General features: G+C 38.6%; 4 protein-coding genes across 5 annotated transcripts in view; 1 reads left to right on the top strand and 3 right to left on the bottom strand.

Annotated features, from left to right (window-relative positions):
• LOC106082304 (cytosolic Fe-S cluster assembly factor NUBP1 homolog) overlaps positions 1-1,134 on the bottom strand; it is a 1,135-nt gene extending 1 nt beyond the window's left edge. Inside the window, exons 1-2 of the mRNA XM_013244738.2 lie at positions 1,057-1,134; positions 1-990 (exon numbers count right to left, since the gene is read on the bottom strand). The exon at positions 1-990 is cut by the window's left edge and continues 1 nt beyond it. Of these exons, the coding sequence (XP_013100192.1) occupies positions 55-984 (930 nt within the window). The 5' untranslated portion in view covers positions 985-990; positions 1,057-1,134 and the 3' untranslated portion in view covers positions 1-54. The remainder of the gene's footprint in view (positions 991-1,056) is intronic.
• Positions 1,135-2,297: 1,163 nt separating this feature from the next.
• LOC106082303 (dnaJ homolog shv) lies at positions 2,298-5,834 on the bottom strand. Its single transcript, XM_013244737.2, has 4 exons — positions 5,267-5,834; positions 4,723-5,122; positions 4,290-4,500; positions 2,298-2,568 (listed from the first exon to the last, which is right to left on the bottom strand). Exons 1-4 carry the CDS (start codon positions 5,665-5,667, stop codon positions 2,513-2,515), a joined length of 1,068 nt encoding a protein of 355 aa, XP_013100191.2. The 5' UTR covers positions 5,668-5,834; the 3' UTR covers positions 2,298-2,512.
• A 2,235-nt stretch (positions 5,835-8,069) lies between these two features.
• On the top strand, positions 8,070-31,946 carry LOC106082299 (uncharacterized). Of its 2 annotated transcripts, none has more exons than XM_059365297.1 (8): positions 8,070-8,368; positions 21,471-21,608; positions 21,670-21,849; positions 24,316-24,509; positions 24,888-24,979; positions 26,376-26,939; positions 30,448-30,610; positions 30,718-31,946. In XM_059365297.1, the coding sequence occupies exons 1-8, from the start codon at positions 8,342-8,344 to the stop codon at positions 31,646-31,648; spliced, it is 2,289 nt and encodes a 762-aa protein (XP_059221280.1). In that variant the 5' UTR covers positions 8,070-8,341; the 3' UTR covers positions 31,649-31,946. The 2 variants fall into 2 exon arrangements, with proteins under 2 accessions (XP_059221280.1, XP_059221281.1); XM_059365298.1 differs by having other exon boundaries at positions 30,705-31,321.
• A 22,201-nt stretch (positions 31,947-54,147) lies between these two features.
• On the bottom strand, positions 54,148-118,560 carry LOC106082305 (uncharacterized). The gene is made up of 2 exons (XM_013244739.2): positions 118,503-118,560; positions 54,148-66,644 (listed from the first exon to the last, which is right to left on the bottom strand). The coding sequence occupies exon 2, from the start codon at positions 66,500-66,502 to the stop codon at positions 55,331-55,333; it is 11,172 nt and encodes a 3,723-aa protein (XP_013100193.2). The 5' UTR covers positions 66,503-66,644; positions 118,503-118,560; the 3' UTR covers positions 54,148-55,330.
• Positions 118,561-144,179: the final 25,619 nt, after the last annotated feature.

The following is a 144,179-nucleotide window of genomic DNA, read 5'->3' as shown; positions in this document are numbered from 1 at the left end:
AACTGTCGCAATCAAAGCTTTTTTTATTAAGAAATTTAAATTTTTAAAGTTATCTCACAGTATGTTTGCTATATTTTCACATATCTTTTCCAAAGCTTCGGTTGTTGAACTTTTTAAAGATGTAATGTCTTCCCCTTTGTCACATGCTTTGGTCAATTCAGGATCCAACGGAAGTGATCCCAAAAACGGCACTTGCATTTCTTCACACATAGCACGGGCTCCACCCGTTTTGGCTGGAAAAATTTCAGAAGTTTTGCCGCAATGTCCACAGCGGAATATGCTCATGTTCTCAACAACACCTAATATTTCGATACGCTGCTTTTTGCAAAAATTTATTTCTTTACGTACATCCAACAAAGAGACTTCTTGAGGCGTTGTAACAATGATGGCTTTTAAGTCATTCGGTTGCGTATCATCACGCAAATAAGAAACAACCGAGAGATGTTCATCTGATGTCCCAGGTGGCGTATCTAATAGCAATAAGTCCAGATTGCCCCAATCAACTTCACTCAAGAATTGCCGAATCATGCCATTCTTTTTGGGTCCGCGCCAAATTATAGCATCATCGGGTGAACCCAACAAGAATCCTATGGACATTAAGCAAATATTGTCATCCACACCCACCGGCGACCATCCCGATCCTGATTGATGCACATTTTCCCCTTCCACACCCAAAAGTCTGGGTTGTGAGGGTCCACAAATATCGATGTCCAAAACACCGAAATTTTTTTCGCTGTATTTTCTGGCCAAAAAACGAGATAACAACATAGTCACCGTACTCTTCCCCACGCCTCCCTTGCCAGATAAGACCAGCAATTTATTACGCACATCTTTCATGGCAACGGCTACAAGAGCTTTACCAGGGTCTTCAAGTTTTTTGTTAGGATCACTGCATATTTGTTGATTGGGACATCCTTGGCATGCACTACCAAGCCCGGCGTTTGCACTTTGTGTTCCGGGACAGTTTTCTGGTTCTGGCATCATCTTGAACTAAGAAAAAATAAAACACATGCTATCTCCGTAACACTTGTATTTTTTTTTTTTTGATTTACGTACAGTTATAGTTTTAAATAGGTAAAAAGTTAAAACGATAAACGTGAGTTGTGACTGATCAGCTGAAATTTTGTTTATTTTTGCTGTTTTATTTTAAGGAGAATTTACACAGTACATCAAGATGCATGGCCTTTGTAATTGCATTGGTGAAATAAAAAAGAAGTAAAGAAGGAATTGATGTGTATCATTATTGGGAAAAACTCAAGGTCGATTAATAAAGGTGGTTTCCCTACAATTATTTACCATAATTTTGGAAGAGCGTTCGTCCCCGCGATGAATAAAACAATATTTCGGAAGATTTGTACGTAATTGTCCTTCCATATGAGTCACGAAAAACTCTTCTGGGATATCATTGGACAATCCGTAGCGTGTGCGGAAGTTTTAGCAACTCTGGGCGAAATTTCTCTTAGAACCAATTACGATATAATCGTCCGTATGGGTCGTGAAATACTCTTCTAGAATATCACGCAATTCATTGCGTGAGTGAAAGTTTTAGCGACTTTTCACGACGATTGTTATGCAACTGTCCCGACTGTCCCGATATAGGTGGAAAGATATGCGGAGCTCAAGGCTCTGGCGTCGGGCAATGTGAACAATGGGGAATACTATGTCATTGCTGTGTGTCAGGTCTGCTAGAGGTGGAGCGGAATGAGACGCCTGACGAGTTTCGCAGGAATTTATTGTGATTCTGAATCAGCCAACCCTCCTCTGTGTGAGTTCCTTGGTGTGAAAGTTGAATGATGACGAGTATTGGTACTATGTTTGTTTTTCATTGTTGTTGCTTTCCTTTTTAATTTATTATCTTTAGAAAGTAATCGCCGAAAAATATCGCGAAAAGCGAATATAGTACCAGCCTTATCCCGAGGAGCGAGACGTCACTTATTAGGGGTTGATGAAGCAATACCGCGGACTGGTTACTGGAACGTCAGTTCTTCTACGTCTCGCTGGATACAGATGGCGGATATCTGCAGGGTTTGTGGTGATGATAAGGAGTGTAAGACGGCAGAGCACCTTTTGCGAAATTTGGAACAGTTTAAAGTGACAACCCAAACTAAGCACTATCGAAATGATACAACTGCAAAAACTGACAGATTAAAAATCACATAACAGAGAAAAACTTTTATTTTAAAAAAATGTACGCTTGTTGCAGCATTATGACATGGCAAACCAAATTGAGCATTAGTCAAGTAAAAACTGGCAAAAAAGCAAACTGAAAAAAACCACAAGTCAAAAAACAACCTTAGTATCTTATCACTGCGTGGCATTTGTTTATTAGAAATTCGAATCCAATTTCAAAATAATACAATTTTTATGTACTAAAAATAAATCAAACTAGTTTATATAACTACGTTGTTTTGTTTACTCATGTATTTATTAAGTCTTTGTTGTTTCAAAAATAGAGGACGCATAATCAACACAAAAAATAGTGGCTGAAATCATCTGAAACCCTGAATTAATTTCACAGTCCATTGTACACGCGATTTATTGAAGCTTGATCGAGTATTTTTTTAAGATCTGAAATGAAACAAGTAAAAATTATATGTGAATATTTATTAACAAATATTAATATAGGTTCATATTAAAATACATGTGCTGACGTGATGCTACAAACTTCAAAACTATAAGAATTTTAAAAAGAACTTAAAATTTCAGGAATACTCTGTCAAGTTCTATCTTAATTTATTATTTATGTTATTTACATATATGTAAAAACTAGCTGAACCGGGCCCGCTCCGCAGCGACTTCTTTTACTTTATATGGAACAAAATTTTCCTTTGAATATTTATTTTCGACAATTAAATAGCTTTTAGTGAAATACTATGCTACGAAAATAGTATATCGCTTGACTAACAGTTTAACAAATAAAGTGCCTTTATCTGAATCCCATAAAATCTTTATTGGTCTACGAATTTAAGTTTGGATGTAAGGAGTACTCCATTCTTAAAATACTTTATTTCAGCCTGATATTCCCATGATGTCTGATTTATGGGTGTTTCCGGGTTGAGGCGGTCCTCCAGACACTTGGCCCTGAAAAAATATCAGCATCGTGGTCTTCTCTCAAATACTATTTATATAAACCCCATATTGCCATTGGTTTAAGGGGAGTTTACAGGATGAGATGTCCCCCAAACATATGGCCCCAAAATTGGTTATCAACTTCGTTTCTAATCTCAAATACCTTTCATGTGAGCCATATATTGGCATGGTTGAAAAATGGTAACCCTTTGGGGGTATTTTGGGGAATACCAAATACATTTATTTGAGCCCCATATTGTGAAGGTCAGTAAAAAATTGCTGTTTGTGGGCTATTTTGGGAAAAAGGGTCTATACATTTTTCCAAAGAAAATTGGTCCCAAAAGTGGGTATCATTTCTTGCTCTACCTGCAATACTTTTCACTTAAGCCCCACATTGTCATGGTCGGTAAATGTGGACGATTTAGGAGTGTTTTGGGGCGTGGGGTGGTGTCCCAAACACTAAGCCCTGAAAATATATATAAGTAACGTACTTTTTTCTCATATATCCATACATCATTCATTTGAACCCCATGGCAATGGCCTCAAAATTGGATATCAAATTTGTTCTAAAATTTCATATACCATTCATTTAAACCCCTTATTGCAAAAGCCAGCAGGTTTGGTGTAAGGACCCTAAAAACTATGAATATCGTGCTCCACTGTCTTGAAGTCCCAAATTGTCTTGGTGAGCAAATACATTCAATGGGGGGTTGTTATGGTGGTGGGACGTCACCTAGACAGTTGGTCCTGAATGTTGATATCAGACTCATGGTCTACTCCCAAATACCTTTCTTTTTCCATAGTCGGCAAACATGACCGGTTAAGTCCTCCTCTACTGGTGTCAGGTGGTCACCAGGCCCTACTCCCAAAAAAAAAGGTTTATAAATCCTGATCATCTTCGGCTGATAGTGCTTCCGTACCGTTCCTCTCCATGGGTGCTTGAGCGCTAGATGGCGGTATTCTAATCAGATTTCAATGAAATTATATATAATGACTTATATTTTAGCGTTTTTAAGCGGTATCCGGTACCTGATAATGTAAGCAACATGGATTGTCAGTGTTTGCTTAGAATTTCCACCATTTTGTAATGGACTGCCACAATTACTTAACCGAACCTTTTTATATTTCATGCCAACTACTTATAAATAAAAATCTATAGGATTTGGTCTAGTCGAACTATACGCGCTTCTAATTCCTTTCTTGGCATACACGAAACTTACCTTCTTTTTCCGTATCATCTAAATCTTTCTTTGGGAATTCTACATCGAATGTTATGTACAGGTTGCCATGAAGATTGTTGTTTTCATAGTTGGGCATACCCTCACCCTTCTTGCGAATACGAGCACCAGGCCATGTGATTTTCTCTCGCGTCACTGTTACTTTGTGTCCATCCAAGTGGATAATATCCATTGAAAATCCAATCAAAGCGTCCTGCAACAAAATGTAAGCAAATAATTTATTTTCAGCATTGTATATTGCCGTAAATACGCTTTTAAAGTTATGTGGTTTTATGATCACAATTTTGTCGAATGAGTGGCGTTTAAACGCTATTAAAACGCAATGTTCTACAATCGTCCACACGTACTGTGGTAAAAAATATTTTTCGTTTCATACAGTAACAGTAAAGATAAATTTGGTTGTGCGCCAACATACCTGTAAACTAATGGTGACGTTGGTGTACAAATCATCTCCCTTTCGTTGAAAGCGTTCATGTGGCGTCTGCATTACTTTGACAATCAAATCACCTGGATCGCCATCCATATGTGGCTCACCTTCGGCAACGAAGCGTGTTTCTTGGCCATCTATCATACCAGGCTCAACTTCAATTTCTAATGTACGTTCTTCATTCACTAGCTTTACATTGGGGCATTCGTCACATACCAACTGTTGCATCATTTGGAAGCGGCCGGGCCCCAAATTTCGAGTAACCATCTCTTGGCGACAATTACATTTGCGTGTACCGGCTGCAGGTTTTAGTACAGGTTTATTTCTCACGATCTCAACAAAATTTCCAGAATATAATTCTTCCAATGTGACAAACATATTCATTACGCTAAAATGAGAAAAATATTTTATTATTTTTATACAGAGCAACTGGCAAAATCAGATCAATGCCAACAATTACAAACTATGAACGAAGTTCGTTATCCAACATGAATCAAACTACGCTCACGACAGAACACACATCTCAACTTACATATTTGCACCTTTTGGTGTATCATGCTGATGAGGATCTCCACCTCCGAAATGAAATGCAAAATCACCAAAGAAACTACCAAACGGATCGTGTCCATGGTCCATCATGCCATCCTTTTTCAGACATTCCTCGCCGCATCTATCGTAAGTCTTCCGTTTATCTGGGTCCGATAGAACCTCATAGGCAGCTCCTAAATCTTGGAATTTGGTTGATGCATCCGGATCGTCTTTATTTTTATCAGGATGTAGTTCTTTGGCTAATTTTCGATACGCCTTCTTTATATCATTTGTTGACGCAGACTTTTTTACATTCAAGATTTGGTAGAAATCTCGCCCAGCGAATGCTGAGTTCAGCAAACACAAAGTGATTTGTACGAATAAAACTAAAGCTACCGCCTTCATTATTATCTAAATTATAAACTACACGTTTGTTAGGATTTCTTAAATTACAGTATAATTTCAGATGTTTTCTGTCAACAATTCCAATTCATAGTTCTTAGTTTCGCCGTCTTGCAAATGTGTAAAGAAAAATTAAAATTGCGTGCTTGCTTCTGATTGGTTGATTGGTGTCGAAATCGAAACGATGCACAATAAGCATAATCGAATATAACAAAATCGATTTTCGACAGATAGGTCGACGAAAATCAAAGACAAATACTAGGTACAATTGTTATAAGCCCAGCTGATCAAATTTTCCAATTTCAGAGTTGTATCCAAATCCCACTAGAACGTCAAATGCTTAAAATTTTTTACACTTTGCTTCTTTTTTCACATTTTTATCGTTTGAATTTATAATTTACTCGTTTATAATCATAACTCTTTTGATTTTTTGGCTGCTACACATCTTAATGCAAATAAAAACTAGAATGATAATTTGACAGTGTACAGAAGTTTGACATCCAAGTGGGAATTAGCGCCACCATCCCCACAGGGTTGTATCGTTGATTTCGTTGTTGTTGGGCTTATGACTTCACCTTCTTTATTGTACCAAGGAGAAATAAAAACAAAAATACAGTAATACATCGATTTACGTCGTTGTTTGCACAAAATCGCGTATATCGTAATTCAAATAACTCATGTGTCAGTACACCAACTTTAGTGATTGAGGTTAAGTATTTTTATACAAGTCCATAGTAAAAGTGCTGTTTACGGGAAAATAACATTAACACCCCTAAAATTGGCTCGGGCTCGAGCATGACTCTCTCCACACCCAAGTATGTGGAACATGAATATAGTGAAGAAAAGTTGTAAAAGTCAATCCTGAGGCTCCAGGGTCTTAAGAATTGTTTAGGTTTCCAAACCTCCACAAATCTCCCCAACATTTGGAGAAGAGTGTAAGGAATCGTATAATTTGCTATTTTAATTGGCCTTTTTTAAAGCGGCGAAAATTATTATTTATTTTAAAAAATATTATAACAGCCGTATTCACAAAAAGTTATTGAGGTCTTTTAAACTACTAATAGGCATTTGCAATAAAAACCGTATTCACATTTAATAGCCGATTGGAGGCCATCGTGGCGCAGAGGTAAGCATGTCCGCCTATGACTCTGAATGCCTGGGTTCGAAACCAGGTGAGAACATCAAAAAATTTTTCAGCGGTGGTTATCCGTTGAAACCCCCATTTTTCGAGATTACTTTTTTGAAAAACTACACTAAAACTACTAAATTTTTATCAAAATTTTACCAGAAGTAATTAGGGAATGTCCTTCTGAGTGAAATGAGCAAGTTGTTCTATTATCTAAAAAAGATAATCGGCGAAAAATATCGTGAAAAGCGAATATAGTACCAGCCTTAATGCTGGCGACATTTGTGAGGTATTATGCTATGTAAAAACTTCTCCCCAAAGAGGTGTCGCACTGCGGCACGCCATTGGGACTCGTCTATAAAAAGGAGGCCTTTTATCATTGAGATTAAACATGAATTGCAGCACAGCACTCATTGATATGTGCGAAGATTGCCCCTCTTCCTAAATGGAATGTTCCAAATTTACCGAAAAAATCACCAAAACAAATATCCGTGAATTATATGAGATTTAATATTAAATTTATGTTCGCCGTTCAAAGCCCAACATATCAAAGCAAATCTAGATTTGCTCCACGTGTAAACATGGTTTAAGTGCAGGAAACATATTTATTTCAAAATACATAAATCGAAAAAGTTTCGATTTCGAGCGATTGTCGTTTGTCCATCTGGACTATGGATCGTCGTTCACAAACAGACTATTAATACTCATTGAATTTTTTGAAACCATATGGCAACGATATGTACCGGCTTTTCAAATCCGTCAGTGTTATGAATTTTGGCAACGCAAAAGTTTTGTTTTTATTACATTTTTACACTCACAATCCACAAAACACACAAACACACGTACAGGGTGGCTGATGAATATTGCTACAATGATGAATATTGCTACATTTTTTTTTCGGTGTATGGAATACATTTTTCTTTTATTCATGTTAAATTAAATTATTAAATTAATTATTAAATTATTATTAATTAAATTAATTAATTAATTAATTAAATTAATTATTAAATTATTATTATTAAATAGAAAAAAAGTTATTACATTTTTTTTTGGTAGCGGCTTTCATCAGCCACCCTGTATATAGCAAAGCCAATGATAAAAGAGATAAGAACTAATTCCATTGGAATGTATTGCATAGTTTTAGGCTTGGACTTTGTCAAACTGTTTTCTCTCGCACTTCGCTCTCTCTTTGCAAAGGATAACTCGAGCCACAGAAAACGGGAATTGGACATTCGAAAAGAAAATTTCTTAGACAGCTAAGAAATTTTCACAGGTGTAGACGTACATATGTATATATATTATTTCATAAGTTCATTTTCATCTTATTTATAGAATAAAAAAATATTAAAAATATACAGAAAGCCAGTATAATTGCAAAATAAATAGTGAAAAGTGAAAAATGTGTACACATGCATGCACAAAGTAACCAAAATCGTAAATGAAAGTTAAAACTAGTGGAAATCCAGAACTTAACGAGTGCTAGAGTAAAAAGAATAATATTTTATTCATACTATTTGTCGGATACATTTTTTTAAGACCCCCATATTATGTATGGGTTCCAAAATTGTTAATTTAGAGGTGAGTTCTATGCAGGAATACATATCCTTTCGAGGATTATATAAACCACAAAATAGTGTCACTGATGAAATGGAAGAACTATTAAAATATGTAAAAAAAAATTTCAGGGCTTTCATAAATCTATATGTAAATGTCTTTTTTTGCTTCCTCTTCTTCACCCCAGTTTCATCACCGTCATCATGCTGTTATTCCGTTCCGTCTTTTCCTCAAAGTATTCCTTAGTCCTGTCAATGTGTGTTATCGATTTTCCTTTGGTATTTGTGCTCTCATTTTTTGGACTCCTTTTTCTGTCAGCCAGCCAGCTAGCTCGATGGTTCGCTCTCTTCCCCTTCTCAGGCTTATGAAAACTTTGTTTTGAGTGGCATTGGGTGTGTGAGTTTGTTAGCAATTGTGTGCTTGTGTGATTCTAGGGGTTTTGTCGGTCTGTTTGTTTTCTCATACAAATGACCTAAAAATAACGGTGCATGTGCTAATGGGCAAACGACATCATCGCGTATACCGCTGTATGTTAATGTATGTAAGTTTGACAGTATTTGGATGAGTGTGTGAGTATGTGACATTTGGACGAAGCGGAAATTGCCCTTTGCGCGGCGCGTTTTAAGGCCAATCATATGAGTGAGAGCTTAGAACCACATGCCTGTGGTAGCTTGGTTACCCAATGTCTATAGCACAAACGACACAAAAAGGACAACGGACAATGTTAGCCATAGTGGTAAAAATTAAATTATTGAGATATTGCATTTCAATGAACCATACACATGGGTTCCAACAAATATAACATGCAAATATATATATTTTTTGGTCTTGGTCTTTCTGCCTCAAAATATACATTTATGAATGCCTTTATTAAATGGGGTAATATTTGTGAGCATTTAAGGAAGAACACTAGTGATTTTTATGAAAATCATTTAAGTTACGAAAGGCGATTCCCTTTTTAACATTTTGATATTCAATAACGAGTAACGTAAGTAGTACTGAAGTCGGGATAATGAAGCGAATGTCCCTAAAAACGTGCAAGGAAACCCTTGTGCTGATACTCCGTCTGTCGTTTTTTGCAATTAAGGTAGAGATAGCATTTACTATCGAATCATTACGAAAATTTGCATATATCGCTTTCTAACCCCAAAGACAAACGCTATGAATTTTGGATTTGCATGAAATTCGTCATGGAATGTTGTCTTACCCATCTGAAAACCTCTGCCAATTTTTATCAAAATAGGTTCAGATTTGGAAATGAAACATTTTAGGGGGATGCCGCCAAAAAAAGAATTAAAACCACTCTAATGTACATATGTATATTCTGTTGGATTTGTCTTTGAATAGAAAAAAATTAGCAAATTTTATCGAAAACAGCGTAATTTTTAAAAATTGGGGAGTGTTTTGCCCTAAAACTTTTTCTGTCACAATACCGAAAGCTTTACTGACCTTCTGTTTACCTCCTTTCAGTAATAGCCTCGTTTTCTTACAATCTGGATTTCCCTATAGGATTTTCGTTGTAGCCCACGCTGTTTACTAGGACTGCGTCGACCCGAAAGACTTCGGATTAACCAAGTTTGTTGACGGCAGTCCTCTGGCCTTCACTGCTAAATCATCTGCTTTGTCATTCCCCTTACTCCTCTATGGCCCTGCATTCAAACGATGCGGATCGTGCCATTCTTAGAGAAGGCATTTAACTCCTTCTTACACTCCAAGACTGTTCGAGACTTTACCATCCTGGTTGTTATTGCCCTTAAGGCCAGTTTACTGTTCGTTAAGATGTTAACAGATGTTCAGAGGTCACCGTAGCGCAGAGGTTATCATGTCCGCCTATAACGCTGAACGCCTGGGTTCGAATCCTGGTGACACCATCAGAAAAAGTTTTCAGCGGTGGTTTTCCCCTCCTAATGCTGGCAACATTTGTGAGGTACTATGTCATGTAAAACCTATCTCCAAAGTGGTTTCGCACTGCGGCGCGCCGTTCGGACTCGGCTATAAAAAAGAGGCCCCTTATTATTGAGCTTAAACTTGAATCGAATTGCACTTATTGATATGTGAGATGTTTGCCCCTGTTCCTTAGTGGAATGTTCATGGGCAAAATTTGCAATTTGCAAAGATGTTCACTCTCGACATCCTCGCGTTAGAACCCATCATAACATGCATTCCGTGATCGCCCGGGTCTCTGCCTGCAGGACCGCATTGGTCAGGCAGTCTAAAACATATCTCAGTCCTTGGGTTCTCAATGTACACCCCAAGGCCCACTTTGTCCTCTAGCTTTGATCCATCCGTGTACCATGATCTTCCAGATGGTAATACAAGGGTTCCGTCAATCCAAGATTGTGCCGCTTGCAGTAGCGTCTCGCACTCGACCCCAAGTGTCGTCTCAGTTACCGATCGGAAACCTCTTCCATTCCATGGTATGACCTGCTCCTATCTTCTTTCCATTCTTCCATCGCTTTAAGTCTCATAGCCGCAATGGCTGCCACACACTTAATCTGTATGTCAATCGGTCGGACATTTAGAATAGGTTCTAGTGCCCTAGTGGGCGTGGTCCTCATCGATCTTTTGCCAAAACAACATGTTCTCTGAACCTGTTGTTTTATCATTCAGGTCTCATTTCGAGCCTACGACCCGTCTACATAGTGCTCAACATCTGTGAATCTTCTCGGTACGCTACTGAATATGACACTTCCAATTCAGTTTCCTGTACAGGATCACTCCTAAGTATTTGAGCTTGTCAGATATCGAAATCGTTCTATTGAAGAAACGTGGTGCTTAAATTGGCCTCCCTTTGTCCTCCTTGTGAAAAAGCAGATTTCAGTCGTTTCGGGTTAACATTGAGATCCCTAGGTCTAGCCCAGTCGTATGCCATCTGCAGCAGTCTTTAGAAGTACTATAACATCGCCTGCGTAGCAGTCGGGTTCAAATACATCCTCAGTCAGCACCCGTAATAGGTTAATTATGTTAGCCAGGAGTGGAGATCCACAATGTATCCATCTGTTCCTCACCATATGGCTTATCCAGTCTTTAAGGACCGGGTCCACCCGGCATGCCATAGGCATGCTGTTTGTATTTCAGCAGTTCGCTGGATGTCCCACTCTTTATAATGGTATCGACAATGTGTTCCGTGGTTTTGAATAGAAAGGACATAAAGCCTATAGGCCTGTAGGCTTTTGGTGTCGCATTACTTGCTTTGACGGGCTTGGGTATAAATACCACCCTTGCCTCCTGCAAGGCTCTCGGAGTATATGCAAATAAGGCCATATGGGGCGCCAGATAGTCGGCCTCTTTTTGTAGTAACGCCGAAAATATTCCATCAGGTCCAGGTTGCTTAAATGGTTTGAAGCTCTTCAAGGATTCCTTTACCATAAATTCTGTAATGAGAAGCCTTAGATCAATCTCATAATTCCCAGATTCCGGAGGGTCTGTAAGTCGCGTCGTATCATGTGGAAAATGCGTTTTTATCAAAAGCCTCAACATGTCCTTCGTTGTCTCTGCTCTCACTTCCATGTCGTCTACTAACGCTATCGACTTGGTCGCAGAAAATCTTCCAGGGGGCACGTTTTGCCGCTCTGGTAATCTTATTGTATTTCCAGAGCCGTGTGTAATACACATCCCAATATACTTCCGCTCTTTTACAACGTTCTCTGTTATAAAATCTGAGGACCTCTTTCCCGATGTTGCGAATCTCCCCGGTCATCCAGGGTTTTTCTTGGGCTGAATTCCTTTTTCTTCTCGTAGAGGTCAACTATCTTGGAATGACTCCACTAGTGCAGTCGTAACCCTGTTGACATTCTCGGCAATGTCTTTTATTCTTGGACAATCTAAATTATCTTGCCCAAGTCTTCTTCTGAGTAGTCTTCCGAATTCTGGCCAGTTGATTTTTACGGAAGCTTATCGAATTCATTTTCCTTTCTTTCCTATTTCTTTTCTCTTCTCGTAGAGGACAACTATCTTCGAATGACTCCACTAATGCAGTCGTAATCCTGTTGACATTGTGGTCAATGTCTTTTATGCTTGTACCATCTAAATTATCTTGCCCAAGTCTTCTTCTGAGTAGTCTTTCGAATTTTGGTCAGTTGATTTTTAACCCAACCTAATTTATTACGGAAACTTATCGGATTAGTCGCTAGTCGTGCTATTCTAAACCTAATGTAGCGATGATCAGAGAAGGAGTGCTCCATGGAGACCTTCCAATCTTGAACCTCATCGATTAGATTTTCTGAGCATATTGTCACGTCTAAAACATCCTCCTTAAGTTGGTTCATGTTTGGTATTGTGTCTCCACCTAAGTACCGATATCTGTTAGTCGCGAAAGCCGGGCGATGACAAAGGAAATGCTCCAACGTCCCATCATCTTCCTCGCATGCCCTACACATGCTATCACTTGCCGCACCGATTTTATATAAGTGAGCTCGTAGTCCTATGTGTCCCATTATGAAATCAATAGCTATACTGACCAAGTTAATTGGCGGCAGTTCTTTGGCCTTCACCGCCAAATCGCCTGCCTGTTCTTTTCCCTTACTCCGTTATGGCCCGGCACCCAAATGATGCGGATTTTGGCATCCTCAGAGAAGGCGTTAATCTCCTTCTTACACTGCAAGACTGTTCGTTACCTTACCGTCCTGGTTGTTATTGCCCTTGTGGCAATTTTACTGTCGGTATAGATGTTCACACTCGAAGTCCTCGCGTTAGCACCACACCACTTCACGCATTCCGTGATCGCCCGGATCTCCGACTGCAGGACCGTATTATGGTCAGGAAGTCTAAAACAGATCTCAGTCCCTGGGTTGTCAATGTAAACGCCAAGGCCCACTCTGTCCTCTAGCTTTGATCCATCCGTGTTACATGATCCTCCAGATGGCAATACTAGGGTTCCGTCAATCGTCGTCGCAATTATACCGCGATGGTATGAGCTGCTCCCATGCTTAATCCATTCTCCCATCGTCATAAGTCTCATAGTCGCAGTGGCTGTCTCACACTTAATCTGTATGTCAATGGGTCGGATATCTAGAATAGTCTCCAGTGCCCTAGTAGGCGTGATCCTCATCGTTCCGCCTATGCCAAGACAACATGTTCTCTGAACCTTTTGTGTGGTCCTTATGTTGCACTTTTTCTCGTAAGTAAGTATTGGTCTAATCACGCTCCTGTACAGCCAGGGGACTTTTCTCGGATTCAGGCCTCATTCGAGCCTACGGCCCGTCTACACAGTGCCTAACATCTGTGATCCTTCTCGGTACGCTTCTGAATATGACACTTCCAATTCAGTTTCCTTTTTCATTAGATTTTTGATTCAACTTATCAGGATGTGAAAAAGTTAATCAAAATCGTTTCTGATTTAAATATTTTTTTATCCGATATTTGTTCTAATATTGTAGTATCTAAATGCATTATTAGGTAGACTCGTGGTACAGTCTGAATCTGTAATCAATTTAAAACTACACCGAGAAAATACAAATCTTTTTCAATCATGAAATTAATTGATCCAATGAATTGTTTAAATGAAACTGCTTCAATCACGAAAATGATCATACCAATCACCGCTTTTGGAAAAGTAATTGAAAACATGTTCAATTAAAAAATTGCATAGTCAATTAAATTAAATAATTGAAATTTTTTAAATTTTCAAATAATTTTATTATTGATCGAATAAATAAATGATTGAAATTTTTAAAATTTTCTGAGATTTCAATCACGACTGTAATTGAAAAAACAAAATTCATTTAACAAATTATTCAATCAACTAATTTTTTAATTGAAAAAGATTTTATTTTCAATTAAATTTTAATTGATATTTTTTTGCCATGTTTTTATGACGAGTCACTGTATTGAAGTATTAAACTTGCATAAATTGAAACAAGTAGAACTTCAAATAAACTACACACACCCAGTAGTTTATTTGAAGCACAACAAATCTCTCCCCTCTTTTTGTAGCCAGTTGGCGTGTCCTTTAATTGGCATTTGACACAAATTTCCATGGTCTTAGGTTTGTTTTTGTTTTCAACTCACACCTGGTTGTATTTCGACACATTTGTGTAATATTTTGGTGTTTCTTGGCATTCTTCAGGATATCCTTCACATGTTTGAAATGCTAATTTGCATATTTGGGGGCAAAAGGGTTGATGCACTTGCAATGGTTAAGTTAGAGAAAAGCAAAAGAAACCGGAAGTGGCAAAAAACGGAGCGGAACGAATGCCAATTGAAGTAAAAGTGGCGTTTCGTGTCAATTATGTAAAGTAAAGGTTGCTCCCGTTGGCTGTTGATCAGTTTGGTTGACATTTCCGGCATTTAACTTTCGTTTTTAACATTTTTGCTGGCAACATTTCCGTCTGCCTTTTTCTGGCGGGTACTAATTTTTGGGCAATTATACTGTGTCTCGTACACATACTCGTTTGTATTACATTATGTATGAATGTTTGTTCGTGGTGTCAGACAAGACATCGGTAGTCTTTTATAGAATGTGAAATGTCAACGTTAGCTAAAAAGAAACTACATATTAACATGTGGAAACATTGACCTTTGGTTGGAATATAACAGTTACATGGATAATAATATAGGTTTAAATGTGAAAATAGGCTCGTTGAATTTCGAGTAGATTTTTTGAAGATAGATGGCTTTTATCTTTGAACTATTGATTACAATACACTGCATCATAATATAAAGGGTATACTAAGTTTATGGAGGCCACCGTGGCGCAGAAGCATGCCCCCCTATTTTTTTTTTTTTTTTTTTTTTTTTTTTTTTTTTTTTTTTTTTTGCGGGTCAGGATGGGAAAATGCTTTACGCATGTGACGAGTACGTCTCTCGCCTTATGCCGGGCTCCGTAGTCAACGGTACCGGCTAAAAACCCACCCTGTGACACCCCTGGGAGTTAATTCCACCTCGGAACCGCTTTCGCATTACTTCGAGGTGGACCCCATATCTGGTGATTATCCATTTCGTCTTCATTGTGTCTGCGTCCAGACCTCCGCATTTATACTCTACGCCGCTGCGTCCAGGTCAGCTTTCTTCCTGCGCAGTACTTGTTCGGCATATCTCTTCACCGCCTCCCACTTTCCCTCGTCCTCCAGCATTTTTTGGACTATTGTCTCAGGCGTAACGTCGCCAATCGCTGCTTCCAACTCGCTGCGTCTTTCAACCCAGCGCTCGCAGTGGAATAAAGTGTGCTCCACATCGTCTTCAACTTCAACCTCCTCATAAATACACTTGCTTGAGGAGCATTTGCCCATTTTATGCAGGTATTTCCGGAAGTAACCATGTCCTGTTAACATCTGTGTGACGTAATAGTTGACGTCGCCGTGCTTCCTTTCTTTCCATATCCGTACATCGGGTATTAATCGTCGCGTCCATCTGGCCCGATTTTCGCTAGTCCACCTTTGTTGCCATCTCTCGGTAGTCTCCTCTCGTATGGCCTGTGTATGATCCATTTGGGCCCCGTCCTGTATTCTTTGAGTGTTGGACCTCTCGGTGTAGAGCCTGGCGCGCTGCATGGCCTGCAGGTCTATCGGAACCATTCCGGCTATTACAAGGGCTGCGGGCTCCGACACTGTCCGGTAGGATGATATGACTCTAAGTGCCGCCGTCCTCTGTACCGAGAGCAGGGATTTCGCTCGGTATGCCGTCTGCAGTGTCTGGCCCCATATTTCGCTTCCATAGAGGAGGATGCTATTGCATGTCTCCATTAAGAGTCTGCGCCTGCTTTGGAGAGGCCCACCTATGTTTGCCATCAGTCGACTAAGTTGCGCCGTTATCTTTGTGGCTTTTGTTGTCGCGTGCCGTATTTGCTCTGCGTAGGTCAGCTTTGTATCTAGTCGGATTCCTAGATATTTGATCGATCTCTTGGTCTTCACCAGTATATCGTCTATACGCATATCCACTTCCACTGGGATATTTTTTCTCGTTAGGAGAAGTAGTTCCGTTTTCTGCATCGCAAGTTGTAGGCCATGGGAATCTAGCCAGTCCCTTGCCCTTAGCATCACCTGCCGTAATTTGCGCTCAGCGCCTTCCGTGTCTCTTGCCGTGATGACTGCAGCAATGTCATCAGCATATCCTACTAGAAAGGTTCCGTCTGGCATTTCCATTCGCAGTATTCCATCATAACTGGCATTCCAGAGGTCCGGTCCGAGTATGGAGCCCTGCGCCGCTCCTGATGTGACCTCATATTCACTCGTTCCATCTTGAGAATTATAGGTGAGTACCCTGTCACTCAAGTAACTTCTCATTATTCTCATCAGGTACGCCGGGATATTAAAGTCCTCTCTGAGCGATTTGAGGACGTCAGACCATCTAAGGCTGTTGAAAGCGTTCTTCACATCCAGTGTGGCCAAGAGGACAATTGGCCTGGAGTAGTGGTTCCTTTGCCTAGCCACCTCTACTATCTCCACCACATCTCTGAGGGCTCCGATCGTGGACATTCCTGCCCGGAAGCCATGTTGTCTCATTGAGAGTCCACCTCCCTCGATGATGGCGTCCTGGAGCCGTGGCTTCAGTAGTCTCTCCAAAAGCTTGCCGGCCGTATCCAGCATACATAGTGGTCTGTATGTGGATGGGGATATTGGATCACCTTTGCCTTTGCTTATGAGCACCAGCTTTTGTCGCTTCCATACTTCCGGAAAAACACCTGCCATTAGACACCGATTAAACATTTCAAGAAGAAATTCGGGTCTATTCTCGGCTATCAGCCTGATTACCTCGGACGGTATTCCGTCGGGGCCGGGGGCTTTTCTGCTCTGGAGGCTGCGGGCTGCATTCTTTAGCTCCTCTATCGTGAACGGGTTTATGTTTTCCGTTGGCTCTTCATTAACTTCGTCTTCTATACGGTCGTGTCGGGGAAAGAGTGTATGGACTATATTCTCCATTGTTCTCCCGTCCATCACCGCTGTTGGGCTCCGTGTGCCGAGCTTCTCCATCACAATTTTGTATCCGAGGCCCCAAGGATTTCGGTTAATATCTTCTCTTAGTTCCTCCCACTTTTCTTTCTTGCTCCTTTCTATTTCGGCAGCGAGTATCTTTTTTGCCTCCTTGTAAAGAGCGTGTTCTGTCTCAGCCGTGCCCCTGCGACGAGCTCTCGTGTATCTGCGTCTTAGTTTGATGCAGTTGCTTCGTTTCTCAGCTATGGCATCATTCCACCAGTGCACTGCGGTTTTATTTCCCCTCGGCCTTTTGAGTTTTGGCATGGATTTCTTACATCCGTACTCTATGATTTCCATCACCCGTTCCACTGTCGACGGAACGTCTAGTTCATCCAGCTCTGACCACACGGCTTGCCGGTCGATTTCCGCCAGGAGTTTTGAGGAGTCGAGCTTGCTCACGTTCCACTTTCGTGTACTGGTGCTCCTTTCCTCGTTAACTGTGTTCCCTCCAGTATTGAAGGAGAACATAATGTACTGGTGATCGCTTGCCGTGTAAGTTTCCAGTACGCTCCACTCTGTTATTTTTCCGATGATTTCCTCGGACGCAAGGGTGATGTCCGGTATAGTGCCTTCGCAGCCGGGTCGCCTAAAGGTTGGCACGTCTCCAGTGTTTACAACGAGTAAACCGGTTCTTGCGGCCATGTCTAGAACTCGTCTCCCTCTTGGGTTGGTTGTTGGCATGCCCCATTCCACCGCTCGAGAGTTGAAATCGCCAGCTACTACGTGATGGCCGTCTAATCCACGCATTGTGTCCTCGATCTCATCGAGTTTTGCCTCGTAGGCGTCGATGCTGTCACTAGGAGTGAGGTAGCAGCTAAACAGCGTAAAGTGGTTTAACTGCACCCAGACGTAACCGTCTCCACTTCCGCTCTTTACTGGTGAGATGCCATTGCGGTATGGGATCCAGATAGCAGCTGTTTTTGTGGGATCCTCCAGCCAGGACCCTTGATCTCTCCTTCCATATTGCTCGCTTATAATCACGATGTCAGCACGTTGTTCTGCGACTATCTGTGATAGGAGATCATGTGCGACTTTACACCTGTGCATGTTGGCCTGCAGTATTCTCAGCATGCCTGCTGTTTGCCTCCTTTACATCTCTCTGACCCAGGAAGATGATCCGTCGGGCCTTTTCCCCTCTGCGAGCAAATACAGCATTTCCGAGGGTTATGGCACTCCTTCATCTTGTGCCCACTCTCGCCGCATCTAATGCATAGTCCCATTCCTTTCCTGTCGGGTCCCTTGCACTCCCACTGTAGGTGGCCGGCTCCAAAACATCTGAAGCAGCGCTTTCTTTCATCCCGATAGTTTAGCCGACAATTCGTCATTCCTATCAGGAGCCTGCTGGTCTTCAACAAAATATTGACGCAGCTAGTTGGCAGAGAAACGAAGGCCCTCCTCTGCTCCTTCGAATTAGGTGCTGTCAGCTGCACGGTCACTTCTCCAGCTGTCGTTCCCGTTGCCTTGATCACTGCTTCAGTGATCTCGTCGGCGGTCGAGAGGGAGTCCAAGTCACGGATCTCAATTGTCGCCTTCGGTTTCATGTCCTGCACGACTGCAGCCTCCTTAAGGACGCCTTTGAGGGACTCGCAGAACACCTCCTTGTTTCCTCCTCTGCCCATCACGAGAAGAACTGCACCCGTTCTCGTTTTCTGGACGGAGCGGATGGCGACCTCGGCTTCCTCCGGTTTCGCGTTTCGCCTGAGGTCCCTGAGCACGTCCGCGTAACTATGCCCCTCCTTCGGCTTGATTAACACGGCCTCTGGTCGCTGCCTGGGTTTCCGTGGTCTCCGAGCGCGCGGTTTTCGCCGCGGGTTCCTCCTTGACGTTCTTGCCTCTTCTTCGGGCTTCTTCTTCTCAGCCTCTTTGTCGGGCTTCCTCTTTCCGGCTGTTTTCGCCGGTGGTTTCACCTCTACAGCTTTATCCTTCTTCTTTTTGCCAGGATTTTCTTCGACTGGACTCGGCGCGCTCCTCTTGTTTTGCGCCGTAGAAGGCGTCGACATGTTGGTTGATGTCGTGGGAGTCTCCGCTATTATTGGCCTGCTTTGCTGTTTCTGCTTCTCCGCGGCCTTCCAGTTTTTGCGGTAGCTCCCAATAATGTCCAAGATTTCCTCTATCTCAGACACACCATTTTGGACATCCCTGCTAATGTTCTTCTGCCTTCCTATAGCTAGTCGCATATGGCGAAGGACTTTCTTGCACTTTTCAAGCGCCTCCTCCTCCGAAAGTCGCATCTTCAAGATGAACTCTTGTCTAGGAGAACTGGTGCTGTTCTCGCATGTCTCCGCGTTGTTCTCCGCTGGGGTACAGTCTAACGCTATACTTCTTACCTCCTTCTCTTTCTCGACACTGGGCCCGGAGGCTAGTGGAGAATTTACCGGTGATCGATGTACTTTCGATCTTCTTCCAAAGATCGATTCCATCTCCTCTGCTGCTATGTTAATGGGTGTTTCCATTTTAATCGGGTCCCCACTTAGAGCCGTTGTCTGTGTCCGATAATGTAGTCGCCCTTTCGCAGAGCGATGACCCCGAGGGTCCCTTTGCAAGCAGTGAGGTCCTCGCGAGGGTTGACGCAAGACCTTATGAGTACTTGCGTTCAGAGCCAGGTCGGGCATTAATCTGGATATCGTATCAACAGAACCTACATTACCAACTTAATGGTTACGAGGCACAGATCGTTCCCTAAGGCCTGCCAGGGGTTTAACGGGACGGAGGCAGCGGTGGCATTAGCCTGAAAGCCATTTCGAGAGGGATGTCACTCCCTCCTACTCAGGTAACAGAATACCACAGCCGTCAGCTCGTAGCATCAATCCAAATCGGTTATCAAAATCATGTTCCAGTGTACGCGCCAGGGTCAAAGTCCCCTTGATTGGGGAATCCACGGGGGCATCACTCCCCAGACTGCATCTATCTGTAGAGCACCCCTGTGGGTGGATACTTAGTCAACTGGCGGCATCCACTCGCCATGTCGCGAAGACGTCGTTGGCTATAAATGCCTTTTTGTAGCATGTCCTCGGTCTTCACCGCTCGTGGTCGGGGGCTGCTTATTATTTTTCACAGCTAACCTTTAGGTCGTTCAGCCATCCGCCACCTGCTGACCCCGATAGTAGCCTGAGCTCGGCCCTACCAGCATGCCCCCCTATGACACTGAACGCCTGGGATTGAATGCTGGCGAGAACATTACAACAATATTCAGTGGTGATTATCACCACCTAATGCAGGCGACATTTGTGAGGTACTACTATGGCATTTTTACATGACAATAAGCCGGTCAGTGACAAACTTTGCAGTAATAATATGTAGTATTACTCAGCAATCATAAACACTTATTCCATTGTAATACCACAGATATATTTTTGTGGAGAGTCTGTAGTACAGACCAATGGCTTTGCCTTCCACACTAAAATGCTAATCACTATACCACCTGGAAAACGGAGGGGTTTTTCATTATACCCCGTACACCCAGAGAAAAGTTGTTAGCAAACGTGCTCATTTCAGTAACATACGGTATTGATAGTAAAGCAACACCGTAATTTGCAAAAACAATATCGGATGGTATGGATGAAACATAAAATGATTAGTACCGTTTGGTACTAGTCTTATTACCGAACTGGTATTTGATTTAATACCAATACCGACATTGCTGTTGAATTTCAAAGAAATCGGTTCGGATTTAGATGTAGCTTCCATATATATGTATCACCCGATTTTTACTTTTAGATCCTTTGTTGCGTTTATCTGAAAAGATGTTCTCAAAATTTTGTACAATATCTTCTTTTATGACTTTTACTATATGTACTTCTGATATAAGGTCGCTCGATTTTGACTGAATCTGCAATAATTTGGACATTTATTAGTAGATCCTCACAAAATTTGATGCTAAGCCATTGTTGTGTGATCACTGGCGAATTTCTTAGAAAACGGTTGCGATTTAGATATAGCCAACTCCCGATTTTAATTTTTGGAGCCTTTGCAAACGTATTTTTCAAACGATCTCCTCAAAAGTTGGAACAGCCATTTCCTATATATGACTACTATAATATGTACGGGTTTTGGTCGCAATTCTACGCTTCAAATAAAAGCAAATTTTAATTTGGAGAACTAAGCCTGCATACCCAATGTGGTGTGGGGTATTAAAAGGTCGGCTTTGCTCGACTTTGGCCAGTCTAACATTGTTATAATACAATATGTCATGCATATTCTCCTTTCATTTTCAGATTTTTCTTATTTACTTTCTTCTATTAATACCATGGCCTCATACTCATGTTATCAAGCGTTTATGCTCGAAAGATAGCAGCCGCCTAGTTCGTAAGATAGTTCGTTCAAAATGGACACCGATATTAGATAAGTATCAGGTATGTTGTCATTTAAAACGTTGTAAGCAATACTCCAATAATCATTGGGATATTATTTCAGGTGAAACTTCCTCTCGAATGCCCATTGCATCCATTTCGAGATATATTTGCACCCCGACAAGATGCCAAAAAACGTGATAGACCTACACAATGGACTTGCAGATTGTGTGGCAAAAGTTTCTATCAAGAGAAATTTTTGGATTTACATTTCGAGACAAGACACAAAGCAATTATAAACGAGGTGAGTTGATGTAGAACAAGTAAAAGCTCATTAAGTTCCGTCGGGTTGAACTTTTGATACCAACCAAAAAGGTTATATCTTTATTATCCTATTTAATTATGACAATTCGCTATTAGAATGGAGCGAAATCGGGCAATAATTGCGGCTTTTATGAGCTAGAGGTCAGCATGTCCGGATTTGACGCTGAACGCCGGGGTTCGAATACTGGCGAGACCATCAGAAAATTTTTTCCAGCGGTGGTTACCCCCTCCTAGTGCTGACGACATTTATGGGATTCTTTGCCTTGTCAAAACTTCCAAAAGAGGAGTCGCTCTGCGGCACGCCGTTCGGACTCGGCTATTAAGATTATGAGCTTAAAACTTGAATCGGACAGCACTCGGTGATATGTGAGAAGTTTGCCTCTGTTCCTTAATGGAATGTTTATTGGAAAATTTTTCATTTGCATAACCTTAATCGGCAGATCGGCCATATGCCAATAGGGACCGTATTCGATTTGGATATCGGAGGGCCTATTCCACCTCACTGTTTCGAATTTCGAACTCAAGACCCTAAATTGGCAGAACTGTGTATATGGCAGATATATCAATATTGAAATCAGACAAAAATTCGGTTTTCATGGATTCAATAAACTGAATCGGCAGATTGTCGATATGATAGCTTTATCTTAATATGGTCCGATAGGGACAAAATTGTTTTCGAATCTCGCGGTGCATAGAGCAATACACCGTTCCTGGCAATAAATGTGGCTTTAATGGACTAAAGACACTAAATCGGCAGTTCGGTCTATATGAGAGCTATCTCTAAGTATGAACCGATAGCGAGCATATTCGTTTTGAACATTGGCCGCTCTGGTACAACTCCCTGTTCCAAATTTTTACAAAGTGGAGTAATAAATGAAGATGTTTTGGGTTTTAGACCATAAATCTGTAGTTCGGTCCGTACGCGTATGGCAGCTATATCTAAATATCAACCGATATTTACGATATACCAAAAAATCCCAACATATACCTATAGAGACCATATAAGGTTCAAATTTCAGGGGTCCATTGCAACATAATGCTGCGAATTTTAGCGCAATGAGGATTCAATGCCATTATTGACATCTATATCTAAGTATGGCCCATTATAGACCATATTCGGGTCGGATTTCGCAGGGTCTAGTCGAACTTACTGTTACAAACCACAGCAAAATCGGGAGTTAAATGCAGCTTTTATGGACTTAAGATCCTGAATCGGTAGATCGGTCTATAGGCAGCTACAATATATCTAAATCTATATAGAACATGAGATAGCTCCCATCAGGGACGTAGCCAGGATTTTATTCTTGTCCCGAAATTTGGGACAGTGAGCTGTGTTAGGCTCTTTGACAACTTTCTGCATTTTGTCCCAGATCGGTTCAGATTTGGATATAGCTGCCATATAGAGCGATCTCTCGATTTAATGTCGTGGCCCCACAACAAGGCATTAAGTTCAACCGGGCCGAACTTTGGATACCCACAACCTCGGGTAAATATGTAAACCCCATTTCGTTACAATCCGGTGAAAATTGGATGACTTAAGCATCCAAATTCGGCACGGACATTGAGTGGTCTAATATATATGTCACTATTCCATTTTGTAGAACAAAATATTGGTCCTTTTAGTATATAGAATTATAAACCGATTTGAACCATATTAATGTCGGATATCGTGAGGCTCAGAAAAACTCAATGTTTCAAATTTCAGCGAAATCGGGTAAATATAAAGCTTTTATGGGCTTCAGTCCCCTTATCGGGAGATCGGTCTATATGGCAGCTATATCTGTTGGGTGTTGGGAGGTCTTAACCTACTCACTGTTTTAAATGTCAGCGAAATCGGGTAATAAATAAAGCTTTTATTACTTTCAGACCCCTTATCGGCAGATCGGTCTATATGGTAGCTATATCTAAATATAGTCCGATCTGAACCATATTTAGGTCGGGTATCAGGAGGCTAAAAATATCTCACTATCTCAAATTTTAGCGAAATCGGTTTGAAAATAAAGCTTCTATGGGCTTCAGACCCATCATCGGCAGATCGGTCTGTATGACACCTATGTCTAAATATAGTCCGATCTGTACCATATTTGGGTCGGATGTTGGGAGGCTTTAAACTGCACACTACTCCAAATTTCAGCAAAATCGGATAAAAAATAACCACCCGAAGGTCCCCCTCCCTGGTTACGTTCCTGGCTCCCATATAAACCGATCTTCCGATATAACTTCTTAAGCTCCAAGAGGTTGCACAACGATTTCTCCTATGACTTTCAATCCTCATCCAATATTCTTTTCTTGCCTATAAAAATATTCGGGGCAAAGATTTTGACAAATCCAATCTTTGGTGGAGGGTATATAAAATTCGGCCCAGCCGAACTTAGCAAGCTTTTACATGTTTTATTTGAGTTTGCTTTCAAAAAATATTTAAAAAATGCCATTTTTCTACTATTAGGCTGAAGACGCTGTGTGCTTAGCAGACTATTGCGATATTATGCGTTGTGAAGTTTTTCAAACGGAGGAGTCATCATCGTTGAAAATCGGTGATCAGAATATTGTGACAGACATAGAGGTTTGGGGCGATTCATTTGGTCAAAACTCAGCACTGGCTAAGGCGAATGTAGCATATTTAAGTTTATTACCCATCAGGTGAGTATTAAAACAAATATAATAAGACGCAATAAGGTTTAAGATCCAATAATATCCCGATTAAATTTCAATTGAATGCTTCCAATTCAGACACTAACTTCGTGCCACTTTTTTGATATTCATATTCGCAAAAGGGCGACCTCACACAAACCTTTTAAATTAAAATTTTCTAAACCAAGTAATGAAAAAAAAGCATAATGAGCATGAACATTAACCATAGACAAAAAAAGCATTACTTACTTACTTTAATTGGCTATGGCAAAACATTTGTTCCACTAGTCGCTCATTCTAAAATCTCTGACACCAAAAAAAGCATTATCTCCATGAATAACATAGTAATCTGGAAATCTGCTGAATAATTTCATATCTTTATTTTAGAACTTCCTCTATTGGTGCATCTCGAGCAGCCAAAGTACAAAATCGTCAATTATGTCAGGATAAAATTGGCCAAACAAAATGTCAACAGACTGGTAAGTATGACTAAACCATATCTTTGCTTACATTTTACACTTAGGTTAGTTTAGGTTAGGTTGAAAAGAGGGTGCAGATATTAATCCGCCCCATGCCACTATGGACATACACTTAAGCTAGTAATCGGCTTGTTGTGCGCTCTAAAAACGGTAAAGTAACCTCTAACAAGAAAATTTTAAGTTAAGAATTCCGTGCTACTTACAAAATGCTTGATTGTTTTCAATACCACTTCCCTAAGTTGGTTCATGTCTGGTATTGTGTCTTCACCTAAGTGTCGGTATCTATTAGACGCGAAAGCCGGGCAATGACAAAGGAAATGCTCCCACATCTTATCATCTTCCCCGCCTGCCCTACACATACTATCACTTGCCGCATCGATTTTACATAAGTGAGCTAGTATTTCTATGTGTCCCGTTATGATACCAATAGCTATACTGACCTCCTTCTTGCTTTCTTTCAGTAATAGCCTCGTCCTCTCACGATCCGCATCACCCCATAGAATTTTCGCCGTCCTACCGACCGTTTCGCTGTTCCACAATGTTGCATGCGCATTCGTCGCCCAATCCCTTAACTCGGACTGCTTCGACCCGAAAGGCTTCGGGTTAACCAAGTTTATTGACGGCAGTCCTCTGGCCTTTACTAGCAAATCGTCTGCCCTTTCATTTCCCCTTACTCCGTTATGGACCGGCACCCAAACGATGCGGATTTTGCCATCCTCAGAAAAGGCGTTAATCTCCTTCTTACACTGCAAGACTGTTCGTGACCTTACTGTCCCGGCTGCTATTGCCATTATGGCAATTTTATTGTCGGTGAAGATGTTTACTCTCGATGTTCTCGCGTTAGCACCACACCACTTCACGCATTCCGTGAACGCCCGGATCTCCGCCTGCAGGACCGTATTATGGCCAGGAAGTCTAAAACAGATCTCAGTCGCTTGCTTCTCAATGTAAACCCCCAGGCCCACTCTCTCCTCTAGCTTTGATCCATCCGTGTAACTTGATCTTCCAGATGGCAATACTAGGGTTCCGTCAATCCAAGACTGTGCCGATGGCAGCAGTGCCTCGCACTCGACTTCAAGGTTCATCTCAGGCATCCGATCAGAAACCTCTTCCCTTCCTTCCTTGCAGGTTTCCTATCGTCGCCTCGATTATACCGCGATGGTATGAGCTGCTTCCATTCTCAATCCATTTTCCCATCGCCTTAGGTCTCATAACCGCAGTGGCTGCCTCTCACTTAATAAGTATGTCAATGGGTCGGGTATCTAGAATAGTCTCCAACGCCCTAGTGGGCGTGGTCCTCATCGCTCCGCCTATGTCCTTATGTTGCACTTTTTCTCCATCGCAGTTCACCAAACTATATTTTACACTTAATTTTCATATTGTTCTTCTTTTGCAGAAACCTCTAATGAGAACTATATTTATAGTACTAACAATAACAACAATGGTGCCTCACGTACAAAATATACGCCACATATTCAAACACCAGCGGAGAGCTTAACATCATCAGCAGCACCACACATTTATAGCAGTTCATCGTCGTCCTCCTCATCTTCGGGAGCGTCGAGATCACAAAAAACGTATTCAACAACATCGAGTAGTAGCACCAGTAACAGCGCCTATTCCTCTGGTTCCGGCACATCGGGCAGCGGTACTACTTCCACGTCGTCAAATACCAAAGAATCTACAAGTCATCATGCTGATGGTGGAGCAGAACACAATACACGCACCGAAAATAGCAATAGTGATGATAGTGTGAAGACCCAGACAAATACATCCGATGACGATGAGAGAAGTAAAACATCTGGGAACAATGGCCAAATGTCAACCATGCAAAAGATAAGGGCCAATTGTAAAGCAGAAGAACTGATAAAGTTGAAGTCAAAATGTGAATTTTTGGTGCGCACTTGTATTGGGGGCCTTATTCTATCGATGTCGGATCAGCAGTTCAGGGATATGGAAGGTAAGTTGGAATTGTGGAATATAGCAAATAGACACATTCCCGCCACCATTTTATTAGGGAATTGCACGGAGACTTCTCGAAAATAAGTGGGTGCTGTCCAATTCATGTTTTAGTTCAATAATAAGGCAGCTCCTTCCGAATGGCGTGTCCTTGAGTGACACCTCTTTGTAGATACGTTTTGTATGGTTAGAGATGTTGATGGCATGTGTAATCCAAAAAAAATTTTGCATTTCCTACACCGTGCCATGACTATGGTGTAGAATGTTGCACTTTAAATCAGCTGCTATCATTTCATAGGCACCTACACCAAAATGAGTGAACGCCGTACTGATTATTTAGGATATTCGTGAACGCTAATATCTAGGTTAACTGTGCGTACCCACTATTCAAGCAAATTTGGTTTGAACAGAGGAAGACAACATTTGTTGAATGTTTAGAAAAAAGCGGCAAAATATGGAAACATGTCGTAAAATGTGAGCGCGTTTTATTCAGCTAACGGATTACTTAGATGCATTACTAGAAAATTCTTCATCCGAAAACGAGGATGCATATTTTACGGTATTATTTGGACAAAATGAATATTCCACTAAGGACCAGGGGCGCACACTTCCCACATATCAATGAGTGTTGTCCGATTCAAGTTTAAGATTAATGACAAGAGGTCGAATTAGGGTATTGAGTCCTCATTGTGCTAAAATTAGGTAATTATGTTGCAATGGGCCTCTGAAATTCGAACCGTATATGGTCTCTATAGGAAAATATTTGGGGTTTTTGGTATATCGTAAATATCAGTTGATATTTAGATATAGCTGTCATACGCGTACGGACCGAACTGCAGATTTAAGGTCTAAAAACCAAAACATCTTCATTTATTACTCCACTTTGTAAAAATTTGGAACAGTGAGTTGTACCAGAGCGGCCAATGTTCAAAGCGAATATGCTCGCTATCGGTCCATACTTAGAGATAGCTCTCATATAGACCGAACTTCCGATTTATGTCCCTATCGGACCATATTTAGATAAAGCTATCATATCGATCGATCAGCCGATTCAGTTTATTGAGTCCATGAAAGCCGAATTTTTTGTCTTATTTCAATATTGATATATCTGCCATATACACCGTTCTGCCAATTTAGAGTCTTGAGTTCGAAATTCGAAACAGTGAGGTGGAATAGGCCCTCCGATATCCAGACCAAATACGGTCCCTATTGGAACATATTTACACATGATTGGCATATGGGCCGATCTGCCGATTTAGGGTATGCAAATGCAAATTTGCCCATAAACATTCCATTAAAGAACAGAGGCAAACTTCTCACATATTACCGAGTACTGTCCGATTCAAGTTTTAAGCTCATAATATAAATAGCCGAGTCCGAACGACGTGCCGCAGAGCGACTTCTCTTTGGGGAGAAGTTTTACAAGGCAAAGTATCCCACAAATGTTGCCAGCATTAGGAGGGAAACCCGCTGCTGAAAATTTTTTTCAGATGGTCTCGCCAGTATTCGAAACGAGGCGTTCAGCGTCATAGGAGGACATGCTAATCTCTGCGTTAAGGCGGCCTCCAACAATGACAACATACACAGAAAGAAAAATGCTTCATCGCATCAATGAACGCGTTTCATTAATGTGTTTTTTTTTATTAATTCAATGAAAATTTTAATTAAATTAATTCAAAGAATTTTTTTCTTTAATGCAATGAAAAGTTTCATTACTGTAAATTTTGGTAATTTCATGATGGGTTCATTAAATGAATGAAACGGAATTCATTGATGGAATGAAAATATTTTTTCTACAATAGAAGTAAATTATGTGAACATTGCAATAATGATACGTACTACTATGCATCTCAAAGAAGTATAGAGTAAATTAATAAAAAAAGTTGTTGAAAAACATTAAAAATTTTATGTTATTAATTGGACAACAAAGCAATGAATAGGATGTCATTACCTTAGTGAAGAAGTTCGTTACATAATTTGCATGCCATTAAGTACTTGCAAACCCAGGTTCGCATCCCTCGGCCAGTCAAACAAATTTTTATTTTTTTTATACCTACTACCTCAGGATGGGGGTATACTAATCTAGTCATTCCGTTTGTAACACCTCGAAATATTCATCTAAGATCCCATAAAGCATGAATATTCTTGATGGTCTCATGTCCGTCCGATCGTCTGTTGAAGTCACTATAGCGGTCGAAGGCGTAAAGCTAGCCGCTTGAAATTTTGCACAGATACATACCGTTCGTGTGGGTCGTCACAGATTGCAAATGAGCCGTATCGGTTCAGATTTAGATATAGCTCCCATATAAACCGATCTTCCGATTTGACTTCTTGACCCCTGGAAGCCATAACTTTTGCCCAATTTAGCTATAATTTTGCACATAGTGTGCTCTTACGACTTCCAACAACTATGTATACCCTGATATAGCTCTCATATAAACCGATCTCCCGCTTACACTTCTTGAGCCCCTGGAAACCGCAATTTTTGTCCGATTTGGCTAAAATTTTGCAACTAGTGTGCTGAAAAAATTGTGCCAATTGAGGTCCAAATCGGTCTATAACGATATTATGCGATGTTTTTTACAGAAAACTTTACAGTATTGCTTTATCCAGCAGCACTATGGAAAGCGATTTTCCCACGAATCCAACGTCGTCTGAAAATTTCTAAAGTTTGCAAAACTTAGGAAGGTACAGCAATTGCAAACTCACTTTGGTTTTTTTTTTAAATTTTTGGATATGAATTATGCGACTTTGAAGCAGTACTCTAAAGTTTTTAAGGAAACAGGAAAGAGTATTGTTTCGTACAGCACCGTTACGGAAAAAGTTTTCTTTGCGAATCCAACGGTGTCCTCAGAATTTTGAAATTCGCAAAACAAAAAATGTTACAGCAAATTCAATTTCACCTTGATTTTTTTTAGCATTTTTCGGATATTAATGATGTGATTTTGAGCTTGTCTTTTGAAGAAAAAACATAGAAGTTGCGCTAATCCGAATTTTTTGCTATAATCTTCAATACTGTATGCTCAACTCAAAAATTTTTCGCACCAAAAAATTGCAAATTTTCGTAAGGGGTTAGCATTTGCTAAAAAAAATGCAAAAAAAAAATTAAATGTAAAATTTTAAGTTATTCGGTTTATTGTACGAATCTTCTTCGAATTTTGAACTGCAGATTGCTCGAAAATTTTGGAAATTCGAAAAAATGAAGAGTTATGGCCTTGAATTTTTGCGCAAAAATTTATGAAACAAAGTTTCATAAATATAAGAACCTGTTTCCATAAACGATCATATTTGTACATTTTCTTCCATTAAGAACTTTCATAATATTTATGATTTTTTCATTAATATAATAAAACTTTTCATAATATTGCTCTCGGCAAAATTTACAATCTACTTTTATGTGTTATTGGCGGACTAAAACATTCCATATAATATTTTTCGATACATTCTAGAATAATTTCTCTTAATCTTGGTGAATTACAAATATTTTAAAACTTCTCTTTTTATTACAGAGGAAATGAATAAAGCAGTCTGCTGGTATTTAACCTGTGAACGTTACTGGGAAGATGGTCCATTGGAGCCACGTGCCTTTCCTTGGGGTTTAATTGTAATCCTAATTTTTGTTTTGTCTTCGGGCATATGTTTTTGTTATTACATCATTTGGATACTATTTGAGTAAGTTGATTAAGAGCCTCCGATGCCATATTAAAATTACCCTTACACATGTCTTAAGACTTACGATTAAAGAAATTTTTGGATAAAACCCAAGTTTTTTGTTACAGCTCCGAAGAGGCGACAATCAATGCCAACACGAACGCCAATCATCTCTACCATACACAGCAAATGCAGCACCAACATCTGCAACACCAGCAGCAGCAGCAACAGCAGCATCGTCAGCATATTTATATACCCGCCAGCCATCAACATCAGCTGCAACATCATCCATCGCAAATTCAAGATCATTATCATTTTCAAGAGTACCCTACTACCGGGATCCATCACCATGGTATGAGCAACGTAGAGCATCCGAGCAGCAGCAACACCAATCAGTACTATTACCATCAGGCCCAGGGCGAGGTAGGCCATCACGATATGTACCCCGAACCAGTGCAATACGATTATCGTCACAGCCCCAGGCGTTACATAGGCGATCAGCGTCGGCCGGGTACCCCGATTACGATGGCCACCGGACAGGCGACATTAGGCACTCAAAGCGGTGGCGCACAGACTCCACTGCGTCATCCGACGAATCTGGCTTACCAACAGGACATTTTAGACCGACGCGATTATATAAATAGCCGAGCCCATGGTACATCGGTTGTTAGCAGTCACAATACATTGGCTTCAACTCGTGGTCCAAATACTGGCTCCTCCGGGGCCCTATCGAGTCTCGGTCACCATTCTCAGGCCCAGCTAGACTGTGATAGTACATTACCCGCAACTCATTTGGGCAGCAGTGGCGGAATCACAGCATCCACAATGTCAGGTGACGGAATTGGTGGTGGTGGTGCTGTGGGTGGCATGAAACACTACAACACCATACCACGCCCCTTGGAACCAAGACAGCGCTATGTAAGCGGTTCACAGCAATCGCTAAGGGCCTCCTCGTCCACACACGAAATCATACAAAATGAGGTGGGGCACAATGAACATTATATTTACGTAACTTATCCGCCGGATTTAAAAAAACGCTTTTTCGAAAAATACGAATGAACCAAACAACAGCAGCCGCACCAGCAAAAAAGCACCAATATGCCAAAGATACAGAGTAACAGAGAGATACAGAGTAACAAAAGGACTCACTGAGAGCACTTACTACTACTACAACTACTTCTACTGGCTGGCGGTCATTGTGGTTTGACAGTTTAACAGGTGCCACACATCAACTCCCATATACAGATATATCGATGTCGATGTTGTTGAAGGACACAAAAAGCATAGACACAAATAAGAAATTATATTTTCTCTATTTCTTTTTCTTATGAATATACGAGTACTCGCAAATGTAGAACGGTTTTTTTCTAAAACACCGACAATTTACTAAAATCATATTAAAAAAAAAAACACACCAGACGATTTTCATATTTTTGCGCGACATACCCCTTTCCCCACGAAATCTATTTTTTCTGTGGTGCGTTCACCCAAAAAAACAAAATTATTATTCGCAATCTTTTACATGTTACCAGGTTTTAATTTGGCAGGGTTTTCAGGATTCACTAATAGAAGGTTAGGTCACATGCGAAAGCATAAAGTGGATAGCCCCATGAACATAATTAGGGATGTCAAATTTGGGGATTGAAAATATCATCATATAGGAGAAAACGTAAACAAAGAATGAATGTAAAAAGAGAACAAGTGGCATCCTCAATGCCAAGTGCAGCCAAAAATTAGAAAAAAAAACAAGTAAAATCGTGCTAAGTTCGGCCGGGCCGAGTCTTATATACCCTCCACCATGGATCGCATTTGTCGAGTTCTTTACCCGGTGTCTCTCTTTAGGCAATCATAACAAAACACCTCATGCAAAATTTCAACCATATCGGATGAAAATTGCGGCCTGTAGTGTCTAAAGAAGTCAATACCCAAGATCGGTTTTTATGGCAGCTATATCAAAACATTGACCGATATGGCCCATTTACAATCCCAACTGACCTACAACTATAAGAAGTATTTGTGCAAAATTTTAAGCGGCTAGCTTTACTCCTTCAAAAGTTAGTGTGCTTTCGACAGACAGACGGACGGACGGACATGGCTAGATCGTCATAAAATGTCATGAGGATCAAGAATATATACTTTCTGGAGTCTGAGACGAATATATCGAAGAGTTACAAACAGAATGACGAAATTAGTATACCCCCTTCCTATGGTGGAGGGTATTATTATGTCTGATGATCGCTTAGCTTAACCTTATTCAGTGAATCCTGCAGGGTTTTCTGGTAAGATGAAAAACTTTCGTCGCTACTTAAAAAATTAATTTCGTTCTCGTCTATAATAAGCCAGCGCAAGAAATAGCAAAATATGTATTCATATTTTGATAATTAACAGGGTGCAATTTTTTACTGCAGGTTTTTGCTCTATTGCCAATTTGCTTCCTTAAAAAATATGTTTTATGAAAACCAAGTAAACGATGCCATCACAAAAAGTGCTAATTAGTTATGGAGCATGCCATAACTCTTAATATGGTACACACAAGTAAAGATTAAAGATTTTTTTCTAATTCGAAGGATTTTTCTTATGACAAACTAAGGCACATTTTGGTTCGTTTCCCAAAGTCAATTTCCAAACCTTCCACGATGTTGCAAAGTTAAAGATCTATTAATCTACCATTTAAGATAAAAATCTTTAATATCAAGTAAAATATCTTTCAAGAAAGGAAATGTTTCCTTGGAAAATTGGGCATTAGTTTAACAAATCTTGTTTACACTTAGAGCAAATCTAGATTTGCCATGAGATTTCGGAAACCGCATGTGTTGCAGCGAGGTTTTCCGTCATTTTCAGTATGAGCAAATCTACTTAGTTGAGGAGATTTGCATCAAATCTACTTCGAAATTCAAATGCAACACTGCGTTTGTATTGAATACCGCTTATTGTAGGTAGTTTTGGACAGCACTTTTTCTCAACATGTGACAATTTCTTATTGAAATTATAAAATTTTGTGGTTAAATTTGAAAAATCGTTTGACCAGTAAATATAATAATGACAATAAAAATGCTGATCACAATAAAAATGCTGTCAAAAACATCTTTGTTGAGAAATACAAATCAATCCCATGGCAGCCGGTTGTACGTACCGGATTGACCCGATGGAGTCCTTCATCGACAAGGGCTGCCGCCTCAGTGTACAACTTACTGCTACAAGAACAACAACAACACATCGTTTCAAACGTCGTGTAAGGATGTTTTAAACTACTATTTAAAACAAAAATTCCTAATATAAGTAAAAAATACTTCATTACAGGATATGCTTTCTTACAAAATTGAAAAATTGGGCATTAGTTTAATAAATCTTTAAAGTTAGAATAATAGAGGTACATCCCTTTCTAATTGTTCTTCTTAATGGTATAAATTAGTTGTATTTATTTTTTGTAGCCTGCGGCATTTTTTTTATTTTCCACTAATTTGAGATTAGTATATGAACTGAGTTTCACAACGAACTGATAGGGATATAGCCACCACAAAATGTTAGCAATTTAGAAAATATTGTAGTAGAAGGGTACATATATATGCTATGCTTTTTGCCTTACACTTAGGTTTAGCCGAATGGGAGCTACACAATATATAAAGTAATATATGTGGTAAACGAATCATTTTTTACTGCATTATCTACATGTTTAACAACAGAGTTTTTTTTTTCGCCATAAAGAAATTTTACAAGTTTATGTTTTTGCCCATGAATCCCACTTTTGAGTTTGGATTGCAATACATAATTTCAAAACGGATGGATGAACGTTCCATAGAAAAAGATATATAAGCGAAAAAGATAAACCAAGCACACTCGCATGAAATGAACAAAATACCAAAGATTATCATTAATTATTGTATTTATTATTACAAGGCAATGAAATAAATCCTTGCAAAACAAACCGACAGACCACTACCATTAATTCTCATTCTTCATAAGTATTTTTAAGTAACTCTATTAATATATTATACATATACATAAACTAAATGTATAAGTTTTAGTCAATTATCTTAATTCATTTTGTTTAACAAAAATTGTATTGCTTTTTTCTTAAATTAAGGGAACAAATTGTTACTCATTTGCTTTATTTCATTTTACAAGAGTTATAGTTAGCAAATATTATTAAACTATTTTGTTTTTGTTTAAATTACGCTTATTTGTAAAAGAAAAAAAAAACTAAAAAAAGAAACTTTCGTTTGAGAATACAAAATTTGTATCAATGAACAACAAAAATAAAATATTTGAATTTCTTACAATTTCAATAAAAATATTCTTGTTTTATTTTTGGTAAATTAAAAACATCTTTTGACAACATCGCACTTTGGGATAAGATAAAAATAGTGGGAAAAAATCAGAGATATTTTTATAAATCTTCTTATACATAAAAATCAATTTGTGTTTGTTAGTTTGTTTCTGTATTCCTTATAGACTCAGAAACGGCTGAACCGATTTTCTTGAAATTTTCACAGATGGTTGGTACTACATTTTTTGATATCTGAAGTGGGGGCGGACCCTCCCCCTTACCCCAATTTTCATAAACGCCAGATCTCGGAGACGGGTGGTTTTTGTGTACTCTCATATAGTACCCTAAAAATAAAAATTTGGTATCCACATTTCGGATGGGGTACCTAGGGGGGCCGCCCCACTCTAAAACCTACCAAACATATATTTAGACCAATCTCGACGATATGGGACTCAAATGAAAGGTATTTAGGATAAGAAAACGTATCTGATATCCATTTGTCGGACCAAGTGTTAGGGGGATCACCCCAAGCCCCAAAACACCCCTAAATCGGACAAACTACCGACCATGGCAATATGGGACTCAAATGAAAGGTATTTGCGAGTAGAATACGAAACTAATATCCAAATGTAGGACCACGTTTCTGGCAGTTCACCCCTTCCCCAAAACACCCCCAAACAGGACCTATTTAATGACCATGGCAATATGGAACTCAAATGAGAGATATTTGTAGAATTCGAATCTGATATCCAAATATGGGGCCAAGTGTTTGGGGGTCCGCCTCTCCCCAAAGGGGACAAATTTACTTCCATATCAATATGGGGCTCAAATGAAAGGTCTTTGGGAGTAAATCACGAATCTGATATCAATATTCGGGAAAAGTGTCTATGGGGCCACCCCAACTCCACAATACCACCCAAATAGGAAGTATTTGCTGACTATTGCAATATGAGGCTCAAATAAGAGGGTTTTTAGAGTAGGACACGAATCCGATATATATTTTCAAGACCAACTCACTGAGTGGCCGCTCATCCTCCAAAACACTCCCCAAGCCGCTCATGTTTGTCGACTATGGAAATATGGGGCTTAAATTAAAGGAATTTGGGAGTAGACCTCGTATCAACATTAGGGACCAACAGTCTAGGGGACGGCACACCACCATAACAACCCCCAATTGTATTTGCTCACAAAGACAAATTGGGTCTTAAAGGGAGTGGAACTAAATATTTATAGTTTTTAGGGCCAATACCTAAACCGGACATATTTGCTGACTTTTGCAATAAGGAGTTTAAATGAGATTAGAAAACGAATTTGGTATCCAATTTGGAGGCCAATGGCAATATGGGGTTCAAATAAATGATATATAGATATAAGAGAAGAGAGCACGTTGCTGATATATTTTCCGGGCTTAGCGTTAGTGTTATGCCTAAATCAGGCATATTTACCGACCATGCCAATGTGGAGGTTAAATGAAAGGTATTGAGAGGTAGGGCAAGAATTGATACCCGCTTTCGGGACCAATTTTCGGCGCGTCTACCCCTTTCCCAAAATACTCCACAAACAGCAATTTTTTACTGACCATCACAGTATGGGGCTTAAATAAAGGTATTTGGGAAAATAATACGAATTTGATATCCAATGGTCATACCATGTATTTAAGACATCACCCCTTCCCTAAAACACCCCCATAGGGTAAAAATTTTTCGACCACGCCAATATGTGGCTCATATGAAAGGTATTTGAGATTAGAAAACGAATTTGATAACCTATTTTGGGGTCATGTGTTTAGGGGACGCCTTATCCCCCTCAAAACCAATGGCAATATGGGGTTAAAATAAATGGTATTTGAAAAAAAAGCACGATGCTTAAATTTTTTCAGGGCCAAGTGTCTGGGGGACCACCTCACCCCCAAAAACACTCCCAAATCAGATATCATGAGAATATCGGGCTGAAATAAAGTGTTTTAAGAACGGAATACACCTTACATCCAAACTTAAATTCGTAGACCAATAAAGATCATATGGGATTCAGAAAAAGGCACTTATATTGTTAAACTGTTAGTCAAGCGATATACTATTCTCGTATCATAGTATTTCACTAAAAGCTCTCTAATTGTCGAATATAAATATTCCAGGAAAATTTTGTTTCATATAAAGTAAAAGAAGGCGCAGCGGAGCGGGCCTGGGTCAGCTAGTAAAGATATAATTTACAATTTGGAATTGATAGAATTAGGGTGTGTTTATTTCGGGCGGGAAAGATTAAAGTCTAAAGCTAATGAGAGAATTGGGCCTTGTCAATGTGACCAGATAGTCATACTGCGCCAAATCCTAGGAATGACCAGAGAAGGACAAATCAATACCTACCATTTTTTTGTTGACTACAAAATCGCTTTCGAAACCCTTTTACGTTCAAAGGTATTTCAAGCCATGTCTATATTTGATATCCCTGCAAAATTAGTAAGACTATGCAAGATGGTACTTGCTGATACACGTTCCTTTGTAAGAATAGGAAAGAATCTCTCCGAACCATACAATAAATAAGGAGGTTTCAGGCATGGAGACGGCTTATGGTGTGATCTCTTTTCCTTCCTTCATGGCTCTGTCATCGGAAGTAATAACTGTAGCCTTTGAAAGAATTGAAAAAGAATAGGTGATAATGGGTCTGACAGTAAGTGGAGATAAAACAAAATGGATGGTATCAATTACCACAACGCCTTACTACCGAGCAAATAAAGAAAGTGGAGAAAGTTGGGAACCACAACTTTGAGATATCTTTATCAACCATGGCACCGCCGTAACCAAAACGAATGACACCAGTTTTAAAATAAAGCGAAGAATAATACTGGCAAACAAATACCATTTTGGATTGAGTAAGCAGTTTAGAGAAAAGGCCAACTCTTGTCAGGCGAAGATCACACTATACCAGTCACTGATACTACCCGTGTTGTTTTATGGTTTCGAGGCATGTGTACTTGTGAAAGCAGACAAGACAGTGCTTGGAGTATTTGAGAGAAGGATTCTCCGTAAAATATGTGGAAGAGTTTGCGTTAATGGAGAATATAGGCGTCGTATGAACCACGAGTTGACTGAGCTGTATGACGATGATAGCATAGTTACACGTATCAAAATACAACGGCTGTGTAGGCTAAGTCTTGTTGTCAGAATGGATGAAGAAGCTCCAGAAAAGAAGTCTTTTGAAGGCAATCACGGTGGTACACGCAAACCAGGACGACTAAAAGCCCCATGTAAGATCAAGTGGTGGGAGACACCTCGAAACTTGGTGTCGGAGATTATAGAAGTAGCGCAGAATATCGAGGGGCTTGGAACGCTATTCTACGTTCGGCTAATGGTACAAATTTTCTGTCGTAGCTAATTAAAGTAAAAACAAGTAAAAAGGCGTTAAGTTCGGCTGGGCCGAACTTTCGATACCACCACCTCGGGTATATATATAAACCACCTTTCATTAAAATACGGTGAAAATTGCATACCTTATGTCCCATAGCAATGTATATCGAAATATGATCCGATTTGGACCAAATACTAATAAGTACAAGTCATTGTTCAATTATGTATAACAAAATATTGGTCTAAAAGATAACCGATCTGAATCATATACAATAGGGATGTCGAAAAGCCTAACATAAGTCAATGTGTCAAATTTCAGTTAAATCGTATTATAAATGCGCCAAAACTTTAAATCGAGATATCGGTCTATAAGGCAGCTATATGCAAATCCTTAATGAACTAGACCAAATTGCAGAAATAAGTGGAGGGGCTTAACTTAACTCTCTGTCCCAAATTTCGGCAGCATCGGACAATAAATAATAATAAATCGAGAGATCGGTCTATATGGCAGCTATATCCAAATCTAGACCGATTTGAGTGAAATTGAAGAAGGATGTTGAAGGGCCTAACACAACTCACTGTCCCAAATTCCAGCGACATCGGACAATAAATGCGCTTTTTATGCCCCAAAACCTTAAACCGAGAGATCGGTCTATATGGCAACTATATCCAAATCTTGACCGATTTGGGCCAAGTTGCATAAAAATGTCGAAGAGCCTAACACAAAGCACTGTTCCAAATTTCGGCGAAATCGGACAATAAATGTCTCTTTTATGGGCCCAAAACCTTAAATCGAGAGATCGGTTTATATGGCAGCTATATTCAAATCTGGACCGATCTGGGTAAAATTAAAGAAGGACGTCGAAAAGCCTAACCAAACTCACTGTCTCAAATTTCAGCGACATGGGACAATAAATGCGTCTTTTATGGCCCCAAAACCTAAAACCTAGATATCAGTCTATATGGCAGCTATATCCAAATCTGGACCGATCTGTGCGATATTGCAGAAGTATGTCAAGGGGCTTAACTTAACTCACTGTCCCAAATTTCGGCGACATCGGACAATAAATGAGCATTTTATAGGCCCAAAACCATAAATCAAAAAACCGGTCTATATGGCAGCTATATCGAAATCTGAACCGATCTGGACCAAATTGAAGAAGAGTGTCGAAGGGCCTTACACAACTCACTTTCCCAAATTACAGCAAAATAGGACAATAAATGTGGCTTTTATGGGCCTAACACCATAAATCGGAGGATCGGTCTATATGGCAGCTATTTCCAAATCTGGACCGATCTGTGTGATATTGCAGAAGTATGTCAGGGGCTTAATTTAACTCACTGTCCCAAATTTCGGCGACATCGGACAATAAATGAGCATTTTATGGGCCCAAAACCATAAATCAAGAAATCGGTCTATATGGCAGCTATATCCAAATCTGGACCAAATTGAAGAAGAGTGTCGAAGGGCCTTACACAACTCACTTTCCCAAATTACAGCAAAATAGGACAATAAATGTGGCTTTTATGGGCCTAACACCATAAATCGGAGGATCGGTCTATATGGCAGCTATTTCCAAATCTGGACCGATCTGTGTGATATTGCAGAAGTATGTTAGGGGCTTAATTTAACTCACTGTCCCAAATTTCGGCGACATCGGACAATAAATGAGCATTTTATGGGCCCAAAACCATAAATCAAGAAATCGGTCTATATGGCAGCTATATCCAAATCTGGACCGATCTGAGCCAAATTGACGAAGGATGTCGAAGGGCCTAACACAACTCACTGCCCCAAATTTCAGCAAAATCGGTTAATAAATGTGGCTTTTATGGGCCTAAGACCCTAAATCGGCGGATCGGTGTATATGGTGACTATATCAAGATATAGTCCGATATAGCTCATCTTCGAACTTAACCCGCTTATGGACAAAAAAAGAATCTGTGCAAAATTTCAGCTCAATATCTCTATTTTTAAAGCCTGTAGCGTGATTTCAACAGACAGACGGACGGACATGTATAGATCGTCTTAGATTTTTACGCTGATCAAGAATATATATACTTTATAGGGTCGGAAAAGAATATTTCGATGTGTTGCAAACGGAATGACAAAATGAATATACCCCCATCCTTCGGTGGTGGGTATAATAAGATGTTGCTCAGTGGCGAACCGTTTAGACTCGTCCCTAATCATTGAACCCGACTGTACTTATTGATATGAGAGAAGCCTTCCGCAGTTTCTTTCCTTAATAAGATGACCGTGGGAAAGAGCTTTATAAAATATGGATTTTATTTTACTTACATTTCTGCAGTTTCAGCCATTAAAATTCTCTAGATATTGTTTTGAAACATTGACACATTTATTCATTTCGTTTTTTATATAAAAATAAACAAAACAGACAAATTGCCATTAATACATATTTAGTTATTGAAAAAAAAAAACAATGTTTTTTGACACAAAAATGCAAATTTTACATTAAGACACCAATGGGCAAATATTAAAAAAACTACTCTCACAAAATGTGAAAAAAACGAAATGTTCATACTAGAGTGTTTAAAAGACAAATATTTTTGTTACTTTAATTTGGTTGTTTTTAAAAATGTATATCTTATGTATTTACTACAGCAATAGACCGATATTAGATCTGCTTTCCTTTAGCATACAAGGGTGCCAGTTGAGTTGATTGTTTTTCATTGAGAGTTAACCAGGGCCACATTGTGCTGTATATCAAAGTATTTGCAACACACTTACACTATATGACGCTAAAAGAAAACAGTGCTAATGTTGCTAAAATTAAATAGAATTTTATAAAAATATATATGACATGTATTTAAAAGTTGTTTGTTTTTTTTTTTGTTTCTTTTAAATAGTAAAGGCATTTTATGAATTTTTGTAAAAACTTTGAATAAAACTAAAAAACGCTTATCTTGTATATATTATTTATCTTAAAGTGTTTTTAGGGTTCATTTTCTTTGTATACATTATTTAAAGGGAAAATAGAAGTGCTTAACTAATTTTCATTAACTATTATTTTATAATAATAGATACAAATTGAAACACTTAAACGTGTATTGCTAATAAAAACAAAAATCAACCTTAACCTTAGAAATATATTTTAACCCCAGTTTTAAATATCAGTCAAATAATTCGAAAACTATTACTATAACAAAACAACCAAAGGACGTGGATTTAAATATTAAAAGGGAGATGGTTTTCCAGGACTACAACAAAGTTACTTAAATTCTTATGTTTTACAAAGTGACATGGCTTGGGGTGAGGGTAGGGAGTGGTTTGTTGCAACAATTTATTCATATGACTTATTTCTTTAGTCTTGTTTTTTTTACTCTTTTTGTTTTAAATTTTATAATCCTTTTTCATTTGTACTAAATAATAAGCGTATTTCAAAACATATACAATTTTAAAGATTTTACTTGCATTATTAATATTATCATTATTAGTTTTGCTAAAAAGTTATATTAATGTGTTTAAAAAAAAAATGTAACAAATTCAACTAGTGTTGTTGGTCCACTTCATCACTTTGGAATGTTTAACAAAATAATGTAAAAATATTAGTTTCATATATATTTTATACTGTTTTCCTAGCAATAACGACAAGAAAAAGCGTAGTGTAATATTTGCTTTTTATGTTTTTTTTTTTTTATTTTATTTTTTTTACCATTTTTTATACAAATATTACATTAAATTGAGCTAAAAATATTTTTTGATTATTTTTTGTTATTTCTTTATGTATATTCCTGTATATAAATAGGTGTTACTCTTAAAATGACTTCTTTGATTTCATGCCAAGAGACTTAATTACAATGATTTTCCAAAAACTTATTCGTCGTATATATAAAATAAAAACCAATTGCTCTCACTAAAATATGCATTTTACTAAGCCAAAGAGTTGTGTGAAACAAGTTGTTAAATGGAATGAAAAGTATTTTCAAAGTTCTAGGGACTTGATGGAAGGTCTTTTTAAGCAGCAGTTGGCATTTTGGATAAATGCCTTTCTATATGGGGTTTGAAAATTAACTTTGGACTTCGATTAAATGTGATATAATCTATTCCTATAAGTGGACTGCCAAAAGATTGTATTTATTTTGTTTAAAAAAATTTGAAAATTACATTAAAAACCAGTAAGGAAAGGCAAAAACCCTACAACACCCACCCTATAACACCCACCCTATAAGGTGGGTGTTGTAACACCCACCTTACAACACCCACCCTACAACACCCACCCTACAACACCCACCCTACAACACCCACCCTACAACACCCACCCTACAACACCCACCTTACAACACCCACCCTACAATACCCATCCTACAACACCCACCCCACAACATCCACCCTAAACAATCACCCCACAACACCCACCCTACAATACCCAACCTACATACTACTTTTAATATATATTGTAGAACTTATCTCCAAATCTGGTCAGGCTTTAATTTTGCATACCTATTGATATATCGAATAGAACCTTGTAAGATTTTCTTACGATAGAATAACACCACCTCGGGCATATATGTAAACCACCTTTCGTCATAATCAGGTGAAAATTGCATAATCTATGCCCCCATAGCAGCTATATCGAAATATGTTCAGATTTAGACCAAATTCGGCACGGACATCGAGTGTTCTCATAAGTACAAGTCAATGTGGTAGCTATATCCAATTATAGACCGATCTGAACCATATACGATACGGATGTTGAACAGCCTTATATAAGTCACTGTGTAAAATTTCAGCGAAATCGGATTATAATTTCGCCTTTTAGGGGGCCAAAACTTTAAATCGAGAGATCGGTCTATAAGGCAGCTATATTTAAATCTGAACAGGTCTGGATCAAATTGCAGAAAGATGTCGAAGGCCCACACAACTCACTGTCCCAAATTTCGGCGATATCGGACAATAAATGCGCCTTTTATTGGCCCAAGACCTTAAATCGAGAGATCGGTCCATATGCCAGCTATATTCAAATCTGAAGCTATCGTTGCAAAGTAGGATATTGACTGGCTTAACACAACTCACTGTCCCAAATTTCAGCAAAATCGGATAATAAATGTGGCTTTTATGGGCCTAAGACCCTAAATTGGCGAATCAGTCTATATGGGGGCTATATCAAGATATAGTCCGATATAGCCCATCTTCGAACTGAACCTGCTTATGAACAAGAAAAGAATCTGTACAAAGTTTCAGCATAATATCTCTATTTTCAAGACTGTAGCGTGATTTCAACAGACAGATGGACGGACAGGCTAGATCGTCTTACTTGGCTTGGATGTTGGAGGCTGTAAAATTTCAGCCAAATTGGCTAAGAATTTCGCCCCATAGGGGCTCAAGATGAAATATCGGGAGTTCGATTTATATCGGAGCTATATCAGATTATAGACCGATTCAGACCATATTTGGTACGCATGTTGAAGGTCATAGGAGAAGTTGTTGTACAACATTTCAGCCAATTCGGATAAAAATTGGGCTCTCTAGAGGCTTAAGAAGTCAAGATCCGTCAACTATATCTAGTTATGAACCGATTTTGACCATATCCAACACAGTATTGGAAGTCATAACAAAACATTTCATTCAAAATTTCAGCCACAGGATAATAATTGCGTTCTCTAGATGCTCAAGAAGTATAATCGGGAGATCGGTTTATATGGCAGCTATATCAAAACATGAACCTATGTGGCCCATTTACAATCCCAACCGACCTACACTCATAAAAAGTATTTGTGAAAAATTTCAAGCGTCTAGCCTTACTCCTTCGAATGTTAGCGTGTTTTCCACAGACAGACGGAAGGGCATGGCAAAATTGACTCAGAATGTCAAGACGATCAAGAACATACATTACAAACGGAATGACGAAATTAGTATACCTCCATCCTATGGTGGATGGTATAAAAATAAATTTTTTAATTTTATTATTTGCTGTTGCAAACCCCAAAAGAGGTAAGCTGAGCTAAAAATCACAGAATTATTATTAGAGAGAAGAGATTGTTGCGGAGTCCATTGTGGCGAGGAGATTAGCATGTCCGCCTATGACGCTTATCTGAACGAAAAGTTCGAAACTGTCTGCATAGGTTCACATTCTGACACCGTCTAGTGTGAAGTTTTTTTTTTAATTGCAAAAAAATTTTGTGGATTGCTGAGAATCGAATTTGTGTTTCAATCATCTTATGATTGTGTATACAGAATGGTTTAAGAGTCGTTTAAACTTAAGGTAATAATACACACTGGAGGCCACCGTGGTGCAGAGGTTAGCATATGCGCCTATGACGCCGAACACCTGAACTCAAATCCCCGCGTGAACATGAGAAAAATATTCAGCGTTGGTTATTCCCTTAGTAAAGCTGGCTACATTTGTTTAAATCTCTCTCTCCTCTCTGGTGTCGCTATGCGGCACGCGTTTGGGACTTGGCATAAGATGAGGCCCTTTATCAATGAGCTTTAAACTTTAATCGGACTGGACTCATTGATATGAGATAAGTATTCACTGTTCATTAGTCGAATGTTCATGGAAATTTAGTACTATTGGGTTGCCCAAAAAGTAATTGCGGATTTTTTAAAAGAAAGTAAATGCATTTTTAATAAAACTTAGAATGAACTTTAATCAAATATACTTTTATTACTCTTTCTAAGGCCAGCTAAAAGTAACAGCTGATAACTGACAGAAGAAAGGATGCAATTACAGAGTCACAACCTGTGAAAAAATTTGTCAACGCCGACTAAATGAAAAATCCGCAATTACTTTTTGGGCAACCCAATATTTAGTAATAATACATACACATAAACGCTGGCAAGCTATCGCTTTTCGCTCCATTCCGATATTTTCGATAGTTTCCCCTTAACCACGATACTATCGATAGTATCGACAAATTAGTTGAATATATTAAAGCTCTTAGGGGTTCAAGAAGTGAAACTAAGTTTTTGTGGGGATTAATGCACAAAATTGCATTGTGATTGTTGAATAAATGAGGTTTCTTGAGGGTTGAGAAGCCATATTACATTTCAGCAGGCAACTATTTGCTTAACCGTAACCAAAGTTTTCAAGGAAACAGAAAAGAGTATTGCTTCGTCCAGCACCATTACGAAAAGAGATTTTCTTCATGAATCCAAAGGTGTCCTCAGAATTTTAAAATGATCAAAATAGAAATTGTTACAGCAATTTCAAACTCACCCTGAATTTTTTAACATTTTCGGATATTAATAATGCGATTTTTAGCTTGTTTTTTAAAGAAAAAACGTAGGAGTTGCACTTATCCGAATTTTTTGCCATAATCTTCAATACTTTGTACTCAACTCGAAAAATTTTTTCGCATCAAAACTTGCAAATTTTCGTAAGGGGTTAGCCTTTGCTAAAAAAAATGTAAAAAAATAAAATGTGAATTTTTAAGCAATTCTCATTATTATGCGAATCTTTTTCGAATTTCGAACTGCGGAATGCTGTAAAATGTTTGAAATTCGAAAAAATGAAAGATTTACAACGTTTTTGGCCTTGAAGACGACTTCGAATTTTTACGCCTAAAAAAATTTTGTTTTTGCGATGTTTTTTATTGAAAACTTTATAGTATTGCTTCATCCAGCACCACTACGGAAAGCAATTTTCCTCACAAATCCAACGGTGTCCGAATAGTTCAGAAGTTTGCAAAACTAAAGAAGTTACAGCAATTGCAAAATCTCGTTGGTTTTTTTTCAATTTTTGGATATGAAAATTATGCGATTTTGAAGCAATACTCCGAAGTTTTCAAGGAAACAGAAAAGAGTATTGCTTCGTCCAGCACCATTACGAAAAGAGATTTTCTTCACGAATCGAAAGGTGTCCTCAGAATTTTAAAATTAGCAAAACAGAAAATGTTGCAGCAATTTCAAAGTCATCCTGATTTTTTTTAGCAATTTCGGATATTAATAATGCGATTTTTAGATTGTTTTTTGAAGAAAAAACGTAGGAGTTGCTCTAATCCAATTTTTTTTTCATAATCTTCAATACATTATACTCAACTCAAAAAATTTTTTCGCATCAAAAATTTAAAATTTTTATAAGGGGTTAGCCTTTGCTAAAAAAATGAAAAAAAATAAAATGTCAATTTTTAAGCAATTCTCATTATTATGCGAATCTTTTTCGAATTTCGAACTGCGGAATGCTGGAAAATTTTCGAAATTCGAAAAAATTAAGGAGTTACAGCGTTTTTGGTCTTGAAAACGACCTTGAATTTTTACGCCCAAAAAAATTTGGTTTTAGCAATGTTTTTCACAGAAAACTTTACAGTATTGCTTCATCCAGCACCTCTACGGAAAGAGTTTTTCCTCACGAATCCAACGGTGTCTGAAAAATTGTGAAGATTGCAAAACTGAAGTTACAGCACTTGCAAACTCACGTTGGTTTTTTGGTTTTTTTTTTGATATGGATTATGCGTTTTTGATGCAATACTCTATAGTTTTTAAGGAAACAGAAAAGAGTATTGCTTCGTCCAGCACCATTACGGAAAGAGATTTTCTTCACGAATCCAACGGTGTTCTCAGAATTTTGAAAAGTTGGCAAAACTAAAGATGTTACAGCAATTTCAAACTCACCTTGATTTTTTTTAGCATTTTTCGGATATTAATTATGCGATTTTGAGCTTGTTTGTTGAAGAAAAAACAAAGGAGTTGCACTAATCCGAATTTTTTGCCATAATCTTCAATACTGTATACTCAACTCGAAAAATTTTTTCGCATCAAAAATTGCAAATTTTCATAAGGAGTTAGCCTTTGCTAAAAAAAATGCAAAAAAATAAAATGTGAATTTTTAAACAATTCTCATTATTATGCGAATCTTTTTTGGGATTTCGAACTGCGGAATGCGGGAAAATGTTTGAAATTTGAAAAAATGAACGAGTTACAGCGTTTGTGGCCTTGAAAACGAACTTGAATTTTTGCGTCCAAAAACAATTGGGTTTAGCGATGTTTTTTACAGAAAACCTTACAGTATTACTTCATCTATCACCACTATGGAAAGCAATTTTCCTCACAAATCCAATTGGAAAAAATAGGTTCAGATTTGGATAAAGCTCTCATATATATGTTCGTCCGATTTGCAGTAATAATGCAATAAAATTGCCATTTCTCGATTCCGATTCTCTCGAAATTTGGCTGGTATTTTGCAGTAAGGAAGGGCAAAAGTAGGGCGGTGCCCGACCATAATACCCTACACCTACCCTTTAAGTACAATCTGGGAGCTATATTTTTGATGAACCTCGGCGGATGTTTTCAAATGTTTTATTAAACAATCCGTATCAAATTTCGAGCAAATATGTGCAAACTGTAATAACTACCGTTGACAAATGACAACATTATTGCAAAATACCCTAAATCTGACAAACATATTAATGGGAGCCGTATCTAAATCTAAACTGATTTCGAGCAAATTCTCAAATCGGGAAGTCAAATAGCGATCGAAGAAAGTGTTGTACAAAATTTTGGGCAAGGTTGGTCGATTAATGCACTCGTAGTGTCTCTTGGAGTGAAAGTCATAAAAAGTCATAAAAAAATCCTTCGTGCAAAATTTCGAGAGAATCGGTTAACAAATGAGCATTTTATTGCAATATTTCTCAAAATCTGACGAACATATTTATGGGAGCTATACCTAAATCTAAACCGATTTGGGGCAAAAGATAATGTGGTAGTCGTCGAGGAAAGCGTTGTGCAAAATTTTGGCAAGATTGGTCAATAAATGCGCTTACTGTGACTCTGGAAGTTAAAATCGGGAGATATGTATATATATGAGAGCTATATCTAAATCTGAACCGATTTCTCTTAAATTCATCAGTAATGTCTAGAGTCAAGAGAAAATCTTTCCTGCCAAATTTCGAGAGAATCTGTTAATAAATGAGCACTTTATTGCAATATTTCTCAAAATCGGATGATCATATATATGGGAGCTATACCTAAATTTGAACCGATTTAAAGATTCTCACCGATTCTCAGATAATATGGTAGTCGTCGAGGAAAGCGTTGTGCAAAATGTTGGCAAGATTGGTCCTTAAATGCGCTTGCTGTGACTCGGGAAGTTTAAATCGGGAGAAATGTATATATGAAAGTTATATCTAAGCTTGAACCGATTTCTATGAAATTTACCATTAATGTCTAGAGTCAAGAGAAAATCCTTTCCGCCAAATTTAGAGAAAATCGGTTAACAAATGACCATTTTATTGCATTATTACTGCAAATCGGACAAACTCTCTCTTTCTGGGTGTTACAAACAAATGCCGATTGCTATACTTATCATTGGGTCTATCTCTCTTCCTTCAGGGTGTTACAAACAAATGCACTAAGTTATAATAGAATTAGTTTGTAACATCCAAAAGGAAGAGAGATAGACCCATTGATAAGTATACCGATCAACTCAGAATCACTTTCTGATTCGATTTAGCTATGTCCGTCTGTCTGTTCATCTGTGCATGTTAATTTGTGTACAAACGGCAGGTCGCCATATTTATCCGATCGTCTTCAAATTTGGTGCAGACAAGTTTTTCGGCCTAGAGACGAAGCCTATTAAAATTGGAAAAAATCGGTTCAGATTAGATATAGCTCGCATATATATGTTCGTCCGATTTGCAGTAATATTGCCATAAAATAGTCTTTTGTTAAACGATTTTCTCGACATTTGCCAGGAGGGATTTTCTATTGACTCTCAATATAACTGGTGAATTTCATGGAAATCGGTTCAGATTTAGATGTAGCTCTCATGTATATATATCTTCTGATTTTAACTTCTAGGGTCATTTCAAGAACATTTATTGACCAATCTTGCCAAAATATTGCACAAAGCTTTCCTCAACGACTACCACAATATACATAGAGTTTGGTCAAAATCGGTTCAGATTTAGATATAGCTCCTATATATATATGTTCGTCCGATTTGCAGTAATATTGCAATAAAATGGTCATTTATTAACCGATTCTCTCGAAATTTTTTAGTAGGGATTTTCTCTCGACTCTCAATATTACTGATGAATTTAATGAAAATCGGTTCAGATTTAGATATTGCTCTCACATATATATATAGCCCGATTTTAACTTCTAGAGTCACAGCATGCCCATTTATTGACCCATCTTGCCAAAATATTGCACAACGTTTTCCTCGACGACTACCAAAATATACATAGAGTTTGGTCAAAATCGGTTCAGATTTAGATATAGCTCCCATATATATGTTCGTCCGATTTTGAGAAATATTGCAAAAAAGTGCTCATTTGTTAACCGATTCTGTCGAAATTTTGGAGGAGGGATTTTCTTATGACTCTCAATATAACTGGTAAATTTCATAGAAATCGGCCCAGATTTATATATAGCTGGTTTATATGTATATCGCCCGATTTTCACTTTAAGGGCCACTGCAAGCGCATTGTTTGACCAATCTTGCCAAATTTTTCACAACGCATTCCTTGACAAATACCACATTGTCTGAGAAGTTAGCTCGAAATCGGTTCAGAATTAGATATAGCTCCCGTAAATATGTTCGTCAGGTTTTGGGTAATTTGCCATAATGTTGACATTTGTCAACCGTAGTTTTAACAGTTCAAACATATTTGCTCGCCGAGGTCCACTAAAGTTGTTTCAGAATAAGACATAGCTCCCACTTTGTACCTATAGGGTAGGTGTAGGGTATTATAAAGTTGGCACTGCCCGACTTTTGCCTTTCCTTACTGGCTTTATTTAATACCAATATAAATTTTCTTTGTTTTTTGAAATTCCCATATATAAATGATTTGGTTTTGGTATATATTCGAATATATGTATATTTTTCTTACATTCCACATGGCAATATTTAAGTGTTATCAGCTATAAATGATATAAATTACATTTATTATTTTATAAGAAAAAAGAAATATTTATATATACTTTAATGCACTTAAGGTGTTTGGTATTTCTAAGTAAAACAAAAAACTTTGCGCATCTTGCGATTGGTATTATAGTAACAAAATGATCAAATTTCTCTAAAAACATCTTAACTTGTAGTTTTATTTTATAAAAAAAGAATTGTTTAATAATTTATTAACAATATATTAAATATGATAACTATGACTAAGAACAACAACTAACTACTTACTTAGTTATTTACTAGCTCGCTAGAGGCTTTTTGCAAAACGTACCACAAAAATACATTTTTTTTTTCATTAAACATACATATGTAGATTTTTTTTTTTTGCAAATAGTACAAAATTACATTAAAATATATACATTTATTACAGAGAAAGAGAGAACTAATGGCAGGGGTAGAGAGAAACCCCTTAAACAACAGATTATCTGTCGTGTTCAAAAACCATTTACAATTGCAAAAACAACAAAGTTCAGTTTAGACAATGTACATTTAACAAAAGCAACGTTTACATATGATTATACTTGAAACAGAAAAAAAAATTATTACATTAAATGTCATGTTCTAGAAAAATAATTTTTATTTAATGCCAATGGCAACAATGGACGGACGACAAGGATATCCAAAGTCACCATCAACCAAATATACAACAATAATTTGGGAATGTCATTTGTCATTTATTTATTTGTCGTCTAGCCTTTTAAGAGTATGGAGTGATTCCTCTTCTTTTCCTACAACATATTGGTTTTTGCAAAATTCACTATTCGGCTCATTGAATATATCCATGATTGATAAAATGACCTGTTTTAAATATTGCAACGGAAAGAGTAAATCGCCGCCTTGAAAGAGATTTTTATCTAAATTTTCTAAATGTATTTTTAACAATACACCACAATGCCAGGGTATAAACAAAACATTTAAAAAACATTTATTGAAAATTTATCCCTACAAAATTATTTCTACGCTATCATGAGATTCAATTTGCAATTATTATGGCTGTTTTTAATTTGTTTAAGTCGTACCATTTTGATTGATTTGACTGTCGGTAATACGTGTCTTAAATGGATTGGCCCATGGTAAATTTTCCAATAATACTAGTGTTTGCTAAAGCTTTTTCGGAAAAAATGTTAATAATAAACAAAAAGAGCAAAAATTATTTATCTAAGCAATTTATCTTTATTGGTGCTTCATAAACAGTGACAAAGTCCATTGCAATGGCAATGTTCAAGTTCATGGTGAGAAAGGTCATATTAAAAATTAATTGACCCATGTATAGAAACTCGGTAATATATTATCCAGAGACTCTAGATTATAATCGAAGGCATTTAAAACAAGCCTTCATTAGGGTAAAACGTTTATTATTACGTTTATTTGTTCAAAAATATTTTATTTAAATGATGCAATGGTATTGAAGTAAGCAAATATTTTAGGGAAATTGTATTACAAAGTTTTTAAATTTCCTTTACCATTCTGTTTGTAGCTCATAGCAATAAGAAATATTGATCAAAGAAAGTATACATTCTTTATCTCCATGACATTCTTAATTTATCTTTAAGGGGGTGGTTTCCCTTTTTAGGTTGGGTAAGAGTGGCTGTCCTTTACAGAGTCACTTGGACAATAAGTAGTCCATTGTGATACCAAAGTAGCAACAGACCAAGTCCTCTGCTGGGAATCGAACCCACAAGCCCCGCAAAGCTAAATCGAGCACGCTACCAACTCGGCTACCGGGGCGCCTTTAAGAGCTTCCTTATGTCGAAGAAGTTCAGCATGCCGTTCTAAATGATGCACAATTATTTCTTAGATGATGAGTTGGTAGCGTGCTTGGATTACCAGTGCAGGGGTCGTGGGTTCGATTACCGCCAGAAGCCTTGGTCTGTCGCTACTGTGGTATCACACTGGACATCTTGAGCACATGAAGTGAGCAATTATTATCCGACTTGGCTACAATTTTGAGCAACAACTTCTGTTATGACTAACAGTATGCTTGTATTCCCCGACTTAACCATCCGCCGACTTAACTATCCGCCGACTTAACCATTCCCTGACTTAACCATTCCCCAACTTGATCATCATGCAACTTGCCTAATATTAATTCCTTACAAGCCGATCTTCCAATTACCCGCAGAAATAAAACTTTTGGGACATTATTACGACATACAAAATACTTTTATTACAAAGTTCTACTACTAAACGTTGGCCATAAACGTAGCAGTATGAGCGAAACTAACTTTGTTTATTGTCGACCCTTTAGCAGTTTGCCTGCAGCAAAAGGATCTTTCATTTGTTGTAAAACCAAAAACTCTTTCACGGCGAAAGTGTTTCGTTAGCGGCAAACGATTATTCATTCACCGGACATTTAATTATTCTCTTGTGTCTCTCCTACTGGAGAGAAATTGTGAGTATTTGAGCATATAGCCCAGTGATGGGCATAAATACTCAAACTATTGCACATTATGGTGTACATATTCAAGAAAATAGTTTCAAGCAAGCATATGGGCTTGCAAATAATGAAAATTATGGAGGGAATAAAAATGTGCCACGAGTCTTTTAATGAGAGCTATTTTCATATGTGAACTGATTTGGTCCATCTAATGCCCTGAGTGACTTACATCAATAAGAAATATCTGTATTTAATTTTAAGTGGTTATTATTATTATGGTTTCCACAGATCACTGTTTGGTTTGGTTGTGGTGGCAGTCTTTTTTTGTAAACAGACTCAATTAAACAATTTTAGTCCATCGTGATACCACTGTAGCGACAGACCAGGTCTCTGGTGGGAATCCAACCCACGACATATTGTTCTTGACTGATTTGAACCGTACTTGGGACAGTTGTTGGAAGTCATAACAGAATAGTATGTACATAATTTCAGACAAATCGGACAAAAATTGTGGCTTTCATGGGTTCAAGAAGTCAAATCGGGAGATCGATTTATGTGGGATCTATATCAGGTTGTACACAGATTTAAACCGTACTTGGCACAGTTGTTAGAAATCATACGAGAACACTATGTGCAAAATTTCAATCGGACAAAAATTGCGGCTTTTAGGGACTCAAGAAGTCATATTTGGAGATCATATTGGGGAATCAACTTATCAAGCAAATCGGAGAAGAATTGAGCCCTCTAGTGGCTCAAAAAGTCAAATCGAGAGAGCTATAAGAGAGCTTTATGTAAACCCGAAAATCCCCAACGACCTGGATCGATTAGAAGTATCTGTGTAATTTCAAGGGGTATATAAGATCCGGTCCAGCCGAACTGAGCACGTTTTTGCTTGTTATCTTTCAATTTTACAAATAGCAACACCTTGCCGATAATGTCGATAGAATTATTGTAATATTAATCGATAGTCAGCCAAAAAAAAAAATATCCATAGTGACATCGATATTTTGCCAGATCTACTTTCCAGTCATACATACTTGTGTTATAGCACGTTTACATTGAAATTCTTGTTATCTGGATTTAACTAAATCTCGTCCGTTTACACTGCGGGGGATTTTTAGGGGATTTAAGTGACATACACAAGCGTAAATGCTTATATATGAATGTATATAACACACATATCCATACACAATTCTTGAAAATAGTTGCATATTTTGGTACTTTTATCGATTATTCAGCCATGAAATCGGGTTTATTTGGTATTCAAAAATAAGTCCTGGAAAAATGCGATTTATATTTGTATGGTAAAACCTGCAAAAAAATCATGGGATTTAGCTCGTAAATCTCGAAAAGGCCACAAATCGGGGTTTAGTGGCCAATGTCAACGTACTTTTATAAAAAGGTAAGCTGTACTCAACTTTTACCCTTAATTGCTTAATTGAGTGTGCAATTACAAATAAAACGCTAAAACGAAGCCCATGACTGTATCTAATTGACAATGACACCAAATTTTTATACCATTTGGACAATTATTGGCCGAGAATTTAAAACATGTCAAGTGGCATTTTATTTGCTAAAGTCGTATGCATATAAAGTACCCATATACCAAATGGACGCGTTTTAGCTGTATCTGATATGTCATGGTTATAAAGAAGAGGTTCTACAGTTAAGAAATCAGTCTATATCGAAACGATATGATTAATTTAAGTGAATCTTCAAATTTGAGTAAGAACAAGTCATTATGATACATGATAAGTAGGGGGCGGAAATATATGCAAAATAGCGTTTTCGTAATGTGCTTTCGATGAAACAAATGTCGATGTTTGTCGGGGACAGACTCAGAGTCATTAAAAAATCTTCTAATTTAAGCATATATGTAACTAATTTTCTCCTAACGGATTTTGTTTGAAGACCACAAAAAAAATCAGTGTGACATTTGTCGGGTTCTTATGGGCTCTTAACATTGCACATCATGATGCGTGGTCATTGTAATGGTGCTGATGAAAATAAGGTTGTATACGTCATATGTACACATGGCCATCAGTCACGCCTGAAAAATCAAAATCATTTGCTTTTTTCGATGATTGGCGTCTAACGAATACCATTTACACAGAAATTTGTAAACATTGACAGATATTGAAAAACACGTTCTGTCCACAATAAAGTTATAAAAAGAGAAGAAAAGTAAGGAACATTTAATAAAATCAAAAAAAAAAAAATCTATGTACCGTTTTTGGCAAAAGCTGAAATCAACACGTTCGCACGATGAGTACGATCATGATGTGCCGTATTAACAGCCTATAACACACAAAGTACTCAAGGGGAGAATGCAAGGCATATTTACCGAGGTAGTGTTCAGCAAACAGCTGAGTGCAAGTTTTTCTCAAGTTTTGCGTGTGTGCATTATAGGTAAGAACCATAACAAATACAACCAACGAAAAATGGCGCAAACTGGTAACACACTCAAAATCAGGGTTCCACAAAATGCTGATTTTGACAAATAGTGTACTCAATTTTTTGTTGTTGGACAACTGCTCCTACCTTATAAATTTATCTTGGTAGAATGCTTTCGATAATAGAAAATATTTACGATTTGGGCTTTGTTGAGCGTTATATGAAACTGTTATTATTTCTTCGCCAAATGTAATGACATATTCTTAAAATAATGCGAACATCAAGTGGAGGCTATTGAGATATTTTGAAAACAATTTATTTATAATCTGTTTTTGTCAATAGAAAATAAAACATCAAAACATCAACTGAAGTTACAACACTTCTGTCTTTACCTTTACCAAAAACAAAGTTTGCCTACAACATATTTCAGTTATAGCTGTACGATATGTTAGAACCATAGGCTTTTAATCTATTCTTTTCACCCTACGACAACTACGTGCGATTTTTATGGGTTATTCTACTTTTTTTGTACTTTCTCAATATCCGATTGGCATGATAGTATTTGGAGAGCTTTTTTTGGGCATATTTCTCATGCAAGTATTTGTAGAATTCCTCTTGTAAAAATTTATTTAAATTATCAGGTACGATTTCCTCATGATGTATGGTCGATAAATCGGACATACTATCGCTGGTGGTATCTTCGTAGTCATTGATAAAGGGTATATACTCGCGATGAGCCGTTGTGGGTGGAGACATATAGCTAGTGGGGGGCGGAGGAGGTTGAAATTCAACATCAGTATCACAATCGCTTAAAATAATTACCTCACTTTCGGAATCGGAACTAATGATGTGTATCTCTGAACTCTCACTGTCCCTATTGAGGATACCTATCAACTGCAGTGTGGTGGTATTTACTCTTTCCGTTTTGTTGGCTTGGCTAGTTGCATTGGCATCAGATGGGGCATCGGCATTGGCATTAGTTTCATCTGCATCGCCATTGTTAACATTCATATTACATTGTAAAACATAAACATCATTGTTGCTATTTAAAATTTCATGTAAATTTATAAGTAAAACATCTTGAGCTTCTTCAGTTGTTGTAGTTGTTGCTGTGGTGGCGGCAGTTGTGTCCGCTTCTGTGCCTGAGTTGCAGGTTAATGTTGCACTTGTTGCATTCTCATTGTCCTCGGGATCTGATAATAGTACCCCAGCTTGGCGATACATTTCTGCCAGAGCCTCTTCAACACTCAGTTCACGCTCAACCGCTGGTGGTGAGGAATTGGACCTTGTGGACCCTAGGGGGGAGTTGTGGCTACTGTTGTTTGCTTCTACATCATTGTTTTGTACAATTGTTATTTGTCTAACATTCAAGGAACTATTTAAGGCAGCCCTACAAAGGTCACTTAACTTTGGTATAATACAAACTCTACTTAAGCTATTATTGGTCTCTGCAGGAGTTTCTCTTCTCTGTACTTCTTCGGTATGATTCTTTAATAATAGAAGATTTTTGGCATTGCTCACTGCCGTCACTTCATCGTTGGGAGGCTCTTCATCACTTTCTAACATCTTTTTGATATGTTCTATATCATTGGTTGATATGATTACATCCGATACGCTTACCATATTGGTGGATTCAGTCTGCAAGTCATTTGCTACATCGCCACTTGTTGCTTTTGGTGAGTCCTTTAGATTTCTTGCCAAACAGTGTTGAGAAATTTCCTTTTCCAAAGCCTCCAACTCATCCAATTCTGATGATGATTTACTACTTGGCGAGGGAGTTTTAAGAGGCGATCCAGCATTTGTTGCATATAGAAAGGCATCATTAGCTGCAGAGTCATCATTGAGATTTTCAATTTCTCTACGTATGCGCTCCTCCTCGTGTTGATCCTCAAAACCATTGAAATCAGAGCCATCATCGAAACTGGTTTGCATTTTAAAACCCGAGGATTCATCATCCAGTTTGGAGTTATTCAATTTGTCCAGAGAAGGGCAATTGGAATCATCTATCTGTGGTACTGTTTTGTCATGCTGCTTGGAGAGGAGATTTTCGTCCATATCGGAAAGTGAGGAGAAATGTTTATCTTGCTTGACAGCTTCTTTGGCTTCTGATTCATTTTGACATAATGGATTTGTAGTTTCTGGTGTACTACCACGAGATTCATTACAGCGTATATTGTTGATTGGAGATTTTGAAGCATCTGATTGATATGTTCTTAAAGCTTTGTATTTGCCTTTTGTATTCCAGAAATTCATTTCGGGGCTTGCTTCGCGGGAACGTGGACTAGAAGGAGATTTTGAATCACATGACTCATCTTTGGCGTTTGATTTATGGGTATTGTCTGCATCGAGGTTTGAAGAAAGAAGTTCAGAATTCTTGGCATCGCTGGATGATTTTTCGTCTTTTTTGTCCGCTTCTGAGAGGGAAGATCTCAAATTTTGGTGTTCGGAAACATTTGCCAAAGTCTCGGCAGTTTGCAATTCTGAAGGAGTTTTCTCTTCGATTTCTGGCATTAGCTGGCCAGCTGATGTTTCTACAGTATTGACTTTGGTTTGAAGTTGTAAGCTACTCTCTTTGGTTTCTGAAACAGGGATGGATGGTTGGGAATCATGGCATTCTGCATCATTCGTATCAATCTTTTGGAATTCATTCTCTTTGAAATCTGTGGCAGCCTCATTCGATAGGGTTTCCTTTTGAGGTTCCAACTTAGAATGTGAATTTTTCAAATCTTCAGATTGATGGCAGGATTTTGTTTTTTGGACAACATCGTCAGTCGCTTGGCAGACATCTATTGATGGTGGAGAAACCGTGAGTTCTGCTTTATCTTCTACCGGAAGATCTTCAACCGAAAAAATCTCTTCCGCTTTCAAAGTAGTTGGAAAAGATTCAGTAGCCAGTTGAGTTCCAAATTTTTCACTTGAGTTTATTTGGCAATCATCAGCCAATGTAAGCACAGTTTCTGTTGGCAGGTGTTCTATGTCAATTCTTTCCGTAGTGTTGTTTTGGAAAATATTTCCACTGCATGCCGCTCCTTCTGTTTCTGCTTTGAAGGTTTCAACTGTTTCTTCGCTGTCACTGCTTTGTGGTACAATCTCAATGGCTTTTGATGCTGATGGTGAAAATTCAGCAATCAGTGATTCCTTAGTGGAAGATGAGGCATCAACATTAGTTGATGATAAAACTTGAGGATCTTTTTCATTTGTTAACTTGCTTGCTAGAGCTATTGAAGTAGAGGTTTGTAGTTCAGCATTATGGTGCGTTGAGGTATTCAAATTAGGTTCTGAGACTAAAGATTCTTTGGTATGTTGAATGGATATGACCGTGTCCTTTATTATATTAGCAACTGGGCTTCTGTTTGTAATTCTTACTTTTTCATTTAAGGATTCATCACAATTTTGTACTGCAACGTTGACCTCTGCATGATTTATGATTGATGAATTGTTTGGAGACTCTGGAGAGTTGTTTTTCTTGCCATCTCTGGAGGTTTCAAGGTCTGAAGATATTGCAGTATCTGGGGAATTAAGACTATCCTTGGAATTATTTTGCGAAAACTCTGGAGTAGGGCTTATTAAGGCATTTGACGAACGTTGTTCATTTTCATTGCTAGCTAGAGTCTCTGTATCGCCTTGCTGTTGAAGGTTATGGACTAATGAACTGTCTAATGAAGGTACTATGTTCTCATCTGCTGTTCCACTAGGGGTTTGTTCCATCACTGAATTGGAGCCCCAAATTAAAGGTTGCTGAAGATCTATTGCTGCAGTTGCACTATTTTCTGGACTTATGTCCTCCTCATCGTCTATTGGTTTCATAGCTGGTTCTGCAACATTAAGTGTCAAGCTGCATTCTAATTGATGACGTGTTGGCATTTCAGTTTCAGGTGATTCGTGAGCTTCTGAGTCTGACATATCAGATTCCTTCAATGTTGCTGGATGGCTGTCTTCATTTAAGGATTCATTCGAAGGAGATGATAGATATGGAGAGGTACTTGCCTTAAAGGGTACTTCACCGGTATTTTCATCAATTGAGGATAATTCTCTCAATGGTGTTATTTTTTCCCCCATAAGATCAATATCGTTTGCAGTATGTTCTATTATGGGAGTTTGAAAGTAATTGTCTTCTGCCTGGTAACTCGAAGCCCTAGATGTATTTGTTTCTTCTGGTTGAGGAGATTCGGATAACTGATTGAAAGGTTTGAAAGGTCGTGGAGGAGATTCATTTAAATTTCCCAAAACACTAGCTCTTGGCGGTGATGTTAGAACTGATGTTTGTGCAACAGAAGGATCCTCATAGTCCCTTGAATTGCTTCTTTCATCTTCGATATGATGTGAAAACTTCGAATCCTTAGACAAATCAAGTACTTCATCGTTAAAATCTTCAACAATGGTCGCTTGAGAGTGTGTGGGTAAATTGGTGGGATTTATATGGCTTTTGAATGGTCCTGTCTGTATTTGTTCATTAAAAGTTTCCAATGGCATTTGGTGTTGACTTAATTCAGGGGATATTTCTCTAAATTGTTCAAATATTCGGTCTTGGGAATTTTGTGGCTCGAAAAATGCATTGGATTCAGATTCTTCGAATGTTCTAGACTCCTCCCATAGCTCAGAGAATTTATTTCTTCGTTTTGGCTCAAAATTGTCACTCAGATAGCGTTGTGAGTTTGGGGTTTCAAATTTTCGTTTCGAATCATTTGCCATGGATGAGGTGGGGTTTGAGTTTGGGTTTGGTGTGCAAGGCAAATAAGTTTCAATTGGACCTTCTCTGGATTCTTCTAGGGAGTATTCGTTATTTCTGTTATTTTGATATGAAGTGTTATCAGCTTCAAGAGTGTCCTTTAGTTTATCTTCGTGTAAGGTAGTAACTGGTTCTTCCTCCTTCGAAGAAATAGAGTTTTTTATGACAGATTTTAAATTAAAGATTTCCTTGAAATGGTCCTCTCTTCTTGCGACATTTCTCGAAATTTCTTGATTGCTTTCTTGACAGGATGGTGGAGATATGATTTGGTTTTTAATGCCATGTTGAAGTTCTTTCTGCCGTTGCAAATCTTCAAGAGACTTGATAACCGATGTGGAGTTAAGGGATTCTTCTGGCACGTGCTCAGCTATAATGATGCTTTCGTTATCCATATTTGTCACCTTCGATTTCGGAGAAGTTTTCGGGTGTTTCTCCTCGGTAGCTGGTGATGATGAAATTTCGGAGTCTTCAGATGCTGATGACTGCTCAGATATGGGTTTCTCTGGGCTTTTTCTTATATTTTCCATAGATTGCTCTGAATCGGAATCTGAATCGGATTCCTCTTCTTCTGATGTGGTTTCGTCGGTGATATCCACTATGTGAGGAGATTTCTTTACGTTGTCAGTTTTATCTGATTTGAAATTTTCGGATGAGGATATTTCTTCCGATAGATCTATGACATTTGACTTTGTGGGAACCTCTGGAGATTTTAATGAAGAATTTGTTGAGGAATTTCTCGAACAATGTTCCGGGCTAGAGTTTGTTTTAGCATATGTATGTTTAATGGATGTTGAGTCTTCAGCGGCAGGGGTTATACCCCCGAAATGGCGTTGAACTTTTAATGTATTGAGTTGGACTTCTTGAACTTGAATTTTATCTTCGTTGGCAGAAGGTAGATTTTGCAAATTTTCAAAATGTTCATTAATCAATTGCGGAGAAGTTTTTGCTAGAGATTTTTCCGAAGTTGAATTAGAATGAGCTTGAGAACACTTTTCAGAATCATCAGTAACTTCTTCAAGAGATTCAGTAGATTTGTAATCTTGTTCATTGGTTACACTAGTAGAAAGGTTTTGAACAGTAGCCTCTGCGTCGGAAGGGAGTTCTGTCTTTAATTGAGTTTGCTCGTGATTTTTCTCTTTGGGAGGACTAGCTGATGGAGTGTTATGTTTATCATCAGGTAAAGGTAAATCGCTTGTTACTTCTATGTGTGCATTCTGAACGGTGATGGCCTTAGGTCCACTATCCGTGCTGGAAAGAGGAATAACATTTGAGCGCCTATTGTTATTGTCGATGTTCTTTTCCGTACATATCTTCTCAATTGATTTGGGAGGTCCGCATGGGTCTTCGGCTTCATTGACATGTGAGCTTGATAGCTCAATGTTTTCCAGTGCAGTGGAATTTTCTTGGTTTGATGATTTGGAACATTGTTGACTGCTTGTTTTCCGTGGAGTATTGGAATATTTAATAATATTCCCTGTGGGCTTCGTAACAAAATCTCTAGGGTTTGTGACATCTTCGTTGGAGGCTTGTACTTCTTTTCTGCTATCCTCATGATTTATTGAGATTTCCGGTAGTTTCTTGCCTTCAATGGAACTAGCATCCTCTTCTGCTTCTTTGTCACACCGTTCACTCTTGGTTGCTTTTGAAAGCTTTTCACATTTCTCGACAACCTTGATTAGGGTTTTAAGAGTTTCATTTCCATTTGAGTCAGAGTCGGAATCTGAATCTGAATCACTTGAATCTTGACTTTCTTCTCCTTCCTTAGCATTGTCATCATCGTCATCATCATCTGAACTTTCGGAGGTAGAACATGAACTACTGCTACAAGAGTCTGATTCACTTGAATCTGAATTGTTGTCATTTTCCTTGGGAGGGAAGTTGTCTTCTTCTTTAGGTCTGTCTTCTGATTCCTTTGGCTTGGTTTCATGTTTTCTAATAACGGCTGTTTCTTGTGCTGTGATTTGATGGTCGTTATCAGATGTAATCTTCCCCTCTAGGCTATGGAGAATAACTTCTTCCTTTTGAATTTTTGAGATCTTAGTGGTGCTCTCTACAACTTTTTCAGAAACTTGCTCTTTCTGATCGTTGGGTTTACTCTGAATTTTGCATATCACTGTAGTTGTGACAACAACCTCTGGTTGTAATTGCCGATTTGGGGAAGTTTTTGCTGTAGCTCTGCATAATGGATCAGTAGACGTCTCTTTGTTTTCGTCATCGATTGGGTTACATCTCCTTTTCGGCTCAAATTCAGTATCTCTTTCGGTTGAGTTAGATTCGTGCTTTCGTATTACACTTGTAGCACGTGGAGACTCGATTTGAAGAACTAATTGCACTTCCTCTTCCGAATTGGCTTCTTTGGCATTAGACTTCTTCTGAGCTAGTTGATGGGGTTGCTCACTTTGCTTGGCAGTTATATCTGTTGAAGTTGTCGTGGGTGATGTTTCAATGGATGGTTGCTGAAGTTCCTGTTCCAGGATCTTTTGTGATTCTCCAGCATCTGCTTTGATGATAACACCAACAGATGACACTTTGTCGTATTCACTATTGGCTTTATTGCCTTGTTTGATATCATGAGTTGCTTCATCTGCTACGGCTGTTTGAAGTGAAATCGGTTCCTCTGTTGCCGACAGCTCTATGGCTTCGCTTACATCTTGGATCACTACAATTTCGCTTTCATCTAAAATTTCACAATTTTCCCCTTCCGTTAGAATTATTTGCGTTGCACCTGTTGTTAATTCAACACAAGGTGCAAGAGCTAGCGGACCACTGTCTTCGTTCCTGGTATAGAGCACAGCATCATAGGCGGGAGTTGCCTCATCTACCATTGGCTCCATAAGACTGCGTATAACCTCACAGGTCTCACAAGAGGGATCAACGCATACGTGCTTTTCCTCTGGTGCAGAAAATTCTTCTTGTCTAACGGTGGTTACCATAAATCTGCCTCGAAAATCATCCGTATTGATGACCTTTAAGACCAGATTCTTTAAAGGCAGAGGACTAAATCGGTTCGCTGCTGCATTTGAAGCCAGTGAATAGTTTTTAATCGATCTTCTTTTGATAAGTGGCAAATGTTCCTCTCTTAGTTCTTTCATAAGATCCCTTACGCGATTACCACGGTTCAGGCGATAATTTTGCAGCGAGTGCATGAGCTTGCAATAGAAGGAAGAGGGTTTTCTGCGACGGAATAGATTCAATTTCAAACGTTTTACCTCGATTTTTCTGTGTAGTCTATTGCGAGATTTTTTCGTGTAGACCCTGGGAAAATTTGAATCATTCACTTCTTCCGCTTCGCCTGATCTGAGTTTCTTCGAACTTTGCTCTGTGCTGGTGCTGTTGCTGCTGCTGCTGCTCGAGGTCTTGACTTCTTCATCTCTTAGTTTCCGCTTTCGCTTGTAGAATTTTGAAAAGTCTTGAACCTTTTGCTCGATTTCCTCTTCCGCCTTGGTAAGCGGTTCATTGCTTGAAGAGATTTTGTGTATAAAAGTTTCATATTCTTTCTCGAATAATGAGGATTCATTCGAATGACGACTGCTGCCGCTATCATAGCCACCCTCCACATCAGTGGAATTGTGTGGCTTTGGTGCTAAAACCGTTTTGGTGGCGCTGTCCAAATTTAGATCTTCAAAACTTAGTTGGGTTGTTAAGTTTTTAGCCGCTTGGTTAAGGCTACTTTCGGGAGATCTACTTTCCGTTGCCTTTTCCTCCAAATCATGTGGTTTCACTATGACTGAGTCAAGTTCGGTCTTCTTCATTTGTTGCAGCTGATCCAATTCCTTTTCTACATCGAAGTTATCCAGGCTCAGAGGATTGAGCTCGGCCAAAGTCTCACCGATGGGTGGCGTGATAATGGAACTATTCACATTGGACTTCTCTATGTCGATGATGATATCCGGCAAGTTGACATATTGATTGCCATCTACCTCATTGTGGACGGGGACTGAGGGAGTTGCAAGTTTTTTAGAAATTTCCTCCTTTATTTTCACCATTGGTTTCTCCTCCATTAAGGGAGGTGGTGTTGGTTCCATGTTGGCAGGACTTTCGGCACTGGAGCTTTGCGCTATAGGATTAATTGGCGTTGATTCCTGCTCGAAGCCCATGACTTCATTGGAAGCTCCGTAGTCCTCTTCATCATCATTCCAATTGGCTATGAAATCTCGCAAACTCAAATTTTTGTTGGTACCTTCTTCGGTAGACTTGCCATGATGCAGTGAGGCAGCAACGTTTTCCTCATCAGCATAACCAGAGGCTTGGCTGTCATAGTCATTGTAGGTGTTGCTGGTCGTCTCGGAGGGGTTTTGTAATTCTGTTGAATGACCAAAATGACCTCCACCACCGCCGCTGCTGCGTACACTGCCCGCTGCTTGATGGTTGTAGGAATTATCTGAGCTTTGGATTCCTTGCACAGTTGGTTGCTGCATGGGTTTGCGATAATCCAATAAGGCACGTTTATTCGCCGATGCTGCAGCATAATTTGACGCGTGTGCTGGCATACTCATTGCTTGGGCATTCACATGCGAGGAAACAGGGGGCGGTTCATGTAGATATGCATCATAAGTGTTTGCCGTTGAAGGCAAACTGAGATCATTGGTGTATGTGGTGGAATTTCCCAAGCCATCGTGGGCTATTAAAGGTCCTGCTGGCTGATGACCATGCCCTCCTCCCATTTGATTGGCATTGTATAGTTGATTGCTGGGTCCACTTGGGTATGGATAGTTGCTTGCATGGTGGCTGTGCGCCAAGTGGTGAGGTGGTGGCAGGTTTGAGGTCTCATAATGTGAGCTTATATAGAGATCATTAGGAGTTTTCAGTTTGCTTGCTGGTGCATAATCCAAACCGCTGTTCCCGTATTTGCAGCTGGAACTCAAGGCACTGAGATGCGGTTGATGGTGGTGCGTTGGGGCAGATTGTGAGCCTATGTAGGAGGAGGACGCACCCATCATGGATGGTACGGGTTGCCCATGCGTTATTCGTCCTGATGGCGGGGGCGGATAAAAACAATTTTGTGGTGGATAGGGTTGGGTGCAGCAACTTTGTCGGGCATTAATGGAGGCTGGAGGACCAGCATTGGTTGGTGGATAATAAGGTGCAGCTGTATGCATGGCATGTGCACCATGGGGCGGTGGAGCTAAGGGAGCGGCGGGTAGTCTTTCGTTTAGGGGATTGTGTGTGGGCGCCCACAGATGATGTCGTGCGGCTGGCGGACTTGCATAGGCACCTGTCTGCGGATAGGCCGAGGTATATTTGTCATATTTTACACCGTACTTATCATGGCTCATGTAATAGGGATCCCTCGCCAAATGCGTTGTGTTGGGACCTAAATAGGTGGCATGTGTCGGCGCCACGGTGGCTGTGGGTAAGTGACCCGTTGAAGCTGCTGCCGTTGGTGGCGGCGGTGGTATGGAACGGCTATTTCCTGAGGCATAATCAAGACCCCAAGGCCATGATGAAGAGCTTAGGGAGCTGGCACTTGACTTACGATAGATGGTCTCAGCTGGATTACTTTCATAGCCCAACGAAGGATATCCCCCAGCATACATGTACTTGTCAAAGCCAGCAGAGGGTGGCAAGCCACTTGCCGCCGATGCATGTTGAGCTGAGGCACCCGCCGCAAAGTAGCTGTTGCTATTGTGATACAAAGATTTTCCCGCCAAAGCTGCAGCAGTCTGGGGAGATCCATACGCCGCCTCCTTCAGCTGGGATTTGGCGGCGGCATAGTATTTCTGCTGGTAAGCCGCTGTATTAGGATAACTGCCATAATTTTCATGGTAGTCCAGAGGAATTTTGTGCTTGATCTGGTCATAAAATGTCGTTGCATTGCTGGTTTGTGGTGGCTGGGACAGTGGTTGAGCATAAAATGGAGTGGCGGCAGCTTGGGGTTTTGACGATGCCGAAGATGAGGTGGCCATTAATGATGAACCCAAAAGTGAGGAGGAGGCGGATCTGGACTTTGAAGAGGATGAGGAGGAGGATGACGACGGCAAATTTGAATGGCCCAAGTATTGCTGGCCATGTTGCGAGTGGCTGCTGGATTTGGACGCCGAGGCGACTTCGTGATAACTGGGCGCTCCACTTCGAGCCGAGGTTGAACGACCACCCATATGACGCTCATAATTAAGGGCCGCTGTTATTCCTGTACTCTTATAAGGATGACTTCCCATTGTCTGGTGTTGGTAGGACCCCGCAGACGTAGCGCCGATGGTGTTTATTCCAGAAGCCGTGTTTGAGGCATCGAAGCTACCACTGGGCTCCAAATATGAATGATTCAGTGGCTGTTGATGATCCTGCAGAGGGGTTTGTTGATACAGCAATTGTTGTTGTTCCTGCTGTGACGCCGCGTAGTCGTAGGTATTTGAATAATATTGTTGTTGCTGCTGCTGCTGTTGATGTTGCTTTTGCGAATGTTGCTGTTGAAATGGCTGGATTGTGGAAAGTTGCTGTTGATTGTGGTGTGGCAGGTGCGAATGTAAGTTGCTTGCTTGGTGTTGGGCCGCAGCTGAATAATGCTGTGACTCGGCAAGAGCCTGAGAGTTTATAGCCTCACTATAGAATGGTGACACTGCGGCCACTGTGACAGTCGGTATATGAGGCGTTGTCTCCGCCAAAATAACCGGCGTTGTTGCGGCCGTGTGCGTTTCATAAGCGCTACTGCTGCTGCTACTGCTGGTGGGTGTTGCCGAAGTGCTGTCATATCCACTGCTGCTGGTACTGCTGCTGCTGCTATTGTTGTGTATTAGAGTGCTGTGTGCGGTGCCATGTATTAGAGTGCTGTGGTGGGTGCTGTGGTGGGTGCTGTGGGGGTCGCTTGGATTGCTGGAATTGTTATTGGAGCTCTGATTGCCAATGGCGATAACATTTGATGATGATGCTCGGTGGTTGGTAACTGCAACGGCGGCAGCAATGGATGGTACTGTTGCCGTACCGCCATTCGTATCCATTATTTTCGCTCGACGTTTGTTTTTGTTAGTATTGTTTTTGTTGTTGCTTTGGTGTGGTTGTTGTTAATGTCTCTGCCTTTTTATATTATTGTTTTAGTTGACCGCACATCGAGAGCTGTTGGCTAGGTTTCATTTTTCAGATCTGAAACGAGAGATAAGAAAACGGAATTATTAAAAAACATTTTGTCATATATTTATTTTTTGTGATTTCTGTTGTGATTTTCCTAATGGCTGCATGAACTGTACGCTGTACGCATCGTTATACAAGGTTGTGTGACTAGAACGCCAAAGTCGTGTGTACCAAATGAACTAGAACGAAGCCTTAACATTTGGATGGAACTTTGGATGTTAACAACCAACGCTTTGACAAATAGCCTGGTGTGGTGTCGAACGGATGAGTCAAAGCCATTGAAAAGTATACTATTCATAGGATTATCGATGATAGTGTAAGGCAAATTCCAAGCTAATCTATGAAAATATTTTGCACAATGATTTGAAATAATCTAATGAACGGGGACGGTTTGGACATCAATCTGTGTTTTAGATGCCTTCCTTGTTGGAAATACTGCAGAACCTCACCTAAAAGGAAGCAAGTTGGAATGGTGTTAAGTTTCGGCAAGCATTTTACAACATTGTTCCTTGTAGACCTGAGTAGATCAACAGCCATGGATGACATTGTTATATTGCTGGAGCGAATCGCGAACGCCCCGTATGCATCGATTAAGTATGTATTTCCTAGAACTAAACCTAGGGCCAAACAGCGATCGACATGGTGGCCGACAGAATTGATTTCTCTAATGAAGGGGTAGAAGCCTGAGTTGAGAAAACGCAAATGCGAGCTGCGTAAGTCTCAGAAAAAATCCTGGGTGACATTTTGCAACTCTGTGGAAGATGCATCCGCGACCTCTAGGCTACAGAAAATCCAAGGAAGTTAAATATCCACATTGCCATTTAGGAGGATGTATCCTAGTGGGATGTTGCCTTGTTGGCGCTCCGGGCAATGTTGGTTGGAGATTCATATTTTTTTCAATGTGTCTTCAAGTATTTGAGAGCTTTTCGGCAGTCATTCGGATCTACAGATAGTTCTTCAAGGTTAGTGGGACCAGCACACATTCAATTCTGCATAAATATTTGACCGTCAAAGAAATTTGTCGTTAGACCCACACAATTTGTCAATCGCTCAAAAAAAGCCTCGTGTCAATTGGTCGGAAGAAATTCTCCAAAAATACGAAACAACTGCACTTTTGAGCACTCAAAACATCGGTTTGATGAGTCATCCGCCGTATAGTCCTGACTTGGCACCGAATGACTTCTTTCTTCATTCTCGTACGTAAAAAATAAAATGAGAGGTCAACATTTTTCGACACCTGAAAAAGCGGTTGATGCGCTCAGAAAGAATGTTTTGGAGATACCTCAATCCGAGTGGCAAAAGTGCTTCGATAATTAGTTCAAACGCATGCAAAATGTATAGATCTTAAAAAGGAATATTTTGAAAAACAATAGAGCGATTTTCGATGATTAATATTTGTTTTTGTGTTCTCTAATCCCGAAATATAAATGGCAACCCTCGTATAACCTCAGCCATGTACTCTGCCGATTCAGCGCGAAACAATTGAATTCTGAATCAATAATCACGCCATGAGTAAACAAGTAAGAAGGCCGGGCCGAACTTAATGCATACCCACCACCTCGGGTATATATATATAAACCCCCTTTCGTCACAATCCGATGAAAATTGGATAACTTTTGCGCCCAAATTCGGACGGACATTTAGTGGTCTTATAAATATAAGTCACTGCTGAATTTTGTATTTTAAATTTCAACGAAAATCCAGTAATAAATAAAGCTTTTATGGGCTTCAGACCCTTAACCGGCAGATCGGTCTATATGACAGCTATACCTAAATATAGTCCGATTTTCATCATATTTGGGTCAGATAGCGGGTGGCCTAAAACTACTTACTAGCGAAATCGGATAAAAAATAAAGCTTTTATGGGCTTCAGACCCTATATCGGGCGATCGGTCTATATGGCAGTATAAGTATAGTTCGACCTCAACCATATTAAACTCGGATATCGGGAGGCTCAAACAACTCATCGTTTCAAATGTCAGCGAAATTGGGTAATAAATAGAGCTTTTATGGGCTTCAGACCCTTAACCGGCAGATCGGTATATATGGCAGCTATATCTAAATATAGGCCGATCTGAACCATATTTGGGTCCTATGTTGGGAGGCGTAAAGCTACTCACTGTTTCAAATTTCAGCGAAACCGGTTAAAAAAGAAAGTTTATATGGGCTTCAGACCCTTTATGTGGAGGTCGGTCCATATGGCAGCTATATCCACATATAATCCGATTTGGCTCGTTCAAGAACTTAACTAGCGTGTATCATAGAGACGTATCTGTGCTAAATATCAGCTCAATATCTCAATTTTTGAAGGCTATAGAGTGATTAAAACAGGCGGACAGACACACGAACATCGTTAAATCGTCTTGGAATTTTACGACGATCCGAAATATATATACTTTGTAGGGTCGGAAATTGATATTTCGATGTGTTGCAAACGGAATGACTAAATGAATATACCCCCTATCCTACGGTGGTGGGTATAAAAATTAATAAACATATTTTTCGCAACCTGTTTCAGGTTTCAGGCATCAGATTAAACGCAAGAAGAGCTAGAATAGCACGAGAGTTCCAGCGTGCATTACAGATGTTTGGTATCTGGTTTAACTTCACAAAAGGATTTCACTCCTCTCAGTGAAGTGACGGAAGACATGAGTTAGGTGGAAGAAAATGTTCATGCCATCTTTCCAGCCGCCTGTTTTCTTAATCTGAGTTTTACCATTTCTAAAGGCTGCTTTCAGTTCATCATTCTGCAATTCCTGCTCATCGTCCATGTGAGAAGAAAGTGATGCAGCACATGATGCTGGCGACTGATGCACTTGTGTGGGGTGACCTATCTCTACGAACATTTGCAGTAGTTGAACTAAAACACTTGTCCCTTTGCCGGTATTCACTCTTGTTGTATCGGCAACGAAGAAAGTGATGCAGCACATGATGCTGGCGACTGATGAACTTGCGTGGGGTGACCTTTCTCTTCGAACATTTGCAGCAGTCGAACTAAAACGTTTGTTTTTTGCCGGTATTCACTCTTGTTGTATTGGCGACAATCATCACAATTGATACCCACAGGTTGAAATCATCTATCACATTCTGGAATCCTTCTGCACTGGTATAATTTGAAGCGCAGGCAACTTGATTTCTTTGGATTCATTTTTGAGCAACACGGCCTGATATTCAACGCTCTCAAGGTGTTTGCCTTCAAAGTGCAAGCTTCACATCTCCAGATAAAGCGTGCTTATCAAATACTCCTTCACCCGAGAAGCTTTCTTGTGCATTTCTCACTGACATGGGGGCAACGACAGCTCTGAGCTTGTAACAAGGCGTTATGCAATGCCTATTGGGTTGGGTTCCTTTTTCTGCTTGATGTTGCGTTGTAAACCTTCCAAGGACTATCTGTACTGTTGTCGAATGAGTCCATGCTACTTTGGGAGCAATCAAGTATCAGTGAGTTGGTAAGTGTGGAAACAGTTGCTTCCATTGCCCTTTTTCGATTGAATGGATGTATGGTACTGGCACCAGCAGGTTTGCCGCTAAAATAGCCAACGTGGCCTTTGTTTGTAGAAGTTCTCATCTTTGCACTTCCATTCGCCTTTTACCGTGGTTATGTCAAACAATTTCTTCAATAAATCAAAGTTTTGTTCTTTTCTGCAGCTTTCCTTGATTTTCAGTAGTTTTGTTAGTTTTGCACAACTGACTGGATGAAATATATGCGGGGAATTCAATGTTTTGCTCTATAGGGACTTGAGCTTTATAGCAATTTAATCGATCCTCTCTCTCTCTCTGTTCTTTGGTTGTGAACTTAAAAAAAGTCCAATGACGTGATTTTTCAAAAGCATGCGAATCCGTTCACTTAATAGTCCATCAGCAATTGCAACGTTGCATCTTCTTGATCACGTTTGAAACTAGGCTAGGTTCATTGTCCAAGTTTCCTCGTTCTTCTCCGTGTTAAACGAGCTCTTCTTGAATGACATGTGGTATTGTATTCAATAACTTGAATGGAAAATGCATCGCCGTTATTCAGGTTGCTTCTCATTTTTCAATATTTTACTAACATGTATTTATGAATGGGAGCATCTTATTTAACGGTAGCTGAATACCTGAGTTAGCACATGTACGTTGGAATTTGTTCAAAACTTTCAAATAAGTGTTAAATGTGGTTTCTGTAACAAAATCATCCCCAACCGGTGGCCAACGGAAAAACACACAACAATAAACAATGAACACTTATTTGTACTATGCAAATTGTAAATTTTTCCCATGAACATTCCATTAAGGAACAGGGGCAAACTACTCACATATCAATGAGTGCAGTCCGATTCAAGTTTAAGCTCAATGATTAGGGACCTCCTTTTTATAGCCGAGTTCGAACCGTCATGTCATAGGCGGACATGCTAACGTCTGCGCTGCGGTGGCCTCCATTTCTGCTACGCATTTTTCACTATTTTACTAACAGGTATATATGAATGGGAGCATCTTTTAACGGTGGCAAGTTGAAAATTTTTCAAACTTTCTAACTTTTGTAACAAAATCATCCCCAACAGGTAGCCAACAGAAAAACACACTCACAAAATGCACTCTCCTTTTTCTTGCCCCTGTTCCTTAATGTTATGTTCACGGGCAAATTTAAATTTGTATTTACTTTTCTTTTCCTTCTTAAATTGAATGTAAACGTATTTCGAAATACCGAGGTGACCAACTTAAGGGGCCTGCCAAGAGACACCCGGACCACCTAGGGCCTTGACATTTTGCACTTGATCTCCATAACACATAACATAGCACACAAAATTTCAAAGATATCTCTACCCGATATCACACGATATATTTTTTCTATTCTATCCCACTGTACTATGGTTCAATACTCAGACGGGTCCAAAGGATAGCTTTTTTATGCATCACAGCCGCACTGAGGATTACGCCATCTTTAATGCAACACGAAATGCCTCTGGACATTTCACCTAGACTAATTTCTGCGACCACTGCTGTGAGGCTAAGGGAACATTCTCTTTAGTCAAGTGACGGCTACGTCTGTCGCTGGCTAGAGCAGACCATTCTGTCCGTCAAAACAGGTCATTGTCTGATCGGAAAACTATCTGACAGACTGAAGGTTGCCAGCAACGACTTCTGCAGAAGCTGTGAGGACGTCGAGGAAGAAGAAACTATAGAACATGTGCTGTGCATGTGTCCCACACTGGTAATCAGAAGGAGTTCCAAATTAGATTCTTATTATACCCTCCACCATAGGATGGGGGTATACTAATTTGGTCATTCTGTTTGTAACACCTCAAAATATGCGTCATGTCATTTAAAGTCGATCTGGCCATGTCCGTCCGTCCGTCTGTCTGTCGAAAGCACGCTAACTTTCGAAGGAGTAAAGCTAGCCGCTTGAAATTTTGTTCAAATACTTTTTATTAGTGTAGGTCGGTTGGGATTGTAAATGGTCCATATCGGTCCATGTTTTGATATAGCTGCCATATAAACCGATCTTGGGTCTTGACTTCTTCAGTCTCTAGATTTGACTGAAATTTTGACTGCGCTAAGTATGGTTCAAATCGGTCAATGTTTTGATATGGAGGGCGCAATTCTCATTCATGACTGAAATTTTACACGTGGTGTTTTGGTATCACTTCCAACAACTGCGCTAAGTATGGTACAAATCGGTCAATGTTTTGATATGGAGGGCGCAATTCTCATCCGATTTGACTGAAATTTTGCACGTGGTGATTTGGTATTACTTCCAACAACTTCACTAAGTATGGTATTTAATCGGTTCATGTTTTGATATAGCTGCCATATAAACCGATCATGGGTCGTGATTTCTTGAGCCTCTAGAGTGCGCAATTCTTATCCGATTGGAATGAAATTTTGCACGACGTGTTTACGTGTTTTGTTATGATATCCAACAACTCTGCCAAGTATGGCTCAAATCGGTTCATAACCTGATATAGCTGTCATATAAACCGATCTTGAATCTTGACTTCTTGAGCTAATAGAGCGCGCAATTCTCATCCGATTTGGCTGAAATTTTGGATGAAGTGTTTTGTTATGACTTCCAATAACTGTGTTAAGTATGGCGCAAATCGGTAAATAACCCGATATAGCTGCCATATAAACCGATCTGGGATCTTGACTTTTTTAGCCTCTAGAGGACGCAGTTCTCATCCAATTTGGCAGAAATTTTGTACAACGACTTATCTGATGACCTTCAACATACGTGTCCAATATGATCTGAATCGATCAATATCTAAGATACAGCTCCCATATAAACCATCTCTCGATTTTGCTTCTTGAGCCCCTACAAGACGCAATTCTTATCCGAATGAATTGAAATATTACACAATGACTTCTACAATGTTCATCATTCATTTATGGTCCGAATCGGACTATAACTTGATATAGCTCCAATAGCATAACAGTTCTTATTCAATATTCTTTGTTTGCCTTAAAAGAGATACCGCGCATAGAACTGGACAAATGCGATCCATGGTGGAGGGTATATAAGCTTCGGCCGGCCGAACTTAGCACGCTCTTACTTGTTGCCTTACTATCTTCGCTATGATTTACTAAGGCAGAGATTAGTTCTTTATGGTTTTTCATTTCTAAAGTAAAATTAATAAATTCAACAGATGTTTTTTTTTTTCAATAAAATAAATTAACAGTTCTTTGAAAAAATACATTTATTTCATATACTTGGTTTTAGTACTGTAATTTCCGCCACATTACTATTTTATGCATAAAAACATATTTTGTTATCAAATAAAATAAATAATTCAAAATAGGACTTTAGTTTTAGAATGGGCATATTTCCTAATAATTTATGTATTTTGTAGGATTAATTATTTTGGTATACCCCCTTCTCCCATTAACAAACATGCACAAACACTAACAAACGCCGGGTTTTACATTTGGATTCCATCACATAAATTTTCACTTTCATACCAAAGCGTATGGGAAAAATGCCCACTATTCCATTTGCATGTCCTGGGCTTTTAAATTGTTTTAAACAAATAACAACCACACCACCAAAGGCTATTTTAACTAGGAAAAAAGTGAATGTTAACATAGACACAATTTCACTTAAAAGTAATAGTGAAAATATGGAAAAGCCCCCTGAGTCAGTTAACTGAGAGGCATATCTATCAAACTATCTAACGACATGTATGTGTATGTACTCAGCGGCAGAAATAAAGAGATTTTCCAACGAAAGGCCTTATGGAAGTAAGGAAAACTCTATTCAGACTTTCCTTTGTCTCATGAGGATTTCTAAAGGGAGTGCTGATAGAAACCATTTGCAAAGTTTTATACTTGGGTTGTTTTATATACCAATCCAGCGGATTCGCTAGCTTATGAATAAGTGAAACGTTCTTCCCGCAAAAGGCTTTGTATTTTAATGTTGATCAACACTAACACTCATCTGCAGAAGTCACATATCAACAAAACAAAAAAAAAAAAAAAATAATATCTTCTTATATATAAAAATCAAATTGTGTTTGTAGGTTTGTTTGTTTGTTTGTGTGTTCCTTACAGACTTAGAAACGGCTGAGCCGATTTTCTTGAAATTTTCACAGATGGTGCATAATGATCCCGTGGTGAAAATAGGGTACTAAATTTTTTTGAGATCTGAAGTGGGGGCGGACCCTCCCCCTTCCCCCAATTTTCAGAAACGCCAGATCTCGGAGATGAGTGGTGCGATTTAATTTTGTGTGCTCTCGTATAGTACCCTACAAACGAAAACTTGGTATCCAAATTTCGGATGGGGTACCTAGGGGGGCCGCCCCACCCTAAAACCTACCAAACATATATTTCGACCAATCACGACGATATGGGACTCAAATGAAAGGTATTTAGGATAAGAAAACGTATCTGATATCCAATTGTCGGACGAAGTATTAGGGGGACCACCCCAAGCCCCAAAACACCCCTAAATCGGACATATTTACCGACCATGGCAATATGGGACTCAAATGAAAGGTATTTGCGAGTAGAATACGAAACTAATATCCAAATGTGGGACCACGTTTCTAGGGGTCCAACCCTTCCCCAAAACACCCCCCAAACAGGACTTATTTACTGACCATGGAAATATGGGGATTAAATAAAAGGCATTTGAGTGTAGAATTCGAATCTGATATCCAAATATGGGACCAAGAGTTTGGGCGGCCGCCTCTCCCCAAAGGGGACAAATTTACAAAGCACGAATCTGATATCAATATTCGGGAAAAGTGTCTATGGGGCCACCCCAACCCCACAATACCACCCAAATAGGAAGTATTTGCTGACTATTGCAATATGAGGCTCAAATAAGAGGGGTTTTAGAGTAGAACACGAATCCGATATATTTTTTCAAGGCTAAATCACTGAGTGGCCGCCCATCCCCTGAAACACCCCCCAAGCCGGCCATGTTTGTCGACTATGGAAAAATGGAGCTCAAATGAAGTGTATTTGGGAGTAGACCATGTATCTGACATCTATATTCGGGACCAACTGACTAGGAGACGTCCCACAACCATAACAACCCCCAATTGTATTTGCTCACAGGACAATTTGGGTCTTAAAGGGAGTGGAACTAAATATTTATAGTTTTTAGGGCCAATACACCAAACCGGGCATATTTGCTGACTTTTGCAATAAGGAGTTTAAATGAGATTAGAAAACGAATTTGGTATCCAATGTTGAGGCCAATAGCAATATGGGGTTCAAATAAATGATATATAGATATATGAGAAGAGAGCACGTTGCCGCAATTTTTGTCCGATTTGGTTGAAATTTTGTATGTGGTGTTATGTTATGACTTTCAACCACTGTTCCAAGTACGGTCTAAATCGGTCCATAGCCTTATATAGCTTCCACGTAAAGCAGTCTCTTGATCATCCTTTTTCGGCTCCTAGAAGTGAATAAAATAAAATTATGCCCTTCAACTATTTTTTTTTTGTATAAATTTATAGCATAATCCATGGTTTATTGATATTTGTACGTTAACGTACTAAATAGTACCAATTAATACGAAAATGGGTTCTATTTGCCCAGGGCGAAGGGATAGGGCTCGAAAAAAAGGTTTGGTGAAAAAAAATTGTAAAATTGTACCAGAAGTGGGAGAAATAGTACGTTGAGTACCGAAATTGGTAATTTTTTACGGATTGAGCTAGAGCTCTGAATTTTGGACCTTAGGTACACTTTGGCGACCTTATTGGGAAGGCTATATGAGTTTTTGGAAATTTGTAAATTTAGTACTAAAAAAAGTAACAAAAATTTACAAAATGGGTGCAATTTTAACAAGTCGGTTAGATAGAGCTAGAATTTTGAAGTTTGATTCAAAAAACATCGGCTGCAAAATATTGAAAGTGAAACGAAGAAATGGAAAATAGTACCGGTAACGGAAGAAAACGTACGTTTAGTACCTCAATTGGTACCATTTACAGATGGAAGATTTCTTTTCAGATTTAGCTAGAGATCTGATCTTTTGCATGTAGGTACATCTAGTATATATATGATGAGTGACTATATGACCTATTCACAATTCGTGCATTTTGGTACCATTTGGCACCTTCCTTACAAATGGAGCTAGAGATCTGGCATTTTGTATATAGGTACAACTAGCAAATATATGATGGGTGACTAAATGATCTATTTACAATTTGTACGTTTTGGTACTAAAATTGGTATAATTTGTTAGCTTCCTTACAAATGGAGTTAGAGGTCTGAAATTTGGTATGTAGGTACAACTAGCAAATATATAATGGATGACTAAATGACCTATTCACAATTCGTACATTTTGGTACCATTTGGTACCTTCCTTACAAATGGAGCTAGAGATCTGACATTTTGTATGTAGGTACAATTAGCAAATATATGATGGGTGACTATATGATCTATTTACAATTTGTACATTTTGGTACTAAAATTGGTATTATTTGGTAGCTTTCTTACAAATGGAGCTAGAGGTCTGAAATTTGGTATGTAGGTACAACTAGCAGTTATATGATGGGTGACTGAATGAGTGTTTCACAATTCGTACATCGTACCGAAATCGGTACCATTTGATACCTTCTTTGCAGGTATTGGCATGTATGTATAACTAGGAAATAACTGATGGATGTCTAAATTATCTTTCACAATTCGTACATTTTGGTATCAAATTGGTACCATTTCGTACTTTCTTATCAGATGGAGCTAGAGGTCGGAAATTTGGCATGTAGGTACAACTAGGAAATAATTGATGGATAACTAAATGATCTATTCACAATTCGTAGACGACTAGAAGATTTTTTTTTGAAATTCGTTCATCGGACAACAAATGCGCCTTTTATGGGCCCAAAACCTTTAATCGAGAGATCGGTCCATATGGCAGCTATATAAAAATCTGGACCAATCTGGGCCAAATTGAAGAAGGATGACGAAGAGTCTAACACATCTCATCTTGGTAAAATCGGACGCCTTTTATGGGACCAAGACCTTAAATCCAGAGTTCGGTCTATATGGCAGCTATACCCACATCTGAACCAATGGAGGCAAAATTCAGTCGAGCGGCCTATCACAACTCACTGTTCCAAATTTCAACAAAATCGGATAATAAATGTAGCTTTTATTGGCCTATGACCTTAAATCGGCTTTACGGTTTATATGGGGGCTATATCAAGATAAAGTCCGATATACCAGCTCCTTCCAATGGACAAAAAAAAAATCTGTGCAAAGTTTCATCTCAATATCGTTATTTTTAAAGACTGTAGCGTAATTTCAATAGACAGACGGGCGGACATGGCTAGATAGTCTTCGATTTTTACGACGATCAGTAATATACAATACTTTATAGGGTCTGAAATGGATATTTCGATGTGTTGCAAACGGAATGACAAAATGAGTATGCCCCCAGCCTTCGGTGGTGGGTATGAAAAGCCATACCGAATGAAAGATATATATAGGAGCTATATCTAAATCTGAACCGATTTTTATAAAATTTTGCACACGTATTGGGGCGTCAAATAAAACGTGTCATGCAAATTCTTGTAAGGATCAGACTGTAGTTGGGACAATCTAAAATTAATCAAATACAATAGCGTTCGTCCTTGGACCAAATAAAATTCAATAGCGTCCGTCCTTGCAAAATTTCATGATAATCGGACGATAAGCGACCTTTACCGTGATCACAAAAATACATGGACAGACGGACAGACGGACGGACGGACAGACAGACGGGGGGACAGACGGACATAGCTAAATTGAATCAGGAAGTGATTTTAAGCCGATTGGCATACTTATCAATATCTATCTATCTTGTCTCCTTCTTAGTGTAGCAAACAAATGCCCAAAATTATAATACCCCTGTACCACAGTGGTAGTGTAGGTGATAAAAATTTAACTATTAAAAACTTTTTTTTGTAAGGATATTTTCCGTCTACGTTGCATTGTTATCTTGATCTTCATTTTACATTTTTGTCTTCATTAACAAGACGCAAAGTTAAGGATTTATGATCCTACCATTTAAAGTAAAAGTACCTTAATATGAAGGAAATGAAGGAATATTTCACCAAAGGGAATGTCTGCTTAAAAAGTTGGAAAATTGATCATATTTAAATTATGTTTGGTAGGCTTTGGCTAGAATCTCTAAAATTAGAACAAAGATACCTGACAAAGGTAGTGGATGACCACTGCTGAAAATTTTTGTGGTGTTCATGCCTGAATATGAATCCAGGTATACCGCGTCATAGGCGGATTTGCACCAATATCATATGGTGTTAGACCAATATTTCGGGATATTACAAAAATAATGAGGGAATTGGTGTATCTTCATCTCATGGTGGAGGGAAAGAAATGATTGTTTCATAGTTATATATTTTTTGGCCGATCTATTTTGACTATGGACAATGTCCATTGGACATATGTGCGTTGCACCAAAGCAAGTATGTATTGGGTTGCCCAAAAAGTAATTGCGGATTTTTCATATAGTCGGCGTTGACAAATTTTTTCACAGCTTGTTATCAGCTGCTACTTTTAGCTTGCTTTAGAAAAAAAGTGTAAAAAAAGTATATTTGATTAAAATTCATTCTAAGTTTTATTAAAAATGCATTTACTTTCTTTTAAAAGATCCACAATTAAATTTTGGGCAACCCAATATCTTCAAATTACTGACTTGTGACTATCAAAACAAATCCTTTGTAAGGCCATCCAAGATAATATTCCGGCGCTGTGTTGTAAACCCCTATATGGAACTCTAATTTGTTTGAACTACTCCGTGCCTTACTATTGAAGGTGTGTAATGTAAGTGGGTACAAGTTCATATATATGTATATCCATGTTTGCATACGGTCGTCTATAATAAACTTCAATTACTGAAAAAAGTCGTCATTAAATATTAATAATTAAATGTCATTTGCTGTTCTGTGTTCTGTCTCTGTTGTGCACCTGCGACGGGTGGTGGCCAGGCTATGGTTGATTGAATGCAATAGTGGGTAGACAGATAGATTCAAGTTAACACAAATCCATCACAACAACGACAACACACCACATCCCTTCACCTGCACAACTCAAATCGTTATTTAGTATGAGACATACATGTATGTAGTTAATAGAATTGGGGCACCCATTTCCAATAATATGGCATGAATTATTGCAGGGTTATTTGAAATTTTTAGCTGAAATGGAAAATATGTAAAAAATTTCGAATAATATTACTACAAATAAAAAAAAAAATAAATAACCAAGAAAATAATTACCCTGAATATTGGAATTTTCTGTGAATTCTGTAGAAAAGTTTTTCAGTAGTAACTTCAAAACGGTTAGTATATTTCAAGCTTACGTTGAGTGCGAACTGAAGAAACATCGCAGCTGTATCGGCTAATGTTAATGATGACCAATTGGGCCTCTGTTATTCAACAACGTGGAAAATTTTGCGGAAGGATTTAGGTGTGAAACCTTTCAAAATAAAGCTGTTGCAAGAATTGAAGCCGAACGATCTACCGCAACGCAGAATTTTAGGCGAATGGGCTCTTGGAAAGTGGGCCGAAGATCCAAATTTTTATCGAAAAATTGTGTTTAGCGACAAAGCTCATTTTTGGCTTAATGGGTACGTAAATAAACAGAATTGTCGATTTTGGAGTAAAGATCAAAAATCAGCCAGAAAAATTGCAAGAGCCACCATGCATTCAGAAAGAGTCACAGCTTGGTGCGGTTTACGGGCTGGTGTCATCATTGGACTGAACTTCTTCAAAGATGATGCGAATCGTAACGTAAATGTGAATAGTGAGCGCTACCGAGAGATGATATCCAACTTTTTTTTTGTCCAAAATGCAAGAGCTTGACTTGCAGGACTTGTGGTTTCAACAAGACGGTACCACATGCCACACAGCACACGTAACAATGGACTTATTGAGAGGCGAGTTCGGTTAACATTTTTCGGGATCGGTCAATTGGCCGCTTAGATCGTGCAATTTAACGCCTTAGGACTATTTTTTGTGGGGCTATGTTAAAGCTCATGTCTATACAGACAAGCCCGCTTCAATTGACGCATTGGAAGACAACGTTGAAGCATTTATTCGTGAGATACCGGCCGAAATGTTGGAAAGAGTATACCAAAATTGGGCTAAGCGTTGGACTAAGATGGACCATTTGAGGCGCAGTCACGGTCAACATATGCATGAAATATCTTTAAACATTAAACTATATGGACCGTGCTATCGATTCAAATAAAACATTCATGCATTTTTCTGAATTTTATGTGTTTTTTTAACTTTCCTATAGCTCTTAAAAAATTAACTTTCATAAATCGATTTCCTGATTTTTATACCCTCTACCATAGGACGGGGGTATACTAATTTCGCCATTCTGTTTGTAACACCTCGAAATATGCGTCTGAGACCCAATAAAGTATATATATTCTTGATCGTCATGTCATTTTCAGTCGATCTAGCCATGTCCGTCCGTCTGTCTGTCGAAAGCACGCTAACTTTCGAAGGAGTAAAGCTAGGCGTTTGAAATTTAGCACAAATACTTTATATTAGTGTAGGTCGGTAAATTTCAAATTTTGCCCATGAACATTCCACTAAGGATCTGGGGCAAACTTCTCACATATCAATGAGTGCAGTCCGATTCAAGTTTAAGCTCAATGATAAGGGACCTCCTTTTTATAGCCGAGTCCGAACGGCGTGCCGCAGTGGGACACCTCTTTGGAGAGAAGTTTTACATGGCATAGTACCTCACAAATGTTGCCAGCATTAGGAGGGAAAAAACCACCACTGAAAATATTTTCTGATGGTCTCGCCGGGATTCGAACCTAGGCGTTCAGCGTCATAGGCGAACATGCTAACCTCTGCGCTACGGTGGCCTCGGTTGGGCTTGTAAATGGGCCAAATCGATCCATGTTTTGATATAGGTGCCATATAAACCGATCTAGGGTCTTGACTTCTTGAACCTCTAGAGAGCGCAATTCTTGTCCGTATGATTCAAACCGGTTCATAATCTAGTATAGCTGTCATATAGACCGATCTTGACTTTTTGATAACAGTCCTTATTCAATATTCTTTTTTTGCGCATAGAACTCGACAAATGCGATCCATGGTGGAGGGTATATAAGATTCGGCCCGGCCGAACTTAGCACGCTCTTACTTGTTACTACTCATTTTCATTTGAGGTGATGGGAAATTAACGATACTATCGACATTTAAACGACAGTATCGATACTATAGACATTTATTATTATTGGTAGTTTGCCAGCTCTAATAACGACTGCTGAACATTTTTCTGATGTTTAGCTTTAGATCAGAAAACCAGGCCTTCAGCGTCATTGTCGGACATACTACGTAGACTGGCCGTAGGCTCGAAATGGGGCCTGAATCCGAGGGTACTCCACTGGTTCTACAAGAGCATGGTAAGACCAATACTTACTTACGCCTCAGTAGTTTGGTGGACTGCTATGGAGAACTATACAACAGGTTCTGAGAACATGTGTAGGACCACTCCTACAAGGGCCATTCTAGATATCTGACCCATTGACATACAGATTAAGTGTGAGGCAGCCATTTCGGCTATGAGACTTAAGGCGGTTTCATCGAGGAGACAGTAGGAAACCTGGAAGGAATGAAAGAGGTTTCCGATCGGATACCTGGTAGGAATGAAAGAGGTTTCCGATCGGATACTTGGTAGGAATGAAAGAGGTTTCCAATCGGATACCTGAGACGACACTTGAGGTCGAATACGAGGCCCTGCTGCAAGGGCACAGCCTAGGATTGATGGAACCCTAGTATTGACATCTGGAAGGTCTTGTTACACAGATGTATCAAAGCTTGAGGTAAGAGTGGGCCTGAGGGTCTACATTGAGAACCCAGGAACTGAGATCTTTTTTAGACTGCCTGACAACAATACGGTCCTGCAGCGGAGATCCGGGCGATCAAGGAATGCGAGAGGTAGTGTGGTATTACCTCGAGGACGTCGAGTATGAACATTTTTACGGACAGTAGGCCATAACAATCAGGACGGTAGGATCACGAACAGTGGTGTTATGTAAGAAGGAGATTAACGCCTTCTCTGAAGATGGCGTTATAGTCGGACATGCTAACGTATGCGACACCGTAGCGTTCGACATAACGCAACTCCATATTGACTTAAAGGATGAATTGAGACTTCTTGAGCAACTGCAAACAGTAGTGAGCTCTTGTTATATTCTTGTGGTTTCTGAATTTAGGAAATAATTCGTAATGGCCATTGAAAAGGCTTTATCTTGAGAAATGTTTCACTTTTAAGGGGAGTTGAGTGAAAGGTAAATTTTTTTAAATAAAATAAGTTAGTTCTTTTTGTCCAAAAAACTGTCGAACTTTCCATATTTCTTGCGTGTGCCTACCAACATTAGTGGCACACATGAAAATAATTCGAAAAGTTCCCGCAATGTCAGACATTAATTGTGTCATACCAAAATGATGATCCACTTTAAAGGAAACTATTCTACTCACATGTCTGTCAATACCAATTGTAATTATAAAATCCTTTGTATTAGCGTTGTGTGTGTGTGTGTGTGGGTGATTTGCAATTGCAACCACCAGAATGGTTGACCCAGTTTTAATTGGAAATGAAAACCACCAAAGTATTTGTAAGGCTTGCCACAACATTGATGGATAATTCAATCTTCCAATCTACTGCAGGAAACGTTCTTATGTTGTCATTACTATGGTTTTAAGTGAGTATTCACCTGTGTTGGAAAAAGTGCTAAACGTTTTAATTTAACAATACAAAATTTGTGTTAAAAAATATTATTGTAATTTTTTTTAAAGAAAATTTCTTTAAAGTTTTAAATTCCCTGAAATTGTTCGACGAAATTATTGTCGATTGATTAATCGTTATTCGATTAATCGATTACTCGTGGCCTTCCAAATAATCCAAAAATTGAAAATTGCAAATTATCGAATATTGTAGAACGATTAAAAACATATGAATTGTGTTATTTGTCTGCATTTTTTCCATCATTTGAGTCCTACTTGGGCAAATTGCATTCGATTGGGACTAGCATTTTTTACTTAAGTTCAAAGCAGAAGATCAAATAAACAGGATCCAGTTACCCTATTAACATTCTAATTGGAAAAATATCAAAAAATATTCCGTTTTGTTTAATAAGACACATTAATCGATTAAGCGACAAGCTCTTTCAGTGTTGTTGGATTAATCGTCAAATCTGTATTTTGAAACAAACGATTAATCGAATATTCCAAAAATTCAAGTAAACGTACTCCCTAGAAGTAAGCAATGATTTTTTATTTATTCATAGTTCAATTGGTAAAGCCAAAACAGGATCAGTGCTGAAATATTGCACAGTAACTTTTTATATAATCTCTAATACACGTGCCAAGTATGGCTTGAGTTGGTCTAAAACATGATATAGCTCCCACATAAACCAATCTCCCGATTATACTCCTTAAAATTGCGGAGAGCCCAGTTCTTGTTTGATTTGGCTGACATTTTGCACAAAGACTTCTCCTATGACCTCCTACATACGTCATACGTGCCAAGTATATTCAAAATCGGTCCAAACCCCAATATAGCGTCCATATTTACCGATATCCGGATTATACTTCTAGAGGGCGTAATTCTTATACGATTTGTCTGTAATTTAGCACAGTGACGTTTTCTACGACCTCAAATATTTGTGTCAAATATGGTCTGCACTGGTCTATAGCTTGATATAGCTCCCATATGAACCAATCTCCCGATTTTGCTTCTTGAGCTTCTTGAGGGTTGCCGCCTCTAGGGGCTGTCCAATATGGACTAATAATGCAATAATATGGTCATTTGTAATCCAATTCTCATGAAGATTTCTTTTATACGACATTTCATCGTATTTATCAACAGATCCTTTCGAACTTTACATAGTGATTTCTTCCACAATATGTACGGATTTAACTAGAAATTCTTCATATCAAATTTAAGCAAACTTTAACTTTGGCGACTTAGCCTACAAACACAATGTGGTGTAGTTGGTCAAAGGTCGGCTTTGTCCGACTCTAGCCGTTCCTTGCTTCTTTGTACTGATGTGTACTATGGTGGATGTCTGACAACCTATCCTAAACAAGGTTAGGTAAGGTTTAATTGGCAGTCTGCCATCAGACTCATGTAGACGTTTTCGTCCATTATGGTACCACAGGAACAGAAGAAGGAAGATGCCTTCTAGTTCTTATCGTTGAATTGGAAGTGCCACATTCAGAAGCGTACCGAAACGGCTTACAGATGTTGGATACTACGTATACTGGCCATAGGCTCGAAATGGGGCCTGAATCCGAGGATAATCCACTGGCTCTATAGGAGCGTGATTAGACCAATACTTAATTACGCCTCAGTAGTTTGGTGGACTGCTATGGAGAAAAGGTGCAACGTTTGGACTATACAACAGGTTCTGAGAACATGTGTAGGCCAACTTCTACAAGGGCAATGGAGACCATTCTAGATATCCGACCCATTGACATACAGATTAAGTGTGAGACAGCCATTGCGGCTATGAGACTTAAGGCGGTTTCATCGAGGAGACGGTAGGAAACGTGGTAGGAATGAAAGAGGTTTCCGATCGGATACCTGAGACGACGCTTGAGGTCGAGTGCGAGGCACTGCTGCCAGGGGCACAATCTTGGATTGATGGAACCCTAGTATTGTCATCTGGAAGGTCTTGTTACGCGGATGTATCAAAACTTGAGGTAAGATTGGGCCTGGGGGTCTACATTGAGAACCCAGGGACTGAGATCTTTCTTAGACCGCCTGAGCATAATACGATCCTGCAGGCGGAGATCCAGGCGATCACGGAATTCGAGTGGTGGTGTGGTGTTAACGCGAGTACGGACAGTAAAATTGCCATAAGAGCAAAAACAACCAGGACGGTAGGATCACAAACAGTGTTGTAATGTAAGATTAACGGCTTTTCTGAGGATGGCACGATCCGCATCGTTTGGGTGCCGAGCCATAGCGGAGTAACTGGGATTGAGAAAGCAGACGATTTGGCAGTAAGGGCCAGAGTACTGCCGAAGCCTTTCGGGTCAACGCAGTCCGAGTTAAGGGCGTGGGCGACGAATGCGCATGCAACCGTGTGGAACAGCGAAACTTTCGGTAGGATGGCGAAAATACTATTAGAAAGTAAGAAGGAGGTAAGTATAGATCTCAATATCAATTTTGTAAGCAGCACGGAATTCCTAACTTGGGTTTTCTTTTTCGAGGTTACCTTTGTAGTATTTAGAGCGCACAACAAGGCAATTACTGGCTTAGGTGTATGTCCATAGTGGCATGAGGAGAATTTGTATCCGCACCCTCTTTTCAACCCATCCTAACTCAACCTACCGTTGAACCATCCAGCTTCCTTAAGAAAGCCCAACAACTTGCCTAAATCAGACAGGTTCTCAAAGAACTGATAACCTAAAGTGGAACTTCTTTTGACTACCAGTGCGGGACACACACCCAGAAAGTGTTCTATAGTCTCTTCTTCTTCAATATCCTCACAGCTTCTGCAAAAGTCGATACTGGCAACCTTCAGTCTGTTAGCATGTTAGCATGTTATCCGATTAGACGGTGACCTGTCTTCTGCTCGTTTTCTCCGTTATTGCGTACCACTTCTTTTCACAGTTCGAACAGAGTGCCGATGCACTTTCTGCAGAATTTGACTCGCATGGATTTGAAAAATTTTTGAGCCAATGTTTAGAGGCTTCTTCATTGGAATGGAAAAATTTTTCTCGCCGTCTACTGTTATTATCTTCACGAAAATTTTAAATGGTTATATCTGTTATCCAGATTATTTCAGAATCCAATAAAGACCTATGGCCTGTTAGCGGGCGTTCAAAGTTCGCCACCATCCCTTTACAAAATTTTAGTTCAAGCTGGGATACGTTCGAGCTTAGTTAGATTCAATTTGAGTTACTGGAGGGTGGTTTTCACCCACATGTGCTACTGTGATACTACAGTAGTAGCGACCGATTAAGGCTTCTGATGTTTGACGTGGATCTTAGGATTGATATGAGGAACTATTGTTTGAGGTCTAGGTTAGGTTAGGTAAGAGTGGCATTCCTTTACAGACTCACTTAGACAATTTCTAATTCCAGATACCACAGTAGTAGCGACATATTATGGCTTCTGATTGGAATCGTATCCAAGACCTCCCATTGGCAATACAAGCACGCTACCACTACAAATTTTTGTATAAAACCCCCAAGACGTTAGGTGGTTAGTTGAGATCAATTCCATTTTTGGAATGACCTAATGTTGAAAAATTTCATTTTTGAATTTTGTGAAGAAAGACTTCTTGGCATTCAAGCTCCAATTTTTTGAGTAAACCCTATAGATGAAAGGAAATAAGGCAAGGTTGCAAATGCAATTTTGCCCATTAACATTAACTAAAATTAAATCGGCTAGAAAGAATTTATCCTTGATATTTAGTAATTATATTTAAAATTTTTTTTTTTACAATATCTAATCTTTCTCACTCGATTTGTTCATTCTTATGAGGCAAATGATTTAAAATTTCCCATTTTGTAAAATTTTAAACTTGCATGTGTGAATTTCACAAATGACTCTAATTTACATTTCTTTATTGGGACTATGGAAAAAATATAACGTTTTTTAAAATTGCCACCACAATAGTACAGGGTCATTCCAATAGTCTATCAGGATGGCCACCACCATAAGGGGTGGTAGTCTAATGATTGCCAGTGATAAATTATTGCTGTGCTAGGCTAGGTCACTCTAATTGCGTTTCTAGGAAATTACTGAAGCTCTATGTTTTTTTTCTATCCCACAAAATGTTGATGATATATTCCCCCAAGTTCGATGGATGACTGAGTTTTATCGAAGTATAGATTTTAATGTAATTGAAACAGGTGAAGTATTGGAATAACACTTAAATCCATTAGCCAGCTAGGGTGTGCGGGGCAGGAGGGGAGAAATTCTAATGCCTTATTGAAATTTATTAATCTTATTTGGTTAAGTGTTTGTGGTAGGGCCACCAAGATAAGCGGTAAAAAAGGTGCATACAAGTTTCGCTTTGGAGGTGAATAGAGTATGTTTGAAGTTTTTTGTTACAAACTTGAAATTGGAAGGTATCAAAAAAGATTTGTATGATATGTGTTGAACTCGATAGGAAAAGAGTCGAAATAGGGCATTGTAGCACAGAGCAAATTTTAATGTGAAAAAAATGAGTGTAAAAACATCACGTGCAAAATCTCAGTCAAATCGGACGAGAATTACGCCCTCTAGAGGCTTAAGAAATCAAGACCCAAGATCGGTTCATATAGCAGCTATATCAAAACATGGAGCGATTAAAACCATACTTAGTGAAGTTGTTGAAAGTGATACCAAAACATCACGTGCAAAATTTTAGTCAAATCGGACGAGAATTGCGCCCTCTAGAGGCTCAAGAAGTCAAGACCCAAGATCGGTTTATATGGCAGCTATATCAAAACATGGACCGATTTTGCCCATTTGCAATCCCAACCGACCTACACTAATAAATAGAATTTGTGCAAAATTTCAAGCGCCTACCTTAACTCCTTCGAAAGTGAGCGTGCTTCTACAGACAGACGGACGAATATGGCTAGACGACTTAAAATGACTTGAGGATCAAGAATATAGGTACTTTATGGGGTCTTAGATGCATATTTTGAGGTGTTACAGAATGACGAAATTAGTATACCACCATCCTATGGTGGAGTGTATAAAACATTTATTTATTTATCCCATCCCATTTATAAAATTGTTAAGGAAACCGACTTTCATAGAGCCGAATGAAGTTAGCAATGGTGCTCACGGAATAATTTGGTATTATTCGAACTATACAACTGATTTTTCGAGTGTATTTATACCCTACACCACTACTGTGGTACAGGGTATTATAACTTAGTGCATTTGTTTGTAACACCCAGAAGGAAGAGAGATAGATACCGATCGACTCAGAATCACTTTCTGATACGATTTAGGTATGTCCATCCGCCTGTCTGTCTGTCCGTCTGTCCGTGTTAATTTGTGTACAAAGTACAGATCGCAATTTTCATCCGATCGTTTTACAATTTGGTTCAAACATGTTTTTCGGCCTAGAGATGAAGCCTATTGAAATTGGAGAAAAATCGGTACAGATTTGGATATAGCTCCCATATATATGTTCGTCCGATTTGCAGTAATGATGCAATAAAATTGTCATTTGTTAACCGATTCTTTCGAAATTTGGCAGGATTATGTTATGATTCTCGACATTACTGGTGAATTTCTCGGAAATCGGTTAAGATATAGATATAGATCTAATATATCTTATATACAAAAACCAAATTGTGTTTGTTTGTAGGTTTGTTTGTGTGTTCCTTATAGACTCAGAAACGACTAAACCGATTTTCTTGAAATTATCACTGATGGTGTCTAATGATCCCGTGGTAAAAATAGGGTACTTAATTTTTATACCCACCACCGAAGGATGGGGCTATATTCATTTTGTCATTTCGTTTGCAACACAGCGGAATATCCATTTCCGACCCTATAAAGTGTACATATATATTCTTGATCAGCGGAAAAATCTAAGTCGATCTAGACATGTCCGTCCGTCTGTCTGTCGAAATCACGCTACAGTCTTTAAAAATAGAGATATTGAGCTGAAACTTTGCACAGATTCTTTTTTTGTCCATAAGCAGGTTAAGTTCGAAGATGGGATATATCGGACTATATCGTGATATAGCCCCCATATAGACCGGTCCGCCGATTTAAGCTCTTAGGCCCATAAAAGCCACACTTATTATCCGATTTTGCTGAAATTTGGGACAGTGAGTTAAGTTAAGCCCATCGACATACTTCTGCAATATGGCACAGATCAGTCCAGATTTGGATATAGCTGCCATATAGACCGATCTCTCGATTTAAGGTTAAGTTTGCTCGAACTCGGTTCAGATTTTGGTATAGCTCCCATATATAAGTTCTTCCGATTTGGAGTAATATTGCAATAAAGTGGTTTTTTGTAAACTGATTCTCTCGAAATTTGGCAGGAAGGATTTTCTTATCATTCTCGACATTACTGGTTTTCATGGAAATCGGTTCAGATTAAGGTATAGCTCCCATATATACGTTCGCCCGATTTTAAAAAATATTGCAAGAAAGTGCTTATTTTTTAACCGATTCTCTCGAAATTCGGCAGGAAGGTTTTTTCTATGACTTTCGACATTACTTGTGAATTTCATAGAAATCCGTTCAGATTTAGAAATATCTCTCATATATACATATCTCCCGATTTTAACTTCCAGACTCACAGCAAGTGCATTTATTGACCAATCTTGCCAAAATTTGGCAAACGCTTTCCTCGACGACTACCAAATTATCTGAAAAGTTTGCTCGAAATCGGTTCAGAATTAGATATAGCTCCCAGATTTTGGGTAGTTTGCAATAATGTTGTCATTTGTCAACCGTAGTTATTACAGTTTCAACATTCAACATCCATCAAAATTGGTTCAGAATTGGATATAGCTCTGTACTTATAGGGTAGGTGTAGGGTATTATACAGTCGGGACCACCTTTTGCTCTTCCTTACTGGTTTTGTATGAGTATGTATTCTGCCCTATTTGCTGCACCGGATCTTCAATCGACAATTATGTGCTGTATATGCAAAATTTGGTTGCAAGTATGAATATTGTTTTTCTTATATTAAATTTCAAAACTCAGTTTGGCTTAGCTTAGGTTTGCCATAGTGAATGAACTACATACATAACATTGTGTAAGCCGTCAGTTTGCCATCGAATTCAAAGTGTTATATGACACTACAATAAAACGCTTGTACAAATAAATACTACAAACCCAAAGAAATTGCCTAAAACTTTTTTCATAAGACCAAAGGGAAACAAACATTCGGAAATAAAACAGATCGAGTTTGAATTCTAAAATTCAAGCTTCAGAAAAAAAAAACTATTAAAAAGGCGTTAGGTTCGGCCGGGACGAACTTTGGATACCCACCACCAAAAATCCGGTGAAAATTGCAAATCTTATGTCTTATAACAGCTTATACTAATAGGTATAAGTCATTGTATTGCAGAAGTATGTCAAGGGGCTTAACTTAAATCACTGTCCCAAATTTCGGCGACATCGGACAATAATTACGCATTTTATGGGCCCAAAACCTTAAATCGAGAGATCGGTCTTTATGGCAGCTATATCCAACTCTGATCCGATCAGGGCCAAATTGAAGAAAAATGTCGAAGGGCCAAAGACAACTCACTGTTCCAAATTTTAGCATAATCGGATAATAAATATGGATTTTATGGGCCTAAGACTCTAAATCCGAGGATCGGTCTATATGGCCAAATCTGGACCGATCTGGGCCAAATTGACGAAGGATGTTGAAGGGCCTAACGCAACTTACTGTCCCAAATTTCAGCAAAATCGGATAATAAATGTGGTTTTTTGGGCCTAAGACCCTAAATCGGAGGATCGGTCTATATGGGGGCTATGTCAAGATATACTCCGATATAACCCATCTTCGAACTTAACCAGCTTAGGGACAAAAAAAGAATCTGTGCAAAATTTCAGCTCAATACCTCTATTTTTAAAGACTGTAGCGTGATTTCAACAGACAGACGTGATTTCAACAGACAGACGGTCCATAACCTATATCAGGTTATGGACCGTTTCGGACCATGTTTAGTTTGAATGTTGGAAACCATAGTAGAAGTCGTTGTCGAAGTTGCGCTCTATAGGGGCTCAAGAAGTAAAATTGGGAGATTGGTTTCTATGAGAGCTGTATCAGGTTACGTGGTACAAAAAATCCGGCCAAATCGAATAAGAATTGCGTCCTTTAGAGCCTCAAGAAGTATAATCGGGAGATCGATTTATGTAGAAGCTATATCAGGTTATGAACCGATTTGGACCATATTTGACACAGTTGATGCAAGTCATAACAAAACACCCCATCTAAAATTTGTTGGATTTCTTGGATTGTCAAGAAGTCAACATCCGAGATAGGTTTATATGGCAGCTACGTCAACTTATGAACCGATTTGGACCATACTTAAACGGTTGTTGGGAGTCATAAAAAAAACAACCATACAAAATATCGCATAGCGCCCTTTAGAGGCTCAAAAAATATAATCCAGAGGTCGGTCTATGTGGGAGTTATATCAGGACATGAACCGATTTGGAACATATTTAACATAGTTGCTGCACAAGTCACAACAAAACACTGCATGCAACATTTCAGCTATATCGGATAATAATTGCGCCCATTAGAGGCTCCATAAGTGTAATCGGGAGATCGGTTTATGTGAAAGCTGCATCAGGTTATTGAAAGTTAAAACAAAACACCTCATATAAAATTTCAACCAAATCGGATAATAATTGCGCCCTATAGAGGCTTAATAATTCAAAACCAAAGATTGGTTTATACACTGATTAAGAGATTAAGATTTTACTTCATTCTTAGGATTTCAGCAAACGAGCCAAGGAACCAAAACTTTGAAATAAGATTAGGTTAGTTTAGGTTTAAGTGGCAGTCTGCCATCAGACTCACTTAGACGTTTTCGTCCATTGCGATACCACAGTAACGGACAAAATTTCTATGAAATTTTCCCTAAAGACAAAATTTCTATGAAATTTTCCCTAAAGACAAAATTTCTATGAAATTTTCCCTAAAGACAAAATTTCTATGAAATTTTCCCTAAAGACAAAATTTCTATGAAATTTTCCCTAAAGACAAAATTTCTATGAAATTTTCCCTAAAGACAAAATTTCTATGAAATTTTCCCTAAAGACAAAATTTCTATGAAATTTTCCCTAAAGACAAAATTTCTATGAAATGTTCCCTAAAGACAACATTTCTATGAAATGTTCCCTAAAGACAAAATTTATATTAAATGTTCCCTTAAGACAAAATTTCTATGAAATGTTCCCTAAAGACAAAATTTCTATGAAATGTTCCCTAAAGACAAAATTTCTATGAAATGTTCCCTAAAGACAAAATTTCTATGAAATTTTCCCTAAAGACAAAATTTCTATGAAATTTTCTCTAAAGACAAAATTTCTATGAAATTTTCCCTACAGACACAATTTCTATGAAATTTTACCTATAGACAAAATTTCTATGAAATTTTCCCTAAAGACAAAATTTTTATGAAATTTTACCTATAGACAAAATTTCTATGAAATTTTCCCTAAAGACAAAATTTTTATGAAATTTTCCCTAAAGACAAAATTTCTATGAAATATTCCCGAATGACAAAAGTTCTATGAAATATTCCCTAAAGACAAATTTCTATAAAATTTTCCCTTAAAGACAAAATTTCTATGAAATTTTCCCTAAAGACAAAATTTCTATGAAATATTCCCTAAAAACAAATTTTCTATGAAATTTTCCCTAAAATCAAAATTTCTATGAAATTTTCCCTTAAGACAAAATTTCTATGAAATTTTCCCTAAAGACAAAATTTCTATAAAATTTTCCCTTAAGACAAAATTTCCCTTAAGACAAAATTTCCCTTAAGACAAAATTTCCCTTAAGACAAAATTTTTATAAAATTTTCCCTAAAGACAAAATTTCTATAAAATTTTCCCTAAAGACAAAATTTCTCAAAGGACTTAATTTAGGTCTTAAGTTGATATTCGATCCCTATAGTATATAAACCTGGAAAGGTTTTATTTAAAAAAAATTGAAGTTGATAGACAGAGGTTATATCTCGCTTAATATTTTCTAAATTTGGGTATCAGATTGTCCATTTGTGATACCACATGAACGGAAGAAGGAAGATACCGTTGAAGCATACCATATTGCTTTAAAAAGCCCAAAAATTTGTGAGTGTTCACATTCGCTAAATTAGACAAGTTCTCAAAGAAATGATAAACTAAAGTGGCACTTCTCCTGACTGCTGGTGCACACACACAGAAGGTGTTCTATGGTCTCTTCTTCCTCGATGTCCCTATAGCTTCTGCAAAACTCGTTACTGGCAACCTTCAGTCTGTCAGCATGTTTTACGATTAGACAGTGACTTTTCATGACGGACACAATAACTGAGACGTCTGTTCTAGCCAATGACAGCAAAGCAGTAGGCCTCTTCAAGTCTAGATTAAGCCAATTAATTTGGAATGGTCACACACCCCCCTTTTTGGTACCATCTATCATTCGTTGCCCTTCGGGTCTGGTCCTAAAAACTTAGCTTACAGCTAGCTAGAGGCATAACCACAGATTCCAGTATTGCTGGCATGTGTAGAGTAGTTCCTAGTCTTGCAGGCTGGTCCGCTTTACAATTCCCTGGGATATTTCTGTGACCCGGCACCCGGAACAGGTGAATTTTGATCTATTCAGCCATCTCGTTAAGAGATCTGTGACAGTCGAGGGCGGTTTCTGTGTTCAGAAATACGTTCTGCAGGGATTTAATGGCTGCCTGGCTGTCTGAGAAGATATTTATGCCAATCGTCGTAATGACAGTATATCTTAGCCATTTCACCACCTCCCTAATTGCAAGGATCTTCGCTTGATACACACTGCAGTGGTCAGTTAACCTTTTCGATATGACCAGTTCTAGATCTTTAGAGTACACCCCAAAGCCCATCTGGTTGTTAAGTTTGGAACCATCCGTATAGAAGTCTATTGATCTTCTCAAGGATCTCCGCTTGATACACACTGTAGTGGTCGGTAAACTTTTTCGATATGACAAGTTCTACATCTTTAGAGTACACCCCAAAGCCCACCTGGTCGTTAAGTTTGGAACCATCCGTATAGAAGTCTATGGAACTTTTATTACCAGGGATATTGTAGTTCCAATCGGTTCTATCAGGAATAGTGGTACAGTACTTTTTATCAAAAATCGGCTCAGGTAGGGTGAAATCCACCCTGCCTGGAACATCGTATATTGTATGAAGGATAACACAGTGTCCGCAGCCGCCACATGACCAATGAGAAAGCTCCCTTAACCTCACGGCAGTGGTCGCTGTAATTTGCATAGCCACAATGTCCAGAGGCATTAAATGTACCATTAAATTCACTGCATCAGATGGTGTAGTCCTCAGTGCGGGTGTGATGCACAAACAAACCATCCTTTCGATCCGGTTAAGTATTGAGCAGTAGATGGACTTTAGGAACGCCGTCCACCAGACCACAACACCATATAGCATTATGGATTTGACAACTCCAGTATTCCCAATGCATGCCACGCGTTCTAAACCTCCAACTTTTGCCAATGGCTCTCTTGCAGTTGTACAAGGCAAGAGTTGCCTTTTTTGCCCTTTCCTAAATGTTGGATTTGAAGTTCAATTTCCTGTCCAGCAAAACACCCAGGGTATTTTGCGCTTTCTGTAAGTGGAACATTCTCTCCACCCAAGGAGACAGGTTCCACTGTAGGCAACTTGTATCTGCTAATCTTGTATCTTGCACGGCTTTATAACTAGACCACTTGCGGTAGAACACTTTGCTATTGCACCTAGAGTTTCCTGAAGTATATCTCTTATCAAATGGACCTAAAAACACCAATAAACCACTCCCACCAATAAGACCTCCATGTAGGTACAATATTTAGGTTACTGTTTATTCCCAAAATCAAGTTTGACAGCATTTTTGTATCATATTTACGGTCGTATTCACAAAACTTCATGAAGCCTTAGAGTTATTTGACAATTCTCTAAAGAAATAAACCTATTTCAAAACTACATTCATTAAGTTTTGTCAATGAATACCGGTTTTAGTTTTTTTTCCAAAACTTCTCCATTCTGACAATTTGTTTCTATAAACACAAAGTTTTTTGGTCATATAAATCAAATTTGAACCACTTTTTGTTTTGTTCTAAATATTCTTAATATCATAAAGAAATTTCTTTACTCGCAGTTGCTGACGGTTAAGGGTTGAACAATTTTCCATGCTCCACTTCGTTTGGGAATCTAACAAGTAGGTCTTAACTTTGTTGTTTACAGGAATTTTTCCGACCATATGGCAAACACTGCTTGAATGGGGGTGGGTAAGACATAAAAGTACATAGACAGGGAAACATCAAGTATACATTTTGTTGAGTCAAGTGTCTCCTTGGAAGGACACAACAACAAAGTGTAGTAATGAGAACAAAATTTCACTTACTTTTCCTCCATATTAAAGCCAGCCCCAAATAGACTTTGGGTAATTTAACTGTCATCAGCATTTGTTCGATTAAATGTTTCACTGATTATTAGTTTATTTTGTAAAGCTACTACTCGACTGGTCATGCCAGCAACCACACACTAAGCCCCCTTGATGTCGTAAATCAAAATTATTAACACATTGTATTTATGTTCGATTTTACAACATCATTTGGACGTTTATTTCAAGTGTCCATAAAAATCAATGATAATCTGGGCAAAATAATTAATCACAATCATTAAACTATCACGATAGGCCACAACAAATGGGAAATAACTGATGCTTTTAATGACCATATGTTAGCGTGAAATGCGATTTAATGGCACTTCTCATGGCATTTGTTGGCAGGCCTGCCTGCCCGGGCAGTAGCCAAACCAAGACGAATTGAATTCATCTTGAAAGTCTTTATTTAATGTTTCCAAGCGTAGCTTTTACCCACTTTGCCCGGCATGGGTTAGGAAAATTTGGCGGTAAATTGCTTTGTAAATTCACTACAAAATTTCTTTAATTTGCTTTGTTGTTGTTTCGTATTTTAGTATTTATTTCCAGAGAAATAAAAAAAACTAAGGCTCACTTTCACTTGCACTCAAGAATAAAACCGCACAAAAATTTTTTGCTTTTTTTCAACTACATCGAACGGATACGCTTGGTCTGGAATACACTATGTTGTCCGTTGTTGTCACTATGTCACCGCCACCGATCCGTTGTTAGCCCTTTTGCGTTGACTTGTCTAAGGGCCAAACAACACAAATGCTATTTAAAATACTTTATTTTGTTGTTGTTGCTATAGGTGTTAGCGATAATTTGGTTTGTTGCGACGACAAAGTTCCTAAAAGTTGACTCTGCGACTATCTACGTTAAACGACGACGTCTAAAGTAACTTTGCAAAGAAATGTCACAAATTTCTTCTTCTAAGTTGCTTAAAACACTGCTCGGTTGTCAACAACTAACATGCATTCACACACACACACACACACTAACACATTAAAAACAATAGCACAACTATGAAAAAACATTTTAATGTTCACACACTGCAGAGAGAGAGAGAGTGAGGAGAGAGCGAGATGGTACAGTGGGAAATGAAAAGGATAATAAACAATGGAGGAACAGTGTGGTGCATAGGTCAATAGCATGCTCATGTAACCTACGCCCAATCATTCAAAACCTTCAAACGCATATTCAGGCCGATTATAAGAATATGGTTCACCAAAGAAAGATATTTCGAAGGGTGACCTAAAATCTGAGACAAAAATGTAATTCACATGTGAACGACAGCGTCATCAAAAGATCCCTTAATGATATATAGACAATAATCTTCATATAGAACTTCAATGAATACATTTTGGGAACAGAGTACCAATCTGACAAGAACAATTGTTCGGGGGGAACTCTCATCCCCCAATATCGGACTCAAAAGCTAGGTAAACGGAAGTGAGAAAAGAAGAAGTGTAAACTTGTCCGATTTTGATGAAATTTCATATATTCATTACTCAGAGCATTTATATTGACGTAGTAATTTTTTTTTTTTAAATTTTTAACGAATTTTTTTAAATTTTTAAAAACAGCTTTAAAAATATTTGAACAAAATTGTGAAAAAGTTTATTTATTTTACAACAATTTAGCGAAGAAAAGTCGATTTCAATGACTTTGACATAAAATCGTACCTGCTGTCAAAAGTAGTAAGCTTATCGCAACACATTTATTTTTATACACTCCACCATATGATGGGCGTATACTAATTCCATCATTACGTTTGTAACACTTCGAGATATGCAGCTAAGACCTGACAAAGTATATGTATTCTTGGTCGTAATGACATTTTAACTCGATCTAGCCATGTCCGCCTGTCTGTCCGCCCATCCGCACGTCCGAAAAATCAAAATCACGTAAACTTTCGAAATAGTAAAGATAGGCGCTTGAAACTTTGAACAATTGAAATTGAAATTTTGAAAAATTAGTGTAGATCGCTTGGGATTGCAAATGAGCCAAATCGGACCATGTTTTGATATTGCTGTCATATAATGCGATCTTGGGTCTTGACTTCTTGAGCCACTAGAGGGCGCAATTTTTATCTGATTTGGCTTGAATTTTGTACGTAGTTTTATAGTGTCACTTCCAACAATTGTGTTAAGTATCGTTCAAGTCGGTTCATGGCCCGATATAGCTCTCATAGCTGATCTCGATTTCGATCTCTAGACTTCTTGACCTTCTAGAGAGCGCAATTCTCATCCGATTTGGCTGAAATTTTGCACATATTGTTTTGGTATCACTTCCAACAACTGCCAAGTGTGGTCTAAATCAGTCCATAAACTGATATACCCGCCATATAAACCGGTCTCCCGATTTCCCTTTTTTGGCCTCTAGAGGGCGCAATTTTTAACAAATTGGGTTGAAATTTTGCATATGTCGTTTTAGTATGACTTCCAACAATTGTTCCATGTATGGTCTAAATCAGTTGATAATCTGATAAAGCTGCCGTAAAAACCGATCTTCCAATTCGACTTTCTCAGCCTCTGGAGGGCGCAACTATTATTCGATTTGGCTGTAATTTTGTAGGTGGTGTTTTTCTATGACTTCTAAAAGCCGTGATACGCACGGTCCAAATCGGTCAATAACTTCATATAGCTCATATATATTTGAAAAAGACATTCAAAGAACTTGAAAAATGCGATCAATGGTGGAGGGTATGACCGGACTTAGCACGTTTTTTACTTATTTAACATCTAAACTATCATATGCAACAACACACTAAAAGGGTTTCCAGAATTTTTACAACATTTTTTGTTTGATTTTTTATACCTACCACCATAGGATAGGGGGTATATTCATTTAGTCATTCCGTTTGCAACACATCGAAATATCAATTCCCGACCGTACAAAGTATACATATTTCGGATCATCGTAAAATTCTAAGGTGTCCGTCCCTCTGTTGTAATCACTCTACAGCCTTTAAAATTTGTTATATTGAGCTCAAAATTTGGCACAGGTACGTCTTATTGCTGCATGCAGACCGATCCTCCGATAAAGGTTCTAAAGTCCATAAAAGCTTTATTTGTTACTAGATTTCTCTAAAATTTTAAACAGTGAGTTATTTTAAACCTTGCGACATCCGAAATTTGGAACAGGGCCTTCAGGGTTATGACTTCCAGGACGGTAAGGTCACGGACGGAGTGTATGAAGAGGATTACCGCCTTCTCTATGGAGGGTACGGTCCCAAAAGTTTGGTCGCCTGGCCACAATGGAGTAAGGACGAACGAAAGGGTAGACGAATTGACCGTAAGGGTCAGAGGTTTGCCAATAGTAAATTTGACAAATGCGAAGTCCATCCGGGAGTCCCCCTCCGAGTTAGGGGCTTGAGCAACGAACGTTCATGTATCACTGCGAAGCAATGAACTGGATCGTGAGAAGACGAGTCTATTACTGAGAGAAAGTTGAAATGACGCCAGTATGGCTTATAGTATCTTTATGGGTCACATTTATGCAGAACTGGTGCGCCAAGCGACGAAGTGTGTAGGGCATGTGCGGAAGATCATGAGGCGTTGGAACATTTACTAAATATATGAATGCTTGTCTTTCACGGCTAACAGACTCCGGCTCTTGGGTGCAGATTGCAGGCTTGAAACAAGAGTGGATAACTATTTAGGAACTTTTAAGCAGCTCTCGGAATATTTGACAAGACTGTCTTTGGAATTGCAATTTCAATTCGGCCATGAAAATTCCACTGTGGGATAGGGGCAAACTTCTCACACATCAGTGAGTACAAATCTTGGATAAAACTTGTTAAGGGGGCAGACTCGCCCCAAAAACTTTCCTATCGAATATGTAGATTAGTATATTAGGGGACTCAATTGAACGATGATTGGGAATAGCGTACGAATTTGATATTAAAATTTCGCTTACTGAGAAAATCTCATTGAAAATTTGCATTCGGCTGTGCCGAATGTTATATACCCTTCACCATAGATGCCATTTGTCAAGTTCTTTGGACGGTTTATGAGCAGCAACTAAAAAAGGGTAATGGGAGGTCAGAACAAGAAATTACCATAGATTGCAACCTCTAGAGGCTCAAGAAGTATATGGGAGCTATATCAGTTTTTGGACCGATTGGGACATATATCTATTGGAGGTCAGAGACAAAAAGTCATAGTGTAAGATTTGAAGACGGATAAGAATTGGTCCCTCAAGAAATACAATCTGGAGATTGGTGTATATATAAAATTTTGAGTGGCTGAATTTAATCGGGACCGTACAAGCTGTCATGACAAAGACCGTAGTAGTTGACTATTCGATGTGTTACAAACGTTCCATCATTCCGTTCCATTAATCGCATGGTGGAGTGTATAAAAACGGCCCGAATCTTGGGAAACCCCTTACATGAACTCTGCAAACAATTTCAACAAATCAGCATAGTTGAAGAATATATGTGAATTGTACGTACCAAATGCCTGCTAAATCAGGAATTAATGGAAGATTCTGGGGGTTGTAGAAGTCTAATCGGGGGATGGGTTTGGTTTATATTGGAGCAACATTAGTTTATAGACTTATTTGGACCTTACTTGGGACAGTTGTTGGAAGACTACATGTAAAATCTCAGCCAAATCGGTTAACCATTACGGCTTCCATGAGCTCAAGATGTCAAATCGGGGGATCGGTTTATATGCGAGCTATATTCAAATCTGTTTGCCCCTGTTCCTTAATGTAATGTTCATGGGCAATGATATGGCCCATTTGCATTCCCCATTGGCCTACATCAATAAGAAGTATCTGAGCAAAACTTCAAGCGGATGTTTTCATTCGTTCGAGTGCTGTCGTGATTTCGACAGACTGTCAGGCGGATGGACGAAGATAACTATAACGACTCTGAATGTCGAGACGATCAAGAATATATATATGTATTATGGGGTCCTATATCAGTATTTCGAGGTGTAACAAACACGATGATTTTGATTCGTAGTCCCCCATCCTATGTTGGTGGTCATAAAAATGTCATAAAGCCCAATGGGCGTTCTGGCCTAATGTTCAAAAACAATTTTTGGGCTTTACGTCCCCTATGCGTTATGATCGTTTATCTTAAGACAAACAAATTTTGGAGACGCCTACAATGTTTAAGACCTCCTTCGTCGATTGGTATGTCGATTTTGTTTGGGGTTTTCTCCAACGGCAAATTTTCGATGAAATTTCCTCTAAATTGAAAATTTTGTCATTTTGAATCTGGTACTGAGTATACGACTATATATGATTTCTTTATCCACCACTATGGGATAGGAGATTAACCTAATTTTCTAAGTCGATCTAGGCAAGTCCGTTCATCTGCCCGAAATCACTAAAGCGTTCGAATGGATACTAAACTACAAAAACTACTACATTTCCCATGAACATTCCATTAAGGAACAAGGGATACTTCTATCATATCATTGATACTTCTCTCATATTAATGTTTTAAGCTCAATGATAAGGGGCCTTTATTTTTATGCCGAGTGCGAATGGCGTGCCGCATAGCGACACCACTTGGTACATAAGCTTTAACATGGCAGGATACCTCGCAAATGTAGCCAGCATTAGTAAGGGGATAACCAACGCTGAAAAATTTTCTGATATTCGCTCTGGGATTTGAACCCAGGCGCTCGGCGTCATGCTAACCTCTGCGCCACGGTGACCTTCGAATGGACAAATTATAAACATTAAGTTTTCATAAAAAGCAATCTTCCTAATTGATCTATTGGGTCCAGAAAAGTGGTTGTTGCTCGTTATGGCAGAAATTTGGTGTCCTTAAGCGTCCTTAGCTTATAGCTTTCTAGCCTTCACCGAAAGGATTATTTAGGGCAGATTTAGTTACCATATAAATGGATCGCCGTATTCAACTTATCGCGCACCTCAGTTTTGGCCTCGGCTAAAATTATGCCCCGCAACACCCATAATAACAATGGCCGGGATAACAATGGCCGTAGCGCAAAGGTTACCATGTCCGCCAATGACGATGAACGCCTTGGTTCGAATCCTGGCGAGATCATCAGAAAAATGTTCAGCGGTTGTTTTCCCCCTCCTAATGCTGGCAACATTTGTGAGGTACTATGCCATGTAAAACTTCTCTCTAAAGAGGTTCGCCTTCGAACTCGGCTTTGAAAAAGAGGCCCCTTATCATTGAGCTTAAACTTGAATCGGACTGCACTTATTGATATGTGAGAAGTTTGCCCATGTTCCCTAGTGGAATGTTCATGGGCAAAATTTGAAAATTTGCATTTGATAGGTGAAAAAATGGAAACCACCTCCCAAAATGATTCACATATCATTGGCATTGGCTTCCCTAGTTTCAGCACTTTCGAACCTACCGCATTTGTAACTTGTTGAAGATTTTTTACTGTCACTCAATTTTGGAATTGTCGTGGGTAACCTCGAAACCCCCCTTTTTGCCATCCACATTTCTAGCAGTTTTCTTTAACAAACATTTAAAACACGCCACATCAGTTTATAACCGTTTTTAGATTATCTGTTAAATAAATAAAACTTTATTAATCACTTCCTATTTCTTACGTGAAAAAAAGCAATATTTTGATCTATCCACCCACTGTGTGGCGCGCGCATTTTTTAAGGCACACACACATATTTTAACTCACTATGCAAGCAACAATGTTTATATAGAAGGACGTCAGCACTGTTTGACACCAAAACAACACATCGATCCGTCGTGCTTTATTCCTTCCATACACTTCTGAAACAGGCTCGTTCTCTTTGCCCAAGCACTACTCTAGGAAAATGTAATTGACTCAAGTGTACAACATGGCAATGTTTGCCGCGTTTACTTTAGTAGTTGTTTTTAAGGGGGGATTGGAGGCAAAAAAAGGACGAAAAATGTATAACTATGAATAAAAAAGCACATGTATATCTTAAACCCCATAAAACCCGCACACATACACCCATGAACATAGAGATGGATACTACACCCATCATAATAACAACAGCACAACACATAGTTTGAGGCCCCCAAAAACACAAGTAAAAAAAAATGTATAGAAAAAAACACAACGAAAACAAAAAGGAACCATGCCAAAAGCATGTTGTTTGTTTTAGGAAAACAAGTGGTTGCCGGGGCAATGTTAGTGGGAGATTTGGTTGTCAGTCAGTGTATGTTGGTGGTGGTGCATTTAAGTGAATTCTTGTGTTAATGTATGTGATAGTAAAGGAGTAAACTTGTTCTCACCACAGGTACTCTCACTTGTGTGGTGAAAAATATTCATAAACAAGTTTTATTTATTTATAAGAGCGCCAGGGGACAAGAGAAGAGTCTCAGAGAATGCAAATAAAAGAAAAGCATGATGTATGATTTCAACGTAGAGCGTACATTGCTACACGTGTATGTAATTCTAAATAAGAGTTCATTCGCTTAACAAAACATAATCATATCCGTTTCCCTTAAAGCCCAGTAGCAAGTGCTTCTAGTGTCAAGGGGGAAAAAGTGAAAACCAAGCAATTTGTAGAATTTGGAAGGTTGATTATATAGAGTTATTAATGTTGGTTATTTTCACACAATTATTTTTTTTTTATTTTTAATTGTTGAGAAATATTTGAAGAGACAATTGCTGCTTTCTCTAGACGTTTAGGGCGAAAAATATATAAAAGACCTATATTTGTCACAATTGAAGATAACCGTTTCATAATCTGTTTAATTTTAATAAATTTTTGCGATCTATATAAGCAACACGGGGGGACTGTATACTGTAATTGAAGGTAGGGAAAAGTAATCAACCTATTTACAATTTTTATAACCTCCACCGTGTGAGTTTACTAATTTCGTCATTCTGTTTGTAACACCTCGAAATATTCAACTAAGACCCCATAAGGTAAATATATTCTTGATCCTCATGACAATTTAAGTCGATCTAGCCATGTCCTTCCGTCTGTCTGTCGAAAGCACGCTCACATTCGAAGGAGTAAAGCTAGCCGCTTGAAATTTTGGACAAATACTTCTTTTTAGTGCAGTTCGGTTGGGATTGTGAATGGGCCCTATCGGTCCATGTTATGATATATTGCCCAAAAAGTAATTGCGGATTTTTTAAAAGAAAGTATATGCATTTTTAATAAAACTTAGAATGAACTTTAATCAAATATACTTTTTTTACACTTTTTTTCTAAAGCAAGCTAAAAGTAACAGCTGATAACTGACAGAAGAAAGAATGCAATTACAGAGTCACAAGCTGTGAAAAAATTTGTCAACGCCGACTATATGAAAAATCCGCAATTACTTTTTGGGCAACCCAATAGCTGCCATATAAACCGATCTTGGGTCTTAACTTCTTGAGCCACTAGAGGGCGCAATTCTCAATCGTTTGGGCTGCAATTTCACACGAAGTGTTTTGTTTTGTGCTAAGCATGGTTGAAATCGGTATATAATCTGACACAGCTGTTATATAAACCGATTTGGGTTCTTGACTTCTTGAGCCTCTAGATGGCGCAATTTGTATCCGATTGGGCTGAAATTTGGCATCATGTGTTTCGTTATGACTTCCAATAACTGTAATAAGTATGGTTCAAATCGGTCCATAACCTGATATAGCTGTCATATAAACCGATCTTGAACCGTGACTTCTTGAGCCCAAAGAGGGCGCAATTCTAATCCGATTTGGATTGTTTTATTATGACTTCCAACAACTGTGCTAAGTATGGTTAAATCGGTTTATAACCTGATATTGCTATCATATAAACCGATCTGGGATCTTGACTTCCTGCGCCTCTAGAGGGCATAATAATTATCCGATTTGGCTAAAATTTTGCGTGACGTGTTTTGTTATGACTTAAAAAAACTGTGCTAAGCATGGTTGAAATCGGTCCATAACCTGATATAGTTGTCATATAAACCGATCTGGGATCTTGACTTCTTGAGACTCTAGAGGGCGTAATTCCTTTCCGATTTGGCTTCTCCCATAACCATCGATATACGTGTCAAATATGGTCTGAATCAGTCTATAGCCTGATACAGCTCCCATATAAACCGATCTCCCTATTTTATATCTAGAGCCCCTAATGGACCCAATTCTTATTCGAATTGTTTAAAATTTTACACAATGACCACATCGGTCTCTAACATTCAATTCAATTATGGTTCGAATGGGATCCATGGTGGAAGGTATACAAGATTCGGCCCGGTTGAATAGCACGCTTTTACTTTCTTTTAATTTTTTTGAAAGCAATTGATCTTCACTTCTTGAGCCTTCAGACTGCGCAATTTTTATCCGATTAAGCAGAAAATTTGCATGAAGTTTTTTTGTTTCGTCTTCCAATAACTATGCCAAGTATGGTCTTAATCGGTTTATAACCTCCCATATAAACCGAGCTCCTGATTCTTATCCGATTTGGCTGAAATTTTGCTCAATGACTTCCAATATGGTCTTCAACATCCAAACCAAGTACGGCCTGAATCGGTCTATTACCTGATATAGCTTTAACAACATGGCAAATTTTATCCGATATCCTTTGTTTGCCTATAAAGAGATATCGGAAAAAGAACTTAACCAATGCGATCCATGTTAAAGGGTATATAAAATTCGACCCGGTTGAGCTCAGTATGCTTTTACTTGTGTTATTATAAAACGGTTGGCCAATAATTAATTTATACTAATTGCATATAACAAGTTCAGTATTTAATTGCTTGTCAATCAATTCGATAGCAACCTTACAGTAAGCTTCAACTGATAGTGTTAGTCAATGAAGTTTTAATTTAATTCCCCTCATTGACTGAAAAGTCAACCAAAACGTGAAGAATAAGAAAATCTGAACTGCGGATTCTGGACTTCAAAGAGACTCCACTGTTATACATAAGGAGAGGAAGAAAGGATTTCTATTAGAGGACATTTCGTTGAAAATTTATTTGTAAAACAATTTTATTGATAATTTGGAATATTTTTATACCCACCACCATAGGATAGGGGTTGTTGTTGTTGTAGCCACATTTTAATGTGGTGGTAGCGATCCCCGTCAAGCTCCTGTAGGTTAGCAATCTCGTAGCAGTCCAAAGGACCAATCGACGCGGGAACAGGTTGGCCATTGGTCATTTAAAGACGCCTATAACTTGCCTTGTCATCTAGAGCATCATAGGCACTCAGTATTTGTGCAAGAGCCGGTGCCACCAGACCTCTCCTCTCGATACCTCGGATTGTCCGAGACTGCCGTTGTAGCTACTCCGTATGGAGCATTCCACTATCCGCAACCTGTGGACGCGTCCCGTAGCTCGCAGCTAAGCTTCTCGTGACAGCTATGAACACCACAAATATCGGACCTCTACGTTTCAGCTTGTATGATGGTCCAGCTATCCCGTGCCGGGATAGGATGAGGGTATACTAATCTAGTCATTCCGGTTGTAACACTTCGAAATATTCCTCTAAGACCCCATAAAGTGTATGTACTATTGATCGTCTCGACGTTCTGAGTCGATGTAGTCATGTGCGTTCGTCCGTCTCTCGAAATTACGATAGCGGTCGAACGCGTAAAGCTAGCCGCTTGAAATTTAGCAGATACTTACTATTGGCGTGGATCATTGGGGATTGCAAATGGGACATATCGGTTCAGATTTGGATACAGATCCCACATAAACCGATCTCCCGATTTGACTTATTGAGCACCTGGATGCCGCAATTTTCCGATTTGGCTGAAATTTTGCATGTTGTGTTCTGTTATGAATTCCAACAACTCTGCCAAGAACGGTCCGAATCGATCTGTAAACTGATATAGCTCCCATATACCCCGATCTCCCGATTTGACTTTTTCAGCCCTTACAAGCCGCAATTTGTGTCCGATTTGACTGAAACTTTGCACGTGTTGTTCTGTTAAGACTTCCAACAACTATAATAAGTACGGTCCGAATCGGTCTATAACCTGATAAATCTCCCATATAAACCGATTTGGCTGAAATTTGACATGTAGAGTTCTGTTTTGACTTCAAACAACTGTGTCAAGTACGGTTTAAATAGGCCTATTACCTGACATAGCTCCCATATAATCCGATCTCCAGATTTGACTTCTTGAGCCTCTGGAGCCGTCCTTGTTTGTCCGATTTGGCTGAAATTTTGCATGTAGTGTTCCGTTATGACTTCCAATAACTGTGCTAAGTACTGTACAATTCGGTCTATAATCTGATATAGCTCTAAGGTAAAACCGCAATTTTTGCCGTATTTGGCTGAAAATTTGTATGTGGGGTTCCTTTATGACTTCTAGCAACTGTGTCAAGTACGGTCTAAATCGGTCTATAACCTGATATAGTGTCATATAACCCGATCTTCCGATTTGACTTCTTGAGCCTCTGGAAGAAGTATTTAATTTTTGTCCAATTTGGCTGAAATTTTGCATGTAGTGATTTGTTATGAACTCCAACAACTATGCTAAGTATGGTCGGAATCGGTCTATAACCTGATATAGCTCCCATATACCCCGATCTCCCGATTTGACTTTTTGAGCCCTTACAAGCCGTAATTTTGTCCGATTTGGCTGAAATTTTGCATGTAGTATTCTGTTATGACTTCCAAGTATGATCTGTACCAAGTACGGTCTGAATTGGTCTATAGCCTGATATAGCTTCCATATAAACCGATCTCCCGATTTGTCTTCTTGAGTCCTTATAAGCCGCAATTTTTGTCCAATTTGGCTGCAATTTTGCATGCGGTGATCTGTTACGACTTTCAACAACAGTGCCATATACGGTTCAAATCAGTCTATAACCTGATATAGCTCCCATGTAAACCAGTCTCTCGATCATCCTTGTTCGGTTCCTAGAAGCTTTAATCTTTGCTGATTTGATAGAAGTTTGGTATGTAGAATTAAATTATGCCCTTCAACTAAGTTTATTTTGAATAAATTTCTAGCAGAATTCATGGTGGTGGGTTCCTAAGATTCGTCCCAGCCAAACTTAGCACGCTTTAACTTGTTTTTTTTTTTTAAGATAATATGCTAAATATAAAACAACACTTCCTGAGTCGTTCTGTCAATGACCGTCCATTCGCCTTTCGAAATCACGATAGTGGTCGAACGCATAAAGCTAGCCACTTGAAATTTTGCACAGGTACTTCTTATTGATGTAGGTCATTGGGGATTGCAAATGGGCCATATCGGCTCAGATTTGGTTATAGCCCCCATATAAACCGATCCCCGGATTTACGTCTTCAGCCATTAGAAGCCTCAATTGTCATCCGATTTGGCTGAAATTTGGAACAAAAACTTAAATTATGACTTTTAACATCCATGCCAAGTATGATTCGAATTGGTCTGTAAACAGATATGGCCCTCATATAAACCGATCCCCGGATTTGACTTCTTGAGCCATTAGGAGACTAAATTTTCATTCGATTAGCCTGAAATTTGGAACGAAGACTTGAACAATTGACATTCAACATCCATGTCAAGTTTGATTCGATAAACAGATATGGCCCCCATATAAACCGATCCCCGGGTTTGACTTCTTGAGCCCTTAAAAGCCTCATTTTTCATCCTATTAGGCTGAAATTTAGAACAAAAACTTTCAACATCCATGGCTATTATGATCCGAATAGGTCCACAAACAGATATAAACCGACCGTCGGATTTGAGTTCTTCAGTTCTAAGTAGCCTAAATTTTTACCTGATTTCACTGAAATGTGGCCCAAAAATCGATCTTATCACTTACAACATCACTGCCAAGTTTTATCCGAATCGGTCAATATGGTGATATAGGCCTCCTAAGTACGGATATGCCGATATGACTTCTTGAGACCAAAATAATTCAAACTCACACAAACTCAGTTAATAAGGGTATATTTTTAGCGGAATCCATGTGGGTGGGTGCCCAAGACTCGGACCGGCCGAACTTTGCACGTTTTTACTTGTTCGAGGTTACTTTTTTGTATTTAGAGCACACAACAAGCCGACTACTGGCTAAGGTGTTGTCCAAAGTGGCATGGGTTAGATTAACATTCGCACACTCTTTTCAATCTAACTTAATCCAGCCTATATATGACATTTCCGAATGTTGCTTCTAAAACAGTGGTGCACAATATTTAAATTTCTTTATGCTAGCCTTGAGGCTCAACTCACATGTATTCTTATTCTCTTAGTTTCAGTCTTTATTGCGACAGCAACGAATAAACGTGCGTGTGAGTGTACGTATCGTTTTTTTGTTTTCATTTTAAAAACAGTGTTTTTCACTAAAAAAGGAAAAAATATTATTATATTATTTTGTCCGATTAATTAAATTTCATTCAAAGAGAGTTTTATAAAAAATTATGGATGCATGCAATCTTACTTTTTATATTTCTTTCATTAATCTCCCAAATGGGGAGATATACTGGCTCATTTCATTTTGTGCACCACTGTTCTAATGTAAGTTTTGCACTCAGAATGCATTAAAATCAATTTCCGTTACTTTCAATTTGCTCTCACAAAACATGCCACATTAATACACTCTTACATTTCCAACACACTTAGTCTGAGAGAGACTACCGAACTGCAAATAGATTTTAAACGTCAAAGTGCGAAAGAGAAAATTTTTACTCTTTGCCTAAGAGAACTTGTTATGGAGTAGAAGAGCGTAAAGACCCAAAGACAACAGCACAAAAAGTTCCACGTTAATTAAGATATGAGCGAGAAGATTAAATTTAAACTGATTTAGTAAGTTAATATTCCATAACGCAAACAAATCAGTTTTCCTTCCTCATAACTGTTGCTATGTTGTTGGCATGTTGGTGCGGATGGGGGTAAAGTACATTATGTTGATGCTGGGGGGAAAAACCTAACACATATGTATGTTGAATAAAGTGTTGTTGGTGCACAATAATAATAATAATAGTAATAAAATATAAACATGAACGGGGACATAATCAAAAACATACATAGAAATACAACTGTCTTGCACAGTGGGCAAAATATAAAAAAATGTAAATGCTACTGCATTGCCGAAGACATATGAAATAATCCAAAAAGTGGTGGTAAAATTAAAGCATATTGAGCAAACTGGAAAAATTAAATAGTTTTTCCTAAATAGGAATCTTTGTTAAATACCTTAAATAATTAATTTTTCAACTATTATATTTTTTGTTGACATTACATGTGCACGTGTACCAATTGGCAAGGTCGTCAAACAAGCAGAGGCGTTACTTATTAACAACTATAAAAAGATAAAAAATATCCAAAAAAAAAAAAATGTTTACTTTAGATGACATACATTCACTTAAGATAGTATGCAGGTATAGTTTTAGAATTTTGATATGCACACACACACATGCATACAACAAAGCTTCAAGAATATGAAACTTTTTGGCGCGTTAAAAAAAACTGTTATCTGCCATCTGCACTAGCCGAAAAAAATCAAGAATATGATTAGAAAAGCAGCAAAATGTCGATGGCATCAACTGTGAAACGGAGAAAAGTTTAAAACGACTGCAAGAAACCGTTAAATGTTTGCGCCGTTTCGTTATGCAAGTGTTGGTGGTCTTCACTGACAGTATCAACAGGCAGTGGAGAAGTCACCATCACTGATAATTGGAACAAAGCAAACGTAACCACAAACAAAGGCATATGATTTGACAGGCATTGAAAAAAAATTGAGACTTTGACAAACTACACCCATGTATATAGGTGTATGTATGTAGCATCAAATATGCAAATTCATGAAGATTCATTCATTACAATAACAAATCACCGGAGGGTAGGGCATTATGAAACTTTTGGAAAAAACTGAAAAATCATTTCAATACACGCAAAAAAATATTCTAAGAGTTTGTATGCAACAATGTCGTTAAAGGATGGAAAAATAGTAGGTACCTATATCAGCGTAAAAACTTAAATTTTGGTCCAACTTTTTTCTACATGTCTAACTTTTTTCCACATATTCCGATCTCCCGATTTAAGGTCTTGGACCGGTAAAAGACTAATTAATTATCCAATTTCGCGTAGTGAGCTTTTTTAGGCTATTCGAAGCCCGTGCCTAATAGGGTTCAGATCGATCTATATTTGTGTATAGCTGCCATATATGTATGTATACTGATCTTCCTATTTAAGTTTTTGGTCTAATAAAGATGCATTTATTAAACGATTTCGCTGAAATTTGGTATATTGATTTGTATAAGGCCATTATATATCCTTCCCGAATATGGTAGGGTTCAGATCGATCTATATTTGTATATAGCTGCCATATATTTATGTATACTGATCTTCCTATTTAAGTTTTTGGCCTAATAAAGATGCATTTATTAAACGATTTCGCTGAAATTTGGTATATTGATTTTTATAAGGCCAATATATATCCTTCCCGAATATGGTGGAGATCGGACAACATTTACATATAGCTGCCAGAAAGACCAATATTTTGTTTTCCCGTCTTCAAGAGTAAACTGTAGTAGTTTGGTCCAAATGGGACCATATTTCGATATAGTTGATATGGGTTCATAAATAATAAAGTTTTTATAGGATTGTGAAGAAAATTTGGTTATGTATACCTATACATGAGGTGGTGGGTATCCAAAGTTTATCGCGGCTGAACATAATGCCTATCAAAGCCTTGCACAAAACCATTTACAAATTACTTGCTGTACTCGCTGCATATGAAAGCATGTTCAAAATATGAACTAATCACACAAATCGTTCGCAAACTGTTTGTTTTCTCATTACGGATGGTTCAAAACTAAACGACCAGGTGGGATTTGGGTTGTACTTTAAATATCTAAAACTGGTCATAACGAAAAGGTTATCCGATCCTTGCAATTAAGGAAGTGTGTTCAGAAGTACGTTCTCCCTGGAGAACGTATTTTTGAACACAAAAACCGTCTTCGACTGTCACAGATCTCTCAACGAGATGGCTAAACAGTTCAAAATTCACCTGTTCTGGGTGCCGGGCCACAGAGATATCCCAGGGAATTGTAAAGCGGATGAGCTTGCGAGACTAGCTGTGAGGACATCGAAGAAAAAGAGACTATAGACCACCTTCTGTGTGTGTGTCTCGCACCAGCAGTCAGAAGATGTTCCACTTTAGGTTCTCATTTCTTTGAGAACCTGTCTGTAGCGGATGTGAACATTCCCAAGTTATTGGGCTTTTTAAAGCGATCTGAATGGTTCAACGGCAGGAACTTGAAGGCATCTTCCTTCTTCTATTCCTGTGGTATTACAATAAACGAAAACGTCTAAGCAGACTGTCACTTAAACCTAACCTAACCTAACCTCATAGAAAAAACTTGGTGCGTGTGTGTTTACCCAAGATTTTGCCACATCACCACGTTACCGTCGCAAGAGTTTCCTACTACGAAATCAGACGACAAGAAAAATAGTATCCAAATACATGCATTGTACAAAGTGCACTCACTGAAATCCGAATCAATCTTTCTTTTTGCTGAAGGACTCATTTTATGCATTCATTCATCTCGTTACTTGGTGTCTTGTTTATCAGTTTTACTCAGTTCTCAATTGTCTCATACAATGATGTTGTATTTTTAAACGAAGAGTTCAGTTCTTGAAATAATCTGTGACTGTTAGTGTGTCTTGAAAGCAGAAATGATGGTCTTAAGCAGGCCTTTGATGCCTATTTATTTGTTTCATTTCTTAAAGCTCACAACAAGCCGACTACTGGTTTATGAATGGACAGGTTAAGATCAGCACTCACTTGTCGACCTACAAAGAGGGAAAAAGTTCCCCTTCAGGATTTAAGATCTGACAACCGTTATATATTTTTCTCTAAGTGCAGTCATAGAAAAATACCCAATTCCAAATATACGTTAAAAACAAAGCACAACAAAGAGCAGTCAAAAAAAAAACGAGAAACAGCAACTTAACAAAATAAACAACAATACACGATAAGAAAAATATAATGAAAGCAAGAATGAATGAAAGAAAAAAAGGGAAAACAAAAACAAAATAACGCTCCAGACATTTCATTTCATATGCAAAATACCCAAAAAGAAAAAAACGTACATATTTCAAAATCATTAATTTTTTGTGTTTGTATTGAAACTTGATGTTGTTTTGGGTACATGTTTGGCATACAATCGCTCACACACAACCATACACATATAGGCTTTGAAATACGCTCGAAAGCAGATAGCTTAGATGGGTTTATATGTGTGTATGTAAATGCGACAATCTACCAAAGCAAACCAAAAGTCTGACTGACTGTATGTAGCAGCGGCAGCAGCAACCGAAAGTAACATCAATAAAGTCAGAAACAAAGGTAAAATAAATAAGCCAAACATTCGTACATACATTCATGCACACACGGTGAGTTGCCCCACCAGCCCCATACACACACACACACACACGCACTAAGCAAACAATATAATAATAACATCATAACAACATTCGGTAATGTCATCATAGAACGAACAACAACAACAACAACAAAATATCGAATACCACCTATACGATGTGGGGACAAAAAACATAAGCACGCGCTTATATACTACAACAAACCCACTACAACACCAAGACCCAACAACCTCACCACAGAGCCAAGTCGCGACTTTACTCATCATATTAGCGCTCCCCTTACCTTTTTCTTTCATAGATAATCCCATGGCATGATGTTGTTATACTCACGTGCATATCGTACGTAGGTACTCTCGCTTTTCGTAAATGACTTTGAGATGAGTAGTACCCAAAGCCATGATTGTCTTCTCTATTTGCATACGAGAGAAGTATGTTTTCTTTGGTTTCAAGAATGTTGAAGAGTCACAAATAAACTACTTTCAAACTGATATATTTATTGCTAAATTCAGCAAGTTTAACACATGGTAGAGTTGAATAAAATAAATTTTAGTATTTAATTCATACAAACTGGAATGAAGGTAAATTTATCTCACAAAATTATTTGCATAGCCAAGCATCTATTAAAATGCATATTGCAAAAACTGCAACAAAATTTTTTTTTGGCAGAATAAAACGTGTTTGCAATGCAATTCTAAGCAATAGCTCTGTGTCAAGGTACGCCAATAGAATCTTAAGATAACGGACCAGACTATTTTTATAGTCACAATTTTTTTTAATTTGTAAAAATTTCAATAAAGACTGAACTCCACTACACCATTTTTATACCCACCACCGAAGGATGGGGGTATATTGATTTAGTGATTCCATTTGCAAGACATCGAAATATCAATTTCCGACCCAATAAAGTATATATATTTCGGATCGTCGTAAAATTCTAAGACGATTTAACAACGTCCATGTCTGTCCGTCCGTCTGTTGTAAGCACTCTACAGCCTTCAAAAATTGAGATATTGAGCTGAAATTTGGCACAGATGCGTCTTTTGATGCACGCTGGCTAAGTTCTTGAACGGACGGCCAAATCGGATATTTGGATATATCTGCTATATAGAGCGATCTCCCGATAAAGGGTCTGAAGCCCATAAGAGTTTTACTTTTTATTCGATTTCACTGAAATTTGAAACAGTGAGTAGTTTAAGGCTTCCCGACATCTAACCCAAATGAGGTTCACATTGGACTATATTCAGACATTGCTTCCATATAGACCGATCTGCCGATAAATAGTCTGAAGCCCATTAATGCTTCTTTTATAACCCGATTTTGCTAAAATTTGAAGCAGTAATTTATTTTAAGCCTCTTGACATTTGAATTCGATAGGACAATATTTAGATATAGCTGTCATATAGACCGATCTCCCGATGAAGGATCTGAAGCCCATAAGAGCTTTACTTTTTATCCGATTTCGCTGAAATTTGAAACATTGAGTAATTTTAGGCCTACCGATATCTGAGCCAAATATGGTTCAGATCGGACTACATTTAATTATAGCCCCCATATAGACCGATTTCCCGATAAAGGCTCTGAAAAAGCTTTATTTTCTAACAGATTTCGCTGAAATTTGAAACAGTGAGTATTTTGAGGCCTCCCAACATAAGACCCAAATATGGTTCCGATTTTACTATATTTAGATATAGCTGTCATATAGACCGAACTGCCTATAAGGGGTCTGAAGCCTATAAAAGCTTTATTTATTACCCGATTTCGTTGAAATTTGAAACTGTGAGTAGGTTAAAGCCTTCCAACATCCGACCGAAATATGGTGCTGATCGGACTATATTTAGATATAGCTGCCATTTAGACCGATTTGCCGATAAGGGGTCTGAAGCCCTTAAAAGCTTTATTTATTACCCGATTTCTCCAAAAATTTGAATCAGTAAATTGTTTTGCGCCTCCCGATATCCGACCTTAATATGGTTCAGATCGGTTTATATTTGGATATATACAAAAACGTAAGCTCAAATGGGGGATCTGGGCTAGGGAACTTGAAAACTCGAGGGGTTTTCCAATTTTTTAATAAAAACTTCCTATTTTGAAGTGCATATAGCAACCATTTAAGTTGACATTTGCTCAAGTTTCACTTGACAATCATCTACACAAAAAAAAAAAATGATAATGATAAGAATCGGAATGTGATTCTGAGTCGATCGGTATACTTATCTCTCTTTCTTCTGGGTGATACAAACAAATTCACTAAGTTATAATACCCTGTACCACAGCAGTGGTGTAGCGTATAAAAAACAAAGACTATATCGAACCTTTGCGCAATTGCTTACCAGCGATATTTTAAAATACAATTTCATCATAAGGACAAACGGTGGGTTCCTCATAGTAAAGGGTGATTTTTTTGAGGTTAGGATTTTCATGCATTAGTATTTGACAGATCACGTGGGATTTCAGACATGGTGTCAAAGAGAAAGATGCTCAGTATGCTTTGACATTTCATCATGAATAGACTTACTAACGAGCAACGCTTGCAAATCATTGAATTTTATTACCAAAATCAGTGTTCGGTTCGAAATGTGTTCATTCACCGTGATCTGTCAAATACTAATGCATGAAAATCCTAACCTCAAAAAAATCACCCTTTATATGTTAGAAACGCATGGTATTCCTGCGATTATGGTCCAATTAAAAAAAGAGATTCCATAAAGATCGTACACTTATGATTTGTCGGTTTGATTTGTAGTTAACTATTTACCGTAAGTATTTTGAATAAGAACTCGAGTGACAAAGGTGGCGTATGGCGAATGGCATAATTGGGCATAGTTATCGATTAGTAATCATACGCACCCACGTCGAATAAATTAAAGCTAAAATATAGCATAAAATAATTAGTTTGGTTCCCACCAAAACCTTACCGGGAAAAAAAGGTTGCTGGATTATAAAAATACAAACAAAAAACACAGGAAATAGTTTTTTCTCATTTTGTTAACCAATTTAAACACCAAAAGTACTTATTTTTATACCATACACCACCAGTGTGATACAGTTTATTTTAATTTTGTGTATTTGTTCGAAGCATTTTCTGGTTCCGTTTAGCTATGTCCGTCTGTTTGTCCATGTATTTTTGTGATCAAGGTACAGGTCGCAATTGATTTTCGATTTTCATGAAATTTTGTACAACTCACGTTTTTGGCTCATTGAGGAATGCTATTGATTTCGGATCAGATTTAGATGAAGCTCCCATGTATATGGACTTTTAAGCCAAGATTTACAAGATTTTAAATGTTTTATTTGACCTACCTATTGGGAAGGTGTGCAAAATATCATCAAAATTTAGTCAGATTTGGATATAGCTCACATATATAGATTTCATCCGATAATGCATTTTAAGGCTACAGTAGCCACAATTTTGGTCAGCCCTTTACAAGATTTTTGCATGTCATGTTTTATTTGTCGGTGTGAAAAATTAAATCAAAATCGGTCTAGATTTAGATTAAGCTATAATAATCCAGGCGCGTCCACAGGTTCCGAATAGTGGAACGCTTTGTTTTTATGCGGGGAAGCTGTAAATGCGGCCGCGTGCAGTCAGCGATTTCGAGAGGAAAGTCTAAGTGACGGTCAGTTGGCAAAGGCTCTTAATTAAGTACTGAGTGCGAATGATATTCGAGATGACAAGGCGAGTTATTGGCGCCTTCAAATAACCAATGGCCTACATCAGCGTCTGTTGCCAGGTTAGGGGTGACAGGAGGCGAGCGTCGGAACTTGGAGCTAGCGGCTCACGAAAACGGAGATAGGTTAGGTTAGGTTAGAGTGGCAGTCCTTTAGAGACTTACTTAGACAATTATTGTGATAACACAGTATAGACAGACCAAGGCCTATGGTGGGAATCGAACCCAAGACCCCGGCACTGGCAATCCGAGCACGCTACCAACTCGGCTACCGGGGCGCCTGGCAACGAAGGATGCATATGAGATTCCATAAAACCCATGCCATTGGGGCGCAGGGCCAGTAGCCCACCCCTGGAAAACTATAAGAATCACAATGAGAAACAAAGGAATAGTAAAAACGGACCCCCCTAACGTTGATAACCCAGGGGGGTCATGATGATGATGATGATCTGCGGGCCTTCACCTGAAATGTCCGCACTCTCTATAGAGAAGGTGCAGTATACGCGTTGGTGGGTGTATTAGGGAAGGCAGATATTACCGCCTTATAGGAAGTTCGATGGATTGGGAACGGCGCCACAACAACACCAAACGGTGACGAACTATACTATAGCTGCCATAACATGAGGCATGAATTTGGCTGTGGATTTGTGGTTAGTCGAGGGCTCAAATACCTTGTCTCAAGCTTTAATTCGGTGGATGAAAGGCTAGCCAAAATCCGCATAAAAGCCAATTTCTTCAACATCAGCCTTATTTGTGACCACGCCGCGACGGAAGACAAGGACGAGCAGACCAAGGATATTTTCTTCGAGCGCCTAGAGAAAGAATATGACCGCTGCCCCGCCCATGATATTAAAATCGTTCTGGGAGATTTTAATGAGAAGATGGGGAAGGAAGAAGACTTCTTTGGCTCAAAAGTCGGAAAGCCTCTATGAGATAAAGTTCGATAATGGCTTGAGGCTACTAAATTTTGTCGCTGCAGAAAATATGATAGTAAGCAGCACCCGATTCCAACATAAAAATATTCACAAAGCCATATGGCTATCACGAGACGAGACACGAAAAACCAAATTGATCACGTTGCGATAGGTGGAAGGCATCCATCCAGCGTGTTAGATGTACGATCGATCCGTGGAGCGAATATAGATTCGGATCATTAGCTTGTTGCGGTAATGGTTCGCACCCATTTGAGTAAGGCGAGGAAAGTACGATCTGACACTGCACGGAAGCTGGACATTGAAAAGCTGCAAACCCTACAGATGGCAACGGCATACTCCACTCAACTGACCAATCTGCTTGATGAAAGCACTCCATGTTCTGATGATATAATGGCGTAATGGCAAACCATTGGACACTATATAGAAAATGCCGTGAAATCCGTACTTGGGTACCGGAAGCCTCCTCCAAGAAACCCATGGTAAGACCAAGAGTGTCGAGATGCTACTGAAGTCAAGAATGCGTCATATAGTCCGGCCCTGCAATTAGTAGCAACGCGCTAGATGAAGGAGAGGTATGAGGAGAAAAGGAGGGAGGAGAAACGTCTATTCCGCAGAAAGAAAAAGGAAATGGAAAGACGTGAGTGGGAGCGAATTGAGATGTACAGGAGTCAGAATGAAGTCCGGATATTCTATCAAAGAATTAAACATCAAACCGATGGCTTTGGTGCAGGGACATCCTCCTGCAGAGACAAAGAAGGAAATCTGGTAACTGACACAGATAACATGCTGAGGATATGGAAAGAACATTTTACTGCTAGTGTCCGACGTTGGCGGCGAAGAGGATACCGCAGAACCAATCCCTGATGTTGGTATATAATGTTTACCTCCTAGTCAGAATGAGGTCCAAGTAGCACTGACCCGACTAAAAAACATCAAGGCAGCAGGTGCTGACGGGTTACCCACTGAACTATTTACGAGCGGAGGTGGCACGCTGATAAGGCCTATGCATCAGCTTCTTTAAGCAACCTGGCTAGAAGAACGCATACCCGATGATTGGAACCTCAGCATACTATGTCCCATACACAAGAAAGGAGACACGACGGATTGTGCCAACTTCAGACGAAAAAGTCTCCTCCCCATCGCGTACTGTGTGAAAGATTAACATACTACCCGTGATGTTTTATTGTTCTAAAGCGTATAGACTTGAGAAAGTATACACGTATGAGGTAGAACTTGGCGTTGATGGACCATATCGGTATCGTGTGAACACGAGCTATATGAGAACGTTCATTGAACTTTTAAAAAAATATAACGACAATGTCGACTACATAGTCATTTAAATCTAAACCTACCGGAGAACTAGAAAGAGGAAGTCTATGAAAATGTGTTGGTTGACTTTTGTTTATGAGTATTGACACCTAACAGAGCCCATCAGTTTTTGTACGAATAAAATTAGTTCTTGGCTGTAAAATCTTTAAGATAAACTTTTTTACTTACATTAGCAGTTTTGCATTGCCAGCCATAATTTTCCATATCCAAATTTCCAATGTTAAACCTGAAAAGAGAATGAAGTAGGAATTGATTATAAATAACGCAACTCTAATACATTAAAATGTGTCTTGAAAAAGTTATTCTTGTTTCTATAACCGCAAATTGCAAGTTCCCCAATGAATATTTCATCGCGAATCAGTAGCGATACTTCTTTCATATCAATGAGTGCTGTGCGATTCAAGTATAAGACCAATGATAAGAAACCTACTTTTTATTAACGAGTCGGAACGGCGTGCAGCAGGGCGTCACCAATGCAAAATTTCTCTTTGGGGAGAAGTTTTTACATGGCATAGTACCTCACTAATGTCGCTAGCATTAGGAGGGGATAACCACCGCTGAAAAATTTTCTGATGGTCCTGTCGAACACAGGCGGTCAGCGTCGGACGTGCTAAGACGATATGGGAGAGAGAGCCGAGAACACGGAGGACATGTTGAAGCTTTTGATGAAAAGGCATTTTCCACAGGATACGAAGGGACTCACGGAGACACCGGAATATTGGAATAATGAGGTTGACCGAGGGCTTACGTTAGGCTAGGTAAGAGTGGCAGTCCTTAAGAGACTCACTTAGACAATTTTAAGTCCATTGTCATACCACAGTAGCAACAGACCAAGGCTTTTAGGAGGAATCGAACCCACGACCCCTGCAATGGTAATCCAAGCACGCTACCAACTCGGCTATCGGGGCGCCCTAGATCGAAGGTTTATCATAACGGAATTTATGGTCAAGAAAGCCTCGAGAAACTTCAAACCATTTAAGTCACCCTGACCTGATGGAATATCTCCGGCGTTACTACAAAAGGAGGTCGTCTATCTGGTGCCTCATCTGGCCACTATTTTCACAGCCTGCCTAGGACTTGCATATACTCCGAACGCCCGGTAGGAAGCAAAAGTGGTATTTATATCAAGGAATGTTATGCGACACCAAAGGTCTACTGGGCTATAAGCCATAAGTCCTTTCTACTCAAAACTATGGAACGCATTGTGGATACCATGATAAAGAGTAGGACATCCAGCGAACTGCTCAAATACAAACAGCATGCCTATGTCAAGGGAAGGTCGGTGGAGACTGACCTCCATGTGATTGACCATGAAATAGAAGAATCCTTCGATGCCAAGACGCACACATTAGCGATATGATTTGACATCGAGGGGGCGTACAACAATGTACGACAAAAACAATGGGCGGACCATCCTTAGATCAGTACCGAGTGGTCCGGGTCCTTAGATACTGGATATACCATATGTTAAGGAACAGGTGGGTCCCATGACATAAATATAAGGTAGAAAGTGGCACAGGGCACGCAACAGGGAGGCATTTTATCGCCACTCCTTTGGATGGCCACCATTAATGACCTATTACGGTCATGACTGAGGAGGGATTTGCCCGTCTGCTATGCAGACGATGTTATAATACTTCTAAGGAGTAAAGATCTGAACCAGCTATGCAGAATGGACGAAAGGGTCTTACATATGGCATATGACTGTGCTAGAGGTCTTAATATTAGCCCAGATAAGTGTGAAATATGATTGTTCACGAGGAAGCCGAAGGTGGGCCAATTTTACACACCAAGTTTCCTCAATAAAACGATTTAGATATCTGACAAGGTCAAATACTTAGTAGAGTTCTTGGATAGGACACTTAATCTGAAGTGTCACATTCAGGAGCGTACTGAGAAGGCTCACAGGTGTTGGGCACTATGTAGACAGGCCGTAGGCTCGAAATGGGGCCTGAATCCGAGGAAAGTCCACTGGCTCTACAGAAGCGTGATTTCGCCAATACTTACTTACGCCGCAGTAGTTTGATGGACTGCTATGGAGAAAAAGTGCAACATGAGGACCATAAAACAGGTGCAGAGAACATTTTTTCTTGGCATAGGCGGAGCGATGAGGACCATGCCTACTAGGGCACTGGAGACTGTTCTAGATATCCGGCCCATTGGAGAAGATTTTAACCTGAATTTAAAATATGATATTATAAAAAACTCGTTAAATTTAAAAAACTAGATAATTGTAATAAATTCAATTCAAATAATTTCATATCGATAAGTAATAATATAGTATTAAGTAAACTAGCAAAAAAAACTTTCAAAATGTTATCATACAATGTTCATGGTCTTAGGAGCAAGTGTCTCTATCCGGATTTCTTTGAATATGTTAGGAGCTTTGATATATTTGCATTAATTGAGACTCACGTTGTAGAGAGTGAAACAGAGGGATGGAAAAAATATTTCAATGATTTCAACTTATATTGGCTGAACGCAGAACGAAATCATACATATGGCAGAGCTAGTGGTGGAATTCTATGTGGAGTGAATAGAAGTCTACAAAAAATTGGAATAAATCACGAATACCAGCGAAAGGATAACATAAATATTATAAAAATTAAATCTCCAGAAACAAGTTTTGTATTCGTCCCGGTTTATATAAGAGGAGAAAAGTGGTCAAGCGAATTCGAAGTTGTGAAGGAGGTTTTTAAAAACTTATCAGAAAGTAATATTATCCTGGCAGGAGATATGAATGTCCGCATAGGAAACCTTCAACAGAATCATGAAAATTGTTTGCTAAAAGAATTTACGGCCGGTAAAGAAATAAGGCAGTCAAAGGATTTCGTAGTAAACTCAAAAGGCAAAAAATTTGTGGAATTTTGTGAAGATAACGGATTGCTAGTATTAAATGGCAGAACTATAGGTGATGTGGAAGGACACTATACATTTGTAAGCAATATAGGTAACTCGGTCAACGATATTGTGGCAATGACATACGAAGGACTGAGAATGATAGAAAGATTCGAAGTGGAGGAGAAAATATGGTCAGACCATTTACCATTGAAACTAGAAATTAAATGCCCACACACGACAAGTGATATAATTCCCCTAAATCTGCTACCAAAATTACAGTGGGGAAAACAAAACGAAAGATATGAGCGAAAGTTGAATCGGAATCTTTGTATAGCAAAAAATAATGGTGAAATAAACAGTTTAAAGGATCTAACGGACATCATACACAAATCGGCGATAAAATCCAACATATTTAATAAACCTAAAAAATACAAGTCAAATTGGTTCAACTCGAAATGTGAAAAAGCTCGTATAGATGCATTTAAACACCTTAATATTTACAGAAAAGCCAGCACACAAAGTAACAAAAGAAGTTATTTAGAAGTGGTAAGCATTTACAAAAAAACATGCAAAGAGCGGAAGAAGGAGTATGCAAGAGAATTAGAAAGGCAACTTTTAAATACTGTCGATGCAAAACAGTGGTGGAAAATCGCAAAGCAGATAAGGGGCCAGAGTACGGAGATAGGGGCAAATATTTCGGCTCAAGAATTTAAAACATACTTTGATATGCTCTTAAACCAGCAACAATTTGCAAATGATATTCAGTATGCGCCAATGTATCGAACCGACCATGAACTGGATAAAAATATCGAGGTCTTTGAAATTACCGAAGTGCTGAAGAAGACAAAGGAAAACAAGGCACCAGGTATAGACAGAGTGCCATATGAGTTCTTAAAAAATGCATCCCAGGAATTTCTAGCGGAATTGGCCAATCAGTATAACGAAATGTTTAACACAAGTCGTGTAGATAGTACAATGGAAGAATCGGTAATATTCCCCATCCACAAAAAAGGAGATCTTAATATAACAAGCAATTATAGAGGGATAACCTTTATGAATTCTTCTGCCAAAGTTCTTATGGGAATTTTAAATAATCGTATAAAGCAGTGGACAGAAAGCAATAACATTTTAAATGAATTTCAAGCAGGCTTCCGATCAGGATATTCGACGGTAGACAATATATATAATTTAGCCTCAATTGTTCACCTAAAACTTGATGAGAAAAAGAAAGTCTATGCGTTTTTTGTTGATTTTTCGGCGGCTTTTGATATGATTTCACGAAACCTGATGTTTTTTAAACTTCATAGCATGGGGATTTCAACAAAAGTAGTTAATTTGATTGAAAAAATATACAGAAATACTAGGTCGGTGGTATGGACTGGAAAAGACGTATCAGAGCATTTCTATACTTACACTGGAGTACGACAAGGATGTTTATTGTCACCATTGTTATTTACCTTGTATCTAAATGATCTGCACGACGGGCTAGAAGGTGGAGTGCTGATTGATGAATTAAATATTCGTGTGTTATTGTATGCTGATGACATAGTGATTTTAGCGGAAGATAGAGAAGTATTGCAAAAAATGATAAAGAACTTGGAAAATTATTGCATCCAGTGGAATATGGTTGTAAATTTGGCAAAATCAAAGATAATGGTCTTCCGAAATGGAGGTAGACTATCGACAAATGAAAAATGGATATATCACAATCAAGAAATCGAAATCGTGAATGAATATATTTATTTAGGGGTCACATTAACACCAAAAATGACCTTCACAAAACATGTCGAGGCCAGAAATATAAAATCGAAAACGTGCATAAATGCTACCTGGAAGGAACTTATAAATAAGCCACAGATATCACTAATAGCAAAATGGAAAATCTTTCAAAGCGTATGTAGAACGACACAGTCTTATGCGGCACAAGTGTGGGGATTTGGATGGTTCGATGAAGTTGATAAGCTACAGAGATACTTCTTAAAAAGGGTATTGAGGCAACCAGATTCACTGCCAAACTACATTTTATCATTAGAAACAGATGTACAGGACAATCACTTCTACACTCTAAAGCTTCACTTGGATTATGTTGGAACTACGTTATTTAAATATGAAACCCGAAGATTACCACATATACTGTCCTCCAAAATATGGGAGAAAAGAATATTTTGGGCAAAGACCATAGAAACCTTGGCGTATCAAGTAAATATTTCAACATCTAATATAGATATAAATACGCAGGAATGGATAAGAGAAATGGACGATATGTCAAATAAGCTAAAAATACAGAACTATAGACAAAAAAGACGGAGTGCAAATGCCAGCGAAACCAGATTTTACCGTTTTCTGAATCCAGAGGTTGGAATAGAGTATATGGCCAATAGTAGGAATTTGGATCAGATTTCTATTTTAATGAGAACAAGAGCCGATGTACTCCCTTTAAATGGAAACTACCATGGAAATGAAGAAACAAAGCTATGTACTCTCTGCAATACACGTGAAGTCGAGAATATGCAACATTTCATTGCCAAATGTCCAATATTATGTGAAATTAGAGTGAGGTTTTTAGGAAGCACATATTTAGAAGAAAGAGAACTTATAAATATTTTAAATGGGTATATGGAAGATGGATGGGAGAAGCTATACAATTATGTCCGAATGGCATTAAGATTCAGAAAGAATATAATTCAAGAACAATTTTGAAAAAAAAAAAAAACCAACTATTTTATAGAATTATAGTTAATTTAACAGAATTTTAAATATCGGTTATTGACAGACAACTTTCTAAGTTATTGTCATAAATACAAAAAAAAAAAAAAAAAAAAAAAAAAAAAAAAACACAGGTTCAGAGAACATGTTGTCTTGGCATAGACGGAGCGATGAGGACCACGTCCACTAGAGCACTGGAGACTATTCTAGATATCCGACCCATTGACATACAGATTAAATGTAAGACAGCCACTGCGGCCATAAGACTTAAGGCGATGGGAGAATGAATTGAAGATGAGAGCAGGTCATACCATCGCGGTAAATCGAGGCGACGATAGGAAACCTGAAAGGAATGGAAGAGTTTTCCGATCGGATACCTGAGACGACACAGGTTCAGAGAACATGTTGTCTTGGCATAGACGGAGCGATGAGGACCATGCCCACTAGGGCACTGGAGACTGTTCTAGATATCCGGCCCATTGACATACATATTAAATGTAAGACAGCCACTGCGGCCATAAGACTTAAGGCGATGGGAGAATGAATTGAAGATGAGAGCAGGTCATACCATCGCGGTAAATCGAGGCGACGATAGGAAACCTGAAAGGAATGGAAGAGTTTTCCGATCGGATACCTGAGACAACACTTGGGATCGAGTGCGAGGAACATCGGCACAGTCGTGGATTGACGGAACCCTAGAATTGCTATCTGGAAGATCATGTTACACGGTTGGATAAAAGCCGGAGGACATAGTGGGCCTTGGGGTCTACATTGAGAACCCAAGGACTAAGATCCTTTTTAGACTACCTGACCATAATACGGTCCTGCAGGCGGAGATCTGGGAGATCTCGGAATGCGTCATGTGGTGTAAACATCTTTACGGACAGTAAAATGGCCATAAGGGCAATAACAATCGGGAAGGTAAGGTCACGAACAGTCTTGCAGTGTAAGAAGGAGATTAACGCCTTCTCTGAGGATGGCACAATACGCATCGTTTGGGTCCCAGGCTATAACAGAGTAAGGAATAATGAAAGGATAGACGATTTGACAGTGAAGGCCAGAGGACTGCCGTTAATAAACTTGGTTAACCCGAAGCCTTTCGGGTCGAAGCAGTCCGATTTAAGGGCGTGGGCGACGAACGCGCATGTAACATTGTGGAACAGCGAAACGGTCGGTGGGACGGCGAAAATCCTATGGGGAAATAGATCGTGAGAATACTAGACTATTACTGAAAGGAAGTAACAAGGAGGTCAGTATAGCTATTGGTATCATAACGGGATAGATAGGACTACGAGCTCACTTATGCAAAATCGGTGTGGCAAGTTTTAGCATGTGTAAGATGAGGAGACGTTAGAGCATTTCCTATGTCATTGCCTGGTTTCCGCGGTTAAAAGACAACGGTACTTAGGTGGGGATACAATACCAGATATGAACCAACTTAGGGGAATGGTATGGAAAAAAATTAAAGATTTTGTAAGTATTGGGTGGCCCAAAAAGTAATTGCGGATTTTTCATATAGTCGGCGTTGAAAAATTTGTTCACAGCTTGTAACTCTGTAATTGCATTCTTTCTTCTTTCAGATATCAGCTGTAACTTTTAGCTTGCTTTAGAAAAAAAGTGTAAAAAAGTATATTTGATTAAAGTTCATTCTAAGTTTTATTAAAAATGCATTTACTTTCTTTTAAAAAATTCGCAATTACTTTTTGGGCAACCCAATAGCATGGAATTTCTAATTTAAAATTTTCTTTTTCGAGGTTACTTTTAAGGTGTACGTCCATAGTGGCATGGGGTGGATAAATTTCCGCACCCTCTTTTCAACCTAACCTTTACAAGTAAAATAAACACAGCTAACATTTTTTTGATGATCCAGCCGCCAGGAGTGGGGCATTTGCGTCTTCGGCGGATGAGCTTACCTCTGTGCCACTCTAGCCTCCAAAGTTGGGCGTTTGCGTCTTCGGTGGATGAGCTAACCTCTGGGCCACTCTAGCCTTCAAAGTTTCAATACGATTAATATGAATATTTATGAAAAGTGAACATGCACTTTTCTCACCTGAACATACCTCCGCGATTTCATTGATGACGTGTAAGAAAATTCATGGAAAAATACACTAAGCTAAAATGTACAAAAAAAGAAGCCAAACAATGTACAACAAACGTCAAAGTCGACAATGATAATCATTATGGCGGGTGATTGGTGGCTATGAGGAATAAAAGTGGATCAAAACACCCCCCCCCCACCCAAAAAAAAGGCAATGAAAAACCAACGGTTCTATCTACGTTTTGCCCGTTACTCGTAAAGGCATTCTACTCAATTAATGTACGTTGACTACTAACTGTCTGTGTTTGGGTTGTTGTTATTGGCTTAATAACAAGGCAACATTAGCACCATGGGCTGGCATTTGTTTGTGGGATATAGCCCTCCAGGCCCTTTTTAAACCAACACACCCCCAACCATGAAGGTTTACTTACAAATGAGGGTATGTGAAATTTTTGCATTTACCAATTTGTTTATTTTTGTGTATTTTCGCTTTCATTTGTTATAAACCGTGCTCTTGTTATTGTTCTTAATGATTATCGCCGCCGCCGCCGCCGCCGCCGCCACCATTATCGTCATTATAAACAAAACGTTTCAGTTCAGTTTTTCTTTTCAGAAAAACATGACCTAGGTCAATGGGTTTGTGAGTAAACGGGTTAATGCTGTGGTAACTGTAGTGGGCACTACATATCATATATAGAGGAATGCCATGTTATCGACGGAGACATAACGTGGTGGGAGCAAGGGAATGAGGTCAAGAAAATGGAGTATATAGATTAGATTTTGTGTCTTCAATCGTTTTATGCACTCTCTAAATGCTATCAAACATGAAATCATTATCATTCATCATTGTTTATTTTTTTCAAAATTTAACACTAATAATTTATGGAGGTATTATTACTCATATCTATGACGTTAGAAACTCCGACAATCAAGTTGATATTATTGAATTTTGGTAGAAACCCTGAAACGGAAATTGTAAACAATTGGACAAGACTTGTAAATATATAAAACCCAACCCACTTATCACATATATGCTGTACACTACAGAAGGGGGGAGGGCAAAAAGCAAACGGCTTGAGTTGCACTGAACTTACAGAAGTATTGGGTTGCCCAAAAGGTAATTGCGGATTTTTCATATAGTCGGCATTGACAAATTTTTTCACAGCTTGTGACTCTGTAATTGCATTCTTTCTTCTGTCAGTTATCAGCTGTAACTTTAAGCTTGCTTTAGAAAAAAAGTGTAAAAAAGTATATTTGATTAAAGTTCATTCTAAGTTTTATTAAAAATGCAATTACTTTCTTTTAAAAAATTACTTTTTGGGCAACCCAATACAATTACACATAAAAAAGGAGAAGTTGTAAAGATGCAAAAGTTTCAACGTGCATTCAAATTTTCAAACTCATCGCTAGTTAAAATTAACTAACATTTAGGAAAACTGAACTTCATGTAGCGTTATGCAAATGCAAATTTGCCCATGAACGTTCCATTGAGGAACGGCGGCAAACTTCTCACATATCAATAAGTGCTGTCCGTAGCGGTATAAAACTATAAAATAACTTTTACTTGGTTTTAGTGCAGTTGTTGCTTGCCAAAAGTGTAGAAATGGCACCATTTCTGAGATTCAAATTGGAAATTGAGAACATCTCATGCAGCAACGTAAAATTACGCTCCATCTGTATAGAAAGTTTGAAATTGGTAATTTAAAAACTTTAAATTAATTTAAATTAACAATTTTTGAGGAAAGCGTAAGTTTATGTTGATCTAATTGCGGTAAAAAAGTATTAAGTCATATTAGAAAGAATTTTAATATTTTTTTATTAATCGTAACATGCAAATTTGCCCATGAACATTCCACTAAGGAACAGAGGCGAACCTCTCACATATCAATGAGTGCTGTCCGATTTAATTTTAAGTTCAATGATAAGGGGCCTCCTTTTAGTACACCTTTTAAATATCTTGCATAAAAACCAAATTAAACTCAAACTGAATAGAATGTTTCCAATTATTCTTAATTACTCATAACCTAATAACTTAAGTTAAATTAACTAAATTTGAGTAAAACAACACTTTATATATAGCCAGATAGCTATTTGCTCATTTTAAGTTTCAAACAATTAAAAAAAAATCGGTTTTATTTGCTTTAAGTTTACTTTATTCTTTCCACCAGTGCCATGTTCGATCCATTTCTTAGGTTTATGCTGCAAATTATTAACATACTAACTGAACCCGGCCCGTTCCGCTGCGCCTTCTATTTATTTATATGGAAGAGATGCACTTCATTCTTTACTTACTTACTTCACCTTAATTGGCTATGACGTTCGGCTAGTGGAACAAATGCACTAGCCGAACGTAGAATAGCGTTCCAAGCGACTCGATCTTCTGCGCACGTTCTAAAATCTCTCACACCAAATTTTGAGGTGTCTTCCACCACTAAGTCTTTCCATTGGGCTTTTGGTCTTCCCGGTTAGCGTGTGTTTGCCTTCAAAAGACTTTTTCGCTGGAGCTTCTTCATCCTGACAACCGTTGTATTTTGATGCGTGCAACTATAACGTCGTCATACAGCTCGTGGTTCATACGTCGCCTGTAATCTCCATTATCGCAAACTGGTGCATATATTTTACGAAGAATCTTTCTCTCAAATACTCCAAGCACTGCCTCATCTGCTTTCACAAGTACCCATGCTTCAGAACCATATAACAGCACGGATAGTATCAGTGTCTTGTATAGTGTGATCTTCGTCTGTCGAGAGGTGGCTTTGTTTCTAAACTGCTTACTTAGTCCAAAGTAGCATCTGTTTGCCAGTATTATTCTTCGCCTAATCTCAAAACTGGTGTCATGCGTTTCGGTTACGGCGGTGCCGAGGTAGATAAAGTTACTGCCTGTCTCAAAGTTGTGGTTCCCAACTTTCTCCATTTCCTATATCTGCTCGGTTGTTCAAGGCTTTTTGGGAGTTGAAATCATTCATTCAGTCTCATCTCCATTTAGTGCCGGACCCATTATCATTGACTCTTTTTCGACTGCAGTTACTGCTTCCGGTGACCGACCTGTGATATCGATGTCGTCGGCATAGGCGAGTAGCATGTGTTCTCTTGGGATAAGTGTGCCATATCTATTCACATCTGCATCTCGTATAAACTTCTCCAACAGGATATTAAGGAGATCACACGATAGGCTGTCTCCTTGTCTGAAACCTCGTTTCGTATTGATTGGATCGGAGAGACTCTTTCCTATTCTTACTGAGGAACGCGTATCAGCAAGTGTCATCCTGCAAAGTCTAATTTATTTTAAAATACCTTTGAACGTAAAGGGGTATCGAAAGCGGCTTTGTAGTCAACAAAGAGATGGTAGGTGTTGATTTGTCCTTGTCGGGTCTTTGCCAGGACTTGGCGCTGTGTGAATATCTGGTCCAGGATGGATTTAAAAGGTCTAAAGCCGCATTGATAGGGCCACTTATCTCATTGACTTTAGATTTAAATCTTTCATACAGTATGCTCGAGAGTATTTTGTATGCGATGGGTAGGTAGGAGACTTATTCCTCTGTAGTTGGCACATTCCGTCTTGTCTCCTTTCTTGTTTACGAGATATAGTATGCTGAGGTTCCAATCATCGGGTATGCGTTCTCCTAGCCAGATTGCGCAGATAAGCTGATGCATACGCCTTATCAGCATGTCACCTCCGGTCTTAAATAGTTCAGCGGGTAAACCGTCGGCTCCTGCTGCCTTGTTATTCTATAGTCGGGTCATTGCTACTAGGACCTCATTGTGACTAGGGGGTAAACATTCTATACTATCATCCTTGATTGGTTCTGCGGTATCCTCTCCGCCGCCAACGTCGGACACTAGCAGTTGGGTAAAAAGTGCTATCCATATCTCTAGACGCTTAGGAAATTAAATAGGGAGGTCAGGTTTTACGGGAGTTGGAGGTTGTAGGAGAAATTATGCAAAATGTTACCCAAATCGGATAAGAATTGCGCCCTCTAGGGGCTCAAGATACAATAGGGAGATCGGTCTATAATGGTTACGGACTGATTGAAACTATAATTATAAAAAATATTGGAGGTCATAAAAGAAACTTGTTTGCAAAATTTCAGCTAAATGTGATAAGAATTGCGCCCTCTAGAGGCTCAAGAAATCAATTGAAAGGATCGGTTTACATGGGGCCTTTATAAGGATATAGACGGCGGCCAAGAATACATATTACTTGATGTTTTAAAGGTTATGACAAAATTTAAATCATGGCTTCATAGGGCACTGATTGTAAAAGAAGAAAATTTTAAAATATATAAGTTGACTATAGTAAAGGAGTGGGAGCGGAGCGGAAAAAAGGTACCCCTCCGGATTGCTGCTCGCAACTTTAGACCTTAAATATGGCTACAGCATTTTTTTTTTAATTATAAGATATATTCCTAAAAATAACAAAATTGATAGCTGTTTTGCCTTTGTTTATCATAAATTGCTCTTTTTGCATTTGCCAATTTTTCTTAGTGTTGTGTTTTAAGTGTCTATCCAAGATGAGTCCATATACATACATATACCTACTTATACTTGGGAGTTGTTGTTACCTGTTAAATGTTGCAGCGCATTACTGTTTACTTCAATTCGAAACGACAGTTTGTCATTCAAGCGGACCGTCGTGGGAAGAGATTTTACACCGAAAAAAAATATAGCGTAACTAAAACAAATAAGTCTTACAGAACAATCTCCCAGTAAAGTTTAGCAAACGGTTAAGTTTTGGTAGGTTGTAGTGTGGGTTCAGAGCATACACCAAACGCCACTTCAGTGAACAGGCAATCCTTAAGCTGTTTCTGGCAAGAATTTCCGATATATTATACCTCACGTAAGGCATATTTTCCCTGTGTTGGCATCGTTGTCCACAGATAAGCTATCGGTTGTATGCACCGGAACGACCTGGATTCCCAAAACTTGCTTCCCAAGATTGGCTAGTATGTGGCTACAAATACAGGTAGACATGATAAAATTTGAAGTGTAGTCACTGAACATAGACGCAATTTTATGTCTAGAACACTCGAAGCATTATCACTTAATTGCCAGTATTGGCACGTTAGAGTCTACAGTCACATTCACTCACACTCAAACCTACTTAAAGTGTCGGTATTGATAAGTTTTAGATTGTCAAGTCGCTCCCGTACCCTGGTAGAAGGGATGGTAGGATCTGATTCAGTTTCGACGGCATCATAGGGACTGGGAGAAGAGATGCGCCAGTTTATTCAATCGTTATATTTTTGAGCATATCGAGGGAGTTTTATCAAGAAGGATAGCTATTCTTCATTTTGGGTCTCTGCGCCGAAGATTAACCACCAATACTTATTGTGGCCAAAGTTCCATATATCATCTGCAACCTTAAATCATTCAAGGCATTGAACCCCGAAGAAATTTGAAAATATTTGAAGTAACTGTAGCTAAATACCTGACCATTGTCATCAATTTGGCTCTGGATACCCTTATTGTCCCCATTGTCTAAACAATAGCTGGATTGATGTTGCTAACGAAGCCAGCAAAGAATTCGAGTCAGGGGAATCCTCACTTCAATCATTAATGATTTGCCTGTGAATAGCCGGCCTTCGGTATTGCTATGACCCAGAATAGCCACTTGGAGCTCAGCTGCTGATGATGTTTGAATGAGGTGTCCTTGCCGCGAGTACGCTCTTCTGATCAGCCTTTCTGGCTTTCGCGTAGATTCTATGAAAGCCCCCAGCTTGACAGTTGTGCTCTGGGCCTTGTTCCAGCCGAGCTATACCCTCATTGGAACGGGTTTTTATTTGTTCCTGTAGGTGCGCGAAGCAGTAGGGAAAGACTAGCTAAACCGGACCCGCTCTGCGTGCGCTTTCCTTCACTCTTTATAAATACTTTTTACTTGAGCCCAATATTGCCAAGGTTGATACAAAAATCCTATTTGAGGGTGTTTTGTAGGGGGAAAAAAACCCCAAACATTTACGCCCCCAAATTTTGCTATCAAATTGATGCCCTTATCCCAAATACCTTTTTTTTCAGTCCCATATTGCCATGGCCGGTAAATATGTTCGATTTGGGGGGTATGTTGGGAGTAGAGTGGCCACTTAGACAATTTGCCCCAAAAATACATATGAGATTCGTGTTCTACTCTCAAATACCATGGTCAGTACATGAGTCCTGTTTGGGGATAATCTTGGGGTGGGATGGGCCCCCAGCCCTGGTCACGAAAGTTGGTATCATTTTCGTACTCTACTCCCAAAAAGCTTTCATTTGAGTTCCATAAAGCCATGGTCTGTTAATAAATCCAATATGGGGGTTATTTCGGGGGTGAAGCGGCCCCCAAACACTTGGCCACACAATTAAATAACAGATTCGATTTCTATTCTCAAATACATTTCATTTGAATCCCAAATTGCGCTGATCGGTGTATATATTCCTTCAGGCGAGTTTTGGGTTGCGCGGTCCATCGGGGAATCCCAACCCGAATTTGGGTACTAAATTTTTGTTTATAGGTTATTATAGTTTCCCTATGGAAATTCCTAATTGTTTTCCATACCAAGCCCCTTAGTTGGTTCATGTCTGGCATTGTGTCCCCACTTAAGTGCCGGTGTCTGTTAGCCGCGAAAGCCGGGCAATGACATAGGAAATGTCCTAACGATTTATCATCTTCCCCGCATGTCCTACACATACTATCACTTGCCGCACGGATTCTGCATAAGTATGCTCGTATTCCTATGTGTCCCGTCATGATACCGAGAGCTATAGTGACCTCCCTCTTACTTCCTTCCAGTAATAGCCTCGTGTTCTCACGAATCGGATCTCCCCATAGGATTTTCGCCGTCCTATCGACCGTTTCGCTGTTCCACAGGGGTACATGCGCATTCGTCGCCCACTCCCTTAACTCGGAATGCAACGACTCGAAAGGTTTCGGGTTAACCAAAATTGATTAGCTTTTTCATTTCTTCTTACTCCGTTATGGCCCGGCATGCAAACGATGCGGATCGTGCCATTCTCAGAGAAGGCGTTAATCTCCTTCTTACATTCCGAGACTGTTCGTGACCTTACCTGCCGGTTGTTATTGCTCTTATGGCCATTTTAATGTACGTAAAGATGTTCACACTCGACTTCCTCGCGTTGGCACCACACCACCTCACGCATACTCTGATGGCCCGGATCTCCGCTCGCAGGACCGTGTTATGGTCAAGCAGTCCAAAACAGATCTCAGTCCCTGGGTTCTCATTGTAAACCACCAGACCCACTCTGTCTTCTATGATCCATCCGTGTAACAGGTCTTCCAGATGGCATTATAAGGGTTCCTCCAGTCCAAGACTGTGCCGCTGGGAGCAGAGCCTCGCAGACGACCTCAAATGTCGTCTCAGGTATCCGATCGGAAACCTCTTTCATTTCTTTCAGGTTGCCTGTCGTCAACTCGGTTATACTGCAATGGTATGACCTGCTCCTATCCTCTATCCATTCTCCCATCGGCTTAAGTCTCATAGACGCAATGGCTGCCTCATACTTAATCTGTATGTCTATGGGTCGGATATCTAAAATAGTCTCCAGTGCCCTAGTGGGCTTGATTCTCATAGCTCCACTTATGCCAAAGCAACATGTTCTCCGAACCCGTTGTATTATCCATCGCAGTCCACCAAATTACTGAGGCGTAACTAAGTATTGGTCTAATCACATTTGGACTATCATCAAATTCAGGCCCCATTTTGAGGTTATTGGAAGAGTGCAACCAAAATTTCGCTAAAACGTACCTCCCATCCCAGAGATCTGGCGTTTTTGGAAATTAGAAAAAAGGGAGAGATACCGGCTCCTTCTTTCGATATCAAAATATTGCAATTGGTTGCAGTTTCGATTGGCTCAATTTGGATGTCATCTTCATTAATTTTGTAAAGTAGATTGTTCCATCTTATGAGAGCTCCTCTCAAGTATATTTGCAAGAGGACAAGTCAATATTACCTTGTCTAATCAGTGTTGTTGCTGTAGCCATCTTATGTGGGTATGTTGTTGTGTTGGTACATTCTAAATTGAAACCTACAGATATTGCATCCCTGCTGATTCTATTGGTTTCGATAGATTCCCAGTGCTACACGGTTGAAATGGAATTCGATGGCGCCAAGTGGCAGAGCGCCGTCAAGGTCATTGGTTGTGGTAATGAAAAGCCAATGAACCTTTCTCCCCTGCATCAGTAACCTTGACCCTATTTGGCCTGGCATGAAGACAGAGCTGATTCAGGTCGTCAAACTCTGCCAGACGATGTTGCGAGTGTGGTTTTCTCCTCTTGTATTGGGAGAGTAAGCCATAGTCAAATTGCTGAAGATACAGAATAAACGTTTTTTAGCGAATGATTGGGTGTTTGTGAGAAGACGATAATGGAAATGGTTCAGAATACAGAATACAGAAAACTTATCAGAAAGATGCAGGCAGCCGATGTTGACAACGCCACCCAGGAAGATAGAGCTACCTGCATAGCTCTACGACTGCTTTACCATCGATGCATCGAAGCTAAGTTGTCAACCAGGTCAAACCAAGCCACAGGAGGGTCCTTTTGACGTTTGATGTATGGAAGGCTTTCAGTACGATCTGCCATGCCATGCATGGCTTTCCCATATTGTATGTCAGAAATATGTGGCATTTCTACGCCTATGGGAGGACAAAAAAGATGCCATAATGCTCATGGTATGCTAATATTTATTTGCCAAGAATTTTGATATGGAAAACGAGTTACCAAGATGGCGTATGACATATGGCGTATGTGGGTATTATTATTGAATGGTAATCATACGCACCCACAACCAATAACAAGTAAAAACCTTCTAAGTTCGGCCGGGCTGAATCTTATATACCCTCCTCCATGGATCGCATTTGTCAAGATCTTTGCAAGGTATCTCTTTATAAGCAATCAAAGGATAACGGATAAGAATTGCTATGATTTGGATATTTGGTTTGGATATTGGAGACCATAGTAAAATATCAGTCAAATCAGATAAAAATTGCGCCTTAAAGAGAAGAAGTGCAATCGGGAGATCGATTTGTATAGAAGGTCGATTTAGGAAGCCGTCGTGGCGCAAGAGTAAACCTGTCTGCCTATGACGACGAACATTTTTCTGCGGTGGTTATACTCTTTTTACTAATACTGGCTACATTTGTGAGGTATCCTGCCATATTAAAACTTCTCTACAAAGTGGTGTCGCTATGCGGCACGCCATTGGAACTCGGCATAAAAAGGGAATTTCTTTATAATTAAGCTTAAACTTTAATCGGACTGCATTTAATGGTATGTTCCATTATGGATTGTTTAGTAGTTTAGTATAACATGTTTAGTAGTTAGTATATCGGTTTTTAGAGCCATTCGGACCATATTTGGCAAGTATGCTGGAGGTCAAAGGAGAAGTAGTTGTGCTAAGTTGCAGCCAAATCGGAAAATTGAGCCTCTAAAGATTCAAGAAGTATTATCGGGAGATCGGTTTATATGGGTGCTATATCAGGGTTTGGATCTATTCGAACCATACTTACACATCTGTTGAACGTATAACAAAATAATACAACATTTCAGCCAAATGGGATAAGAATTGCGTTGTCTAGAGGATCAAGAAGTATAATCGGGAAATCGGTTTATATGAGATTATATATCGGTTTATACATTTGCGCCAAAAATATTAGCGCCTAGATTTCCTCCTTCGAATGTTAGCGAGTTTTCAAAATACAGATGGAGGGATAGACGGACGGACATAGCTAAATGGACATAAAATGTTATGACGATCAAAATTATTTAATTTAAACAATAGTAAAAGCACAGCTTAAGAATAACAAGGCATCAGGAGCCGATAGGTTGTCGAGTGAAATATATGTATACATGTATGTAGGAACTCATGCAGCAAGAATTGAGTTGTGAATCTCGAAAAGATGACATAGTCAAGCATATTAAGATACAAAACAAGATTTTGGCTAGATTTTCATGATATTGAATAAAATGACTATTTAAAAACTTTCCTTTTGAAGTCACGCAGCGAACCTAAACAATGGCATATCCCTCCATTTAAGCTTCTACCAATTATATTTTTTTCCGTGTAGTGTCACTCTTTTGGAAAATATCTCAAAAGGGAGGAAGCAGATAAGACCAACGTGCACATACATATAAAGACAAATATTTACCAATGCAACAGTATATGTTGTTTGTTGGTATAAATGCACTTGTTTATCTTAAATTTACCAGGGTGTTAAATTTATTCAAGTTTATATTTGAAGAGGGCACCTGTTCTGACATCTCCCCCACATTCACCAAGTGGAATGCAGCACTCTGGAGAAGAAAATATGCCAAGTCATTTGAAATTGAGTAAGTCAATGAAGCATTTAAAGAAGAGTTTCGAATTAATGGAGCAAAATATTTTGAAATATTCTGAAATTGGAGATAAGGCAATATGTCGCGGCATACAAAACGTGCTTAAGTACTTAAGCTCTTGAAATTTTCCGCAAGTAAACGATTTTATAATGAAAGATGATTTAACCAAAACAAGATGTTGAAAATTGAAAAAAAAACGTAAGATAGTATTTTGGAAATGATTACTCCTAAATGGACAATTTGTATTATTCAGTAAAGAACTTTATTCAGTTTTATACCTTATGTCGTACAAAAAAATATCGAAAATATGGATATTTTATCGATGTTCCCAATATCCGAATTTTATGAATGTTTATAGACTAGTTTTGACCCATATTAATAACCTAGCAAGAAAAGCTGTGTAGATGATAAAGTAGCAAGTAACAAGTAAAAACGTGCTAAGTTCGGTCGGGCCGAATCTTGGGTACCCACCACTATGGAATCCGCTAACCATATAACCTTATTAACTACGTTTGTATTTGAATTATTTTGTAGCTATCAAATCGGGAATTGATTGAGGCTTCAATGGTCTCAAGAAGTCATATCAGGATATCGGTACTTAGGGGAGCCTTTATCACCATATTGACCGATTCGGATTAAATTTGACACTGATGTTGTCAGTCATTTGATAGGGTTTGGGGTCAAATTTCAATCAAGTCAGGTGAAAATTAAAGTTTCTAGAGGCTCAAGAAATCAAAACCATGGATCGGTTTATATGGTGCCAATATCTGTTTATAGGCCGATTCGGATCATACTTAGCATGGATGTTGTAAGTCATAACACAAGTCCTTGTTACAAATCTGATGAGAATTGAGCCTCAGCCAAATCTGATGAGAATTGAGGCTTCTAGTGGCTCAAGAAATCCAATCCGGGGTTTGGTTTATATGGGGGCTATATCATTTTATTGACCGATTCAGATCATACTTAGAACCAATGTTCAAAATCATAACACAAGTCCTTGTACCAAGTTTAAGCCACATCGACTAAAAATTGTGTTTTCTAGGGGCTCAAGAAGTCCAATCCTGGGATTGGTTTATATGGGGGCTATGTATGTTTATAGACCGATTTAGATCATACTTGGCATGCTGGAAGTCATAACACAAGTCTTTGTTCCAAATTTTAGCAAAATCGAATGAAAATTGAGGTTTCTAGGGGCTCAAAAAGTCAAATCCGGGGATCAATTTATATGGGGGCTATGTCAGTTTATTGACCGATTCAGAGCATACTTCGAACCGATGTTTAAAGCCATAACACAATCCTTTGTTCCAATTTCAGGTGAAAATTGAGGTTTTTAGGGGCTCAAGAAGTCAAATCCGGCGATCGGTTTATATGGGGGCTATATCAGTTTATTGACCGATTCAGATCATACCTGGAACCGATGTTTAAAGTCATAACACAAGTCTTTGTTCCGAAGTTCAGCCAAATCGGATGAAAATTAAGGCTTCTAGGGGCTCAAGAAGTCAAATCGGGGGATCGGTTTATATGGGGGCTATATCCAAATCTCAACCGATATGACCCACTAACAATCCCCAATCGACCTACATCAATAAGAAGTATCTGTGCAAACTTTCATGCAGCTAACTTTATGCGTGCAATGTTCGACCGGGCCTTGCTAAAAAGTACACTCATACAAATTTGTCAGTAAAAACAGCAGAAAGTCTGCTCAAATTTTTATATTCCATCTTATTTTTCAATTTTACGATCATATAACTTAAATTTTTTAAAATTTTTTACAATTTCCTAAATTTTGATCGAATGAAAATAACAGCAGACAAAATAATAACTAAATTTTTATATATGCTTTTAAACAAAAAATTAACATCCAAAATTATCTAATTTTTTTTACTAACATGTAACAAATGCCCCAATTGTTATTTTGGAGTTCAAAAATTATGAATGGATTTATTCAATAGATCAAAATTTATAATTTAATATTAGCAAACAATTTTTGCTGATATCAGCAGACAAATTTTTCTGGGTGTGAACATAACAAAAGGGCATAATTGTTCTCTACTTACCAAATTTCTGTCCAACCAGGCAAATATTTAACCCAACAAGGATAATCGAGGATCCGTTTAAATGGAATTCATATCAGGTTACAGTCCGATTTGAACCGAACTTCGCACAGTTTTTGTCAGTCGTAACAGAACATCACGTGCAAAATTTACGCCAAATCGGACAAAAATAGCGACTTCCGTGGCTTAAGATGTCGAATCGGGGGGTTTGTTTATATGGGAGCTTTATCTTTTTATTGACTACATGTAATTTGAAGCCATCAGATGACCCATATCAGGTTATACACCGATTTAGACCGTACTTGGCACAGTTGTTGAAGTCGTCACAGAAATCTGTGAAAAAATTGCGACTTTCAAGATCTCAAGATGTCGGATGATCGGTTTATATGGGAGCCAGGGACGCGTCCAGAGAGGGTGGGGTGACTATTGGGGCCGAGCCCTATTTATTATAAATGTTTTCTAAAGTCAAAAGATTATTAATATTCATTCTAAAGACTAAATTTTAATGAATTTATGTCTAAAGAGAAAATTTCAGTGACAAATTCCTAAAGACAAACTTTTGTCCAGTTTAGGGCCTACATTGAGATTATTTTTTAAAGCCAACATTTCAATGGAATTTTGTGCCTGCTTAATGCGTTCTGCTACACCACATTTTGCCTTTTCTTTTTTTATGTCTTTTAATGTAGAATGATTCATCGGGCAGAGGGATATGGGTAGATTGATAATAGTATCCAAACGTCAACTCTAAAACTGAAAAGTTTCCATTATACTCTGCCATTTCATAATCTCAACTATAACCATGTAAAATTTCATGCAGTTATCTCTATCCGTTCCAAAATGGCCGACTTATTTCCACTTATTTTTCTTCCCATCCCACTGTGCGTCGCTTGTTTTTTTTTTTTTTTTTTGTTTCGGGCTCATACGCTTAGATCCATGATTCGCAACCTGTGATGATCTGATAAAAGTATTTTGTAAAACCACGATCGTATTTTTTCATCATTTCTTCACACTAATCGACATGAGTCTTTTTTGAGCGATTGTGCGGAAACCAACGAGAACAACCTTTTTTTGCGGCAAGGTATTCATGCAATATCGAATATATGCTGAGGAAGAAATGCCAAAGGATGCCTCTAACTCACGGTGTGTCACATGACGATCTTGCATAATAAGTTTCCCTACGGCATCAATGTTCTCTGGTACAACTGCCGTTCTTGAACGACCTTCAAGGAAATCGACTTTGAACGGTCGTCAGCCTCGGTTGAATTCATTAAAACAGTAGTTCACAATGCTATATGTGTATCATCGTCGTACAAAGATTTAAGTTCATCAATGTACTCTTGTCGTTATAATCCACGCTTAAAGTTGTAAAAAATGGTCGTATGAAAATGTCCACAAGTTAATTCGATTCTTTTATCAACTTAGTTTTTTCAAGTCACTGGCAACATCACAAACGATAGTCCTAAGTCAAAACATTCTGTGTACTATTATGCTAGAAAATGTCAAACTTTCCAATGGAAATGTTAGATTGCACCTGACAATACCTAGTGTTGCCTAGGTCAGAAACTTATATAGCAGCCCTCGTATAGACCGATCTCTCGATTTGAGATAATTGCAATTTCTTATTCAATAGTTCTTTTGCGGTTATATAAAATTCGGCCCTCCCTAACTTAACACGCTTTCAGTTGTTTTATATTGCTGCCCAAATTCTTTGCATGTTGATGTTGAATCAACTACCCACCTCAATGTTGCCCCTAGACTAAGGCTCCAAAGATGTGGAAGCCCAATGGCCCACTCTGCACAAATCTCGGTACCTGTTTGACTATGGCTGACTATGTTTGTCTAAAGGGGGTCTTGGTCGTGTTCTTCTTGTTTGTTTTCATCAAAGTCGCAGTCAGTGAGTGAGTTAGTAAGCGAGTGATTGCTACAATATTGAGAGCCAGTACGATTTCTGTCGGAAAGGTTAAAGACCCTTAAATCCAACGACGAGCTACCAACAACCATGCGTACAGTTAAAGGTGTTAATTAAACTTTTATGATGAATGACTAAATACACACACATACGCACGCACACTATTGCTCATCGTTTGTATGTTTGTGCATGTATTGATCTGTATACATTTGCATTTCTAATTAAAATTTCCAAATCAATACAAAAAAGCTTACATGCATACATACTCAGGCCGAATGATTGTCCATATGTTGGTAATTTATGCGGTGAAATGAAATGAGTGAGAAGAAAGAATTAACAAAAAACAAAAGTTTGTAACCTTTGCCTCTGTTGCTGTTGTTGTTGTTGGTGTTGTGTTTGGGGCTATGGAAATCATGTCTTCTTCGATTTCATTTCAATCCATATTCTGTTGCTTTTGCTTCTTCTTCAACATTTTCTACACATTCGATTTTCACAATATCACAACAAACAGCATTACACGCTAAGTCGTCACTCCACCACCTCCCCCTTGATTGGCAACAACATTCAAGACGAAACGTTTGGTTGATCGGCCATTTGCAGTGGTGTGACGTTTTAGAGCGTTCGTTTTTGGTGAGGTATATGGAACGAAATATACAAAAAAAGAACAACAACAACAACATTGCCAACGAATGCAATTTGTAAAAAAGAGTGCGTGTGAGAGTGCAATATTGAACGAATTGTCATTGTGGCCGCAGTCGCAGTCGCAGTCGCTTAATGTGTCTGTCTGTCAGCCCGCCATCGGAGTGAGACGGCACAGTGCTACAGCAAAACAACCAGAAGTGATAAGCAGCGTAAGCAGCTATGACAATACCAGGCAGGCATGCAATGGAAATTACAACAACAAAAAACTAGAGCAGAAAGCAATCAATGCCTTATTCTTTTTGCAGCTGCTGCCGCCTTTGTTATTGTTGTTGTTGGTAATTGTAATAATTGCTCCATTTTCATAGAAGCCACCAAGCATGAAGTACCGGTGGAACTGTTGTTGTTGCTATTGTAGATGGCACATATTTAGGTATCATCAGATAGGTATACCTCATAATCAGATATACAGATGTACATCCCAAGAAGCGCTAAGAGTTCCGAAATATGTTTTGGTATGCAATTTGTAAGATTCTGACATTACTCTGATAAACATCACTATTTTCTGAATTACAAATAACCTATAAGAGGAAATTATCAACTCCCTTCATATTTTGGGCATATGAATTCCATTATGAAACCACAAGTGCCCAGCTTTGTAAGGAACTGAGCCCCGAAGAGAGACAAAACTAAAGGCCTTCATTTGAAATATTTCTGTCTATTGAAGCCATATATTTAAACAATATGGCTTCGACCGGGCCGAATCTTATATACCCTCCACCTTGAATCGCATTTATCAAGTTCTTAAAATGACTTTTTTAAATATATATGAGCCATGTCAAGTTATTGACCAAATATGGACCATACTTGTCATGGCTGTTAGAAGTCATAGATAAACACTAACGATATGTGCAAAATTTCAGCCAAATCGGATGTATTGCGCACTATAGAAGCTTAAGAAGTAAAATCGGGAGATCGCTCATTATGGTAGCTATATCAGGTTATCAACTGATTTAGACCATACTAGAAACAATTGTTGGAAGTTATACCAAAACGACATATGCAAAAGTTCAACAAAATTGGATAAGAATTACGCCCTCTAGAAGCCCAAGAAGTCTATTCGGGAGATCGGTCTATATGACGGCTACATCAGGATAAGGACTGATTTAGACCACACTTGGCACAATTGTTGGAAGTGATACCAAAACGATATGTGCGAAATTTCAGCCAAATCGGATAAGAATTGCACTCTCTAGAAGCTCAAGAATTTTAATCGGTTGATCGGTTTATATGGCAGCTATATCGGGTTAAGAACCGATTTAAACCATTGTCGAAAGTGATAACACCACGTGCCAAATCCGATAAGAATTGCGCCCTCTAGACATTCAAGAAGTCAAATCGGGAGATCGGTTTATATGGCAGCTATATCAAGACAAGGCTGATCTGGCTCATTTACAACCCCAGCTGACCTACACTTATAAAAAAAATTTGTTCAAAATTTCAAGCGCCTAGCTTAACTTCTTCGAAAGTTAGCGTGTTTTCGACAGACAGACGGATGGACATGGCTAGGTCGACTTTAAATGTCTTTAGGATCAAGAATTTATATACCTTATGGCGTCTTAGTTGCATATTTCGAGTAATTACAAACAGAAAGACGAAATTAGTATACCCCCATCCTGTGGTGGGGGCTATAAAATGCGTTGAACACGGTATCGCCGCTGTATGATACCGTGTTCAACGTTCTATTGTGCCATGTCATGCAAAAACAATTAAAAAGGCATAAAGTTCGGCCGGGCGAACTTTGGATACCAACACTCAGAGAAAAGTTCATACCAAACGTGCTCATTTCAGTACCATATGGTATTGATAGTAAAGCGACGCCGTATAATTCAAAGACAATACCGGATGGTAAGGATGAAAAATAAAATTACTATTACCGTTTGACACTAGCATTATTACCGAACTGGTATTGGTTTTAATACCAACCTGTTATTAGTTTTAGCATAAGACCGTTATTGGTTTTAGTACCAAACCGTTATTGATTATTCCACCCAATAAAAAACTAAAAAAACACTCCTTTGAAAATAATTTTAATCTAATTTGATTACAATTATTTATGTTAATTATCACAAAAAAAATAATGTTACACCGTGACCAACCTCAATTCTTTGTATTCAGTATCAGGAATCAATTCCATATCAATTGATTCCCAGAAGTGGTTTGCACATGAATACACCAAAACAGCATCGTTTTTCACACAAGAGACTATCATGTTTTTGATGTACAGGGTGGCTGATGAATATTGCTACAATGATGAATATTGCTACATTTTTTTTTCGGTGTATGGAATACATTTTTCTTTTATTCATGTTAAATTAAATTATTAAATTAATTATTAAATTATTATTAATTAAATTAATTAATTAATTAATTAAATTAATTATTAAATTATTATTATTAAATAGAAAAAAAGTTATTACATTTTTTTTTGGTAGCGGCTTTCATCAGCCACCCTGTAGAATGTGCTTAAAATTTATACTATTTCCATTTTCACCGCTTTCGAGTGTTTAAACAGGTTTTTACGTACTCAAATTGTATTAAAACATATTATTTACTGGTTCAACAAACTATTTTATAATGGCGTCAATATTGTAAGTATAAAGCTCAACAACTCTTCTGGCGCGATGACAAGAATATAAATGTGACGTCGTCAATTCTTAATAGCTTCCTTTGTCTGGCATTGAATTGATATCAAATGGTATTAAAAATCTTTGGCAATGACGCGACAGAATAATGCCAGGCGGTATTGGCAATGTACCGTCCTTTTTCTATCAGTGTATATATTAGCCACCTTACGGCATAATCCGGAAAAAAAAATTCATCATTTATGAAACCATAGGTTTTATCCAAATATAGTCACATTTGGACCAAACTCGGCACGAACATAGAGAGGTCTTATACGGTAAAACAAAACATTAGTCTATATGGCAGCCATATCTATATATAGTCCGATCTCCATCATATTCGGGATGGATATGTAAGGGTATAATAAAACTCATTGTGCCAAATTTCAGCAATATAGGCTAAGATATGCGGAGTTTATAGGCCTTAAAAATTATATGGGGTAATCGATATATATGGGACCTATATCCAAATATAAACCGATATGAACCATGTAGGGCACGGATGTCGAAAAGCATAACATAGCACACTTTACAAAAGTTCAGCGAAATCGGATAATAAATGCCCCTTTTAAGGGCCCAAGATCTTAAATCGGGGGATTGATTATATTATATTGAACACAGATATCGAGAGCCTTACACAGCTCCAAGAA

The sequence above is a fragment of the Stomoxys calcitrans genome, chromosome 3 (genome assembly GCF_963082655.1).
Source record: "Stomoxys calcitrans chromosome 3, idStoCalc2.1, whole genome shotgun sequence".
In the NCBI taxonomy this organism is placed as follows: Eukaryota; Metazoa; Arthropoda; class Insecta; order Diptera; family Muscidae; genus Stomoxys; species Stomoxys calcitrans.
This window is presented reverse-complemented; position numbering and strand designations above follow the sequence as displayed.

Coding starts and splice junctions, on each gene's coding strand:
- LOC106082303 (XM_013244737.2), bottom strand. CDS start 5,667: ATGAAGGCGGTAGCTTTAGTTTTATTCGTACAAATCACTTTGTGTTTG. Junction 4,501..4,722: donor ACGTCACCATTAGTTTACAG/GTATGTTGGCGC, acceptor ATTTTGTTGCAG/GACGCTTTGATTGGATTTTC. Junction 2,569..4,289: donor AGATGATACGGAAAAAGAAG/GTAAGTTTCGTG, acceptor GTTTCATTTCAG/ATCTTAAAAAAATACTCGAT.
- LOC106082305 (XM_013244739.2), bottom strand. CDS start 66,502: ATGGATACGAATGGCGGTACGGCAACAGTACCATCCATTGCTGCCGCC.
- LOC106082299 (XM_059365297.1), top strand. CDS start 8,342: ATGGGTTCCAAAATTGTTAATTTAGAG. Junction 21,609..21,669: donor CGATATTAGATAAGTATCAG/GTATGTTGTCAT, acceptor ATATTATTTCAG/GTGAAACTTCCTCTCGAATG. Junction 24,510..24,887: donor TTAAGTTTATTACCCATCAG/GTGAGTATTAAA, acceptor TCTTTATTTTAG/AACTTCCTCTATTGGTGCAT.